Source organism: Carcharodon carcharias, chromosome 7 (assembly GCF_017639515.1).
Source record: "Carcharodon carcharias isolate sCarCar2 chromosome 7, sCarCar2.pri, whole genome shotgun sequence".
In the NCBI taxonomy this organism is placed as follows: domain Eukaryota; kingdom Metazoa; phylum Chordata; class Chondrichthyes; order Lamniformes; family Lamnidae; genus Carcharodon; species Carcharodon carcharias.
Genome location: NC_054473.1, coordinates 128,205,011 through 128,331,674, shown reverse-complemented (window position 1 = coordinate 128,331,674; position 126,664 = coordinate 128,205,011). Strand labels below are relative to the sequence as shown.

Genomic DNA, 126,664 nt, shown 5'->3' with positions numbered 1-126,664 from the left:
GGCTGGGAACAGATGAAGCCCTTGGAGAATATAAAGAAAGTAGGAAGAAACTTAAGCAATGAGTCAGGAGGGCTAAAAGGGGTCATGAAAAGTCATTGGCAACCAGGATTAAGAAAAATCCCAAGGCCTTTTATACATATGTAAAAAGCAAGCGGGTAGCCAGAGAAAGGGTAGGCCCACTCAGGGGCAGAGGTGGGAATCTGTCTGTGGAACCAAAAGAAATGGGAGAGATACTAAATGAGTACTTCTCATCAGTATTCACCAAAGAGAAGGACTTAGCGGTTGATTTGTCTAGGGAAGAGTGTGTAGATAGTCTGGATCATGTTGAGATCAAAAAGAGGAGGTATTAGGTGTCGAAGAATATTAAGGTGGATAAGTCCCCAGGGTCAGATGGGATCCACCCCAGAGTACTAAGGGAGGCAAAGGAGAAGATTGCTGGGGCCTTGACAGAAATCTTTGTATCCTCACTGACTACGGGTGAGGTCCCAGAGGACTGGAGAATGGCCAGTGTTGTTCCATTGTTTAAGTAGGGTAGCATGGATAATCCAGGAAATTACAAGCCGGTGAGCCTTATGTCAGTGGTAGGGAAATTATTGGAGAAGATTCTCCGTGACAGGATTTACTACCGTTTGGAAGCAAATGGGCGTATTAGTGAGGCAGCATGGTTTTGTGAAGGGCCTCACTAACTTGATCAAGTTTTTCAAGGAAGTGACAAAGATGATCGACGATGGAAGGGCAGTGGATGTTATCTACATGGATTTCAGTAAGGTCTTTGACAAGGTGCCTCATGAAGGTAAAGTCGCACGGGATCAGAGGTGAGCTGGCAAGATGGATACAGAATTGGCTTGGTCATAGAAGACAGAGGGTAGCAGTGGAAGGGTGCTTTTCTGAATGGAGAGCTGTGACTAGTGGTGGTCCGCAGGGATCAGTGCTGGGACCTTTGCTGTTTGTAGTATAAGTAAATGATTTGGAGGAAAATGTAACTGGACTAATTAGTAAGTTTGCAGACGACACTAAGGTTGGAGGAGTTGCAGATAGTGAAGAGGATTATTAAAGGATACAACAGGATATAGTTGGTTGGAGACTTGGGCGGAGAAATGGCAGATGGAGTTTAATCTGGACAAATGCAAGGTAATGCATTTTGGAAGGTCTAATACAGGTAGGAATTATACAATAAATGGCAGAACCCTTAAGTGCATCAACGGGCAGAGGGATCTGGGGTGTACAGGTCCACAGGTTACTGAAAGTGGCAGCGCAGGTGGATAAGGTAGTCAGGAAGGCATACGGCATGCTTGCCTTCATTGGCAGGGGTATTGAGTATAAAAGCTTGGAAGTCATGCTGCAGCTGTATAGAACCTTAGTTAGGTCACACTTGGAATATTGTGTGCAAGTCACCACGTTACCAGAAGGATAAGGAGCCATTGGAGAGGGTGTAGAGGAGGTTTACCAGGATGCTGCCTGGTCTGGAGGTTATTAGCTATGAGGAGAAGTTAGAGAAACTCGGATTGTTCTCACTAGAGCGACGGAGATTGAAGGGCGACTTGATAGAAGTTTACAAAATTATGAGTGGCATGGACAGAGTGGATAGTCAGAAGCTTTTTCCCAGGATGGAAGAGTCAATTACTAGGGGACATGGATTTAAGGTGAGAAGAGAAAACTATAGAGATGATGTGCAGGGCAAGTTTTTTACGCAGAGGATAGTGAGTGTCTGGAATTCGCTGCCAGAGGAGGTGGTGGAAGCAGGTACGATAGTGGTGTTTAAGAGGCAGCTTGACAAATACATGAATTGGATGGGAATAGAGGGATACGGACCCTGGAAGTGCAAAATGTTTTAGTTTGACAGGCAATATGACCGGCGCAGGCTTGGAGGGCCGAAGGGCCTGTTCCTGTGCTGTACTTTTCTTTGTTGTTTGTTCTTTGTTCTAAATAGGCTTCTTTAAGGACAGGTCAATAAATCTTTACAAACTATTACAGATGGTCTGGATTTGTATTCAGCCCTGGAAAACACATGACTTTTGGCACTTTTTATTTAGTTATTTTAGCGGGCAAAGTAACATAGCTTTCACATAAATGCAGTCTCAGATTCCTTCAGATTTTAATTATTGGAAATTTAATAAAATTTAAAATTTAATTTTACTTTTTTGTACCCTCTTCTTAATCCCAGCTTCCCCCCCTTCCCCACCCTTCATTTCCCTTTCTATACATGATTTGGTATTGAGTTAAATATTCTAACTTACACTTTCTGATCCAGACTATGCATGTCTTAAGAACTCTTCAATCTGATTGGCTAAGGAGATGCACAGTTGTTTGCCCTATTCACACAAGCCACTTTAGAGTGTCAAACTGAAGTGAATTTAATAACAAGAAATAGGAGCAGAAGTAGGCCTTATGGCTTCTTTGGTCTGCACCACAATTTAATGAGATTGCGGCTGATCCTCAACCTTAACTCCTTTCCCCCCAGATCCCCATAAGATTCCCCTCGAGTTCAAAAATCTTAACCTCAGTCTTGAGCCCTGTGTGATAGAGAAATCCAAAGATTAACAGCCCTCTGAGCAAAGAAGTTTCTCTTCATTTCAATCCAAAATGGTTGTTAATTTATCCTGAGACTCCCCCTTCCCCCCCACCCCTCAAAGATCTGGACTCTCCAGTCGGGGAAAACAGCTTCTTGGCCTCCACTCTGTGATGCCCCCTCAAAATCTTATGTCCCAATGAAATCAGTTCTCATGCTTCTAAATTCCAGAGAATACTGTCTCATTCTATTCAATCTGTCATCATAGGACAATTCTCTCATCCCAGGTAGCAATCTAGTGAACCTTCATTGTACCTGCTCTTCTTCCCAGATTCAATAACGTTACGTTTTCCCACATTGTAATCCATTTGCCACCTGCTTGCTCACTGAAACTGTCTCCTTTAGCAGATTCCTTACAACTTACTTACCCACCTGGCTTTGTATTGTCACCAAACGTGGATACATTGCACTCGGTCCCTTCAAACAAGCCATTGATAAAGATTGTGAATATCTGAAGTCCCAGAACTGATATTTGCAGCACCCCTGTTTTGTGCCCTTCAACCAATCCTTTTTTTTTACACTTGTGAAGTGACATCTTACCAAATGCCTTTTCAAAATACTGTACTAGTTTCCCTTTATCTGCCCTGCTAGTTACCTCAAAAAAACAAAACTGATTGTTAAACACTATTTCCCTTTCTTAAAATTATGTTGACTGTGTCTGACACTATGGTTTTCTAAGTATTGTTAAGACTTCCTTCATGGATTCCAGCTTTTTTCACTGTGACTGATATAGGTTAATCAGCCTACAGTTCCCAGTTTTCTCTTGTCCGCTTTCAGTACTACTAAAAAAAGAGGCATGCTGGCAAAGCTTTTTGCCTTGCACTCATCAGGTCAGATGCAAAAGTACCATATTTCAAAGGGAACAGCAGTTTATACTGCATGAGAAAAGGGTGCTGATTGATTGGCAAATGGACTCTGGACAAGGCATTGCCATGGACAATGCACCAGGGAACCACTATCCTCCACACGTTTGTTTAAATTCAAAAAAGACATGGACTCTGTTTGTTTAGATGTCACCATGTACCAAAGAACAGTATCCTCCATGCTTTTGTTTAGCTGAAAAAAGCACAATGCCTGGATATGTTCTTTTTGCTTGCAGGACACAAGGCCCTGCCTATGAATATATGTAGCTTTAGCAAGCAAAAGTGGGCCATATTGCAAGCCTGTCTGTTAACCTTAAATTGGTTGTTCGTGTAATTCTTAGTATACTCGGGATTGTTCAGTAAGTGCTGTCCAGTCGTGGAATCACATCTATTGTTGGACACCCTGTTCTGAATTTTGCAAGCACGAGCTGGTTGAGTAGGGTTGGTTGTGATGCCAGCAAGGTAGGCCATACATCCTAATGACTGGCGGATCTTACCCAACAGTATGTCCCTTTGGCTGTTCACAACTGCCAGAGTACTGACTGTAGATTCCTCTGTGTTTTAATCAATTGAGTGAGGTCATTTCTCAATTTAATCAAATTCTGTACAAGGTTTACCTGAACATGGTTCTATGATTAGTGTAAATGGACTGTCTGCCCAGTACTTAGACGTAAGAACTAGGGGCAGGAGTAGGCAATTCAGCCCTTCGAGACTGCCCCGCCATTCATTATGGTCATGCCTGATCTCATTTCTGCCTCAACTCCAATTTCCCGCCCTCTCCCCATAACCTTTCAACCCATTACTAATTAAAAATCTATCTCAAATTTATTCAGCGCCCCGGCATCCACTGCACTCTGAGGTAGTGAATTCCACAGATTCACAACCCTTTTAGAAAAGTAATTCCTCCTTATCTCTGATTTAAATCTACCACCCCTTAGCCTAAAACTATGGCCTCTCGTTTTAGAATGCCCCAGAAGAGGAAACATCTGCTCCACATCTACTTTGTCTATCCCCTTTAGCATCTTATATACCTCAATTAGAACTCCTCTCATCCTTCTAAACTCTAGCAAGTATAGGTCTAAACTGCTCAATCTCTCCTCATAAGACCAGCCCTGCATCTCCGGAATCAATCTAGTGAACCACCTCCTGTGCAACTACATCCTTCCTCAAGAAAGAGGACCGAAACTGTGCACAGTACTCCAGGTGCGGCCTCACCAATGCCTTGTACAGTTGCAACAACACTTCCCTATTTTTATACTCTATTCCTTTAGTAATAAATGCCAAAATTCCATTTGCCTTCCTTATTACCTGCTGTACCTACATTCTAGCTTTCAGCGATTCATGCCTGAGAGCACCCAGATCCCTCTGCACTGAAGCATTCTGAAGTTTCTCTCCATTTAAATAAGTTGCTGCCTTATTCTTCTGACCAAAATGAATAACCTCACGCTTACCCACGTTAAACTCCATCTGCCAAATTTTGGCCCATTCACCGAACCTGTCCATATCCATTTATAAATTTCTTATTTCTTCATTGCAACTTACTTTCCCACCTATTTTGGTGTCATCTGCAAATTTAGCTATAGTACCTTCTATCCCTGAATCCAAGTCATTAATATAGATTGTAAATAGTTGGGGACCAAGGACTGGACCAAGGACTGGACCCTGTGGCACCCCACTAGTTACAGCTTGCCATCCAGAAAAAGACCCATTTATCCTGACTCTCTGCTTTCTGTTGGTTAGCCAATCCTCTATCCAAGCTAATATATAACCCCTAACTCCGTGTGATCTTATCTTGTGTATTAATCTTTTGTGCGGCACCTCATCAAAGGCCTTCTGGAAGTCCAGATATACTAAATCTACAGGATCCCCATTATCCACTTTGCTTGTCACATCTTCAAAGAACTCTAGCAAATTAATCAAACATGATTTACTCTTCATAAAACCATGCTGACTCTGATGGATTGCATTTTGACTTTCAAAATGCCCCATTACTACTTCCTTAATAATGGACTCCAACAATTTCCCAATGACAGACGTTAAACTAACTGGTCTATAGTTTCCTACTTTCTGCCTCCCCCCTTTTTGAATAAGGGCGTTATATTAGCATTTTTCCAATCCATTGAAACCTTTCCAGAATCCAGGGAATTTTGGAATATTATAGCCAATGCATCCACTATTTCTGCTTCCACTTCCTTTAAGACCCTGGGATGTAGGCCATCAGGTCCTGGGGACTTATCACCCTATAGTCCCAATAGTTTGCTCAGTACTTTTTCTCTAGTGATGGTGATTGTTCTAAGTTCTTCCTCTATATCCTCTGCACTACCTGTTACTATTGGGGTGGTACTAGTGTTCTCCACTGTGAAAACTGAGGCAAAATATTGATTAAGCGTCACTGCCATTTCTGTGTTCCCCACTATTAACTCCCGAGTCTCGTCCTCCAAGGGACCAACGTTCACTTTAGCTACTCTTTTTATATACTTGTAGAAGCTTTCACCATCAGTTTTTATATTTTGCGCTAGTTTTCTTTGATAATTTACCTTTGCTCTTTTTATTTTTTTTAGTAACCCTTTGTTGATCTTTAAAAATTTCCCAATCTTCCAGCCTGCCACTGACCTTTACAATTTGGTTTGCCTTAGTTTTTGCCTTTAGGTTACCTTTAACTTCCTTGCTTAGCTATGGATGTGTTTTTCGCCTCTTACCATCTTTCTTCCTCATTGGGATATATTTTACTTGGGAGGAATTGAATATCTCCTTAAATATCTGCCACTGTTCATCAACTGTCCTACCTTGTAGTCTTCCTGCCCAGTCCACTAGGGCCAAATCTGCCCTCATACCTATGTAGTTACCTTTGTTTAACTCCAGAACACTAGCATAGGACTCTCAAACTGAACTTGAAATTCTATCATGCTATGATCACTCCTCCCTAGAGAATCCTTTACTATGAGTCATTAATCCCATCTCGTTATACAAAACCAAATCCAGAATAGCCTGTTCCCTGGTTGGTTCCACAACATATTGCTCCTAGAAACAAATCTCTAATACACTCTGTTAACTCTTCCTCAAGGCCACCCTTCCCAATTTGTTTAGTCCAGTCTATATGCATATTAAAATCACACATGATTATTGCCATGCCTTTCTTATATGCTCCCAGTATTTCCTGGTTTATACTGTGCCCTACTGCTAAACTACTGTTTGGGGACCTATAGATTACTCCCACCAGGCACTTCTTTCCCTTGCTATTTCTTATTTCTACTCAGACTGACTCTAGATCTTGCTCTCCAGTGCCTATATCATTCCTTACTATAGCACTGATCTCTTCCTTTACTAAAAAGCTACACCACCTCCTTTTCTTTCCTGCCTATCCTTCTGAAATACTGAGTACCCTTGGATATTCAACTCCCAAACCTGTTCTCCCTGTAACCACGTCTCAGTAATCACCACCAAATCATACCAATTTATCTCTCTTTGCGCTGTTAATTCATTAGTTTTATTCCAAATGCTACATGTGTTCAGATACAAAGCCTTTAAGTTTGCCCTATTGTCAATTTTCCCTACTCTTATATGATTCTTTGGTGCAATATGGTGTTCACACACTCTGTCCCTTCCTTTCACTTTTTGATAGCAATCAGCCTCATCACTAACCTGCACTCTTACCCTCTCCTTAAACTTAGATATTTTATATTTCCATGCAACTGAACCCCCTCCCCCACTATTTAGTTTTAAGTCCTATCTACGACCCTAGTTATGCGATTCGCCAGGACACTGGTCCCAGCATGATTCAAGTGGACCCCTTCCAAATGGAATAGCTCCCTCTTTCCCCAGTACTGGTGCCAATATCCCATGAATTCGAACCCACTTCTCCCACACCAATCTTTGAGCCACGCATTTACCTCTTTAATCTTATTGACCCTGTGCCAATTAGCTCGTGACTCAGGTAGTAATCTGGAGATTATTCCCTTTTTGGTTCTGCTTTTTAATTTAACCCCTAGCTGCTCATATTCCCTCAGCAGAACCTCTTTCCTTCTTCTACCTATATCGTTGGTACCTACGTGGACCACGACAACTGGATCTTTCCTCTCCAACTCCAAGTTTCTCTGCAGCCCAGGTGAGATATCCTTAACCCTGGCACCAGGTAGGCAACACAGTCTTCGGGACTCGATCCTGGCTACAGAAAACAGTATCTATTCCCCTAATTATACTATCCCCAATTATGACTACATTTCTCTTTTCTCCTCCCACTTGAATGGCTCCCTGTACCACAGGGCTATGGTCAGTTTGCTCCTCCTCCTTACAGTCCCCGCTCTCGTCCACATAGGGAGCAAGAATCTCGAACCTGCTGGATAAGGCCAAGGGCTGAGGTTACTTCCTGGATCCTTCTACCTGCCTCACTCATAGTCACACTCTCCTATCCCTGACCACTGTTCAAATTTAAGGTAGTTAATCTAAGGGGTGTGACTGTCTCCTGAAACATAGTGCCCAGGTAACTCTCCCCCTCCCTGATGTGTTGCAGTGTCTGAAGCTCAGACTCCAGCTCAACAACTCTGAGCAGGAGTTCCTCGAGCAACCAACATTTGCTACAGATGTGGTCACAAGGAACCACAATGGGGTCCAGCAGCTCCCACATCATGCAGCTACAGCATGTTGCCCCAATAACTAAGCTGTGAGAATTCTGTGAAACTTAGGGTACTTCTCTGTAAACAGTAAATAAATGGTAATATTTTATCCCAATTCTTCTGGCTGGTCATTTCATGTGCCCTTAAACCTCACTACCTTCCTGTCTGAGGATGACATGGGGGTCGATCAAAGCTGTTTTTGACACTGTCACAAGTAAGCAACTAGCTAAGACATGAAGCCATGCACAAAGTACTGCAGATGCTGGAAATCTGAAATAAAAACTGATGTTCGAAATATTCAGATAATCTGGCAGCGTCTGTGGAGAGAGAAACAGAGTTAACATTTCTGGTCGATGACCTAAAGCCAGGTCGCTGGTTGGATGAAACCTAAGTAAGTGAATGTTTCAAACAAAGTGTTAGCCATGATATCCGTGAATGTGACAGCAACTATGCATGAAAAGTTTGGTGCATGGTCTAGCATACATGATATGAACAACTTTTTTGACCAGACATATATCTATGCCCATCTGTTACTAAAGTCCATTTATAATGGATCAACGTTTGCAGTAGTGCTCGATTGCAATCCATAAACTGATGCAGGCTGCAAGCTCTACAAAATTCAGTCATACCTTTAGAGATTCTTACAAGTTTCTGATCTGTCTTTCAGCCATTGTGGTACTGATCACTGCCAGATTTTGTCCAATTGTACAATTTCCTCTCAATCGCCAATCTCTTTAATGAAACTTGTGTGCTTTGCACTAGGGCAAGTGACGTACTATCTAATATCTAATTACATGACTGTAATATAATTATATTACATTATCTGACATGATAGGCCTGCTTATGATTAAAGTGAATGTGTCTTTTGCATGCACCTTCATATTTGCTTCAATTCTTTAAAAAGAAAAACTGAAATACTTAGCAAGAGAACGAGCAAACATACAAAAATGACACACAAAGGGGCTTCAACTAACTTCATTCAATCTTGTTTTTGTCTCCTCAAAATAAGAATGTAAACTACATACTCTGGCCCTTTTGTAGGTTAACCCTCTTGTTTATGAATTACCTTTTTTTTCCCTAAGGAACTCTTAAGCTGGAAACACTGACCATCTGGGCCCAAATCATGGACAGACTCTAGCAGACCAAATGTGTGCCTTCATCTCTTTCTGTGTCGCTAGCCAGTGGGAACTGTGTTGCTGATTTCTTCCTGAAGTGATTCATCATATTTAACTAAAACCAGCAGCTGCTGCTCCTTTTCTGCTATTCTCAAGATGAGTAGGGCATTGGATAAGTTAGTTGACCAATATGACAATATGTTATGACATTTCACAAACTGGCCCGTCTGGCTTTAATGCACATTTACAATGCCTAAAGCTCATAGTGTAGTTTTTTTTAAAAAGGAAAACCCCTAATTCACCAATTTAAAATGTACTTGAACAGAACTGCATCCCCAAAGGAAACAAATTGATCTAAAATAATAAAGTAACATATTTGAACAATGAAAATTCTGCAATAAAATCATGGGCTGGTAAGGCCATGGTACTACAATCAGAAATCTTCCAGTTCTTGTTGCTCACCTGATTTTGATTTTCAATGATGAATTTAAGGTGTAACAAATGTTCATTAATAGGCACCAAGCACCACACAAAGTTTTGACTGAATATCAACCTGTGTACAAAGGATAAGGTCCATTTGAGAAAGAAGTTATTTATGTTTTGAATTAATCAGATGGTCCAATTTCATTCACTTTAGATTATCAATGCATAATTCAGACTTCTCCCTGTTTCAAAATCTAGTCCTGGAAACGGTGGGAACCAGCACCAAAGCAATTTACAAGATAAGGAAAGCTGTGATCAATGAACCCGTAATTCAAAAAAAAACTAACCATTTAATGCACGAGCCCTTAGATCGAGAAAGTCATACTAAGAACCTGAGGTAATATGTAACTTCAAACCTGTGCTGCCTCACGTGACATTTAACAAGATCTTGCTAAGTCTTCAAGTGCTGTACAATTATCTGGCAGTGTTACCACCAGAAACACCATTTTACTTGGCAAGTAATAAAGATTTTTTAAAATCCAATCAGCAAGGCAATAGAAGTCAATTACTTAGAATCATTAACATTTGTTTATTCCCTCAAATTCAATGAATCACTAAATGGAAAATTCCCACTGATGGATTTGATTTATGGCAAGAAATCACAATTTTCAGTACTTATTAATTATAATTTTAACTGCCAGGGATGATATAAAAACGTTACCACTGACATTTCTTATCATTAGCATCACAGGTATAAGATGGGAGCCTTTATATTTACAGAAAAACTAACTAAACTATTTTTCAAGAATTCTGACAGCTAACATATGCATTGTTAGAATTCAAAATCCTGAAACTACTACACATATGTTATCGCCACAATTGCGCACTCTATGGGCTGAATTTTATGGCTGATGTGTGGGTGGCGGAGCCCTCATGTCAGCGCTTAACATGTCATGCGCGCGTCCCAAGGTCAGTGCGCAGCATTGTGATATTTAGGTGGGCGCACCCGCCATTAATTAAAGGCCTTGTTAAGGCCCGTACCTCAGCAATTGAAGCCAATGTTGAGGAGCCCATGCAAGCTTCACCTTGGCTCACGGGCCCAACGGGCAGGCGGTTAACTGACTTAACAAACCTCATCCATGGGCAGGATACGTGGGCTCAGAAGGGTTGTTCATGTTTTTTCTGAAGTATTTAATGTAGAAAGTGTTTTAAACTTGCCTGTGTGATTGTTAGCAGTTCAGATCGATTTCCAATAGCTTGCTCTGTACTTTGAAGCTTCAGCTCAGCACTCTGCAGACAGTAATCTTTATCGGGCCTGCAGCTTTCCGGAGGCCTCCATTTCGTTTGGGTATGGGTTCTGACATCTCCACTGGAGGCAGCTCCTCTGAGGAGGAAGGGAGGGATAGAATAAGGAGGAGGCCAGGAGTGGACAATCAGCCTCCAGGGGAGCCACCTTTGGGAGCACAGGCGCAGGCATAAGGGGTGCAGGGCCAAGAGGTTGTCCAAGATGGAAGGGGTTGCAGAAGATGCCACTATCCTGCTGCCAGGGTATACAGGTGGCGAAGCAGCTACCTTAATATGACTGAGATGCAGTGCTGAAGGAGGCTCCGCCTGTCAAGGGAGACAGTCAACTATATCTGTCAGATGATTGGCCCTGAGATCTCCCCTAACTGTGTGGGTGGACACCCCATTCCAGCAGCTCTGAAGGTCACAGCTGCCCTCCACTTCTATGCATCTGGCTCCTTCCAGGGCTTGGTGGGTGATCTTTGCAGTGTCTCCCAATCAGCTGTACACACTTGTGTCAAGCAGGTTACAGACACTCTGTTCAGACGGGCATTGACCTTCATCCACTTCCACTGCAACCAGGCAAGTCAGACACAGTGAGCAAGAGGCTTCGCAGCCATTGCTGGCTTCCCCCGCGTCCAGGGTGCAATAGACTGCACACGTGGCCATCAAGGCACCAGCAGGTGAGCCCGGTGCCTTCGTCAACAGGAAGAGCTTCCACTCCATGAACGTGCAGATAGTGTGTGATCACAGGATGCAGATTCTGCAAGTCTGTGCAAGGTACCCAGGCAGCTCCCATGACACCTACATCCTCAGACACTCCCAGGTGCCAGCGCTCTTCAGTACTCCAGCCCAGCTGGATGGTTGGCTGGTGGGTGACAAGGGTTATCCCCTCAGAAGGTGGCTCATGACGCCTCTCCGCCATCCAAGAACAGAAGCTGAGGACCGCTACAATAGGATCCGTGGCTCCACAAGGGCTGTGGTGGGGAGAGCCATCAGTCTTCTCAAAATGCACTTTCGTTGCCTGGACCGCCCAGGGGGCGCACTCCAGTACCCCCTAGATCGCGTCTCTGTGATAGTGGTAGCATGCTGCGCTCTGCACAATCTTGCGCTGGAAAGGGGGGAATGCAGTTGACAATGAAGATCTTGAGGCACTGGATGAGGCTGCACATGATGAATCCAGCAGTGGCTCAGAGGATGAGGAAGCACAGGGCAATGATGAGGGGCAGCACGCTGACCCGCTACTACACCAAGGAGGCAGGGACACCTGGGACACTTTAATCCAACGAACCTTCAGCTAGCTCCACACACATGGATCAGCAGAACCAGCATTGCCTGGCAATTCCACACGTGGCACTTAGGTGCTACATCTACATCTTCCACCTCATCAGCTGCAACTAAGGGCTGAGTACAGAAACATCAATGTCCACTCAAGCACTCATGAGATGTCTGTGAAACATACAAATGCAGCACAAAGGAAACACCCTCAGCCATGGTCAGGAAAGTGGACTTTATTCCGTCGAAAATAAAACACAAACGTTTCTCAGACGTTTTTTTCCCTAATCTAGGGCCAACACAAAATCACCAGTAACAAACCCGTGGAGTGCCAAACATGCTTTATGCTTATGTTTGCGGGTGCTACATCTAGGTGCTGCCCCATCGCTTGGAGTGGCTTGTGCGACAGCCAGCTGACTCTGCTGTCCTGTTGGCCTCGATGACCTTGGCGGGTGTCCTCTGGCCCGTGGAGCCTGTGATGGCCCCACCTGGGAGGGAGTGGCCAGTTCCAGAACTGGCACCTCCCCAGTTGTCGCAGCCTCAACTGATGCAATGGTCACAGGCAGAAGGGCAGAGGAGCTGCTGCCCTCATCCGGAGTGCCCTGAGAGGAGCTCACCGAGCACCGACGCTTGGTGCCCAGAACATCTCCCACATTGTGAATGACCACCTGTGGCCATTAGCGCTGTGAGGGCTTGCAGGTCAGAGCATAACCCAATCAGAAGAGTCTCAATCCCATTGAAGCCCCTCTCCATGAGAGTCGCCAATCTCTCAATGGAGGAAGCCTAAAGCTCTGTCCTGAGGTTCATGCCTTCACAGACATTCTGCCTGGACTCCTCCACCACAGGGACCAACTGAAGCACACCCTCATGCAACCCTGCCAGATGCTCCCATGCATCCTGCCACTTGTCCTGCAGCTGCTGTATTGGTGACATCTCCGGAGGCACATCATCACCGCCCAACTCAGCATGTACCTGGTCCCCTGCAGTCCTCCGGCTGCTGGTGCCATTGGCACACTCTGTGCCATCTCCTCCAGCGATTATGAAGTGCCATCTCCACTGTGCCCTGGGACACTAGCCGATGTTATATTCCCCACCGAAGTGTTTGTCACTGTACTGGTACCTAGCTGGCTGAAATGATGTGCCACAAGTTGCAAGTCTTGGCCCTCAGGTGTGGAAGGGGGCTCCAGACGTGTTAGGGGCGGCCATGTGGTGGTGATGCTGAAATTAACAACAAGGACAGTGCATCAGTTAGGGTTCGGTCATTAACACCTTTCATCCCTTCCCTCTCCCCAGTCTCATAAGTCGCTCACCCTTCAAGAACCTAAGGAGACGAATATTGGTGGGGTGGTAAATAGTCAAGAGAAGGCCCAAACATTGCATATGCATACAGACAGGCTGGTCAGGTGGCTAAAGGAATGCCACATGGAATGTTATGTGGATAAGTGGTCGGTTAAGCACTTGGGCAAGACAAGCAAGGTACGGGAATACATGAGTGATGGTAGGACCGTGGGAAGTCACGACGATCACAGGGACCTTGCTGGGCAGTCCCGTTAAGGTAGCAGAACAGGAACTTAAGGCGCTTAACAAGGTCAAAGCCAGACATGCCTTCATTAGCCAAGGAATAGAATGTAGGAAAAGGGAGGTCATGTTGCAGGTGCAGAAAACACCACATCTACACTTTTGCATCCACTTGTGACCTGCGCTTCATGGGAGGGATGGTATTGAGTGGAGAGAGTGCAGAGGTTCCTGACCTGGATGCATGCTGGCCTGGAGAGTTGGAGTTATGAGGAAACAGTGCATACGCTAGTGACATTTGCCGTGGAGGACAGGAGTTTAAGAAGGTCACATTATTGACCTTCATACCGTTATGAGGGGCATAGACCGGGTGGACAGAAAGCAACATTTCCCCTTGGCGCAGGGATGACTAATATGGTGGCATTTATTTAAGTTGAGTACCATGAGGTTGACAGTTGAGGTGCTGAACACCTTTTGGACAGAGTAATGTGGGACGCACTGGCTGAAAGGGTGGAGGTACAAACCCTCCTAAGATGCAATAAGTCTTTGGATGTGCAGCAGCAATGCCATGGCATGTTAGGCCATGGAGATAGTGGTCACAAATGGGATAAGGTGACTTTAGAAGGTGCTAGAGATGTGCATCCTCAAGGGGCTGAGGGACTTTTGTGTATGACCCACATGTCTGACTGTATCAGTCTATGAATGAGCAGTGTTGCAGCATTAACGATTGCAGCAATTATCAGTGCTTTAGATGGTGGGGAGACAGAGTGGATGGGTCTGTGGCCCTCAAATACCTGGCTGCTGCACCCCAGCCTCACCGACACCTGCCGACCTGGCGACATGGGGGGCCCTCCTTCTCCCATCCTCCGAAAACAAAACATCCCCATTTTTGGACACCTCTTGGAGGAGGACAGCAAGGCAGGCATCTGAGAACTGAGGGGCACAGTCGCCCCCTGCTGGCCTACCCTGCAGCCTGCGCCACTCCTCCTCCTCTGCCCTCAAATCATGACTTTCCCTATGAGTGGCCATGGTGAACTGCCTCAAGGAGGCTGCCTGGCCGCTTTTTATACAGACTGCTGGTTCCCCATTGGAACCAGTGGTCTGAACATGCCCGCTGCCGATTCGATTTTCCCATTGTACATGGGTGTCACAAACCCGCTGGGTGGGGCTTGATTGGCCTGCCCGAGCAAAATGGCAGCGCAGCCCGTTTCGGTGGCGGCGATTGGCTGCTCGCCCGCCGCCAAGTCGGTCGGGCCCGCCCGCCTGCCTGTCGAGGGCAAAATTCAGCCCTATGTTTCTTAAAGCAATGTCATGGGTTGAAGAGAGATTGCAACATATCAGAGATTCAACCATAACATCACCGCTGACATCTAAAGTCAGGGGGTTGTATGTCTTCTGCTATTACACAGGCAACATGGCTTGTGTGTTTTGTCAATTGTACAAGTGCTGGAGGGAGCACATATACTATTATCCTGAGAGATACCACCATTCCTCCCATGACATTCGGATCGCAGCACTAGCTTAGCCTGACCACCGACCTGTTGGAAAGCAGATCTAACGTTAGCGATGGAATTGGACAATTTCTCACTGATCGTTGTCTTTGATTGGTCACTAAACCTGTCAAATCCAGAAGAGAAGCTTCACCAAACTGGCACCGGAGGCCTCTACTGTAGTAGGCTGAGCACCCATGGAAGGAATACAGATTTCCATCTACTATGGTAGGCCCTGCTGCAGATGTCCCTGGAGCTATGCACAATCCATGAAACAATCCTGAGATGCTGCACATGCTGCTGATGAACTCCTGAACTGAAGCTGAGTGTGCCATTCTGCACGAATGCCTGTTCTCCATATGTTGTCTTTTGAAATCAGGAGCCATGAGATCTAGACTGTTCAGTGAAGAGAATAATGTTTTCCTCCTTTTTTGGATCCTTCTCACTTTACTGCATGCAGCCTCCACTCCCTCTGGCTCGCTTTCTCGCTTACTACACCTGGAGATTAACTGTGAACTGGTCCTTGAAACAGTTAGAGGAAGTGACAATGTACTTAGTGCAGTGTGAGCAGCAGCAGATGTAGTGGACCCCTTGTCTGTTTCCTGTAGCAGAATACAGGAGAGAGCAAGACTAGAATAGTTTCCTGATAAGTGGAGCTTATGCCACGTCAGTAGGAGTGATACGATGCGATTCACTAACAGTTAATGTTGTGCAATAGATTAATGTTGTGCAATAGATTAATGAGAAGCAGAATGTTATTGTGAAGCTCTAGTTCACACACCCCCTTCTCTTTCTGCTGTATCTGTGCTATGGCCTTCCCCCCTAGGATTGGAGCAATTCATGAGGCTGAGAAGTTGGATATTTGCAGGCTGGAAACGCTCATAGATCTCTTCTACTGTAATGGACCATCTTAGCTTTGGAAAGAAAGCCAAAAGAGACAAGTTACCTTTGTTTACCAAGGCAAGCAATAACATGCTGTTCTCAGCATGTAGCCCATGTTGATGATGATTGTAAGATTTCTGGGTTGGGGACAACAGACACCTAAATAGGCAGTCGAATATTTGTATGTAACTTTAAGATAGTTTATTGAGTTTATTAACAGACAACTGTTTAGATATGATACATTAACTAAGTGGACAGAAAAAAAAATATACAACCTGTAACAGCTTGTGGTAACAGAATTCCATTCGCTAATCAAAGTGTCAGGAAACTGTTTCCTTGATCTCTTGATCTTCCTCCTCCTCCTTTGGTCTATCTTCCATCTGAAGAAGTCAGTTGCCCAAAGCGCAACCTTTGCTCCTTACCACCAGTATGATACCAATCTATATACCCTTTTAGACCCTTTTAGGTGGGGGCAGTGGCCGGGTGCCAGGGGGGAGGGGTGGGGGAATGTGGGTGGGGAGGCAGTAGCTTACCCAGTGCCAATCACCTATCTAACTATTCTAACCAATGGATTTAGGACAAATGCTCAAAACATCAGGGTGGTTTCCATCCCCTGTTGTGTGTCACCCTGCTTGAGGTCAGCTTTTTAGTTTACATCTTGCTGAGGGTCATATCCTGGTCCTTTTTAAACAATTGTATCGATAAGGGACACAGAAGACGCCACCTTAACTTAGGAATGACAACATGAACTAAGTGATCTTTGCTGTTTCCACAGACTTTAAAAATTGTTGCTTTCTAGAAAGCATTTTTAGGGGATGTTATATTATGCAGAAAATATCTGTTTATTCAAGACCCCAATTTCTTACAATGATGTGCAAGCAAAGTGGAGTTACCTTACACATTAGGCTTTTATTGGGATTAAAATGTGTGAAGGAGCATTTGGAGATCAGGTAGTAACACACCGTACTACTTCATGGGAATAACTAATTCAAGCACTTAACACTGTGAGGAAACATATTCAGTTTAGTACATTCCTGGAAGATGCAGCTAGCTTCCCTTACCTTTGCTGTGGCTCAGTGGGTAGCACTCTTGGCTCTGACTCATAAGGTTCTGGGTTTAAGTCCTACACTAGAGCTCAAGCACAAAAATCAAGGTTGTCACTCCAGCCTCAGTACTGAGGGAGTATTGCACTGTTTGAAGTGGTGCCATTTGGCTGACACTCCAGTGCAGTGCAAAGGGAGGGGAGATGTTAAACCAAGGCCCATCTGCCTGTTTGGGTGAATTTAAAAGATTCTATGACACCATTTTGAAGGAGGGGTGTTCTGCTGGGTGCCCTGCCCTATATTTATTCCACAATCAACATCACAAAAAACAGATTATCCAGTTGTTTTAAGCTCAAATACTGCAGCGTTTCATAGAGGCATGTCTTGCTTAAACTCATTGTAGGATGGCTGCCTGCAGAGAGAGTCTCTCATGGCAGAGGGCACATGACTACAGCAAGCCAGATAGGACACGTAGTAATGTTGCATTTCAAAACCACAACATCCCCTTTTTCAGTTACCATGGCAACAAGTGCCACGGGAGCGATAATCCCTGGACAAGGGACATCACCCAGATGAACAGCCAATGACCGCGCACGAATACCATTAAGAGACCTGCACAATTTAAAGGCTGTGGCCTGAATTTTTCAGATAGTGGGGTTTCACTTCCCAAATGCCCCGCAACCATTTCACGCTCGAATGTGCGTTAAGTGGCCGCAGGCAGGATTTCCACCTCTCACTTGGGAGGAAGTCCCACCTTAGAGATCTGTCGGCCAATCTAAATGGCTGGCAGCTCTCCAATCCCTGGAGTGACAGCACTGCAGTGGACAGTGGATCCTAATTCCTGGCAGTGGAGGCCCAGCTAAGTTCAAGGGCCAACAGGGTGGTGGCGGAGGGTGTTGGGGAAGACCTTGGAGGGTGAGAAGAGGGTGATCGAGATCTCGGGGGAAAGGCCGAGGGTGGGAGGGAGGCCTGGAGGCTGGCAGACCTTACAGTGTGGGGGGTGGTGGGGGTGTGTGCCCAACATCAGAAGGGATCTTCTGATGGAGGCACTCCTACTCCCACCTTCCCATCTGAGGTGCAATTCTATAGATTTTTGACCTTCCCCAACACCAGCTCAATCCTCCCACCAGCCTAAAAATTGACGCTGACCGGGAAACAACTCATAAGCAGCCAACAACTGGCCACTTAAGGACCTCATTTGGGGCAAGGGTGGGCTTCCCATCTAAGGCCTTTCCCACCCCGGCATAAAATCGCTGTGCGGTCGAGGCAGGCGGGAATCCGGAGGGAATCCCATCCCTTCAATTTCACGCTACCCCACCTCCCCCAACACCTAAAAGCCTGCCAGTGGGGGAGCATAAAATTCTGGCCTATGGATGTAGTGCAGCTGCATAAACTGACTAGAAGAATAAACAGTTGCTAATGCATGAGTACGGTGGGTGTATAGTGGGTAGCTTGGGTAACTCGCAGTTACACATGATTGTGCAAGCAAATTTGTCTTCTCCTTGTTAGGTAACTGTTGTTGTTTCATTGCCGTTGTTGGGGACAAGTGAACCTCTGGGATTGCTGGTGGTTACAGCTGGTGAGAACCCTTCTTCCTGACTGATCGACAGCAGTGAAGGAACAGCTTTGCTTCTTGTTTGTATCTGCCTGTGGTTGCGCAAGTATATTTTGACTCCGTACGATTGAGGTGACAAATTCTCTATGCATGTCCCAAGTTGCCACGTGGGATGACTCCTGTTGAGAGTGTTGACTCTCCAATGCTCAGCTCTGGTAATGGTTTGGCACTTTTGTCAAAATGAAATTTGGCTTTCTGCCATTTCACCTTGATTTTTTCACTCATGCGTGTTACTACTTCTAGTTTCAGTGGCTCCTTCGCTATTGGAAGAGTAGAGTAGTTTGAGAGTGGAGTGACATGAGTCTTTGGACTGGACTATTTTCCATGCCTTCAGTCAATGTATTTCTATACTTGAGGGTTGACTTGTGTATATCTGTGCTGGATTTGCTTAATTTCTTAATGAATCCTTTGGTGATTTTCACTGCCACCTCACAGCCTTTCCATTTGAGTAGGGATATTGTGTAGATGATGTATAGAGTTTAATTTCCCAACTCTTTGTGAAATGGCTGAATTCTTCACTCATGAACTGAGGGCCACTGTCACTCATCACAATGTCTGGAATGCCGTAATGACTAAACTGGGCTTTCAGGCATTCTACTATTTCTCTGTTGTCATTGAAGTCAGCTGGTCTAACTCCCTGTAGTCAGGATAGTAGTCTACATTGACAAGATAATCAGTTCCTGCCATAGCGAAGAGGTCCACTCCCAGCTTCATTCGTGATCTGTCTGGGAGGTCATGCGTCATCAACACCTCCATAGCTTGTTTAGCTTGGTACTTGTTACAAGCACTGCATTGGCCTATGTGGTCTTTACTTTTATTGCTCATGTTTGGCCAGTAGAGCATTTCTTGTGTCTTCCTCATACTCGATTAAATTCCTTGATGGCTTGCATGGGTGCACTTCAGCATCTCTCCTCTCATCTTCTTTGGGATGATGCCTCTATTTCCTTTGTACAAGACGACATCTTGGGCTGCCAATTTATCTCTGCATTCCCAATATGCTTTTGTGACCACAGGCGTGTCCTTGATGCTCTCAGGTTATCCTTGCATCACTACTTCTTTAGCACTTGGAGAGTTGCACCTTATCGGGTACTTTACTTGATTTGAGCAAGGCACTTAGTTGTCAGGTTCATTGTCTCCACTGGGCTGATGACTTCCCGATCATGTTGAGCTGCTGCCTCACACTGAATCTGGAAGATTTCACATTCTGCTGTCGCAACCTCAACTTTCTTCATGGGGAGCGCTACTCTTGACAGCATGTCTGTGATGTCCCTTGAATGTACATCACGTCCAGATGATATCTCTCTAAACAAAGTAACATTCCTTGCAGATGCTTTGGAGCAGATACCAGAAAAATACTTTGAAGTGGCTTGTGGTTGGACTCCACTGTTAATTTGTCTCCCCCAAGCAGGTATTGATGAAAATGTTCACAAGCAAAGATGATAGCCAGGCTCTTTCTCAATCTGAGCGTAGCATTGTTCATTTTGTATTACAGCCTTGGATGCAAATGTCCTAGCTGCATTAGGGTTGCTCCAAGGCCTCTCTCGCTGGCATCATGCTGCAAGGTGATTTCATCATTGATGTCATAATACTTCAGCATTGGCATTGCCATCACTAGCTGTTTGATTTTAGTGAACACTGTTTCTGGTTCTGTGCCCCAATACCACTGCACCTCCTTTGCAATGATCTTGCGTAATGGTTCACACTCCTACAACAAATCAGGCAAAAATTTTACTAAATAGTTCACAAACCCAACAAATCATTGCATTGCTTTCACATCTATTGGTCGCTGCATCGCTGCTATAGCTCTCGCCTTGTCAAGATCCTGGCAAGGACTTTTTGCTATCAGTTTTTGACCTATGTACTTGACTTCAGGCATCTTCAATTGCATTTTTTTCTTGTTCAGCTTCAGGTTTATCTGGCGAGCTCTCTCTAGCAGTCATCCTAAATTCTGATCATGGTCAGCTTTGGCTTCTTCCATTGTGTCTCCACATCTATAGACTAGTAGATCATTCACTATGGCTTCCACACCAGGAAGGTCACTGACTATCTCATGCTGTCTAATTGGTACACTTCTGGAACTGTGGAGATGCCAAACAGCATGTGCAACCATCTGTATCTCCCGAATGGCATCCAGAATGTCGTTAGAAAGCTGCTGCTTTCGTCCAGCTTCACTTGCCAGTAACCATCCTACGCATCTAGGGTCATAAAGATCTTTGCCTTGGCAAGTCGCGGCAAAATCCCTTTGATGGTTGGCATGGGATAGTGAGATCTCTTCAGTGCTGTATTTAGATCCTTTGGTTCTAAGCATACTCTTAGCTTTCCAGGTTGTTTCCTTACTCCCTTCTTTTCCAGTTCTTTCATCTTGTTTTTGAGGCTTGACTTGAGGGCAGCTGGAACTCACCTCGGCAGATGCTGAATTGGTCTTACACTCTCATCTACTTCTAGATCATATTCTCCCAGTAAACATCCCAACCTGGTAAGCACATCTTTGTACTCCTCTATGACCTGTTCAGAGGTCAATGGTTTTGTGTTTTGTGACACATTGTAAACCTCAGTTGGCATGTTCAGGGTTATCAGTCCAAGCTTTAGACTTATTCCCACTGAGAGGAGTGGCTGTTGCATTCCATCTGTGATCTGAAACACCTGATCTTAATTTTGGCCATTTGGAATCTTAGACTAATCTGTCCTCTCAGTATGAGTAGCGTGTCATCATATAACCTCAGTACTGCTTTTGAGAGCTTCATTTTTGGAACGCCATGTTGACCCACTTCGGACAAGCCTGTGAAAGTCATAAAAATAAAAAAACTGCGGATGCTGGAAATCCAAAACAAAAACAGAATTACCTGGAAAAACTCAGCAGGTCTGGCAGCATCAGCGGAGAAGAGAAGAGTTGACGTTTCGAGTCCTCATGACCCTTCGACAGAACTCTATATAGCATTCATAAGTTACATTCACTTGGGGTTCAAAACATGCCTACATGGCTTTTAAAATCTCTGTGAAAGTCATGATGTTGCATGACACATGAGTGTCTATCTGACACTTCTTACTCACTTGATACTCCTCTTTTGCAGTCATAATTGTAACAGTCACAAATCCTTTATCAGCTATAGACTTGACGGAATCAACCTGTTGTATGGTGTATAGTGCTTCATGAGACTCTTCTGCTGATATCTCTCCAGTGCCCATCTGTATAGGCTTGTTTTGCTTCTTTCCAGCCAGTCACTTGTGTACAAAATAATTCAACTTCTTGCAGTTAAAACACTGGGCAATCCTTCTTTTCCTTTGTATGATGTCCTCTGCTGTATTTGTATCCTTCCCTTTGTCTACAATTGTTCTGCTCTCTCAGCCTGGAAGTCTCAGCATAATGTATCTCCTGGTCTGTTCTGCCGTACATATGCTCTAACTGACATGTTACAACCTCCTCATTTCTACACACGTATTTTGCCTACTTGAGGGTTGGTTTCTCCTCTTTTAGTAGACTTTCTCTCACTAAGGGGGGTCTCTTATGCCTAAGACAATTCTATCTTTAATGAGATCATTTAGTTGCCCAAGTTCACACGATTCTGTGAGCTGTGTTACTGCAGTCAAATACTGATCAATGGGCTCCTTTTCACCTTGAGATCTAGTGTTGAGTACATAGCATTCATAAGTTACATTCACTTGGGGTTCAAAACATGCCTACATGGCTTTTAAAATCTCTGTCGTCTGTTTCCTTTGATTGTCAGATAGAGTTAGGGTGGAATACAATTTGTAGCAGTCTCTCTCCAGCAGTGATAGAAGTGTGGCTACTCGTATCAGTTCCAGCTTGTTAACTAAATCTGCTACCATCTCATAGTTTTGCCATTTCAAGTGGAAAAACTGCCAGTTCTTCCACATATCACCTTTCACTTCTACAGGAGCAGGGGGGAGGAAATTTTATCGCTATTTTGACTCACCTAATATTTTACTTGTAGCTTGTGCCTTTGTTTGCTTTTCCTTGTCCTTTTCAGCAGCTTTTAGCAGATTTGAACATTTCTGTGTTCCTTTTTTAGTAACTGTGGCTTCTCTGTAGATTTTCTAGGTTTTCAAACTCTACTTTAGCTGCACTCTGACATCATGATTTGAGCTCAAAGACTGCAGTTTTTCTTAGAGGAATGTCTTTATCAAACTCATCATAAGATGGACGCCTGCAGAGGGAGTCCCTCATGGCAGAGATTACATGACTACAGCAAGCCAGACTAATACGTATAATAACGTTGCATTTCAAAACCCAAACACTGGTCATTATCACATTGCTGATTGTCGGAATTTGCTGCATGCAAACTGGTTGTCACTTTTCCTCCATCACAACAGTGACTAAACTTCAAAAGATGCATCATTGATTGTAAAGTGCGTTGGTATGTCCGGTGATCATGAAAAGCACTAAAATTTGCAGATCTTTCTTTCCTTTCCTAACCTGCTAGAGTTGTTAACTTTTTTTCTATTAATAGCTCTGCATGGAATATGGCTGAGTATGCGCGTCCTTTTCATTGGCTGTCTCTTTTCATTGGCAAATCATGCTTTTTATATGCAACAAATGATGTTTATTCCTTCAAGCTGCTGCGGACTTTAAATTGTGCAGCAGCACACTGTTCGCCAGGTGGGTAAACTCCCAACCAGAAGCAATTAACAGAGCCAGAGCTCACATAGAACATTAAGATTAGGTTGAACCTGGAAATGTTGTAGATACAATTTGCATGCTAGTTTACTCCTTGTTGGGATCGCAAACAATCAGAAAACCTGGACTTTGAGTTTTAAGGCCAGGTTTAAGTGATATTTAACATCAATATTTTTCTTTCCCTCTTGTGGCCAGATATATGTCAGGAAAGTTTTTTATTTGTTTTCGTCTCGCAAGCTTGGCATGTTATGACATATGGCCCATGAATGATTGGTGACTGCTGGAATGATGTGAATGGCACACTTGTCGACTTTATTTTGCTGTCCCAGCACTGGCCTGAAAGTCAAGTTCCCACTTACAGTTTTCCAGAAGTCAGTGTACTTGTAATAAAAATAGCAACAAAAGTACATGCAGGACACACATGGTGTGTATCCACTTGTGTGACCACAATACTGACCTTTCAAAATACATTTTTATAGATAGAAAACTCTAATTGAGAAAAACTAATGTAAAAGAATCTCAGTCCAAATCCTCATAATAAGTAGCCACCAAAACCATAAAGAAACAAAGGAATCTTGGCTTTTCCTACATATAGTCACATTAACTAACAAAAGGAATTATTGGGATTCAAATTAATGCACTAAATAATGTGAATTGTTCCTAGGAAATTTAGACCACAATCTAACAATCAAGAGCTGGGATTAGTCCAATTCACGATGTTCCTCAAAGCCAAGGAGTGGCTGGGAAGTGGTTAGAACTCATGAAGTTTTGAACAGATAGAATGCTACTGCATCAAATAGCTTTTGTAAAGAGGCATTCCCCCTTAATATCCCATTCAACCCTTTATTTAATGGTTAGAGATGGCTGCAATAAATTCTGATATGAAACAATGGAGACATGGTACAAAGAGTACCAAATTGACCTGATGAGTGCAAGATGAAAAGCTTCTGCAACATGTCTCTTTCTTCAGCAATATTCAAGTTCTGTACTAGCAAGTGACAATTTATAAAGACAATTGATAAACCATGTTAAATTCACTGTGCTTATCTCTCTAAGTTATGTTCAAAAATACCCAATTCAACACTGTGAAGTGGACATGTGATTATCAAGTTGTGCTTGGGCATCCTGAAAAAATGTACCAAAAGAATGAGGCTTGGCTTTTCATGCAGCGCACTGCAGCAGCCCATTGGACTGTTATTGTCTTCACCAGTGCAACAAGCTGTGATCAAAATTTTTTGATTTTTCAAGGTGTTCCATTTCTTCTAGGCGCTGCCCTGACATCTACAGCCGGGGCGGACGCAGCCTGTGGAGTTGCTTACTCTTTTGCCTTTGATGATTTTGGCGGTCGTCCTCTTTGAGGGCTTCAAACACCGCTACGTGATGTTCCCCCGTCTCTTGTTGATTATCCATCATGAGTTGGAAGGCCGCTTCCAGAGGCTTATTAACTGACTCAGACTGAGCAGGTGGTTGTTCTCCATCAGCCCTCTGAGTGCCAGAGACTTGGCCTCTGACTTCTGTGGGGATGTGTCAGTGAAGCGTTCTCCAGAAAGTGAACCCAAGCCTCGTCTAGAAATGTGCCCCACTGAGGTGTCTGTCTATGCGCTGTTGGAGGGTGCGGGTGAGCGCTGTGAAGGTCCTTCATCATCTTCCTCCTTGGATATGGTCTGGGGCCTGGGAGTTCTGGTGTCCCTTGTGGACTTCAAACTGCAGGTGCCTGTAAGATAGAGAATGGAGTTTTAGTGGATGAGCATGAGGAATGTAAGACTGCATGTCACTCGCTGTGATTGTCAGGATGTGATGAACTCATGGAGGAATGATCTGTACTGGGTTGGTGAGACAATCCGATCATGCCTTCTCCACAGGAACCATCCCTGTCCTCCCCAGCGACCTGGCCGGCAGCCTCCTCAAACTCTGAGGTCAATGATGTCGGCTGTGCCCCCCCGGCTGGGAACTTTCCTGCCTGTTGTGGGCAAGATTGGCCTGGATGACGACACAAGAGAGGCATTTGATGAGAAGGGATGGAACATTGGTTGGGAAAATGCCTGCCCCCTGTGCGTGGTGAGCCCTCTCCAGCAGGCCTGAGGATGGAGAGTGAGCAGCCTGATAGGTGGGTAGATGGGGTGGTGGTGATGAAAAAGGTTCCTTTAGTCAATTAGTTTTTTTTATTCATCCAAGGGATGTGGGCTTCGCTGGCTAGGCCAGCATTTATTGCCCATCCCTAGTTGCCCTTGAAAAAGTGGTGTAGGAACACCCACAGTGCTATCAGTGCTGATATGTGTCCCCTGGTAATGTTTGTGTGAGATCTCTGAAGAGAGTACCCAATTTATCAAATGATGCCATGATGAGAGTTTGATATTAGAGGGAGCTGAAGGATGACTTACCCCGGCAGAGCAGATGGGATCATTCATCCTCTTCCTGCACAGGGTCTCACTCCAAGCATGGCTCGCAGCCGCGCTGACTTTCTTGGTGATGGCCTTACAGGCTCGAGAGGTGAGGCTGGCGTATTTCCTGGAACCGTCCCTGAGATAGAGCACAGCCCTGTACACCCGCACTTCTCTGTTCAAGGCCTGGAAGTCATTGTGTCTGAAGACACATGCAGCCTTCTTGTTGGGCATGGAAGATATCTGTAATGCTCTCCTGGAGACAGGTGGGCTGGAGATAGAGAGAGAGTGAGATGTATGTGTTCAACTGGTGTTTAAATATGGCACCTGGACCTTCGATGACCCCTGCCAGATGACGGCAGGGCAGATGATTCAGCTCCTGACTCATCAGGTCATTTGGCCTGATACTCACCTGTGCATAATTAATGAGCTTCCAAGTGCAGAATGGGGCATGAGTTCCGAGCAGCGGGGTTGGCGCTGCTGAAACCTCACGTTGTCTCGTAAATGGAAAATTCCACCCATTGTAACACACCTCTGCTGGTACAATGAGATGACCGCTATGGCTGATGTGGGCAGCACTTGAAATAGCGCTGCCAGCCTACATGCCTGTTCACCAGCTCCATTCTTCCAACACACCCCCTGGCCACTTTTGTAGAGGCGGGAACGGTGAGGGGGGTGGTGGGGGAGGACAGGGTTACCTGCCCACATGCAGCAGGTAGTTGACATGACTCATTAAGGGCAATTAAAGGATTTTCCAGGCACCCTCCAAGTCCCAGCTGGTGGTGGCGGCCAGTTGAACCGCTTGGGGGCTGCCTCCTGGCAGCAGACTAGGAAGCCAGTGCTCCAGGCAGGACTATCAAGGCCCTCCCTGCTTGCCTGGATGCCACAGCAGCTGCAGACTGCGCTCGGGACATAAGACTTAGATGTAGACCATTCAGCCCTTCGAGCCTTCTCTGTCATTCAATAAAATTATGGCTGATCTGGTTGCCTCAGCTACCAGTTTCACCCCATTGAATTGATAACAGGAAGGGCCATGCAATTACCCAAAGGGATTATAGTAGGAGGGGAGGATGTAGGGCCACTGAAAGGAAGAATTCGGGACTACGTAAGGGAATTAAGTAAGCAATTACGAGTTGAGAGAGGAACTTAGGGACTGACAGATGATTAAGGATATGGAAATAGACAAGTTCAAAGAGCAACAACGGACCTCCAGATGTGGAATAAGGTGATGGTCAGGGTGAGCCCTGAGCGAACTGGGTTTGCCCCAAGTTGCATGGACCATATGAAGTAATTATGAGAGGTGATACGTGCGCACTTGTAGATATGAAAATGGGAAATAAATGGAGGCATTACACACAGTTAAAGGTATATGATGAATCACCAAATAATTACCTGGACAACGGGAGCCAATGTTAATGTTTCCACAAGTCTGTGATCCTGGCTATGGGAGTGTCAGCGCTGGCATGGAAAGCACCAACGGGCAAAGTCAATAATGACATCTGCCTTCACCCTGGGCAGTACATACTGCTTCCCCAAGGAGGAAGTGGGGAATGGATATGAAAGCCCAACACCTGGATTACAGATCAAGTCACTACATGGACACATCAAATGAGCAGTTGGGAACAGGACCCCCACGTGTGATCACACAAAGAGTTGTAAGAGTACTTTACATTTAACAGCACCAGGGCAGCCAGTCCAGCTAACACCAGTTGAGTATAACAACGAGAACTGGACTGGGTTGGTGGTATGGGGGATGTAGAGCGTACATTCCCCCTACTAGTTTTTCATCAACAAGCATTTGGATGTATTAAGAGATTAATGTGACCGCCAGATGGACAGACCTACCTCCCTTTGTTTGGGGACCGGGTCTTGAGGGACAATATTGTCATGAAATGTATAAATATGTGATAGCTAGGCATGATTGTTATGATACACGATGTTTTACTTTGACTATGTGTGAATATCAAAGACCCACTCAATGTCCAGATGTAGTAAGTCCCCCCCCGGATGGGATAGTCAGGATAGGAAAATCAAAACCACTATTACATGATGTAACTATGGTCTCTCTGGAAGTGATATACAATGTCTCAGGACTCCTGTCAGTATTACATACCACTTGTCACAGCCACCAGAATTCCATAAAATGGGCTAGAAGCCAACTGAAAAGGATAGTCAATTACTATAAATTTCAAATCGTTCTGGGAATTAGAGCAAAAGTACAGGATAGGTTAAAAAAAAAGTACACTAGGAGACATTGGAGGGCTATTTGGGAGTGCCAATTCCATACTTAATTCAGGTCAGATCTATGACTTAAATGATTATGCCTCCTGGGTGGCTGCTGAGACCACCCAAGGGTTGCACTACAGTGCGCGCGGGACAGGATATGCCCTGACATCCACAGAGCTACAAGTAGAGGATCTGCTATGGATTCTTAGGCAGACTGCAGATGGGATAATAGACACAGCCGAATCACAAATCACAGGGAGGGTATGTGATATGCTAGCACGAGATTTAATTGATGGGGTAAGATCTGACATTGGGGATATCAGGTTTGGAACAATTCCTGAACACATGTTTGAGTCAGTATACCAATTAAACCTCATAAATTTACGCAAGGAGCAGCAGGAATTGCTCAAGGTGGAGGAGAGGATGGAGTTATAAAATTTATCATGGTCATTCCCCAAGAACATCATCCAAATGGGGCTTTCCTGAACAGCTATAGGTTCGAGTCCCTAGGAGTAGATAAAGGGGGGATGGTATTCTGCATAGGGCTACGTGGATATATATATGTAAAAGACATGGTACTGATGAGTACTAGAGACTGTTGTTCAGAATCAAGAAATTACATTGTGTGCTCATGTCAAACGCTGGAAGTGTTTACAAACACAAGCAAAGTTACATTCATCGCTTTACCGATACAGGAAGCATTTAAGGCAATTCAGGTATCCTCAACTCTATGGTGCTTCATGAACAAAGAGGCTGAGTTCCTTTATGGGGGCTTACTTTGTGCTAGCAACTCGAGTTTCTGCCTACAGGTGACCGATCCATTTATTATAGGAGACTTTCATTTGCCAGGCAGAACCACAGGATACTTGTTTAGCCCTTGGTGAGATGACACATTGTTCACTGATCAAACTCCTGTCAGAATAGCATGCCTAGCCATGCAGGAAGCCACAAGAATAGCTCAACCATATGTAGAAGCTTCTAGAGACCAAATCGTGAGGGGGCGTGTGCAAGTGGATTTAGCCACCCAATCGGCCAGGAGGTTAGTCCTATCAGCTACTTCCTATGTTACGGCCGGAAGACTGATGAGTTGGTGGAAAATTGTTAGAATGGGTATGATGATAGTCACAGGAATTATGCTCTTATGGGCTGTCAGACTCTGCTGCTATCAACATACAACCTGGAAAGGGACTCTCCAGGCACAGGCAGTAACAAACCAAAAGTGTGCACCAATTCCCTGACCTATGCATATTTCAAGGGGAAGGACAGGAAAAGGGAAAGTAAGGTTATACAACCAGATGATTTAGGATTCCTCCGGCGGTCTGGACGACTGGCCATCTGAAGGACCAGAAGAGGAATTCTCAACTTAAAGTGTGGCCAGCTTGGGCTTTGCCAAGGGCCAAAAAGGGCGGCCGGGGTGGGGGGTGGAGGGTGGTGGGTGCTGTTAGGGGAAAATTAAAAATGCTAAAAGAGAACATTGTAAGAATTTACCGAAGAACACTTAAAATCTCCAGGCAGACATGGCTGCTAAGCATGTTAAGAGTTGACGATTACCAGATGAAAATTGCACAGCCTTGAGAGTCAGGCTGAAGACACAAGGAGGACATAAACTAGATTACGTATACTCCCATCTCACATAGGGAAGGGGCAGATGGTTTTAGCTTAAATATGGGAAGACATACAATGGACAAAGAGGGGGCTTTGATGAAACACAAACAGTTCTGAGTTATGAGAATCAAGGTTTTTGCGTACATGTTTTAATTTGGATAATATAATTATGTATACACCCTTTAGAATAATTGGTTAACAGAATCACATGTTTATGTACTCAATAGGATAGTTTTAGCATGGTACCTGTGTGTCGGTTACCGATTGGATGTATTCAAATGTATTATGATAAGAAAAAGTACAAAAGTAATGAAATGTAATCAATCTGGGAGCTGCTGGGTCTTCCTTCTTAGCAATGATCGCAGCTCCCTTGCATATGCTTGAATAAAACCGGTAAAGGAAGCCTGAGTCTCTGTGGTCTATGTGTGATTGGAGAGTGTAACTTCTCTTCAACTGGCCTAGGTGGTACTTGCGGAATCGGAGGGTGTGCCCTTCTTCACTTCATAAAATAAACTCCCCATTCCAGGAACGTGTATAGTGAGTCTTCTCTGAGCTGTTTATAATGCAATTATATCTTTTTTCAAATAAGGAGACCAAAACTGTGCACAGTACTCCAGATGTAATCTTACCAAGGCCCTGTACAGCTGCAGTAAAACTTCTCTACTTTTATACTACTTTCCCTTTGCAATAAATGCCAACTTTCCATTTGCCTTCCCAATCACTTGCTGTACCTGCAAACTAACTTTTTGGGATTCATGCATCAGGATACCCAGATCCCTCTGTACCACAGTGTTCTGCAGTCTCTTTCCTTTGAAACAATATGCAGCTTTTCTATTCTTCTTGCCAAAGTTTACAGGCTCACATTTTCCCACATTATACTCCATCTGCCAAATTTTTGCCCACGCGCTTAACTGGTCTATATCCTTTTGCAGAGTCTCATACCTCCTTTTGGCAACTTACTTTCCTACCTATCTTGGTATCATCAACAAATTCATCCACCATATATTCGGTCCCTTCAGCCAAGTCAGCAGGACTCCTCCCATCCCCACCCCACCCCCAACACTGGTGTCCTGGTTGCAAAAGCCATTTTTTAATTTAAATTTTAAAATGTTGCAGAGAGCATGCCTCCATTTTGAAGCATACTCTCCTTCACTTACCTGTCATCACAGCCTGCTCTGTTCTAGCTTTTAGAACTCGGATTGTCTCTCCAGCTTCGAGTCAGCCCTCAGTCCTTGATTAGATGGTGGGTCTGTCCTCTCATTATTAATTGGCTGTTCCAAGGGAAATCACTGAGTGACCGTTTCGCACACAGTGCGAGCTTCTGACCAACTTTGCAGCCTGACGGCAGGGCTCAGAAGCCTGCAGGCAAAATCCTGCCACTGGTGTCCGCCCCAAATTGCAGTCCATGGCCAAGCCATCACTACTTCTGCCTTCACCCCACCGGATTTGGAGGTGAAAATTTTAATACTTTGCAGAAATATATGCTATTTTTGTAGCTCCTTTATGGTAACTTTACCTCATATGAGTTCCAAATGTGTTTTGAAAGGTTTTGATAGAGTGGATAGAGAAAATGTTTATTCTTGTGGGGAAGAGTATAACTTGATGCCATCAATGTATACGGTAGTCACCAAGAAATCTAGTAGGAAATTCAGAAGGAACTAAATTACCCAAAAGCAGTAAGGATGTGGAACTCACTGTCACAGGAAACAGTTGAAGCAAATATTATAGAGATATTTAAGGGGAAACTAGGCAAACATATGAAGAAGGGAGATGGTTACAATGGTAAAATTAGATGAGGAGGCTCGAGTGCAGCATGGGCACCAGCATGAACTGGTTGGGCCGAATGGCCTGTTTTGGTGCCATACGCCCTGTGAAATCCTATGTTTTGCTCATATGTTAAATCTCCGTTTAGTTAAGTGGCCCTGCTTACCAACTAATTTATGAACTTGATTTCAAAATAACGTGCTTTAAACATTCAGACAGGGCATTAACAAGGAATGGTTCTGCAGATTTATTTTCAATTTTTATAATCAGCACTAGAAATCTATAGCAAGTCACTAACACACTATTATGTAATGGAAGGTGTGCATTCTACAACTGCAAATGGCATCCAGTGCTCAAGGAGCATGCAGTCAATTGATGCACCCTGCATTATGTAACTTTGAGGGAGGTCTCTTTAAGATCAAGAAGATGCTTGGGATAGAAATTGAAGGCTTATCCAAGACAGTATTTACATTGTACTGGTGTAAATAAATGCATCACCATGTTGTCCCAAGAATATGATCTGTGATCTGATGTAATACAGGAAACAATTACGAAGGAAACTATGACATATGGACCTACATCTTACCACAAGCTATTCTTACGCAAAATAAAACCTGGATATTTTGTTCCATCCTGGTAAGTGAAACAAGCTGCAAAGTCCTTGGGTGAATACTAAAAGTCTCATCCCTGAAATGTTGAAAATTATTTTTATTAAAGTGTAAGTCACATGTTTTTACATTCTGTATTTTCATATTCTTTAAGCCCCTGGCATTTGCGATTCTAACTTAAATCTAATTATCAAATATTAAATTTTCAAATTTTATAAAACTAATTTTTATACTGGTACATTTATATTTCTAAAGTAAACTTACAGGTATGAAAGTAATATTAATGATAATGATGCAGATCAAGTCATTCTGCTTTTTACCTGAATTTACCCCAGTACATATTTTGCACAAATTACAGTCTTGAAAGAATGAGAATCAAAGCTTTCAGTTACTCTGCAAGTTTTGTTCCACAGGTAACAATAGATATAAAGAAACACTAACCTATCAGGTTCCATAATTACGCAGGTTATGCATCATGAACTATTGGACAGGTATAAATACTTGCAAGGTTGATGGCTACAATGACACAAGGGCTTAAATCATGCTTCATGACAAATTCATATCATTGGTGTTCAAAGCATAAATGACAGTTTAATATATAAACACACACACACACACACAGGATCAAATATATCATATACATAATAAAAGACCACAGTTATAGCTAAAAGGCTCCTAATGCCATTGCTTTTTTTTGGTACATTCCATGGTTTAATTTATACTAGTAGGCAACAATTCCTGAAGGCTAGCAGAAAGATTTGACTTTCATTAGCTGCAACAGATAGAGGTTCGTCAATAAGAGACATCAAGCAGCAGTAGAACACAGCTCTAGGCTCTGTTGGGGCAGCATCATCGCCTAATTTTAGATGTTCATGAAACAAAATGTGCTTTTTTAAGTATATTAGAATAACTCAAGGATACAAATAGTTCAATTTTTTTGAAGGCAATGGATAGTGTATGGAGAGGGTTCATTCTAACAAAGGAACGTTCCCTTTTCAACATATCCTGAAAAAGGCGTTGAGGATTCTTCCTAACTGGAAGAAATTCCCAGTGCTAATCTCTATCTTTGGACACAATCTAATTATACATTGTTGCATTCAGAGAGCACATAGCATTTGTAAAACTAGTTAGATTTGGCAAAAAATAGGCTTATTGATAAGTTCAGAAGTTCCTTTTCGTTCATTCATCTACAACCACAATTTTTTCTACAGGTTGAACAATATTAACACAAAGCATGCTAAAACAGCCCAAATGTTCCAAATAATTTAGATGCATCATCAAAAATTGTGTTGTATTCAAAAACATAATTATTCATGAAATTTTTGCTGGGTTCCACTGCTATGAATGTCATTTTATAATCTTTGTCCCACCAAAAAAGGTTCAGCCCACTTTATGTGTAGGGGTTTACTGTTTTTCAAAGTAGCAAATGTGGTTGCAGCACATTTAATCCATATTTACAAGTTACAGTAGACAAGTCATATTCAAAAATATCTAAATAATATTTGGAACTTGGGATCCTGTTGAATATTTTTGCATAATTATTACTGACTGTAAAAAAATCAGCTGTATTTCTACAGTTGCAGTTTTATATACAAAATGCCCTGGTGTTAAATACATGGGAGTAATTTTCACCTTCGGTATTGGAATCAATGGAGGAAAATTGGTGGAGGTAGGGGCAGTCCTATTATGGATGGGCAATCCCCCCCCACCAGTTTACCACCTGGATAGTGAAAGCAGAAATTACCCTCTGTTTTCCCCTCCCCCTCATCTCACTTTTCCCAGTAATGACTTGGCACCAAACAAGCAACTAATACATTGAGAATTATCAGAATAACTGGTCATTTTGGAGGAAAAATTATTCACTATATCCATTTTTCCCACACTGTACTATTTTTGCAAAGCCTTTGGTAACACTTTCCTTTTTAAGAAAAACCTGTTGAAAATTAAATCACTTAATGATGTTGGTAAAATACAGAGAAACATGTACATAATGATAGTTGATTTTCCAGCATAATATCTTGGTTTTGGATTTGTTGAGAGGATAGCATCTGTGATGCTTTCAATTACAGGACTAAAGTCCTCTTTGGCAGTTGAGATATTTTTCAAGAATTCATCTTTTATCTCTAACATATACTCTTCTCCATAGTCCTGCAGCAGTTCTGAAGAAATGCTTTTAATGAGGTGGTGGACTTGTTGCTCCCAGTATTCAAAATTACGTGATGCAGCTGAAAAATAGACATAAGTGTGAGTCAGCATCATAAAAAAATGCACTCTTTTTTAAAAAATGGGGAAAAAATATTGTCAAAGGCAATGCAGATCAATGAGAACCTCGTCTTCCTCAACCCATCAGAAAATGACTTTCGATTCTGATCACAAGTAGTGATGGAAAGCTTTGGTCCTGGATCTCCTCAGGCTTTCTGCTATCACACTCAGAAGGGTGACAGAAATACAATTCATACATACAAGTGGGGTCCTGCTGCCCTGCCAATACAAGTACAGCAAGTTCAGGGCCAGAAGCACAACTTTACAAGTAAAGCAATGTTAGAAACAGACTGAAGAGAAAGCCATGGACAGCTGCACTGTAGGACATTAGCAGCACCTACACAAATTTATGTCTCATAAGTCTGCACAATTGGCACCACTGCCACTGGACTCAATAACCACTCCTCCCCCCTGCCCATGGTGAGTTAAATTGCAAATGAGACAAATATAATTTGACATCATCTCCCTCCCAATTTTCTTCGTACTTGGCAGGTTACTCAGGCTACCACTGAGCATTGACTTTCTTGTGCATAGGCAACTTATATTTTAAAAGTACTGAACTTCCATGAAGTTATGAGCAGCTTGTTTATTTCAATGCATCAGATTGCAGGGTAATTGTGGCGCAAACATGTACACCTTAGACAAGACACTGCTCTTTTCAACTAGTCCCTTTCTACCACTTCCCCCTCTCACCATCCTATTTTACCCCTCCTCATGCAAACCATGTTACTTGTCCTCTCACATGTCCCATTCTAACTCACTGCTCATTGGTTACATTCTCTCTCTGCTCATACATCCCAATCTACCATTTTTTTATAACTGCCCATTCTACTGCTGGTCTGTCATCTCACACCTGGGCTGTTAGCTCACCTTTCCAAACATAATAACTCCCGCTTTCAGCAGAGCATATAAAACACAGAACGTGCAGGGAGGATGCACACAGCTTGAAATTCTGGGCTTAGATCCTAAGCAACCTTAAAAATCCATTCATCTTGCCAAACAGTGAAATAAAACTCTCATAATTTGACCTCACATCCATTATCCATTAACCCAGACAGGTTCAATTAATCTGCTGCCTCCAGGTGGTGTATGTGACGCATCCAATATTAAAAGTAGGTGTTTATTGACCATGCTCCATTTATAGGGTCAAAAACCTAGTCTGTATCGTAGTTCTGCAAGTTAGAAAGTATTAGATGCTCCTCGAGGGTAAATCCATTGATCATCCAAAGCTGTGTGTGTTTACCTGGCCCTGATGAACCCTGCCCAATGGGTTTGTGACCTTTAGTTGCTGCGGGTCTTTCTAGGCCATTCAGCTCCAGGTTGAGTACTGGGGTGTTGAGAGCTGCTGAATAGGGTGCACTTCTGAGTCTCACTCGAATCCAGGGCTCACTCCGGAGGCCTCATCATTTTCACCTGGCACAGACCCGCCCCTTCCCTAAAAGGCCAACCTCCTCCCACAACATTTCATTGATGAATCTGAAGAGCATTCACCATCTACATTCAGTCTCTCCCAGGACTCTGAGACCTTGTCTAACTCCTTGCCTCTCACCCTTCTCTCTGTGGGCTGTTCACTCCCAGATATATCTGCGCCTCCAATCCCAGACGCCCTCTCTCCCACGCCCGCAGCTCCTCCAATCCCAGCCGCCCTCTCTCCCGCGCTCGCTGCTCCTCCAATCCCAGCCACCCTCTCTCTCGCGCTCGCTGCTCCTCCAATCCCAGCCACCCTCTCTCCCGCGCTCGCTGCTCCTCCAATTACTGATCCCCCTCTACCTCACTTACTTGCACTTTTGCTGTCTCACATTCCTTGCTCAAACTCCCTCACTGTTGTGAGCAGCCTCTTTATTTCAGTGTGTAGCACGATGCAGATTTCTGCTTGTCCACACATCGTGTGAAGAAAATTGGTCCCTCTCCTGTGACCAATAGCACCAAGACAGACGAGTGCAGAAGTATTACGGGAACATAATTACCATCAAACTCTCATTTACCTGACACACCCCCTTGGCATAGATATATACCGTATAGCCGTTTCTTCTTCGTTGACTGAAGTGATCTAAGACAGTAGCAGCTCATCGGCCTCTCAGAGCACCGCGGATGGACAATAAATACCGGCTTGCCATCATCAGCCACACCCATAGAACAAATAACCAAATCATCGGTTCAAATTTCAAATTATAAAATGTATTTATTTATAAACAGAAAACACTAAGGGAAATGTTTTCCTTAAAGAGCTGCTGGCATTAAGAAATTTGATATAATGTACTGGGGCATATTTAGGCAGGGATAGCCCATTGCCAACTATATTTTTCTGCGGAGACCTGTGGTCAAAATTTGACCCATAATAAAGTTTCTCTTACCATACTTGGTACAAAAGAAAGAAAATAGCCAAAAACATTTCATTTGGCTGTTCCAAAAATACAAGAGGGTGGAACTTGGATAGAGGTTTCCATGGAAAAGGATTTTTAACTATTTTCTCCAGTCAACAGAAGCCAAGGAGTACAGCCTCCATTTCAAACGTTGGCAGTCTTGCTCAATGAGGTATAAGTTCAATACAACACAGGGTAACCTTTACTTTTTACTTGCTTAGGGAATCTGCCACAGCACTGTCTCTAGTGACACCAGAATCACACTATAGTAGATACTGAATTCAAATAGTTTTAAACAACAATGGAACTGTGATTTTAATTATGCCCTCTCACCATCATTTCCACCCAGATAATCAAAATATTGTTCCCAATATTTTAGAGGTACCTCAAAGTAATGTTAGAATTGGAAATCAACTATTTTCCACATTTTCAGACAGGAATGACGGAGTAGCAGAATGAAATTTGCGATTTACAACCTGTTTCCACTGATGGCCAGAGTGCTATCTTTTTGCTGGGAGCCCTAAAATAACTAGCCCAGGCGACACACAGATGGCTGTGTAGCGGGCCACACAAGCCACAATTCTATGCACCATTATACCGTGGCACTGAGAAGTGGCCAATGTAGCACGTTTGTCCAAGGAGGAAGAGAAGAATAAACTGGTAACTACAGCCAGTTGTGAGACAACTTTTAGAATCATAATGACAGGTAAAATTAGAGAGCATTTAGAAATGCATGGTGTATGTAAAGGTTAACATAGATGGGTTGATAAAAGCCAGTAGAGTGTGATAAAAATTTAAGAATACTTGTTTTTTTGCACAAGTGACCAACAGGTTGGATAAAGGAAATACAGTATGTGTGCAATAAAAGGTGCAGTAGGTTTTCATCCTCAGTGCTTTAGCATTAACCTGGTGGGGCAGCACTCACACATGTTTAACGGAACATACCTGATTTCAATTTGTGGACTGGCCTGTCCCTCAATCTACTCCACCAGCAAACACTGAGCTTACAGCACTCGTCTGCGGGGAAGCTTGATGTGAGGGACTAAGATCTCACCTGTATTTTTTCCTTATAAAATATATAGAGATGTGCTCATTACTATCTCCAAAAAATTCAAACTGGACAAAGACCTGAATGTCTGAATATACATTTGTCTGTGACCCCGAACAAAAGGAGTTACCTGGCAGCATCGGAGAACTCATACCTTGTTATCCCCGAAGAGCCACTCATGACCCCCATGTGGGCTGCACAGACCAAATTCAAAGAGCAATGCAAAGGGCATCTGCAGTTCCTAACTCAGGCTGGCCAAATGCAGTCTGCTCGTCTGTTATGACAAAGAGCCTGGCAACCTTCCTTTCAATTGTTAATGGTTGATACACTTAATCTTGGGGACCCAGATGAGGGATACACACCCCTTGTCAAAGACAGTGCTGAGAGGTGTGAGTCATGTGACATGGACCCCAATAATATTGCCTTGCTGATGTGCAAAGTTTCGGTCTGCCTTTTTATCATCTGAATAGCAGTCTCACAGACAAAAAGCTCTGGCCCTGGTTGAACACCTGGTCCCAAGTACACTGCTTCTGCTGGAAATTCTGTACCATCACCTACAAGGCTGGCTCATTTCTGCATGCCTATCTCATGATGTGAAGTCAACACCATCAGAAAATTGAATTATACAGCATTGATTTTCAACCCGCTGACCTCCATGAAGGAATACCTCATTGGACTTTGATTCTGGACTCTGGAACCCATATGAAACAATATTTATTTTCTCTATGGTCTTTGCACTATAAACTTTTCTTTTCTCTATCCCTCTTTTACTGTATAAATGCAAAGGAGGCAACATTGCAACCCTCCTCCCACATTTTGTGGGTGTGCAAATAAATTAACCCTTTGAGTTAATCCTATCTCAAGTTTGATGTGGGATTATTAATGGAAATTGGATCACACCAAAGCCGAGGGGTTGGGAAGTACACCAGGAAGAAGTTGATCAAAACACCTTTCTGTTTATGGATAGGTAGTGAAAGGAGAAATTAGTGCTGTTTACAGTAATTCCCATCTTATCCATGACACTTGACATTTCCCCAGCCCGGTGGCAGTCATCATAACAGCCTATCCTGGAGTTGGTCAAAAAATTTCTCCTTTTATTCATTTGGGTCGGAAGGGAAGGAGAAATTAGTGGAAAGCAGCAGAACAGTTTTGAATACAAGTCAAAAGGAACAGAACCAGCAGACTTCTGTTCAGCTTCTGGTGCCAAAAATAAAAGACTTGAAGGCAAACATTTTTTTAAAATTTGCCTTGATTGAAAATTATGCAACGTTATGAATTAAAGTTGCTGTCATAAAATGTGCCCCTAAATTTCATTAATATACATGACTGGCTCGTTTCATAATTTTTGTGGAACAAGCATTGATCATTTATGAGATAAAAAAATATTATTCTATGTTTCTGTTTACTTTAAAGGTGTAATAAATCTGCAGTAATGAAGGAGCTAGTATAGCTATGGCTTTTAAAAAAAATTATACAATTAGAAAGGCCTTGAAATTAAAAAAAACAAATATGTCATATGCCATTATTATGGCGCAGAATTACTAGTGAGAGACTTATACCAATATGAAAGCCATGCCATAATTTGATGGGGTGTTTGCATTGCTCTCTCCCCATCACACTGACCGTCAAAGACCCTTGCCAGCACATTGATTTTCAGTGGATCAGAGTCAATGATTTTCAGTTGTCACCCGCTGTATGCCAGGCACCAGCAGCGGCATCAAATTGGGAACATTACCCCACACGGTACAAAACATGCGCCCTAATTTCTGTTATGTAATCTGAATAGGTGAGGGTACTGCTGATGGTGTGAAGCCAGGAAAATTTCTCCTCAAAAGGCAATTTTATATTTTCAAAAAAGTCATCACATTCTAGCAATTAATAAACTAGTTTGATATTTCCTCTTTACATGTGCTTTAGCAGTTTATGTGACAGTCATCCCCACCAGACACAACAGGACAAGACGTGTTCTGACATCCAAGTGAACATGCTTAGAAGAGGTACTCTGGGCTTCTCCTGTTGCTCAGGTAAGTGGGTTATGACAACAGCCACCGATTCGCAACTTTTCATGGAAAAAAAAAGGTCAGATTCCAAACTCCAAGGCCAAAATAGTGGGGGAAAAATCCTGGAATTTTGTGTAGTAAAAACAGAATTTGACTTAGAGTCAATGATTTACAATGATTAAATGACAGTCTTTTGCATCAGTAAAAGAATGACTGGAACATTGACTTATTAATCTTGCATTCACTGGTACATAATTCTACATAATTTAAAATTGATTTTGGAACAGCATGAATTGTTGTTGGCCTTCAGGAGTTATTTCATGTGTGAGTGATAGTTCTGGTGTACATGAAATATATTATGTACATCATGCCTTACTAAGAAGCATACTTCATGGGATTTGGCATTGAAAGGTCATCCAAAATGAATGGAACCATGTAGATGTATGCATAACAAAGCCACAGGCATCTCATTCCTGGATAGGTCCAATACACGCACACACATTGAGGTGCTCTTTAAGCAATGGCTCATGTTTAGAGTTATTCAAGTGAAAAGTATTATAAAGTTATAGCTTTCCCAAGAAATTCCAGTCTGGAAATTGTGCCAGGACTTCAAAATGCCCATCCACCCCCAATGATAACCACCCATCCCAAATTTCAGGGATGGGGTCATTTACATAAAAGGAGCAGGCACCCATTCTAATTACAGCCCTACATGGAGGCAAACTTTCCTGGGTTGGTGGGGGTGCTGACCAGTGGTGGTACAGAGGTTAACAAAATACTGGAGCGGTCTCGGAATGTTTTACAAGGAAAACATTTGCACAAATGTGCTCCGCTAATGGTTTGCTGCTTTCCTAAGGGAAATCAATCAAGGGCTATTGTGGAGTTTTATTTGTTCAGGGCATTTATTGTCCATCCCTAATTGCCCTTGGGAAGTTGGCGGTGAGCCACCTTCTTGAACCGCTGCAGTCCATGTAGTATAGATACACCCACAGTGCTGTTAGTGAGTTTCAGGATTTTCACCCACTGACAGTAAAGGAATGGGGATATATTTCCAAGTCAGGATGGTATGCGACTTGGAGGGCAACTTGTAGATGGTGGTGTTCCCATGCTTCTGCTGCCCTTGGCCTTCTAGGTGGTAGCAATCACGGGTTTGGAAGGTACTATCAAAGGAGCCTTGGTGAGTTGATGCAGTGCATCTTGTATGTGGTACACGCTGCTGCCACTGTGCACACATGGGGTAGGGAGTGAGTGTTTAAGGTGGGGGTTGGGGTGCCAATTGAGTGGCTGCTTTGTCCTGGATGATGTTGAGCGCTGAATTGGTTAACTAACAGGAAACAGAATTGGGATAAATGGGTCGTTTTCAGCTTGGCAAACTGTAACTGGTGGAGTGCCACAGGGATCAGTGCTGGGGCCTCAACTATTTGCAATCTATATTAATGCCTTGGATAAAGGGATCCAAAACTGCAGACAATATAAAGATAGGCAAGCAAGTTCTGAGGAGGACACAGAGTTTATAAAGGGATATGGTTACATGAGCAGGCAAAGATTTGGCATTGAAGTATAATAAATGGAAAAATGGGAGGTTGTACATTCTGGTGGGAACAATAGAAAAGCAGAATATTACTTAAATGGAAAGAGACTGCAGAATGCTCAGGGTTGGAAGAATCTGGGGTCCTCGCACAAGAATCACAAAAAAAGATTAGCAATAACAGGTAGTAAATTATTTAGGATTTTTTGTTTACTTTTTTCTCCTCCCTTCCCTGAAGCTATTGAATGAAGTGAGCAGCCTCTTGGTACCTCGTTCTTCATGTGCAAGTCTGTACTGTGAGTTTTGGTGGACAGGTCAATGGTCAGTGGTACAGCAAGTAATAAAGAAGACAAATGGAACAGTGACCTTTACTGCATGTGGGACGAAGTATAAAAGTAGGGATGTCTTGCTACAACTGTTCAGCACATTGGTGAGGCCACGCCTGGAATACTGTGTACAGTTTTGGTCTCCTTACTAAGAGGGATATATTTGCATTGGAGATGGTTCACTAGGTTGATTCCTGAGATGAAGGGGTTGTGTTATAGGTTGAGCCTATACTTACTTGAGCTTAGAAGAATGAGAGGCAATCTTACTGAAACATGCAGGATTCTGAGCGGGCTTGACAGGGTAGAAGCCAAGAGAATTTTCCTCTTGTGGTGGAGTCTAGAACTAGGGAGTACAGGTGAAATTATGGATGGTGATGAGCATGAATATCTGCATTCAGAGGGTCATTAACCTTTAGAATTCTCTACCCTAGGGAGCAGTAGAGGCTGGGTCATTCAATATATACAAGGCTGAGTTAGACCGATTTTGATTGACAAGGGAGTAAAGGGTTATTGGGGGGCAGGGCTGCTGGCAGGAAAGTGCAGTCAAGGCCACAAATCAGATCAGCCATGATCATAATGATGCCTTAGTAGGCTTGAGGGGCCAAATGGCCTACTTCTGCTCCTGTTTATTGTGTTCTTATTTTTGGAGTTGCACTCACCCAGGCAAGTGGAGAGTATTAAATCATACTCTTAACTTGTGCCTTGTAGATGTTAAACAAGCTTTGGGGAGTCAAGTAATGAGCTACTTGTCACAGAATTCTCAGTCTCTAATCTGTCCTTGTAGACACAGTATTTAAATGGTTTCTAGTCAATGGTAACCCTCCTGATGTTCATGGTGGGGGATTCAGTGAAGGTAATGTCATTGAACAACAAGAAGAGATTAGATTCTTTGTTGGAAATGGTCATTACCTGACCACTTGTGTGGTGCAAATGCTACATGCCACATATCAGCCCAGGGCTTAATGTTGTCCAGTTCTTGCTACATGCAGACATGGACAGCTTCAGTATCTGAGGAGTTGCGAATGGTACTGAATATTATGCAATTAGCGAATATCCCCACTTCTGACCTTATGATGGAGGAGGGAACACTGATGAAGGCGCTAAAATGGTTAGGCCTAGGACATTCCAATGAATGAGTGTTGTTCCTTTTGCATGTCTTCCATTGAACATATGCTGGATGGGCCTTAAGACTCTGGGGCAGACTGGTTCCCGATGGGTTTGAGTCCCCCACCACTCCCCCAAATTCTTACCCTCTCACCTAGTTTATGTCAATTCCTTGTCAAGATGGCCCCAAATTTCTAGGCTATTATGCACACAAGAGATTGCTAAATTATATACATAATATTCTAACATTGAAAAATTATGCTGTTAAATTTGAGATTAAGCAAGTTGCAATGGTTTGCCAATTTCAAGTTTATGGACACCACAGGTAGTAAATTATTCAGGGCTTCCTGTTTATTTTTTCTCCCTCCTTTCCCTAAAGCTGTTGACTGATGTGAACAGCCTTTTGGTACCTCATCCAATTGGCTGTACTTCATGTGTAAGTCTGTACTGTGAGTTTTGGCAGGCAAGCAAATGCCAGTGGCATAACGGCCAAACCCAAGATTTTACAGCAGAGATTAAGATAGCAGCAGCAGCCCCGAGAGATTCCCACCCCAACTCTCAAGACACCAAGGCCAATTGTAGCACTCACTGCCCCGGCTGCACTGATCAGAGATCAAATCTTGGATCTAGGAACATGGGAATCTTTGAGCTTGCTCTGCCACTCACTCACATCAGGGCTAACCTTAACTTATTTACCTGCCTTGATTCCATATCCTTCAATACCCTTGGCCAATAAAAATCTATTGATCGCAGTCTAGAGAGTTCCAATTGTCCCAGCACCCAATACCCTCTGTGTTTAAAAAGTCCTTACTTACTGAGCCATTCAGGGAGCAAAGCCTACAGTTATTTTTAAAAGAGGAGAAATCAAACTGAAGAGTCAAGATGCACAACGCAATTGAAATGAATTTTTAAAAATTAGAAAATATAAAATTCTGATGAGGTGACGTCGAGACTTTTTAAAAAGCCCAAAATAGTAGGTAGACAGGAATACCGAGGGAGTTAAGGAGCTACATATTTTTGATGTCCTGGGAAAGAATGAGCGGGAGACTATGTGCAATGAATCTTTATAATACCTTACTGTAATTGTTCTTACAACATACATAAAGCTTGGAGTCAAGGGGAGTATGAGTAAAATATCCTGCACAATATTTTATAATTATCAGGAAGCACTTGAGTAAAAGTTGCATTGCATTTATTTAAATGTGAATGGTGTTCTCTAGGTTAATCTGTACATAGAGGGTGTCCAATGGATTGAGTATAGATTCGTGAGCGGGGAGAACTTGCACTCATGCCCACTGGTGAAGTATTCAGCTTACCCTGTGGGGCTCAGTGGTCACTGGAATCAGAGCACTCTTCCAAATAATGCACAGCCATGTCAGCTGTCAAGTGATAAGCCACAGATGTGCTTCAACCATATGTTTACTTGTCTGAACAATCTAAATGAGCACTGAACACTCCCATAGAATAAACTATAGTGACCATTAACTTCAACGCAATTATTTATGAGTTTTGCTTTGGTTGTTGAAATGAAAATCATGGAGCATAGTGCCATAGGAACAACCCACTCCTCCCACAAGACCCTCTTACATTGTCGAGTTTGTCTGTGCAAGAACTTTTGGATCATCAACATGGAGCACTTTTAGAAGGGAATGAAGCCAGGTCCTATTAAAACACACAGTATTTGTTTTCTCAAAGTCTTTCGTACCCCACCCCCAACCCCCCTGAACAAACTGCAATAAATATGGGCTCTCTTCAATCTTGTGAAAGGGGACTTGACAAGTGCCTGAGAGAAGAGGGCACTTCCAGTTATTGGGGAGGTAGGGGTGAGTAGATCATGAGGACTCATAAGCTGTGATGTTGTGGCACTTGCTGGGTTGTTGAGGGGAGTCAAAACTTTCTGCGGAGCTCCACTCCTTCACCAATTTGTCTTGGGGTTCTTTTCCTTTTCAAAAGAAAGATAGCTGGCAGAACTGTTCATAGAATTTTACAGCACAGGAAAATGACATTCAGGCATTGCGACTATGCTGGGTTTTTTTTTAATAGTCCCACTCCCCCATTCTTTACCCATTGTCCTGCAAATCTTTCCATTTCAAGTACTTATCCAATTCCCTCTTTAAAAAGTTACGATTGAGCATTCTTCCTCCAGCCTTTCAGGCAATACTTTCCAGATCAGAACTTGCTGCACAAAAAAATAAAATCTCACCTTCCTCCTAGTTCTTTTGCTAATTATGTTAAATGTGTCCTCTGGTTACTGGCCTGTCAGCCAGTTTGTAAAAAATAAAAAGTGGGGTGGGGTGGAGTGGGGAAGGATTAGGGGGTCAAGATCTGAAGGTCACATTAACTTGACATTTTCAGGTTATTAAATCGAATTCGAGCACCATTCCAGAACTGTAGTGGAGGTTAAAAACTCAGGACTGGCACCATCAGGCATACAAAGTACAGCCCATGTTGGCAAATAACACCTACCTGTTTTATAGGATCCAGGAAGTATGATGCAAACTTTCACTCCCCAATGACTCAACTCCAGACGTAAAATGTTTGTGAATAAGGTGAGTGCAGCCTTTGAAGCTCCATAAGCTGCTAAAGAGGGTAATGGAATCTCTCCTGGAAGGAAATGGATGGTGCAATTATATTTTTATGCAGTTGCATTAAATAAAATGCAAGATAATGCAATTGAGATTCTTGATTGATGATTTATCGATGGATTGTGCTATTAGGAATTTATTTTTGAACACATACTGTATGAAGTTATTCCACCATTGCAAAATGTCATTGTGCTTATCAATATATATGTAATCATTTAATGCACAATAGTTGGTTCAAACGTGGTAGTTTCATTACTTTATTACCTAGTACAGCCAGTATAGGCAAGGTGTACTTTAGACTTAAGGCCACAATCAGATCAGCCATGATTTTATTGAATGGCAAAGCAGGCTTGAGGGGCCAGATGGGCCTCTCCCTTCTTATGCACTTTTAATTTAATTTTTTTTAAAGTTATCAGAAAATACCATGAAACACCACTTATCAACTCTGCAGTGGCAATAACTACTTAGCCGTTGCTTATATTTAAAAATTCCACTACCAGAGGGGGACAATATATTAAAGATGGATATACAGTAAAGCAGTACGTTGATGGATTAGCACACTGCCCCCTGTAGTAACTGATTGTAGGGGGCCAGTTTCAAAAAAGCTTTGACTGCTCTATCACCATTAGCCACAAAATCCAAAAGAACAAGACTTTTATGGAAGTTAAAGAGACAGGAGTGAAGAAACTCAAAGGGTATTCATACCCTTAGTTTCTGCCTGGATTCGTCATCTTCACGAGAGATTGAGACAACCCTGGAGTACCTAATGTATGGCACCCGGTTCACCAATTGCTGGAATGCATCCAGCAACCGGGAGGTTGATCAGACTAAATGGAGGTGGGGGAAAGAAAAACAAGAAACTAAGGCCATTTCATGCAACAAGTCTTCCATATAGATATAAAAACAAAAGAACTGCGGATGCTGGAAATCCAAAACAAAAACAGAATTACCTGGAAAAACTCAGCAGGTCTGGCAGCATCGGCGGAGAAGAAAAGAGTTGACGTTTCGAGTCCTCATGACCCTTCGACAGAACTTGCGTTCGAGTCCAAGAAAGAGTTGAAATATAAGCTGGTTTAAGGTGTGTGTGTGGGGGGCGGAGAGATAGAGAGACAAAGAGGTGGAGGGGGGGGAGGGGGGGTGTGGTTGTAGGGACAAACAAGCAGTGATAGAAGCAGATCATCAAAAGATGTCAACGACAATAGTACAATAGAACACATAGGTGTTAAAATTAAAGTTGGTGATATTATCTAAATGAATGTGCTAATTAAGAATGGATGGTAGGGCACTCAAGGTATAGCTCTAGTGGGTTTTTTTTATATAATGGAAATAGGTGGGAAAAGGAAAATCTTTATAATTTATTGGAAAAAAAAAGGGAAGGGGGAAACAGAAAGGGGGTGGGGATGGGGGAGGGAGCTTACGACCTAAAGTTGTTGAATTCAATATTCAGTCCAGAAGGCTGTAAAGTCCCTAGTCGGAAGATGAGGTGTTGTTCCTCCAGTTTGCGTTGGGCTTGACTGGAACAATGCAGCAAGCCAAGGACAGACATATGGGCAAGAGAGCAGGGTGGAGTGTTGAAATGGCAAGCGACAGGGAGGTTTGGGTCATTCTTGCGGACAGACCGCAGGTGTTCTGCAAAGCGGTCGCCCAGTTTACGTTTGGTCTCTCCAATGTAGAGGAGACCACATTGGGAGCAACGGATGCAGTAGACTAAGATGGGGGAAATTCAAGTGAAATGCTGCTTCACTTGAAAGGAGTGTTTGGGTCCTTGGACGGTGAGGAGAGAGGAAGTGAAGGGGCAGGTGTTGCATTTTTTGCGTGGGCATGGGGTGGTGCCATAGGAGGGGGTTGAGGAGTAGGAGGTGATGGAGGAGTGGACCAGGGTGTCCCAGAGGGAGCGATCCCTACGGAATGCCGATAAGGGGGGTGAAGGGAAGATGTGTTTGGTGGTGGCATCAAGCTGGAGTTGGCGGAAATGGCGGAGGATGATCCTTTGAATGCGGAGGCTGGTGGGGTGATAAGTGAGGACAAGGGGGACCCTATCATGTTTCTGGGAGGGAGGAGAAGGCGTGAGGGCGGATGCGCGGGAGATGGGCCGGACACGGTTGAGGGCCCTGTCAACCACCGTGGGTGGAAAACCTCGGTTAAGGAAGAAGGAGGACATGTCAGAGGAACTGTTTTTGAATGTAGCATCATCGGAACAGATGCGACGGAGGCGAAGGAACTGAGAGAATGGGATGGAGTCCTTACAGGAAGCAGGGTGTGAGGAGCTGTAGTCGAGATAGCTGTGGGAGTCGGTGGGTTTGTAATGGATATTGGTGGACAGTCTATCACCAGAGATTGAGACACAGAGGTCAAGGAAGGGAAGGGAAGTGTCAGAGATGGACCACGTGAAAATGATGGAGGGGTGGAGATTGGAAGCAAAATTAATAAATTTTTCCAAGTCCTGACGAGAGCATGAAGCGGCACCGAAGTAATCATCGATGTACCGGAGAAAGAGTTGTGGAAGGGGGCCGGAGTAGGACTGCAACAAGGAATGTTCCACATACCCCATAAAGAGACAGGCATAGCTGGGGCCCATGCGGGTACCTCCATCCCCCACCAGGATGGTCTGAGGGCCCTTAGCTTCTTCCTCGAACAGAGGCCCGAACAATCCCCATCCACCACTACTCTCCTCCGTCTGGCTGAACTTGTTCTCACACTGAACAATTTCTCCTTCAACTCCTCTCACTTCCTCCAAATAAAAGGTGTGGCTATGGGTACCCGCATGGGCCCCAGCTATGCCTGTCTCTTTATGGGGTATGTGGAACATTCCTTGTTGCAGTCCTACTCCGGCCCCCTTCCACAACTCTTTCTCCGGTACATCGATGACTACTTCGGTGCCGCTTCATGCTCTCATCAGGACTTGGAAAAATTTATTAATTTTGCTTCCAATCTCCACCCCTCCATCATTTTCACGTGGTCCATCTCTGACACTTCCCTTCCCTTCCTTGACCTCTGTGTCTCAATCTCTGGTGATAGACTGTCCACCAATATCCATTACAAACCCACCGACTCCCACAGCTATCTCGACTACAGCTCCTCACACCCTGCTTCCTGTAAGGACTCCATCCCATTCTCTCAGTTCCTTCGCCTCCGTCGCATCTGTTCCGATGATGCTACATTCAAAAACAGTTCCTCTGACATGTCCTCCTTCTTCCTTAACCGAGGTTTTCCACCCACGGTGGTTGACAGGGCCCTCAACCGTGTCCGGCCCATCTCCCGCGCATCCGCCCTCACGCCTTCTCCTCCCTCCCAGAAACATGATAGGGTCCCCCTTGTCCTCACTTATCACCCCACCAGCCTCTGCATTCAAAGGATCATCCTCCGCCATTTCCGCCAACTCCAGCTTGATGCCACCACCAAACACATCTTCCCTTCACCCCCCTTATCGGCATTCCGTAGGGATCGCTCCCTCCGGGACACCCTGGTCCACTCCTCCATCACCTCCTACTCCTCAACCCCCTCCTATGGCACCACCCCATGCCCACGCAAAAAATGCAACACCTGCCCCTTCACTTCCTCTCTCCTCACCGTCCAAGGACCCAAACACTCCTTTCAAGTGAAGCAGCATTTCACTTGAATTTCCCTCAACTTAGTCTACTGCATCCGTTGCTCCCAATGTGGTCTCCTCTACATTGGAGAGACCAAACGTAAACTGGGCGACCGCTTTGCAGAACACCTGCGGTCTGTCCGCAAGAATGACCCAAACCTCCCTGTCGCTTGCCATTTCAACACTCCACCCTGCTCTCTTGCCCACATGTCTGTCCTTGGCTTGCTGCATTGTTCCAGTCAAGCCCAACGCAAACTGGAGGAACAACACCTCATCTTCCGACTAGGGACTTTACAGCCTTCTGGACTGAATATTGAATTCAACAACTTTAGGTCGTAAGCTCCCTCCCCCTTCCCCACCCCCTTTCTGTTTCCCCCTTCCCTTTTTTTTTTCCAATAAATTATAAAGATTTTCCTTTTCCCACCTATTTCCATTATATAAAAAAAACCCACTAGAGCTATACCTTGAGTGCCCTACCATCCATTCTTAATTAGCACATTCATTTAGATAATATCACCAACTTTAATTTTAACACCTATGTGTTCTATTGTACTATTGTCGTTGACATCTTTTGATGATCTGCTTCTATCACTGCTTGTTTGTCCCTACAACCACACCCCCCCTCCCCCCCCCTCCACCTCTTTGTCTCTCTATCTCTCCGCCCCCCACACACACACCTTAAACCAGCTTATATTTCAACTCTTTCTTGGACTCGAACGCAAGTTCTGTCGAAGGGTCATGAGGACTCGAAACGTCAACTCTTTTCTTCTCCGCCGATGCTGCCAGACCTGCTGAGTTTTTCCAGGTAATTCTGTTTTTGTTTAAGTCTTCCATATAGTTGCTTTGCTGTGCATTTATTATCTGTCTCAGATTTTGCTCTCCTGTGTATGTTATATATTATGGCTTACCTGCTGGACTGGAAACATTTACAATCCTGCCCTTTGCTCTGCGTATCAGAGGAAGGACACCCTTTGTAATAGTTATTGCACCAAAGAAGTTGACTTCCATACAGCCTCTGTAGTTGGACATGGTCGAGAGTTCAGCATCACTAATGTTGAAGCACAGTCCAGCATTGTTGACCAAACCCCATAAACCTATGAAAGATAAAATACAATACCTCCTTACTAAACTGGTGCCTGGCTTCACAGGTCTGTGCAAGTCTGAAACTAAAAAAAATTACACTTGAGAGTATTTTCCAGATGGAAAATTATGGCTGCGTGCTCCCAATTCCCTGAGATTCACTCCATGGAATTGCTGAATCTTTGTAAATGGAAAAAAAAGCAGGAATGATACAGTCAACATTAAATGCAGGAGTAAAAAAAAAAATCATCCTGCGTTTTTTTTCTTTTGAAAATGCAAGGGCTAAAATGCTAAGTTACTGTGGACATTTGGCCTTATTTTGGAATGTGACCCATAGGACAGCCTTGGGCCAATATAGTTAGCTGCTCAACCTATTCATATCCCCATTGTAAAAAGCTTCTCTCCCTCACCTCCACCACCCCCCCACCCCCCCAACTCCAACTTCTCTTGCAACAACACCATGGATCATCAGTCCCTAGCTGAGAAGCCAAAGAGATGACTTGTTCCCAGGATTCTGTTAACAAGGTATTTGGAGATGTGTGAAAAAGGAGTTGGTTCAACTTTCCTTTTAGTTTTCTCCGTCACCAGTAAGTCCAAATGACAAAAGAAACAACAACAATTTGCATCCTCTGCATGGCTCAAAGAGCTGGAACAGCAATCCACTTTGCTGGATGCCTTGACCCAGCCCAAATACATAATGTTGTTTAAAGCAGTGCTTATTAATCTTTTGGGCATGGCAACAATTTCAAGAAGTGACTTCTTTGAAGGCCATGATCAACATGCTGTGCTGAGTAATGGGTCCCAGTCCCAGTAAGCTCCTGATTTTAAATGTGCCATTTTGAACAGTTCTGAGATTACATTGAATCCAGAAACTTCATTAGGGGTGGGGGAGGAATGCGGTGCGGTGGATAACACCAAGGCCAAGAGCTTTATTAAAACATGTTCTTTAGGTTGTATACGCTTTGTAGGATACACTGGACATTTTTTTGTTTCCTGTTGCAAAAGAAGAAACTACATCCACCATGATTAAAAACCTAGTACAGCAGCTCCTTTAAGGTCCTAGAAGGTAGTGACAAGTGGTCCATGGAATTATCTAAGCATTACAGTTTACAATAAGGCCATTGGGTTGCATCTGTCTGAACAAGAAAGAAATTAAGTGTTCCGCTACTTACAAAAGACACTTCAGAACTAATGGGAAAATGTCATGACTGCCTTATGCTCTCGTTTTTCTGGTAAAGACAGTTACAGATATGAACTATGCATCCATATTGAAGAACAAATTGCAATCAACTAGGTCTTTTTTATTGGGAACTGTGGGTGTGACATTGGCCATCTCAATTTCTCTGCTCTTCTCACTCATTCTAATCTATCTCCCACTGAACTTGCACATTCCATTTTCTCAAGTCCAACCCTGACATTGTTATCCAACCTGCTGACAAAGATGTGCTCTTATTGGTTGGTCTGTGTACCAACTTCTATTTTGCAAAGGCTGAACCCCAATCTGACACCTCCCCCTAGACCATGACCCCACCACCCACCAGACATTGTTTTCAAGGCTGTTACTCACTTTAGCTCCTCTGGAGATCTTCCCTCCAACCCTGAACAACCTGCATCAACCTCCTTTCTTAGATCCACAACACAGGGCCACCCTGGCAGACCCATCATTTAAGCCAGCATTGCCCCAGAGAATTGATTTCTTACTTTCTCAACTCCATTCTTCTCCCCTTGTCCAGTCTCTTGCCATCCATATCGGTGACTCTTTCTGATACTTTAATAGTTTTGGCCCTAACCATCCCTTCTTCATCACTGATGCCCAGTTCCACTACATCTCCATTTCCCACCAGGATAGTCTAAGGGCTCTTCCATGAACAGAGACCCAAACAGCAAATCCTCCTAGCTAAAAACTTTTTAATCCAATTTTTCTTTTCCCCAACCCCCATCCCCCCTGCCAAACAGGACCATCTGTCATTTGTTCTTATGTTTCACTTTCCCAGAGCACTGACCCTTATTCTGTCTGCTATTAACACATTATGCCACTATTAGCACCTTCTTTAGTATTTAACACTCCCTTTGCTTGTATCCATGACATCTTTGTCTAATCTCTCCTGAGCTCCCACTAATCCCTGACCCTTTATCTTGCTCCATCCCCTCTTAAACAGTATAATATGCATCACATTTCTACTTCATTTTAGCTCTGAAGAGTCATGTGGACTCGAAACATTAACTCTGTTTCTCCCCCTACAGATGCTGCCAGACCTGCTGAGCTTTTCCAGCATTTTCTGTTTTTATTTGGGCCCCAGCTATGCCTGCCTTTTCATGAGATATGTAGCACACTCCTTTGTTCCAGTCCGACTTACGCCCCCTCCCTCATCTCTTTTGTCCGGTATATTGATGACTGTACCAGTGCCATTTTTTGTTTTTGTCTGGAACAGAAAAATTTCATGCCCTTTGCTTCCAATTTCCTCCTTTCACATGGTCTGTTTTTAACTCTTACATTCCTCAACTTCTGTCTCCATTTATGGTGATGGGCTATCGAACTACATCCACTATAATCTTGTCGACATTTCCTCCCACAGCACCTTAAAGACTCTTATCCTATTCTCCCAGTTTCTCAGTTCTTTTCACAGCTGTTTTGATGATGCCACCTTTCATATCAGTGATTCCAATATGTCTTCCTTTCTCTTCAACTGTGGACTCCCCACTCTCACCCACTGGTTGACAAGGTTCTAGACCGTGTCTGTTCCATTTCTCATACTTCCTCTATCATCCCGTTCCCCTCCGCCCCAGAACCACAATGGGGTTCTCATTGCCCAAACAATTAATCGCACAATCTTCACTATTCAAAGGAATATCCCCATCATTTTCATCATCTCAAGCGTGATGCAACCAAACACATCTTGCCTCCCCAACACTTTCAATAATGCAATTGGACAATTCCCTGTGCAACACCTTGGTCCGCTCCTCAAATCACCCTAAAACAGTCACCCAAACCTCCCACCCAACATTTTCTCAGCATCCTCTCGTGCAAGCAAAAGGAGATACAACACCTGCCCATTTACCTCCCCACTTCCCACTGTCCAGGGCCCCAAACACTTCTTCCAGGCGAAACAGCGATTTACTTGTACTTCTTTCAATTTAGCTGACTGTATTCGCTGCTCACTATGCAGTCTCCTCTACACTTGGAAGACCAAACACAAATTGATTGACTGCTTTGTGAATCAGCTCCGTTTACAAGTGTGACCTAGAGATTCTGGTTACTCAACCTTTTAAAATTTCCACTCCACTCCAACTGCTGTCCTTGGCCTTCTAGACTGTACTAATAGAGCTCAACCTGAGCTTGAGGAATAGCACTTCATCTTTGAATTAGACACTTACGAGGCTTCCAGACTCTGAGTTCAACAATTTCAGATTATAAACTGTGTCCCCATTTTTCTTTTTTTAAAAAGATAACGGTCGTTGCTGATGATCCTACTATTTCCATTTACACCTCCTCTAGAGCCATCTTTTATCTCTTTATTTGTCCATTTCCTATCTCCTTATGAGATGCACCATTATCCCTCATGTCATTTAATCTTCCTTGCCTTTCCAATCCTGACGACAGGTCATAGACCTGAAGCATTAACTCCGTTTCTCTCTCTACAGATGCTGCCTGACCTGCTGAGTATTTCCAGTTTTTAACCACAATTAACACTGGCACTGACTACTAACATACATACATACATACAATGCAACATACAAAATAAAACCCAAGAGAGAGTTCAGTTCAGGGCACAAAGCATGAGAAAGGGAGTGAGAATTCACCAAAATGTATTAAAGCCAAATCTAAAAAAGTTAAGTTTCTCAATGTGCAGTTTATTCCCTGCATGTCCAATCTTAAAGCTTCCATTTTAGTTTGAATGCCTTTACCATGGCAATGCAGACATGAGTAGAGTTGAAAAGGATAAAAGGGCTTGGTTTAGTATTTGGTTTAATTTATTTTTGTCTCATTAGATTTTTGATTTAATAAAGGGGATTTTTTATTTTAAACAGAGAAAATATTGGGCCCCAAAATGTTTATTTTTGATTCAAAATGAAAAACTGCCTTACAGGAGCACAACTTAAGGCACAAGTTAGATATGCCACATTTACACCCACCCATTCTAAAGTACACAGTAAATTGCAATAAAAAATGAAGACGACATGTTGACCTTCCCCCACACCCCATGTGACCCTACCCTCCCCCAAAAGTGGTCCATGTCTGCTAATGGCAGGTTAATAGCTGCTCTCCCAGAAATTCTGCCATTTACAGCTGAGAAGGGTATATCTGGTCAAGCCAGGAAGTGGTCGAGTTCCAGGCACCACAAACATTTTCTAAACGTCATCTTCAACTGAAGTAATTAGAAAAACATATTCTCAGCTCTGCGCCTCCAAGAAAAAAAAAAAGAGGCTCCAAACTGCCTTTCAAAAAAAGGGGAATCTTCTTCCCAGAATCGTGTCTTAGAACTCTCGGGCTCACTACAGGCCTTCACATATATATGTCCTTAAAAATGGAGGCAGCAGAACAGCAACAGAAGAAGCAATGAGGGAGGACACACAGAATAAGGCTAAATCAAAGATGACCACCACTTAGTAACTTCCCATCCAAGACTTCACCACTCTCTTTAGTTGTGTCAACCCTGCTGCCTTTCTCTGTGCTGATTCTTAAATATTGCACAGGGATTCTCCCTTCATCCATCTAGATCATGAGGCATTGAAGCCTGGATATGGAACAGCCTGTATACCTCTAAATGTAAAATTAGCTGGCCCTACAATGAACAACGAGGTCCTTCCCTACTTCAGTTGTAATAGTACAGCCATGCTGTAGGAATTATAGGTCCACTGTCTTTTAAAATTCCTGTAAAAATGGTGGCATTAGTCAAACCCAAGATGTATTTGTCACTTTGTAATGCTGTAACAAAATATTTTTCAATTTGTGTAAAAAGAATATGGAAACAATATTCATGTTTCCAACAATTAATGCCAAAATATTCTAGATATCAGAAAATCTGGTGTATAAGTCACTCCCATGTCACATAGTTCCAATTTTGGTTAAATAATATTGAACCAGTGTACAAGTTACTTAACCAACCAGATTTAAGAATCTCAAGCTGAGTCTAAACCACTTAGAATAATTAATTTAATATCAAATCAGGTACAGATAGCAAAATTAAAGAGAGGAAAAGAAAGATGGGATTGTGACAGAGATAAGAGACAGAAAGCAAAAAAGTTTTTTTTTCACAATAACCAAAATTTGAATGAGATTCCACACTTGTAAAAGCTCATTTTCAGTGTCAGAGAGTTCATTTGGCAGTAATTAGGGCTTATCAATGTACTTACTGAATATATATAAATACTAATGACATTAATTTTACCTTTTTCACCAAGCTTCTCCTTTGTGATTTGCAAGGCTCTTTCGATATCCTCAGGTTTCGTGAGATCCATCTGAATTAAGGTAAGTTGTTGTGAACACATCTGTAGCAGCTCCTTTGCTCCTGGCCCATCTTTATTCAACACTGTGGCAAACACTTCAAAACCCAGGGAGTCGAAGTGTTGAGCCATTGCCTTTCCAAAGCCTGAGTCACAGCCTAGAATTACCACAATGCAGAAAAATTATAAAAATTTGAGTAACAGATCAAGTTAGCTGTTTTATGCTGCTATTATATAGTAACTGGGTGGCGTTTTCCACTAACAGGATGCTGCCGTCAAGCCAAAAAGATATTCTGCCCATCACACAAATGAGTAATGTAGTATATGGATTTCAGTATCAGTGTGATGCTGGGTATGTAGGCTGCACGTCCCAAAGACTGGTGGATCATATCAAACAGCATGTCCCAGCCACTGTTTGTAACAGGCAAGGTACAAACTGTATCCAACCAGCCGTGCTTGCAAAACTCAAAACAATGTCCAACATTAGATGCGATTCCACGATTGGACAGTATTCACTAAATAATCCTCAGTGTGCTAAGAATTACACTGACAACCAATTTAAGGCTGCATGTCAGGCTCGCTGTGTGGCACATTTGCATGTACTGGAAGCTACATATATTAATACACAGAGTCTTGTTCTTTGCAGACAGAAAGAATGTGTACTTGCGCCTGTTTCAGCTAAACAAAATAAGTGACAGCCATTCACTACCTTATTCCTCCGAGCAATGCCTCGATCAATCAGGGTCAATTTGCCTGGTTTAAAATTTCAGACACTGCTTGGCAGTTAATTATCAGACACCATCACTGGTGCATTCTCCATGGCAATGCCTCTACCAGAGCCCACTTGCCAACCAATGAGAACTTTTCTCATACAGTATAAATTGTTGTTTACCCCTTACACTGGTGTTCTGGCGAAGTGCCCTGAGTGCAAGATGAAAAGCTTTGACATTTCTCTTTTTTCATCAATACAAATATTATTCTATTGGAGAACAGGCAACTCACTAGTATTGGAACAAGGAACACAATTATTTGAGTAACCTTTTACTCGGGAGAGGAGGAACTAGAATCGGCATGGGTGGACATAAGGAATAACATGGGGCAGGAAAAATTGGTGGGAGTAATTTATAGGGCCCCTAACTATAGCTATATTGTTGGACAGATTATCTAAATTAAAAAATAAGGAGCTTGTAACAAGGCAATGTAATAATTATGGGGGGTTTATTCTTCTTGTTGACTGGGAAAATCAAATTGCTAAAAGTAGTTTGGAGGGCCAGTTCATGCAATGTACTACAGACAGTTCCTCAGAACAATATGCTAAGGAACTGACCAGGGAAAAGGGTAACCTGGTGGCACTGTCTCAGAATAAGGGGTCAATCATTTAGGATTGGGATGAGGAGAAATTGCTTCACCCAGAGACATGAATCTTTGGAAGTCTCTACCCCCTATCAACGTGTATGATCAGTCAATCAGTCATATATTGTACAAAGTTTAAAGAAAAATGCCACATAAATGATGTGACAATGTTACAGCTATTAACACTGAATATCCAAACTCTATATTTCCTGCGAAAAAGAGTAATAGGCAGCAGGCCACAGCAAAGTGGAACTAACACCCATTGCCTAAGTACGAGAAGCAGAGATAACTGATCAAGCACTGCCATAATCAAAATGCTTAAAAAATACATGGCCAGCAGCCTGGAGTCACCTGGACAAGAAAGGGATTACTAACAGAAATTTTACTTCAGTTTTTAATGGAGTTGGGTTTAATGTGTTTACTTTCCACCTTCCTCCTTAGTTAGATGGGATTAGGAAAGCTAGCGTTCCAACCTTTGCCCTCGGCAATGGTTTTACAGTGCAGGAAACATGTCATTTGGTTCAAGAGGTCAATGCTGCACATGAGCTTCCTCGCGCCCTCCTTCATACAGTCCCATTAGCATATCCTTCCATTCCTTTCTCCTTTTTTTTGTTCATTCACAGGATGTGGGCTTTGCTGGCAGGGCCAGCATTTATTGCCCATCCCTAATTGCCCTTGAGAAGGTGGTGAGCTGCCTTCCTAAACCGCTGCAGTCCGTGTGGTGTTGGTACACACACACTGCTGTTAAGAAGTGAATTCCAGGATTTTGACCCAGTGACAGTGAAGGAACAGCGATATAAGTCAGGATGGTGAATGACTTGATGGGGAACTTCCAGGTGGTGGTGTTCCCATCTATCTGCTGCCCTCGTCCTTCTAGGTGGTAATGGTCGTGGGTTTGAAAGGTGCGGTGGGAGGAGCCTTGGTGAATTCCTGCAGTGCATCTTGAAGATGGTACACACTGCTGCTACTGTGCATCGGTGCCAGTGGAGGGAGTGAATGCTTGTGGGTGTGGTGCCAAACAGCAGGCTGCTTTGTCCTGGATGGTGTCCAGCTTCTTGTGTTGGTTGGAGCTGCACTCATCCAGGCAATTGGGGAGTATTCCATCACATTCCTGACTTGTGCTTTGTAGATGGTGGACAGGCTTTAGGGAGTCAGGTGGTGAGTTACTCATCACACTATTCCTAGCCTCTGACCTGCTCTTGTAGCCACAGTATTTATATGGCTAGTCCAGTTCAGTTTCTGGTCAATGGTAACCACCAGGTTGTTGATAGTTGGGGATTCAGTGGTGGTAATGCCATTGAACATCAAGGGGCAATGGTTAGATTCTCTTGGAGATGGTCATTGCCTGGCACTTGTGTGGTGCAAATGTCACCTGCCACTTGTCAGCCCAAGCCTGGATATTGTCCAGGGGAGGGAGTCGGGAGGGAGTCATCAACATCGACTCTGGACCCCATGAAATCTCATGGCATCAGGTCAAGCATGGGCAAGGAAACCTCCTGCTGATTACCACGTACCGCCCCCTCCCCTCAGCTGATGAATCATTGCTCCTCCATGTTGAACAGCACTTGGAAGAAGCACTGGGGGTGGCAAGGGCGCAGAATGTACTCTGGGTGAGTACATTCAATATCCAAAAGTGATTTGGACATAGGCACACTACTGACCAAGCCCTAAAGGACATATCTGCTAGACTGGGTCTGCGGCAGGTAGTGAGGAAACCACCAAGATGGGAAAACATACTCAACCTCATCCTCACCAACCTGCCTGCCGCAGATGCATCTGCCCATGACAGCATCGGTAGAAGTGACCACCGCACAGTCGTTGTGGAGATGAAGTCCCGGCTTCACATTGAGGATATCCTCCATTGTGTTGTGCTAAGTGGGATAGATTTCAAACAGATCTAGCAACTCAAGATGGGGGCATCCATGAGGCGCTGTGGGCCATCAGCAGCAGCTGAATTGTATTTGAACACAATCTGTAATCTCATGGCCTGGCACTACCATTACCATCAAGCCAGGGGATCAACCCTGGTTCAATGAAGAGTGCAGGAGGGCATGCTAAGTGCAGCACCAGGCATATCTAAAAACCTGGTGAAGTTAGAACACAGGGCTACTTGCATGCCAAACAGCATAAGCAGCAAGTGATAGAACGAAATGATCCCACAACCAACAGATCAGATTTAAGCTCTGCATTCCTGCCACATCCAGTCGTGAATGGTGGTGGACAATTAAACAACTCACTGGAGGAGGCGGCTCCACAAATATCCTCATCCTCAATGATGGGAGAGCCCAGCACATCAGTGCAAAAGATAAGGCTGAAGCATTTGCTACAATCTTCAGCCAGAAGTACTGAGTGGATGATCCATCTCAGCCTCCTCCGGAGGTTCCCAGCATCACACAGGCCAGTCTTCAGCTAATTCGATTCACTCCACATGATATCAAGAAACAACTGAAGGCACTGGATACTGCAAAGGCTATAGACTCTGACAATATTCCGGCAATAGTACTGAAGACTTGTGCTCCAGAACTTGTCTCGCCACTAGCCAAGCTGTTCCTGAACAGCTACAACACTGGCATCTACCCGGCTATGTGGAAAATTGCCCAGGTATGTCCTGTACACAAAAAGTAGGACATATCCAACCTGGCCAATTACTGCCCCATCAGTCTACTCTCTGATCATCAGTAAAGCAATGGAAGGGGTCATCAACAGTGCTACCAAGCAGCACTTGCTTAGCAATAACCTGCTCACTGACTCCCAGTTTGGGTTCCGCCAGGGTCATTCAGCTCTTGACCTCTTTACAGCCTTGGTTCAAACATGGACAAAAGAGTTGAACTCCAGAGGTGAGGTGAGACTGACTGCCCTTGACATCAAGGCAGCATTTGACCGAGTGTGACAGCAAGGACCCCTAGCAAAACTGGAGTCAGTGGGAATCAGGGGGAAAACACTCCACTGGTTGGAGTCACAGCTAGCACAAAAGGAAGATGGTTGTAGTTGTTGGAGGTCAGTCATCTCAGCTCCAGGACATCACTGCAGGAGTTCCTCAGGGTAGTGTCCTCGGCTCAACCACCTTCAGCTGCTTCACCAATGACCTCCCTTCCATCATAAGGTCAGAAGTGGGGATGTTCACTGATGTTTGCACAACGCTCAGCACAATTTGCGACTCCTCAGATACTGAAGCAGTCCATGTCCAAATGCAGCAAGACCTGGACAATATCCAGATTTGGGCTGACAAGTGGCAAGTAACATTCACGTCACACAAGTGTCATGCAATGACCATCTCCAACAAGAGAGAATCCACCATCGCCCCCTGATGTCCAGTGGCATTACCATCACTGAATCCCCCACTAACCAACTACCATTGACCAGAAACTGAACTGGACTAGCCACATAAATGCTGTGGCTACAAGAGCAGGTCAGAAGCTGGGAATAGTGTGAGGGGTAACCCACCTCCTGACTCCCTAAAACCTGTCCACCATCTACAAGTCACAAGTCAGGAGTATGATGGAATACTCCTCACTTGCCTGGATGAGTGCAGCTCCAACAACACTCAAGAAGCTGGACACCATCCAGTCCAAAACAGCCCGCTTGATTGGCATCACATCCACAAACATTCATTCCCGCTACCACTGACGCACAGTAGCAGCAGTGTAGCCCATCTACAAGATGCACTACAGGAATTCACCAAGGCTCTTTTGACAGCACCTTCCAAACCCGCGACCACTACCATCTAGAAGAACAAGGGCAGCAGATAGATGGGAACACCACCACCTAAGAAGCTCCCTCCAAGTCACTCACCGTCCTGACTTGGAAATATATTGCCGTTCCTTCACTGTCGCTTGGTCAAAATCCCTTCCTAACAGCACTGTGGGTGTACCTACACCACATGGACTGCAGCGGTTCAAGAAGGCAGCTCACTGCCACCTTCTCAAGGGCAACTAGGGATGGGAAATAAAGGTTGGCTCAGCCAGTGAAACCCACATCCCGTGAATGAATAAAAAAAAACAATAAACTAATTTTTGAAGTGTAGTCACTTTTATAATGTGGGAAACTCAGCAGCTAATTTGCGCTCAGCAAACTCTCAATAGGCAGCAGCATAGATCTCTGGGCAGCACCTCTTCCTTCAAGGCTGAGTAAATAGCTTTAACTCCTATTTTTCTATAACTCATTCCTCTATAACCCATTAAGTACTTTTGACCCAGCTGCACCCAAAGCCACAAGTACCAAAATACTGCTGGCACTGGATTGTCAATCATATTGCTGCAAGGGTGAGCTAGCTGCTTCAGTACTTGGTGGAGAGCTTGCCTCCTTTGTGCTAGTTTTTTCTTGTTTGAACATCCTGTGGTAAAGATGTTTCATCTGGGCGAGGAAAATTGGTCAGAAGACAATTAATATCTTAGATTGCTTAACATGAGGGGAGTCAGGAACTTTGAATGCTGACTCAGGAGACATCTGTTGTCTATACCACCTCACTCTATCTGCTAGAGGATATTGAAAGATAACAAACAGCTTGACAGCACCACAAAATTGCAAAGGCAGCACTGATGAGACATATAGGTATACCTGGTGGGAAATAGTTTAGCACATAACAGATGATTAGACAAGTAGTAGGGCTCTATTCAGTAGTTCACTGCTTTCTTTTTTGAAAATAATGTTACGACATTTTAAGAGAAATGTCACTATTGCAGTGCATACACTGACCTTTTTGCTCACAAGCAATTAAGCAAAAATCTCATAGTAATTGTCATTTTCACAATGCTCTCAATATTAATTGAGAATTTTAAAAAATCATTATCCAGAAATCTAAAAGAAATTGCATGCTTAGCAAAGATAAGCAAAACAAAAGCAGCCGAGTTTTCCATGAGGAAACAGACAATTACATTAAGTAGCATATTAATGTCATTAGCTAGAGACAAGTTTGAACAGTAACCATGTACCAGAGCTCTATGCCTTTGCCCACCTCAGGTGTTCCCTGGGAGCCTTTGATGACACTTGCCAAAGTTCCACAGAATCTCCCAAGACATGAACACCACCACATATGGTAAAAAATAATAGGATGACCTCCCTCCAAATGTTGCATGAGAAGTTGGGGCACCATAGGGCTACTCAGTGCAAGCGCACTTGGGCACAAAATTCGAGTCAATGAGAATCAGCTGGTTGGAGTCGTTCCTAGCACAAAGGAAGATGGTTGTAGTTGTTGGGGGTCACTCATCTCAGCCCCTGAACATCATTACAGAAGTTCCTCAGGCTAGTGTCCTAGACTCGATCATCCTCAGCTTCTTCATCAATGTCTTTCCCTTCAGTATATGGTTAGAGTGGCGATGTTTGTTGATGATTGCAATGTTCAGTTACCATTCGCGACTCCTCAGATACTGAAACATTTCATGTCCATATGCAGCATGACCTGGATGACATTCAGGTGTGGACTGATAACATTGATGGTTCACAAATGCTGGAAAATGACCATCTCCAACAAGAGAAAATCTAGCCATCGCGCCCTAACATTCAATGGCATTACCATTGCTGAAACCACCCCCCCACCCCCCCTCCCCACCCCCAAACAACATCCTGGTTCTTACCATTGGCCAGAATCTTTACTGGACTAGCCATATAAATATTATGGCTACTAGATCAGGTCAGAGGCTGGAAATTCTGCAGCAAGTAACTCAACTCCTGTTTCCCCAAAATCTGTCCATCTACAAGGCACAAATCAGGAGTGTGATGGAATACTCTCCACTTGCCTGGATGAATGTGGCTCCAACAACACTCAAGAAGCTTGACACCATCCAAGAAAAAAAGCAGCCCACTTGATCAGGACCCTATCCACCACAGTAAACATTCATTCACTCCACTATCAGTGCACAGTGGCAGCAATGTGTACCATCCATAAGATGCACTGCAGCAACTCACTAAGGGTCAACAGCAGCTTCCAAACCTGTGACCACCACCATCTAGAAGTACAAGGGCAGCAGATGCATGGGAACACCACCACCTGGACGTTCCCCTTCAAGCTACTTGCCATCCTGACTTGGAAATGTACCACCATTCCTTCACTGTCACTGGGTCAAAATCATAGAACTTCCTCCCTAATAGCACTGTGCATGTACCTTCACTAGATGGACTACAGTGGTTCAAGAAAGTGTAGCAAATGTGTAAATTGTCAGAATCAATGAATTAATGAGATAGCTTCGCAGAGTGGAAGGCAACTGATGCTGCAGTTGTTGTTGGTCTGGCTGCTGCTGGAGCTATTGCTGAGGGTATGGCCTCTGCTCTTGCCCCTCAGCAGAGGTAGAAGTTGGAGCTACATCAGTCACTCCCATGCTGTGTTGAAGGCTGGCAGCAGCGAAGTGCAGCTGAAGGGCCTTTCAAAACGTTGGCAACCACCAGTCAAGCAGTGAAAGCATTCTCTGGGCAAGGATGTGCTTTGAAGAGCAGCCTCTTAATGGCCATGCCTTGGGCTCTTTCAGTGTAACTTCCCAGCTTGTCAATTTTACTGAAGAAGCTCCTCTGCTGTGCATTTATCTCAGTGACCCTGGTGAGATGCAAACAGTTTGGAAGCTTACACTGGTGGAGGAAGAAATCTCAGGTTAGAAAGGCTCCAAATGCCTTTTTAAATTACCCTTATAGCTTTCCCACCAGACCCACTGAGGTTCCCCACCGGGCTCAGAACCTGCCCCAGGAAAAAGGTGGAAAAGGGCGGGAAAGACATTGGGATTTCAACCAGATGTCATTTTCCAGGACTTTTCTACTCCACGCACTCCACCTAGCTCAGAAAAATTTTGCCCAGTGTTGGGGAGCAGAATGGCATTATCACTTCATGCCCTCTGTCGCAGGGAGCTGCTCTGAAAAATGCCCCAGAGATGTCACTCACTCATTCCATGATGTTGTAAAGGCTCCCCATGCCCAAATAGGCGTTGGAGCAGCATTGGTGCATCTTGTGTGATGTTTCATGCGGGAAGCTCTGAAGATTCTCCAAAATAAAAGGACTATGTGATGAGCTTGCACCAATTAGTATTTTCAGTCCCTTCCTCTTACTGCTACTCATCTGATGCCATTGTCAATGGCTGTGATCACAATACTGGGATGGGCAATAAATGCTGGCCTAGCCAGCGACGCCCACATACCATGAATGAATATATAGAAAATAAAGCAAGGCCTCGGCAGTTCCCTGCAGCAGAGAGACCAGCGTGGCAGCCTCGTGTCATTGAATGAGTGTAAAAAGCTTAGCAAGAAGCTGCTGAATTGAGGCCTTGCCTTGTTGGGCTGGGGCACAGCCATACAGCTCCACTGTGTCCATTCCCTGAATGATTTGGATGGTTTGCTCCCCACAGACAGCTGCAGTACTACAGATTGGCACTGGTCCACGAGCGACAAAGGCTATACACAGTTTTCTCTTTTGAGAATAGGACAAAGACTCTTTGAAAATTATGAAGTAACACAAGAGGCGCCTGAATGAGGAATCTACATTCTACCTGATGTGCAGCAAGCATGTAAATTGTCAGAATCAGTGAATTAATGAAATAGCATGCTAGAGCTCTGAGTGAAAGAAATTCAGCAGAAACTTTACTGGTGAGAATGTTGAACACTATCAAATGGAATAGTTGAGGTAATTAGCATAGGTGCTTTTAAAAGAAAACCAGTTAATCACATGAGGCAGAAAGGACTAGAAGGCTATGTTGATAGAGTGAAATGAGGTAATATGAGGGGAGGCTTGTGTCAAGCAGAAACACAAACCTTTGGACGTAATGGCCCATTTCTGCTGTAAAAACAATTGGATATAACCCCTTTGGCAGACACCAAATTGGAGGCGCAACTTCTGCTGCTTAGAAGGTTTAAAATGTGAGATGAGAATATGCAGATGTAGCTGCATACTGTAAACAGTGCTTGATACATAGAAAAGCTGCGTGTTACGAGCTCAAAGAGTCAATCCTTCTAATACAACATCTTTGCTAGAACTGAATGTAACATGGCTGCCTGCAGGGAGTGCATCATAGTAAAGGCCACATGACTACACAAGCTAGGTAGGACCTTTAGTATATGATTACATTTCAGTCCCAAACATTCCCCTTTTCATAATGAACAATAGACAAATGTGCATGCACTATCATGTGTAACTGTGAGTTACCCGAGTTACCCCCATAGCACAACTATTCTCGTGTATTAACAAACCTGTTCGCTATTCTAGCCATCTCTACACATGCATTGCATACATGGAGACCTTCACAATTCAATGACTATAGTACGCATGTGCATCACTATTGGCTGTTGTCTAGGTGATATTTCCTCTCTGGGGAGTGAATGTCATTCCCATGACACTTGTTGCCATGTAACTGTTGTTGTTTCATTCCCATTGTAGTGTACTGGTGGATCTCTGGGAATGATGGTAATTCTGTACTCTGGGCAGCTTGTGAGGTCTCATCTTCCTGATCGGCCAACTGCAATGAAGGAAAAGCTTTTCTCGTTGTTTGTACATGCCTGGTTTCACTAGTATATTTGGTCATTCACATCCACTACGCAGAATCGAGGTGACAACTGCTCTATGCATGTCCCAAGATACCATGTGGGCCAATTCATGTTGTCAGCATTGAAGGTTTACACCCTGACTGGTTCTCCAATGCTCAACTCTGGTAATGGTTTAGCATTTTGTCAAAATGAAATTCGGCTTTCTGCCATTTCACCTTGATTTCTTCCATTCACGCCTGTTACTACTTCTCATTTCAGTATCTTTTTTGTTATTGGCAGAGTAGTTTGGGTGTGACGGGACATTAGTCTTTGGACCGAACTACTTTCTATGCCTTTGGTCGGTGTGTTTTTCTACTCAAAGATTGCCTTTTATGTGTCTGTGCTAGGTTTGCTCGATTTCTTGATGATTCCTTTGGCGATTTTCACTGCTGCCTCAGCCTTTCCATTCAACTGGGAATAGTGTGGAGATGCTGTATATAGAGTTAAATTTCCCAATCCTTTGTGAAGCAGCTGAATTCTTCACTCATGAACTGTGGGCTATTGTCATTCAATGTCTGAGGAATGCCATAACGACTGAACTGTGCTATCAGGCATTCTACAATCTCACTGGTCATCTTTGAAGTCAGTTGGTCTAACTCCCAGTAGTCAGTATTAGTAGTCTACAGTAATAAGATAATCAATTCCTGCTATAGTGAAGAGGTCTACTCCCAGCTTCATCCATGGTCTGTCTGGGACACCATGCATTATCAGTGGCTCTCTAGCTTGGTACTTATTACAAACACCGCACCGGCTGACCAGTAGAGTACTTCCTTTGCCAACCTCAGACTTGACTTTTTTGCTTGATGGCTTGCATGGATAGGCTTCAGTATTCCTCCTCTCATCTCCTTAGGAATGATGATTCCATTTCCTTTATACAAAATTCCATCTTGGGCTGTCATTTCATCTCTGTATGCCCAATACACTCATGACCACAGGTGTGTCCTTGATGCCCTCAGGCCATCCTTGCATCACTACTTCTTGTAGTACTTAGACAGTTGCATCCTGTTGGGTATGTTGCTCGCCTTGAGCAGGACACTTCCTGTCTGCCAGGTTCAATGTCTCTGCTGGGTTGATGACTTTGAGCATGTTGAGTTCCTGTTTCACATTAAATATTGAAGATTTCACATGCTGTTTTAGCATCCTCAACTTTCTTCAAAGGGAGTACTGCTCTCCAAAGCATGCCAGTGACATACATCTTATTTATCTTGTTTCTGTATCACGTCCAGAAGACCTCTCTGTAAATGAAGTAACATTCTTTACAGAGGCAGATAGTAATGGTTTGAGGAAAATGCTTTGAAGTGGCTTGTGGTCTGACTCCACTGTCACGGTCTCTCCCAAGCAGGTATTGATGAAAATGTTCATAAACAAAGGTAATAGCCAGGCACGCTCTCAATAGGAGCGTAGCATTGTTCAGTTAGCATTAATGCCCTTGATGCAAATGCAACTAGTTGTCCTTGCTGCATTAGGGTTGCTCCCAGACCTGCCTTGCTGGCATCACACTGCAAGGGGACTTCATCATTGACACCACAGTACTTCAGCACTGATGTTGTCATCACTAGTTGTTTGACTTTAGAGACCGCTGCTTCTTGTTCTGGGCCCCAATTCTGTGCACCATCTCCTTGGCAGTGAGCTTGCATAATGGTTCACAACAAATTAGGCAAAAATTTTGCTAAATAGTTCACAATCCAACAAACCATTGCACTGATTTCACATCTGTTGGTTGCTGCATCGCTGCTACAGCTCTGACTTGGTCAGAATCCAGGCAAAGACCTTTTGCTGTCAGTATATGACCTATGTACTCTAATTCAGGCATTTTCAATTGCAATTTTTTCTTGTTCAGCTTCCGGTTCATCTGGCGAGCTCTCTCTAGCAGTCATATTAAATTCTGATCATGGTCAGCTCTGGCTTCATCCATTGTGCCCCCATATCCATAGACTAGATGATCATCCACTATGGCTTCCACTCTGGGACGATCACTGACTATCTCATGCTGTCTGTGTTGATTCTCTTCTGGCATGTGCAACCATCTGTATCTCCTGAATGGCATCCAGAATATTGTTAGAAAGCTGCTGCTTTTATCCAGCTTCACTTGCCAGTAACCAACCTTCACATCTAGGGTCATAAAGATCTTTGCCTTGGCAATTTGTGGCATATTTCCTTCGATGGTTGGCTTGAGGGTAGCAAGATCTCTTCATCAGTATGCCCTGAACCCCACTTTTAAAAAAAAAAATAATTGCATGCCACCCATCCAAAGCCAATTTAAGAAGTGTTGGGTTCCTACTGCATGAGAAGAATTCTAACATCATATGTTCAAAACTTTATCCTTATTGCTATTTTTTAAAAAAATGGTATTTTTGCCAAGCCGAAAAGATAACTGCTATAAGTCACTTGACCACAGGGCTCCCCTTTGTTTGAGAGCCACCACCAGGAGCTTAAAGAGCTAAAGAATTATTTTCTCAGTTTATGGAATTTCACACCTCATTGTACAGGCCCCTTGTAATCACAAAAGCACAGCAGGCTTGCATATCCAACCTTGTTATGCCTAGAGTTGCTAACAGACTCATATCACACCTTGGACTGACCAGGCGCATTTCAAAAGGGATGTCATTTGCACCTGATAAACTCATCTTGCTAGTGGAGTCAGTGGGCCTGCTTAGACGATAGCTTCCAAAACACCAGATCCTCAATATAGATGGTATCTCATTCAACAACTAATGACTGGGATATTAGCAGTCCTGAAATCAAAGCCAATTCTAGACATTGGCTTCAAAAGAGATGTTTATCCATTGTGGAGAAGGAAGGTCACATGACTCAAGGGACTATTTTGACATCCCTATATGCCTTTGAGAACTGCGAAATGGTCAGTCGGTCAGTCAGTCAGTCAGTCTGCTGTGACAAGCAGCTGAGGAACCACCAAGAAACAAACCATTCCAGGCAGAACAGCAGCCTGTACCTCCAAACCCATTGGAAGATTTTGTACCATCGCCTGCAGAAACGACCCAATCTCTGTCTTTCCACTTCATCTTGCGGTCAGCACCAACTGAAAAGTGAATGCTACAACTCTGGTCTTCAGTCAGTTGAAGTTAAATTCCTGCATGAAAGTATTTCTGTGGTGCATATACAGTAAAACTCTTTTTTTTTTAAATCCCCCCTTTACTGTGTGCGAGTGTGTGCTGGGGGTGGGATATTGTGGACATGTCTCTCCTGCTTTTTTTTGAATGTGAAATAAACTAACCCTTTTGAGTTAATCCTAACTTGAGTTTGCTGTGGATTATTAAGAAATTGGATCACAAAAACTGGGGGATTGGGAAAACATGCCACCGTATAGTTTTAAAAACAAAGAAAAATTCAAAATTCCTTGTGCTTACAGACAAGTGGTAAGAAGAAATAGGTACAATTTGCCTGTCTCTCTCCTGTCTGTAATGCAACTTGCATTTATATACTGCCTGTAAGGCAGTAAAGCATCCCAAAGGCACTTTGGAGGAGGAGTATAATCAAACAGAAATTGGCACAGACAAAGAAGGAGACATTATGCAAAGTGACCAAAGGTTTGGTCAAAGTTTTTGCATTGGCACAGCCACCAATGGGATTCTGTGATTGAGATACAATGGCATCCCTTGTAGAAATCTTTTTTAAAAATATAGTGCATTATGATTTAGATATCTTCTTTTCAAGTGACACTTAATTTCACTATGCATGCATGCTACATAGCTTCAAACCAATACAAGAAAGGTCTGAACACAGGCCAACTGCAAAGATGCCAGATCATTATACTGTACAGGAACCATATGGTATCTTAAGCTAAAGATTAAAAAGCCAACAATTAAATGTGCAAATAAATCTGATAATACAGCAGATTAGGCTGTCTACACTTATTACTTTGATCTTTTGCCAGGTTATTTTTAGATTGCTTTCACTTAAAATAAGAACCCCTTCAAAGTGCATTTTTGTACTGTGATTTAATTTTTAATAAATGAAACCCATTATTGAGAGGATACACTGCTTTTGACATGAGCATTTGATTAACTACCATGTAAACTTGAAAGGAACTCAGCAGGCAGTCAATCTTAACTAAGTGTCTCAGTGAAGCATATTTATTTAATGCTTTAATATCCAGATTTGGGAAATAGAATTCAAATTTTATCAGGGCACCAAGAACAGTTAATAATTAGCACTAATCTTCTGGCAAGTCCCTTATTTCTTGGTTCCTTCTTGCTAATAAGTATTTGAAATGGTTGTTATACTCCAGTGTGGTGCCTATGGGGCTCTTAACATGAGCAAGCAGCTCTTGTTCTGCTGGTTCTTTGCACCTCGATTGATTGTGGACATGGCGGAGTTCTGTGCCTATCCACCAAGCGCAGCCAGAGAGAATCAATAGCTGGCCAACAACTCAAAAAAGGAGATAAACAGAAAATACTGGAAAAACTCAGCAGGCCTGGCAGCATCTGTGGAGACAGAAACAGAGTTAACGTTTCAGAGCTCTGTAGAAGAGTCATATCGACTCGAAACATTAACTCTGTTTCTCTCTCCACAGATGCTGCCAGACCTGCGGAGTTTTTCCAGCATTTCCCATTTTTATTTCAGATTTCCAGCATCTGCAGTATTTTGCTTTTAACTCAAATGAGTTCCCTGGATAATGTATATATTTTTGTTACCCTATTATTATAGCCCAATGTGGCGCAGCAAGATGTTTTAGGGTTGAGAAAAGCAGACTGCCAGCTAACTAGAATGTAATGGCAGCTGAAGTCCCAGTGCCAACAGCTGAGTCCATCTCTTCCAGGTAGACTTGTTATTGGTGCCACATTTTGCGTTCTTGCCAGGTCAGCGGTGTTACACTCACTTTAGCACTGGTGTAGCCCCAACTGCTGCAATACTGCAAAGCTAATTGTGAGGTACAAAGGTAACTTTAAAATATATCAAGATATGAAACATTCTGGAGAGATTACAAATAAAGGGCGGCATCATCCCAGATTTGCACTAAGTGCGGTAGCAGGTGGAACAAGAACATTTTACCCGTCGGCCGCAATGGCAGCTTTTCACGCCATTTCATCCTGATCCCACCTCATTAACCTTTCAGAGCTTCGTGTAAGCACCCTCCCACGCACACAGATCCTTCTTGCATCACACTTACCCCAGTGTCCTCATTAATCATGCATTCCCAGGAAACACGCCATTTCACTGGTGGGCAGGCTCTCATTCGCCATCACCCTGTCGTTTCCTCACGCTGGGCACCATATTTAAAGTGCAGCTGCGCGCACACCTCTCAGTGCTCCCAGCCTTGGACTGCTGCAAGAAGACATGGTCCAAAGGGCAGGAAGACTGCAGACCCCCAATTCAGTGATACGAGCGCTTTTTGGACACCGTGGAAGCCCGTGATATCCTCTATCCCCGCTCTGGGTGAAGGCCGCCAAGCAAGGTCACCTTTGGTCACTCTGATCACCAAGATCACCTGGGAGATGGTGGCAGCGGTGGTCAGCGCCAAGGCCTTGCAAAAGATGACAGCCACCCAGTGCCACAAGAGGATGAATGGTCTCATCCATTCCGCCAGGGTAAGTCACTCTTCTCATCACTCAATTCACACGCTCACAAACCCATCACACATCCACAGGGATCTCACACCTCAAGTGACAACACCACTAACTCACCCTCACATCTCCATCGGGCTCATGCCCTCTCGAACTCACATCATTATTCCTGTCCATGGCTCCGCTCACCACACAAACATCCATGCAGTGCCATGCATCCTGCTCACACTCTCTCCATTTGGTTTCTAACAGGAGAAGCTGGGTCACAGCAGCAGGGAGAGGTCCCAGACCATGGGTAGAGTGGCCCATATTAGGCCCTTCACTCACTTTGAGGAGCATGCCATCACACTGACTAGCAAGAACGTGGACTGGGCCTATGGCGAAGGTGGGGTCTGTGGCAAACACCCATGAGGATCCTGCACCACATCTGTAACTGTGAGTGCTCTCTCTCCTGCCATGCACTAATGATCGCTACTTCGGTTCACAGGGAGCTCTGCCAAGCAACCGACACCCTCAGCCAGCCAGTCCCTCAGCTCCATCCACGTTCTCACCTCCAGCCAAGAGGTCACCTTCTCCATTAAAGAGCTGGAAATAAGCAGCCTGGAAGACCCATCACAGTGCTTACCCTCACCCTCCAACAGCGCAGAGAGTCATATCTCGGTGGGACCTAGATCTAGAGCAGGCTTGGATTCACTGCACAGACACGTGTCCGTGGCGGGAGAGACATCTGTGAGATCTGATTCAGATGAAAAACCTCTGGATTCGGCCTTCCAACTCATCATGGAGAGTTAGAAGGTGGGGGAACATCACACAGAGCTGTTAAGAGCCCTCAACAGAGTGACACATGAGTCGGAGGAGAGTGTCTGCCTTCTCTCTGATGAAGTGTGCCTACATGTGCACGTATGGAGGTCTCAATGGGAAGGATGGTGGACACCATGGAGATCCTGGTCCAGCAGAATACGGAGATGCGCACAGACCTGCACTCCATCACGTTAGCCATGGGTGAGTTCCTGCAGTGGCAACGCAAGAGGGAAACGGGGCACCTCGAAGTCCTTTCAGGCGCTCCTTCCCTCAAGGAGTCAGGCCGGGGCCCTCAGGCACCCAAAGGGAGGATGAGCAGCAGCTGGCACCCCTGGATCATCCACTCAGGAGTCTCAGAGGCAGTCCACACCCTCCAAGTCCCCTTTTCCTGTGACCCCCCCCTCAATCTTGTCCTCTGCGCAGGGGGCGCAGCTGGCCCACAGTAGGACAGTCAAAGCTAGCCAGGGCCCTCAAGGTCGCAGCTCTCCAGAGGACCCGTGCTAAAGTCATCAGAGGCAACAGGGCCAACCATTGCACCGTCTGTCTCCACCCCTACTGTGGATGTCAGGGGAGTAATTAGAAGTGTAAAGCCTATAAAAGTCAAGGAATTCTGATCACAGTTGGTTGCAGGGGTGAACACATTTTGTCACTTTATAATCTGTAAAATAATCACTTTCACTGAATAATGTGCAATTGTGTCTTTCAACTTCAAATACAGGCTTCGTGAGTCCTCCCCCGGACTCCCCCAACCACCCCGCCCCCTCTAGCAGTTCAGCTGCATGCAGCTAGCCTACGAGTGATTCTGGGGTGAAAAGTTGTGTGTGGCAGGGCCTTTCGGAGCTTCGTGTAAGCACCCTCCCACGCACACGGATCCTTCTTGCATTACACTTACCCCAGTGTCCTGAGCATTTTCAATGCTGCGTGCTGGGGTTCGCATTCAGTTATCCATCTGAGCTGAGCTGACCTGTATCTCTGCCCACCCACTGATCACACTCCCATGCAGCACATGTTCCCGCCCACCACAAGTCTCCTTTCACTTTCGGATTTGTAAGTATGGTGCATTTAACATTCTTCAGGACCCCATTCTTTCTCCTTCCCCAGTCACCCCTGTCTTTTCCACCTCCCCACCGTCACCTACCAGCCACAACCCTTTCCCTTCGGGGATGTCCAGGTGAACATGCATGTTCCCTACCTCCCAAAAATCCCACCCTATCCACATTAACCTCACCCAACTGCCTCCCTCCCACCCCCGGGGTCTGTGTCTGCCTCAGACTCCCACCAACCATCCTCGCCCTCTGACCCTACCACCTCACTCTGCCCTTTGGCATTCTCATCATTCCCTCTTACCACACCCCACCCTCAGTTCGCACCCCGGGAGGCAGTCATCGACTTCACAGGCCCCTTCCTTGCAAGTTCACCTGGACATCCCTCCTCCCTCCCCTGACTCCTTTCCCTCACACATCCCTCCCCCTTACACCTACCTCCCCAGTTGCCATATTCTCCCCTGTACTCCTTCCCTGATGCCTTCATTCCCCCCACCCAACCTCAACCCCTCCGGACACTTCGCTTCCCCCCCACAACCTCAACTCTACCCTCCCTCCCCCACAAATGCCTTCCTCTCCCACCCCCCCGGTACATCTGACTCGCCTACTCACCAGGACCTTCCTCTCCACACCCTCAACGATCAACCGTAACAGACCATGGCCAAGACACTGAAGTCGCAGAGCGGACCCTCAGTGATTTTCCACCTTCTGTGAGCTGCTTTGTGGCAGAGCCTTGTCCGCAAGAATTCACCCAGCATGCCATGGATGTTCCTCCAAGGTCCCGTTGCTGTTGGACTCCAGCATATTCTGCTCCTTGGATGCCTGTGATGTGAGCAAGGTCCCGATGGTAAGTCCCGACTTCTGTACGTCACACTTTTCGAGAAGTGTTCTGCACAGGTGTGTTTTCCCGCTGACATTGGCGATAAATTTGGTGTGGTGGGGTGGATGATTCTGGTGAGTTGGGCTTATAATGATATGCAGATATATGAAAATGAAGTTCCCAACGTGCAGCGGCAGGAAACGTGGCCCCGCCACTGATGGGCGGAGTGGATTATTGCAAACATGTTTCACGATGACATAAAACCGATTTTTGGCCTTCCCGCCATATTGTCCACTCACTCCCGCCATGACTCCCGACACCAAAGGAAACGGATGATTCTGCCCAAAGGACTAGAATGTTAGCAAAGTGGGCTAATTGGAGGAGGAGATAAATTCAGCGAGGCATACTGTTACAAAGTAGACCCTGTGCTCAAGTGAGCTATTTAACACCGGCATCTCAATAGTCAACTTGAAGTCACCATAAAACGCACCTGCAAATGGCCATTGAAGTGTTCACACAACAGAAATTATGGGCTGGATTTTACTGCCACAAAATTGGGTGGACAGCTTGTCTTCCCACCCACCCCCTCCATCCAGCGCGTACATAAAATATGGCGTGATGATGTTGAGTTGGCAATCCAATGTCATCATGCCAGTCTCCAATATTAGGGAAGGTGAGCAAGATTGGGAACCATGTGGCCTCCTGCCATTTTGAATTAACAAGTTATTGAGCTTGTCAAAGAGCCAATTACATGCAATTTCTCATTGCCCACTGCATTATTCAGGTGTCAGATGTGAAAACATTTGGGAGTACTTTATGCCAAATATGACGAGGCAGCACAAGGGCAGCAGGAAAGGAATTTAATAAAGGAGTGGCAAACAAGTGAAGATGATAGGAATCATCTGCAACATGACATAGATAGACTAGTAGAATGGGTATGCAAGTGGCAGGTGGAATTTGAGAGAGAGAGAGAGAAAGATAAAGTGTGAGGTGATGCATTTTGGCAGGAGGAATAGGGAGAGCAATATAGACCTATGGCATAATTCTAAAGACTGTGAAGGAACAGAGGGACCTGGGTAAGTATGTGCATAGATCATTTTTTAAAACTTATTCTTTCATGGGATGTAGTGTCACTGGCAAGGCCAGCATTTGTTGCCTATCCCTAATTGTCCTTGAACTGAGTGACTTTTAGGCCATTTAAGAGGGCAGTTAAGAGTCAACTACATTGCTGTGGGTCTGGAGTCACATGTAGGCCAGGCCAGGTAAGATAGCAGATTTCCTTCCCTAAAGGGATTGTGAAAATCAAAACACAAGATCATCGGCCATGACCTTAATAAATGGAGGAGCAGGCTTGAGGGGCTGAATGGTCTACTCCTGTTCTTATTTCTTATGTTCTAAAGGACACTAGTGAACCAGATGGGTTTTTACAACAATTGATGATAATCATGGGCACCATTACCGAGTTTAGCTTTGAATTTAAATACAATTAATGAATCTAGAATTAAACCAGCTGCCATGGTGGGATTTGAACCCATGTCTCCAGAGCATTAACATGGGCTTCTGAATTACTGGTTCAGTGATATTTTCACTACATCGCCATTTCCCACTAAATCTCTAAGGTACAAGACATATTGAGAGAATGGCTAGCAAAGTGTATGGGATCTTGGTCTTCATAATTAGAGGCATCGAGTATAAAAGCAGTAAGTTATGCTGAACCTTTATAAAGCTCTGGCTAGGTCACAACTGGTGTGTTGCATCCAGTTCTGATCACCACCCTTTAGGAAGAATGAGGGGGTCCAAGAGGTCAATCAGAATGGTTCCAGGAATGGGGGATTTTAGTTCCAAGGTTAGGTTTAAAAAACTAGGCTTGTTCCCCTTGGAGCCAAGGAGGTTGAGGGGAGATTTGATAGAAGTGTATACGATTGACAAGTTTGGATAAGGTGGAAAAGGAAAAACTGTTCCCATTAACCGATGGTACAAGGACCAGAAGACACAGATTTAAGGCTTTGGGCAAGAGATGCAGGGGGGGGATGCAAGGAACTTCTATTTGTTTTTAAAGAGTGCAGCAAGTGGTAATGACCTGCAACTTGTTGCCCACAAGGATGGTGGAAGTGGAGACGATGAATGGTTTCAAAAGGAAATTGCATGGACGCTTGAAGGAAATAAACCTACCAGGGCGACAAGTACTGAGTGGGGGTGGGGGTGGGGGTGGGTGTGGGGGAAGTCAGGCTGACTGGATTGCTCCAAGAGCTGATAGCATGGACCTGATGGGCTGAATGTCCTGAATGATTCTATGATTCACTGCTGTGGGGGACGACAGCAAATGTACTTTTAAAAAAAAAAACTACATACAAGTTTACAGATTAATCAAATAGGTCAAGTGCAAACAGTTTCATTTATAAGCCATTTCCTTCTCTTCAGCTGCAGTGCATCCCTAGTGCCCCAAGGTGACCTTTCCCTCCTTTGCTCCATGCAATTAAATCAATTTAATGTTACTCATTAAAAGCTTCTGAATGTGCCCATTTGTGAGTTGGGAAATTTAAGAGTTCACATTGCTGAAGAAATACACGTTGTCCAAACTTTTCATTTTGTGCTCATCAGGATAATTTGCAAGAATGCCAAATGCAAAGGGAACAACAATTTATACTGCATGAGAAGAGAAAGTGTTTATTGGTTGGGGTAAGGGGGCACCATGGAGAATGCACCAGTCATCATTTAAATTCAGACCAGGCAGGTTGACTCTGATCGGTCAAGGCAGTGCCTTGGGGAATGAAATTGCCATTGTTTAGACAGCTTGATGGCAACATTGCTGCAGCTTGGTACTAAGGATCCCTATTAAACTATGCTACATACAAGTGTACACATTGAAAGTTAAAGTTCTCGATATAATTGCAACTCTTTGGAGGTCAGTATCAGGCATCCTTGCTAAGCCACTGAGCATAAAAACCCAGGCCCATGTTCACAACTGCCGGAAATGTGAAGAGGACCTCGGAAACAGAGCTTTTCCAGGGCACTTTGTCCAAGGCTTCACACTTAAGCAATATTTATACCATAAATTCTCTGAGAACATCACCTAAAAAGATCAAGTGCTGCGCTGTTCCACATTATAGGAGTCACCCGCAGAAAGGAAGTGACTGGTTATCAACATCTTGCTAGGGGATCCCTTGGTCTGGACGAAGTATGAGGGGAAATGAGTCCAGGCAGAGCAGCACCAACTGCTGCAGTAGAGGGAGAGGAAGGCCAGCAGACATTATTTCCCCGCTGTGGGTTTCAGACTTCTCTCCTGCTCTGAACCTCCTTCACTAGGACATCCAGCTTGGCAGAGAATCTGTGCGCTCTCCTGCTCGATCCTTGATGCGCCACTGTAGAGCATTCCGTCGCTTCAGTGGAAAAGTGAGTGCAAGGCACCCACATTTACAGTCCATGAAAGTTGCATCTAATCAGCACTTGAGCACCTCCAGGTAAGATCAAATTATAGCAAATAGGAGAAAAATTGTTGAAAATTCTGGATTTACTGAACATAGTAGTCTCATTAACAAGCACCAATTTAACACATTTTCACCCTTTGGCCAAAATAAGCCCACAGTGGTTCAACTGTTACAAGACTCCACTGTAGGTGAAAATAATAAGCCAAGCAAAGAGCAATTTAGAAGGATATTTCTACCATTGGAAAGTCGCTGGATGGGTTTGTGTTATTTAGCCACGTGAGGCAGGTGTACAAAACACCACTTGTGTAATAAATAACATAATGGGATAGATTTTCACTTTGCTGCCCAGTCATAAAACTTACATTGGGGATTTCCAAAATCAGATGATCAGTTTGTAACGCCAGTTTTACACCTGGGGGTCCCATGTTGAAACTTTACTCAATCTTGTGTTGCTATTCACATCTCCATTAAAAAAAACTGACACACAATTGCTCTACATTTACTGAACATAGTAACATAGCCTACCCTCCTGAAGGTGCCAAGATACGTCAGCAGTTTGGATCCATTGCGGCAGCGACAATGCTGTACTGAGGAAGGGTGTTCAACCTGAAACTATGGCCAGGATTTTCTGGTCCTGCCAGTGATGGGCATCGCCACAAGCAGGGCAGGAAAATTTGGAGGGCAACCAGATGGCTGCCCTCCAAATTTTCTGTTCAGCTTGCAACGATGCCTGCTGCTGCCGGGACTGGAAAATCCCACCCATTAACTTTTCTTCTCTCTCTTCAGATGATACCTGACCTGCTGAGCATTTCTAGCATTTTCTGCTTTTATACCATGCAGCACTCTATGGGAACAGCCATTGTCCTTGAGCAACTTTAGATAACAAGCACTGTCTGTCTTTTTGACCATGGGAGTCAACTTCCAGTGATTTTTGTTTCCGCTCCTCACGCAAGGATGCTGGAGCGTTTGGTTATGCTTTTAGTGCTGAGATTCACAGGCACTGACCAAGAGCCAAGTAGCTTAGTATTATACTGGAAAGCAAGTGGCTAAGAAAGATGCTTATGACTCAGATTGGGAAGATTGGGCTGGAGAGTAGATCTGCCTAGAACCAGCTGTGTCACAGTCCCCCAATGGTTTAGTTGGACTATATATAGTGAATGCTGTGCCATGAAGCGCAAAAGGTCTCAAGGTTAATTCCTTGTGCATGCTGTTAGCTGACCTTGCTAAACCAACTGTTCTTCAAGCCCAAGAAGTGAGTGTTAGCAGGAAAATCAACTATAAGGAAAGATTCACAGCCAAGTCTAATCTTGGACCAATGTTCACTCACTTCCAAGAACAGGAATCCTGCACAATATTTCTCTCCCTAATATAGGAGTGAGGTGACCAAGAAGAACGGCCAAGTGCTACCTCAGCTGAAATCAGCTCAAATTAACAGAGACCTGGGTGGATTCTGGGACCTTCCGGTTCTCTCTAACTCATTATTTGTCTTTTTCGGGGAGCCATATTTGCCAAACATAGCAATGCTGTAAACGCTAGACAACATTACAGCGGGTTGTATAGAAGCAAGTTATTCCTAAATATAATGGAGACCTAGAAGTGATTTCAAATCTCAGAAGTCTCGATGGGTTGGTTAGCATTTAAACTACACCACCACCCTGCATTTATATAGTACCTTTAATGTAGTAAAATATTCCAAGATACTTCACAGGAATGATCAGACAAAATTTAATACTGAATCACAAAAGAAATTTTAGGACAGGTAACCAAAAGCATGGTCAAAGAGGTGGGTTTAATAAAAGTGTTGTGATACAGAGAGGTTTAAGGAAGGACTTGCAGTGTTTGGGGCTCCAGAAATTATTTGCAACTGGGGCACTGAATGGTCATTGAGCACCAGGTGAGCCTGGGCTCTCCAAGAAGGCTTGTTATAGATCAGAGTGGCCCCCTCCTCATTCAAGGGTCACCCTTTCTTTCAGCCTCATTATTTGGCCAACAGAAACCAGATTTTCCAATTGGTCTTTATCCTTGACACTGAATAAGTGATTATGGCTGTCGGCCTGAGGCACTCCCCAGTGCATCATACATTCTGCTATAATAGATTGACTCCTGCTTCAAAAGAAGAGGTGCCTCATATTAGATTATTAAAAGGATGTTTTTATATGCTTTACAGAAACTACAGTGCCCACCACTATACTGCACCAAAGCTGCAATTCTCCCATTTTGAAGTGGTGTCTTGGAGATGTGTCAACAATAATGATTTATAAATGGAAGTGAAGAACCTTATTTAATTCACCTCCCCTCTTGCGAGCTTAGCTCAGGGCTTTGCCATCTGATTAATGCATTTACATTCATTTACAGTGGCATTTCTCGGCTATAGTGCTAATGTTTAGCGTAAAATTATAATGCCACTTCAAAGAATGAAACAGCTCGCTTGAGTTAAAGCAAAAATTAAAGTGCGAGATAATGTTTGCTGAACACGTTCTCACAACCAAATGCAACTTCTAAAAATAGAATATATTTTAAAAATCTATCGACAACATACTTATTGATCAAACACTCAAGGAATGTTACACTGTGTTCCTAAAGTCAATTCACCATGACATCTCTCAAATTCATATCAAATCATTGGTTGGACTTAGATATGGTGCCAAAAGCATTAATAAGCGGAAGCAATTGTTCTTCCTGTGCATCAGTTGTTAGATGACTCACATGGCTTTCAAAACTGAAGTTTTCGTCACTGTGTTTGGAATTATAGTGAGGCATATACTGACAGCACAAAAAAGAGAAGAGACTATTTGGCCATTTAACTGCTCCCTTCAGATGCCTGAGCCATTGTGTTTTCTTTTGTCGGATTATGCTGCTGTGAAGCTTGGAATGTTTTACTATGCTAATGGCACTATACAAATATAAGTTGTTGTTGCATGATCTGCTTTTGCTTCAGATTTTTAAATGGTATGCAGTTTATTTTGTTTTTTGCTCCCCTTGCATCCAAGAACCAGAACTTGACTGGGAAGCAACTTCAACTTCACATCGTCTGGGAGAATCCTCATTGCAGCCATTCAACATCAATCACTGCCAGAGATGAAAATTGTCTTTAATTCTTTCCCAAGCCCTGTTGCCCCAATATCTTTGTTCTCACATTCTAACTCAATTACTCATAAGGGTAAATGTTTATCCTTAAATAATCTCAGCACCATGTTTATAGCCCTAGAAGCAAAACAAAAAGTATTCTGGCTAACACCCCATGGTCCTCTAGTCATTAAAGAAGTCCCCCCCACCCCCCAACCCCCCAAACTACCCCAATATTTTCTAATACACCTAGGCAAAGGTGCTTACCATCCTCCTGGAAGCAGGGTGCATGGTGATCTCTGGTGCATTTCAACTACCAACTACTATAATTGTTTGCAGTTTCTGTCTGGACTGATAAATGAATCAATGGACTGCACTACTTCCCTCATTTGATCAACTGGAAAGAAGGGGTAACTTACAGGGGAGCACTTTTTAATTCATTGGCCCCATCGGCTTTCACAGGTGGAGAACCCTTGATACTATTTTGAAGAGGGGCAGGGGAGTAATCTGCAGTGTCCTGGCCAATATTTATCCCTCAGTCAACATCACAAACAGATTATCTGGTCATTATCACATGGCTGTCTGTGGGAGCTTTCTGTGCACAAATTGGTTGCCATGTTTCCTACATTATAAGAGTGACTACACTTCAAAAGCACTTAATTGGTTGTAAAGCACTTTGGGACATCTAAGGGTCAAAAAGGCACCATTTAAATGCTTTTTTCTATGTATTCCTCCACCAGGCTGGTTTAAATGATGTTGACAATGGAAGGATTGACAATTATGCACAAAAGTAGCTCCACAGTAAACAATGGGCACTGTGACTTCAGACCAGTCCAAGGGCCTATCCAGAGGTGCTCAGACCCACTGAAATCGCACTACTAGCTGGGAAGTCTCTCATCATCTGCACATAGAACAGCTTCCCAGTGTTGGTCCTTTCTGGGATAGCTCGCCAGAAATGGTGGCAACCTAAAATTTCCCAATGCAACTATGAAATATTTAATAAAGAAATTATGGTCGACATCTACCAGCAAAGCTAGTTCAAGATTGGTTGATGCCCTTTGCCTTGTTCTAACATATTGTACAAACAAGGATTTGATATGTACATCTGCACAAAATGTGAGTTACACCTGGGCTCCTAACCAGTTTACAAACTTGCGAACAGCATTAGTGGCTGCTGTATGCATGAACCTCAAACCTCCCGCAAAAGGGATTGCATCATCGTACACAGTGCAAATCACGTTCAGACTGAACCAGCAACCTTATCAACTTTAACATGTCTCCCTTTCCTTTAATACCATGTATTTTTTGGGCCGTATGTGTGCACGTGTGTGTGTGTGTGTGTGTGTGTGTGTGCGCGTATCTTTGTGTGAGATCTCCACCAGTTCCTGTAGGATTTCAATGAAAATAAAAGACATTTAAAAAAATATTCATATGGAATAAATCTTCAACTGGGTATTATGTCAAAAGAAAATTTATTCCCCAAAAGAATTGGAGATGAAGAATCTGCCATTGATTTCCTGCAATACTGGCAGCCAGTGTGAAGATAGCTGTTGAAGAAACTGAAATTAAATACATTAATTGTTTTAGTATGATGAAGTGATTCTGAATTCAGCACAAATCCGAGGAATACATCACAGAAACTGCATGTCAAAGCATACCACAAGATTCTGCTAGCAATTATTTTGAAGAAACAAAGGTACAAGCCAGAATTTTAAAAATAAATCATAATTCCTACCAATTTCACCACATTAAAAATAACTCTGACAAGAAATGACAGTCGGCACATGCTGGTGACATGCTTTTACTTTTGTACTGAAGTTATATTAAACTACCAAATGCTGACCAGTGAATACAAATGAAATCCCTTCAGAGCTGTGCACCAACAGCAGGCAGAGTTAGCACCTATCCAGCTTCCAGCCAAAACTGACCACCAGGAAGGATAGGCAGTTAGCATAGGGATAACAATTCCCCAAATCCTCTTCCTATTACCCAAGACATGGTGGTGCAGGAGACAGGTATTAAACTAGAGTCCTACCAATCAATGGTGTTTTATATACAGTCCTTGTATAGATAAAAAGTTCTATCTTCACACTGAGGACACCCTCCTTCGTGTTGTGTGGGCACAACTACATTGTAGATGGGATAGACTTTAAACAAAGCTAGCAGTTCAAAACCAAATATCCATGAGACACTGGACCATTAGCAATAGAATTGTATTCAACCACATTCTGTGACCTCATTGCCTGGCATATCCCCCACTCTACTGTTACCATCAAGCAAGGGAGCCAACCCTGGTTCAAAGAAGAGTGCAGGACAACATGCCAGCAACAGCAGCAGGCAGATCTCAAAAGAGGTGTTAACCTGGTGAAGATACAACACAGGACTACAAGTGTGCTAAACAGCAGAAGCAACATGCGATGGACAGAGCTAAGTGTTCCTAAAACCAACGGATCAGATCAAAGCTTGCAGTCCTTCCACTTGCAGTAAGCAAGCAGTTAAACGGAGGAGAAAACTATATGAACATCGCATTCCTCAATGATGGTGGACCCCAGCAAAGGGCAAAGTTGAAACATTTGCAACCATCTTCAGCCAGTAGTACAAGTGAATGATCCATCTTGACCTCATCCTGAGGTCCCCACCATCATCGATGCCATTCTTCAACTAAATGGACTCCACATGAACTAACACTACTACTGCAAAGGCTGCGGGCCCTAACAACAACCCAGCTGTTGCACTGAAGACTTGTGCTCCAACTATCAATGTCCTTAGCCAAACTCTTCTAGTACAGCTGCAACACTGGCATTTACCAGGCAGACAATGTGGAAAATTGCTCACGTAGGTTCTGTCCACAAAAAGCAGGACAAATCCAACCCAACCAACTACTGGCCCATCTGTCTACTCTCAATCATCAGCCAATTGATAGAAGACATCATCAACAGTGTTATCAAGAGGGACTTACACAGCAATAACCTGCTCAATGCTCAGTTTGGTTTCCATCAGAACCACTCGACTCCAGGCCTCATTACAGCCTTGGTTCAAAAATGGACAAAAAAAGAGCTGAACTCCAGAGGTGAGGTGAGAGTGACTGCCCTTGACAACAAGGCAGCGTTTAACCGAGTGTGGCATCAAGGAACCCTGGAAAAACTGGTGTCAATAGGAATCGGGGGGAAACTGGCCCAAAGGTTGTGGTTATTAGAGGTTAATCATCTCAGTTCCGGGACATCACTGCAGGAGTTACTCAGGGTAGTGTCCTAGGCCCAACCATCGTCAGCTGCTTCATTAGTGACCTTCCAAAATAAAGTCAGAAGTGAGGATGTTGCCTAATGATTGCACACTGTTCAGTACCACTAGTTAACTTCTCAGATACTGACGAAGTCTGTATCCATTTGCAACAAGATCTGCGCAACATTCAGCTTGAGCTGCTGAGTGGCAAGTAACATCCATGCCACACAAGTGCCAGGCAATGACCATCTCCATTAAGAGAAAAGCTAACCATTTCTCCCTGACATTCAATGGTATCATCAACACTGAATCCCCCATCATCAACATCCTGGGGGTTACCATTAACCAGAAACTGAACTAGACCAGTCATATAAATACAGTGGCTGCATGAGCAGGTCAGAGGCTGGGAATTCTGTGGCAGGTAATTCACCTCCTGACTCCCCAAAGTCTGTCCACCATCTACTTGCTGGATGAGTAAAGCTCCAGCAACACTCAAGAGCTTGACACAATCCAAGACAAAGCAGCCCACTTGATTGGCACTCCATCCACCATATTAAACATTCACCCACTCCACTACCAACACAGTGGCAGCAGTGTGTACCATCTACAACTTGCATTGCAGCAACTCACCAAGGCTCCTTCAACAGAACTTTCCAAACCCATGACTTCTACTCCTAGAAGGAGAAGGACAGCAGAAGTATGGGAACACCGTTACCTGCAAACTCCTCTCCAAGCCACACACCATCCTGACTTGGAAATATATCGCCGTTCCTTCACTGTCACCGGGTCAATATCCTGGAACTCCCTAACAGCACTATGGGTGTCCTCACACCACAAAGACTGCAGCGGTTCAAGAAAGTGGCTCACCACCACCTTCTCAAGGGCAATTAGGGATGAGCAATAAATGCTGGCCTAGAAGGCCAAGATGGAATATAAAGAAAAGCTGGATTGCCACAGACTATTTTAAACAAATGTTTCTTTGAAAAGAAGAAAATTATTTTGTGACTGGGCTGCCACAAAGATAAGCATGACATTTGAGAACTTATTTATTTTATTTAATGGGTTGAAGTGATTGTATGCTGGGCCTTAACCTGCTGCAATAAATTACTGCCCTGTTGCTACACTAATTGGCTCAGTCCTGTAGTTGGGAAGGGCTGAATTTATCGACTAGGAAACCCGTCAGAGTCTGGATCATTTGAAAGTCTGGAGGAGCCCTGGAGATCAATGCAGCAATGGACAATGACTCCACCTCTCTTAACATAAACAAAACATGAAGGATAATTGTTCAAATTTCACATGATGATTTCTTCAATGGTGTAAATGCCCATGCTACAAATGATAAAAGCCTGAAGAGAACTGAGTCAAAGAAAAACATGCACCCATGCATACCCACATCCCTACCTGAACAAGGCAGACATCGAACAACAAACAAAACTTCCAAAATGAAAACAGAAAACGCTGGAAACACACATGGCATCATCCATGGAGAGAGAAACAGAGGTCATGTTTTAATGTAAAAGTTGATGACTTTTCAATAGAATTGGAAAAGGTTAGAAATGTAACAGATTTTAAGCAAGTACAGGGGCACGGGAAGAGGTGGGGGCAGCACATGGAGGACAAAAAGAGCAAGGGTCTGTGATAGGGTGGAAAGCCAGGAGAGATTAAGTAACAAAAGGGATAAAGGTGCAAAGCAAAAGGGAATGTTAGCAGGACAGGTAAAAAAAAAACGGAAGAATCTCAAGGAGGCATATTAATGAATCATCAACAGCTGCCACCCAAAAAAAGGAAAAATAAATGAGACCAATGCTTGTGATCTGAAATTTCCAAATGCCAATGTCGAGTCCAAGAGGCTGCAAATTGACTGAAAGATTAGGTGCTGTTCCTTGAGCTTAAATTGTACTTTTTTGGCATAAAGTTTCCTTGCCTGTGTTTGACCTGATCCCATGAGACCCCATGAAAACTCTCAGCATCAGGTCAAACATGGGCAAGGAAAGCTCCTGCTGATTACTACGTACTTCCCTCCCTCAGCTGATGAATCAGTGTTCCTCCATGTTGAATACCACTTGGAGGAAGCACTGAGGGTGGTATGGGCGCAGAATGTACTCTGGGTGGGGGTCTTCAATGTCCATCACCAAGAGTGGCTTGGTAGCACCACTGCTGACTGAGCTGGCCAAGTCCTAAAGGACATAGCTGTTAGACTGGGTCTGTGGCAGGTGGTGGGGGAACCGAGAGCAAAAAACATTTCTGACCTCATCCTCGCCAACCTGTCTGCCACACACGCATCTGTCCATGACAGTATCATTAGGAGTGACCACCGCACAGTCATTGTGGAGACGAAGTCCCGTCTTCATATTGAGGATGCCCTTCATCCTGATGTGTGGCACTACCACCGTGATAAATGGGATAGATTTTGAACAGGTCTAGAAACACAAGGCTGGGCACCCATGAGACGCTGGGGGCCATCAGCAGTAGCTGAGCTGTACTCGACTGTAACCTGTAACCTCATATCCCCCACTCTACCATCACCATCAAGCCAGGGGATCAAGCCTGGTCAATGAAGAGTGCAGGAGGGCATGCCAGGAGCAACACCAGGCATACTGGGAAATGAGGAGTCAACCTGGTGAAGCTACAACACAGGACTACTTGCATGGCAAACAGCACAAGCATCAAATAATAGATAAGCGATTCCATAACCAACAGATTACATCTAAGCTCTGCAGTCCTGCCACATCCATTCTGAATGGTGTGAACAATTAAACAACTCACTGGAGGAGGAGGCTCCACAAATATCCCCGTCTTCAATGATGGAGGAGCCCAGCACATCAGTGCAAAAGATAAGGCTGAAACATTTGCAACAATCTTCAGCCAGAACTGCCGAGTGGATGATCCATCTCGGCCTCCTCCAGAGGTCCCCAGCATCACACAGGCCAGTCTTCAGCCAATTCGATTCTTTCCACATGGTATCAAGAAACGGCTGAAGGAACAGGATACTGCAAAGGCTATGGGCTGGGACAATATTCCAGCAATAGTAACAAAGACTTATGCTCCAGAACTTGCTACGCCCCTAGCCAAACTGTTCCAGTACAGCTATAACACTGGCATCTACCTGGCAATGTGGAAAATTATCCAGGTATGTCATGTACACAAAGAGCAGGACAAATCCAACCCAGCCCATTACCCACTCCCCCATCAGCCTACTCTCGATCATCAGTAAAGTGATGGAAGGGGTCATCAACAGTGCTATCAAGTGGCACTTACTTAGCAATAACCTGCTCACTGATGCTCAGTTTGGGTTCTGCCAGGGCCACTTGGTTGAAAAATGGACAAAAGAGCTGAACTCCAGAGGTGAGGCGAGAGTGACAGCCCTTGACATCAAAGCTGCATTTGACTGAGTGTGGCATCAAGGAGCCCTCACAAAACTGGAGTGAATGGGAATCAGGGGGGAAACTCTCCACTGGTTGGAGTCATATCTAGCACAAAGGAATATGGTTGTGGTTGTTGGAGGTCAGTCATTTCAGCTCCAGGATATCACTGCAGGAGTTCCTCAGGGTAGTGTCCTAGGCCCAACCACCTTCAGCTGCTTCATCAATGACCTTCCTTCCATCATAAAGGTCAGAAGTGGGGGATGTTCACTGATGATTGTACAATGTTCAGCATGATTTGCGACTCTCAGATATGGAAGCAGTCCATGTCCAAGTGCAGCAAGACCTGGTTTTGGCTGACAAGTGGCAAGTACCATTCGCACCACACAAGTATCATGCAATGGCCATCTCCAACAAGAGAGAATCCAACCCTTGCCCCTTGACATTCAATGGGATTGCCATCGCTGAATTGCCCACTATCAAGATTCTTGGGATACCATTGACGAGAAAATAAACTGGACTAGCCATATAAATACTGTGGCTACAAGGGCAGGTCAGAGGCTAGGAATCCTGTGGCATGTAACTCACCTCCTGACTCCCCAAAGCCTGCCCACCATTTATAAGGCACAAGTCAGGAGTGTGATGGAATACTCTCCACTTGCCTGGCTGAGTACAGCTCCCACAACACTCAAGAAACTCGACACCATCCAAGATAAAGCAGCCTGCTTGATTGGCACCACATCCACAAAGATTCACTCCCTCCATCACCGACACACAGTGGCAGCAGTGTGCGCCATCTACAAGATGTACTGCAGGAACTCACCAAGCCAGAACTCGCCAAGCCTCCTTTGACAGCACCTTCCAAACCCACAACCACTACCATCTAGAAAGACAAGGGCAGCAGATACATGGGAACACCACCACCTGAAGGTTCCCCTCCAAGCCACTCACCATCCTGACTTGGAAATATATCGCCGTTTCTTCACTGTCACTAGGTCAAAATCCCTTCCTAACAGCACTGTGGGTGTACCTACACCACATGGACTGCAGCGGTTCAAGAAGGCAGTTCAACACCACTTTCTTAAGGACAATTAGGGATGGGCAATAAATGCTGGCCCAGCCAGTGATGCCCACATCCCCCATAAACAAATTTTTAAAAATCATTGAGGGAGGCCAAGGCTAGAGGGGTCAAGTTGGGAGCAAGGTGAAGAATTAAAATGATAGGCAACCAGATGCTTAGAGTCATGCTTGTGGACTGAGGTGTTCTGCAAAGCGGTTATGCAATCTGCCTTTGACTTCCCCAATGTGGAGAGACAACATCGTGAGGAGCCAATAGTATATGAAATTGAAAGTACAAATAAAGCACTATTCCACCTGGAGGGAGTGCTTGGGGCCTTGGATGGCAAGAAGGGAGGAGGCGAAAGGGCAGATGTTGTGTCTGTGCTTGCATGGGAAGACAAACAGGTGATTAAGGACAACCAGGTTATCATGGAGGGAATAATTTCCTCAGAATGCTGAAAATGGAGGGAAAAATGTGTCTGATGGCAGCATCACAAGGTGAAAAATGATCCCTTGAATGTGGAGGCTGGTTGGGAGGAAGGGAAACCCCATCATGATTCTGGAAAGGAGATGTAGGGGTGAGAGCCAAAGTGCAGGAAAGGGAACTGACATAGTTAAGGGCCCTGTCAACCAACAGTGGGAATCCATGGTCAAGGAAAAAGGAAGACATATTGGAAGTACTGGCATAAAAGGTGGCATCATGAAACAAAAGGTTGCAACAGAGACAGGAAATAGGGGAATGGTACGGAGTCCTTACAAAAAGGGTGGGTGTAAGTGTAATCATGGCTGTGGCAGGCTTACAGTGGATATTGGTTGATAACCTATCCCAAAAAAATGCTAACAAAGTTCAAAAAGGGAAGGGAGGAGTCAGAGATGGACCATGTGTAGCTGGAGGGAAGGGTGGAAGTTGGAAATAAAGTTATTGAAATTTTCCAGTTCAGAGTGAGAGCAGGAATTGACACTGACACAGTCAGTACTGGGTGCAAACCTGAATCATACTGGGACAGAGAACGAACTACCATGAAAAGGAAAGCACATCTAGCGCTCACATGGATTTCAAAAGCAACAAGTTGTATCTGGAAAAATTTGAGTGGAGTCAAAGGAGAAGTTGTTCAATGTGAGAACAAGTTCAGTCAGGCTGAGGAGGGTGATGCTGGGTGAGAACTAGTAACGGAGAGCTCCCAGACCATCCTAGTGGGGGATAGAGGTTTAGAGGAACTGGAAGTATATGTTGAAAAGGAGACAGTTATGGCCAGTATACTGCACTGTTAACGTGATGAGGGCATCAGAAGTGTAGTGGGGAATGTAGTGGATTCACAAATGTAGTGGGGAGATACTGGGCAAGGGGAGAGAGAGAGAGAAAATCAGTTCTGTGGTGCAGGAATAGGATAAAATGATGGATTTGACAGGAAAGTCGCATTTGTCGATCTTGAGAAGGAGGTAAGAGCGGCTACAGGCAGTTGAGGGGGAAAAATCACCAGAGGATATGAGGTCAGTGACAGCCTTGGAAACAATTTATTTGCTTGTCCGATTACCACCTTTTCTCGCCTTGCACTATCATCCCTTTCGGTCATTTAATCTCTCATGCCTTCCACCTTACCACAGAACTTTTCTTTTCATCCCCTCTCCGTCTCATCTTCCCCTATTTCCCTGCCTCTGTACTTGCTTAAAACTTATTACATCTCTAATCTTTCCTAAATCTGATGACAGGTCATCTACTGGAAACATTAATTCTATTTCTCTCTCCACAAATACTGCCCAACATGCTGAGTATTTCTAGCATTTTCTGATTTTGTTCCATTTTCAGGCTTCCTACAGATTGAATCAAATGTCCAAGCTCATCAAGGATGGATGGAGCTAGAAGGTGGAGATTAAGAAGGAGAGGGGGAAATGGGAACTAGCGAGGGAAGCAGGCATACAATCAAGGAAAAGAAGGATTTTGAAAGCAAAGAGGGAAACAGTGAACTGGTGGATTTTAGGGAAACAGTTCAGAGGGCTAACCATGGTAGCCAAAAGTAGAGCTGATGACATGGCAGAACCACAGAATCTTTACAGTGCTGAAGGAGGCCATTCAGCCCATCGAGTCTGCACTGACTCTCTGAAAGAGCATTCTACCTACTCCCACTCCTCTGCCTTATCCCCATAACCCTGCACATTTTCTTTTCAGATAGGCATCCAATTCCCTTTTGAGTACCTCAATCTAACCTGACTTCACCAACCTCTCAGGAAGTCCATTCAAGACTTCCTCCAAACGTCCAATGGGTGAAAAATTTTTCCTCACATCACTTTACTTCTTTTGCCAATTATTTTAAATCTGTGCCCTCTAGTTCTTGATGTTCTCTTGAGTGGGACCAGTTTCTCACTGTTTACCCTGTCCATACCCCTCAGGATCTTGAATACCTCTATCAAGTCTCCTCTCAGCCTTCTTTTCTCAAGGCAAAAAAAGAGTCCCAACCTCTATCCTCATAGCTACAGTTCTTTATCCCTGGAATAATTCTTGTGAATCTCCTCTGTACTCTCTCCAATGCCTTCACATCCTTCAACTATGGTGCCCAGAACTGGACACAGTACTTCAGATGAGGCCTAGTATCTTATACAAATTCATCATTACCTCCTTACTCATGTACTCAATGCCCTATTAATAAAGCCTAAGATACCACGAGCTTTATTAAATACCCTCTCAACTTGCCCTGCCATCTTCAATGACATGTACATATATACCGAGGTCCCTCCATTCCTGCACCTCCTTTAGAGTTTCTCCCTTTATTTTATACTATCTCTACATATTCTTCCTGCCAAAACGAATCATCTCATACTTCTCTGCATTGAACTTCATCTGTCGCTTGCCTGCCCAATCCACCAACATGTTTGTGCCCTTTTGAAGTTCAAGACTATCCTCATAGTTGACAATTTTTCCTATGTTTGTATCATTTGCAGATTTTGAAACCATACCCTGGACAGTCTAGGTGACCCCTGAGGAGCTCCATTACAAACTTTCATCCAATCTGAAAAGCATCCATTAACCACTGCTCTATGTTTCCTGTCACTCAGCCAATTTCCTATCCAAGTGCCTACGCTCCCTGTTATTCCGTGAGCTGGAATTTTGCTCACAAGTCTGTTGTGTGCCACTGTATCAAATGCCTTTTGAAAATCCAGATACATCACATCAACAGCATTGCCCTCATCAACCTTCTCTGATACCTCCTCAAAAAACTCCAACAAGTTAGTTCAACATGATTTTCCCTTAATGAATCCAGGCTTCATTTCCTTAGTTATACTGCACTCATGTAAGTGACTGCTAATTGTGTCCCCAACTAGTGTTTCCTAAAGTTTCCCTACTAAAGTCAAACTGACTGGTCTGTGATGGCTGGTGTTATCCTTGCACCCCTTTGTGAAAAGGGAATAACATTCACAATTCTCTAGTCCTCTGGCACCAGCCCTGTGTCTAAGAAAGACTGGAAGATTATCACTAGTGCCTCTGCAACTTCCACTCTCATTCCCTCAATACCCTTGGATGCATCTCACCCGGTCCTAGTACCTTATCTATTTTAAAAGAAAATGCCTTTCCATCACCTCCTCCTTCTCAATTGTAAATTCTTCTAGTGTACCAGTTATCTCCTCTCTCACCTTGGTCAGGGTAGCACCTTTGTAAAGACAAATGCAAAGTACTCCTTCAATACCTCCACTATTTCTCCTGCCTACACATGCAAGGCCCCTTTTTTTATACCTAATCGGCCCTACTCTCTCTTTTCCCACCATTTTATTATTTATGTGCTTATAGAAGTTCTTGGGATTCCCCTTTATGTTAACTGCTAGTCTCTTTTCATGCTCTCTCCTTGCTTCTCTTATTTGTTTTTCCACTTCCCGTCTGGTCTTTCTATATTCATCCTGATTCTCCGTTGTATTTTCTACTTGATATCTGTCATATGCGCACTTCTTCCTTTTCATCTTCAGCTCTAACCCTCTCATCATCCAGAGCGCTCTGGATTTATTTGTCCTACCTTACCCCTTCAAAGGAATATACTTTGACATTGCCTGCAATACTTTTTCTTTGAAGGTGGCCTATTGTTCAGCCACCGGCTTTTCTGCCAACGTTTGATTCCAACTCACTCAGCTCAGATGCATTTGTATCCCATCGAAGTTGGCTTCCCCCCAATTAGTTCTCCCCGCTCTGGATTGTTCTTTGTCCTTTTCCAAGGCAAATCTAAACCTTAAGATACAATGGTCACTGTTCCCTAAATATTCTCCAACTGATATTTGATCCACTTGAGCCAACTCATTCCCTAGAACCAGATCCAACACTGTCTGCCCTCTCTTTGGACTGGAAACATATTGCTGCAGAAAATTATCTTGAACACATTCCAGGAACTCTTGCCCCTCTTGTCCCTTTGTACTATTCCTATTGCAGTCTATATTTGGATATTTGAAGTCCCCCATTATAATTACTCAATAATTCTTGCACCTCTCTAATTTTTTCACAAATTTGTTTCTCTACATCCCTTCCACTGGTTGGTGGTCTATATAGTACACCCATCAATGTTATTACACCTTTTTCATTCCTTACCTCTAGCCAGAGAGATTCCATCCTTGACCCCTCTGGAACATCCTCTCTCTCCAGTATCTCCAGTACTGCAACTAATCTTTAATCAATATTGCCATTCCACCTGCCCCCCCCCCCCCTCACTTTTCTTCCTTTCCTGTCTCTCCAAACACCTCACCCAGGAATATTTAACACCCAGCCCTGCCCTTCTTTGAGACAGGTCTCTGATATTTCAATAATATCATAATTCCATTTGTCGACCTGTGCCTGTAGTTCACCAATCTTATTAAACCCACTCCATGCATTCACATACATGCACATTAAAGCCTAAATCAGGGTTACATTCCCCTTATTCTAATCCCATCTAATGACTTACCATTGCCCGCTCTAATTCTATCAAACTCAGTATTACTTTCTGATATATCCTCATTATCAGTTGATACTTCTCTACTTCCCACTGCCAGTTTTTCTCCTCTTCACACTGAATTTGCCCTCAGGTTCCCATCCCCCTGCCAAACAGCACTAGTGAACCTTCTTGCAAGGACATTAATACCAGTCCTGTTAAGGCGCAACCCTTCCTTCTTGTACAGGTTCCACCTGCCCCAAAACTGGTCCCTATACTTCAAATCTAAAGCCCTCCCTCCTACTCCATTTCTCCAACTACGTGTTGAACTGCTCAATCTTCCTGTTTGCATGCTTACTAGATTGTGACACTGGCAGCAATCTTGAGATTGCTGCTCAAGGTCCTGTTTTTTAATTGCCTTCCTAACTCCCTAAAATCTGCTTTAAGGACCTCATCCCTTTTCCTACCTTTGTCTTTGGGACTAACGTGGACCACAACCTCAGGCTGTTCACCCTCCCCCAAAAGAACATCCTGCAGCTGCTGCGACATCCTAGACCCTGTCCACAGTCGCAGAAATGCCTGTCTGCTCCCCCAACTATGGAATCCCCTACCACTATAACTTTTCCACTCTTCCTCCTCCCTTCCTGTGCAGCTGAACCACCAGTGGTGCCAAGAACTTGGTTCTTACTACAGTCCTCAGAGGAACCATAGAAGAATTGAGAAAGACTGGAGGCGCAGGATGTCTACATGAAGACTGACTGAGGTAGGTTGTGAAGTGAATAGAGATTTGAATACACAGATGAGAATCTTGTTGGGAGTGAAGGAATTAAAGTATAGGCCAGGATACTAGAGGTAACTTCTATATTCTTTGACCTAGCTCCACTGGATCTGTTCCCTGCAGAAGGGAGCAGACAGTTCCTCAGTTTAACATCTAATCTAAATGATGGCACCTCTGACATTTTAGCACTCCTTCTGTATCATCGAGGTATCAATCTGGATTTTGCGTCCAGTCTGTGAAGTGTGACTTGAACTCACAACCTTCTGAATCAGAGACGAAAGCTACCACTGACCCACAGCTGACACCTGGAGAAGAGAGCCTGGTTGTGGTGTTCAGGGTTGTTGCCTTCCATGGAATGCGGAAATGACCAAGAATGTTAGAGAAAGCAACTCCGTTTATTTTATTTCCTATGGGTACCTAATAGAATCCCTAGTTTCCTATATCTTAACTATCTTATGTATTTAGCTCTATTGTGCTATGGGATAGCAGTGCTGGGGAATGAAGCTGTTCTGCTTTTGACAGCCAGCGTTGAAAGTTCAGGTCCACCTACAATTACGCAAAGAAAGTGCCTAAGAAATATAGCCCTTCTAGAACAATATTTCCATTTCTCACTCTAGCCCATCTTTGAGGCCTCGCTGAGCAAAATTGCCAATTTACTGTCAATTAGTGCAAACTTAAGGGCAGATTTGTACTGTGGACTCCTGCCCACTTGGAAACAGGTTGAGATTACACAACCGCCTTTCAGTGAAGGGCCCAGGCAGCTGTGAAGAGGGACCATCGTCACTGCATTAGGCTGGGCTGCATTCAAATGGCTCAGGAATGAAAGGATATTGCTTTTACTAAAAGTGTCACAGTTTCAAGAGCAGCTGCAGACATAGCCCAGAAATTTCACTGCCTTGTGATATAGTGCAAAGTATGCACCAGATTGCACGTCTCACTTATTATTGAAAAGTTGATTCACCAAAACCTGTTCTTATTTATTCTCAGAAGCTGATCTGTTGCTCAGTTTCAGGAAGACAATTGGCCCAAAATTTTATTTCATTTACTGGGTTAAACTTCAATAGTGATCTTGAGGGTCACTCCCTCAAGATTCTCTTGATTCAACCCAACTCACTCACCCAATACCAAAATACCATATGTTTTTTGCAAATTTCCTTTTTTTAAAAAAGGAGTTAATGTTTTTAAAAAATGCTTGTTCAGTTTGAAAAACAACAATTGGAATGCTATGTACTGAATTGAGTACAAAACTGGTCTATAGAATTCTTATCTTCCTGTTATCTGATTTTCTTTGTAAGGAAGTAAATTTGATTTTTGCTTAAAAGCAAAACATGCATACATTAATGTAATCATCATTTGTGTGCAGTCAGGCCCCTTTAAAAAGCAGTTTTAATTATTTTTAATAAAAGTCTGTTGAAGCAGAATTTGAGAAATCACCAATTCATATTCAGGATGTGGGATAATGTTCAAATAATTGTCAAAGCTGCCATACTTGTTCAAAAGATGGAATGTGGCATAATTCATAGCAGAAGCATTTTGTATCCTTGTCCAGGCTACATTAGCTCATCCCTGCCTGGGAATGACACAAAACACCTCAGCTGGCTTCAGCACCCCCGGGCTAAAAAGGGGGATGGAAATAAAAGTTCCCACTTCCAAATGCTATCAACATAAACATGCATGTACAGTGAACTCAGCTGTGATCCTCATAGATTCTTGGGCCATGATATTCCATGGAAGCAAATCACTTGGCATAGCTGCCAGGAACTTTTACTGGAGATCCAAACTCTGTGGCAGGCATGGGCACCCTAACTTAACAAATGGGGGAAAGTATCACTTGGGTGTCCACCGTTTGAAGAAAAGTTGCAACATGCAAAGGAGACTGTCTACCCTTTATAAAGGAGGCTGGGGGTGGGGTGGGGTTGGGCAGGGCGGGAGTGGAAAATAGTTTGGGTACAGGCCAAGTTCCAGACCTGTAACTAAAGACAGGTTAGTAGTTCTGTTAGCTGACAGGCTAGTATATCCTCTGCTCACTGGGTGTATCAGTCTGCCACCAGATTCCCAAGAACTTCCGGCCTGGAAATCCACTGGCCATGATCTTGCTGATGCAGGTGACATTGTTTGGGAGATGCCTACCAAACAAGGCCATAGAGGAACAGACAGAAAAGTTTGGAACCTGATAGCTCAGACTTCTCCGCCACACTTTAGTAGGACTGCACAGGAAGTGTCGAGGATTTTAAACTCTCTCATTGTCTAAGTTATAAATCCATTTCCTCTCAAAATGTCAAAGTTTTCCATACAAGGATCTGCTTCTTTATTGCTGAAATGCAGTGACATATGCAAAAAGCCAGGGCAGTCATTCTGCATCAACTAATCTATTTTGAAAATGGCACTGGTTAAGGGAGGAATGCAAGCTTGGTGGGGGGTGGGGGAGGGGAGAGAGACAGCCTGCTCCATTTCAAATAGTGCTGTGGAAACCTGAATGCCCACCCAAACCACATGCGCATCTGCAAGAGGGCACTTCCTCAATACTGCTGCTATTGTGAGCCCATGCCACAAACCTCTGGTCTACAGGCAAGACCACTGTCAATTGACTCAGATGGTGAGCATGGAGAATGATACATATGGGCGAGGTTTGATACCCAGCACTTCTTTGGCACCTTCAGGTGAACAGGAGGAGAAAAATTAGAAAACCTTTGCTTCAGCACCAATTTTGTAGCACCAATGCTATTTAATCCCTGACATTGATGGCAAATCTTTCAACTTCACAGAAAATAATGCTGCTTTGATAGATATTGAAACACCTCAGGCATTTTTTAAAAACACAGTAAAATCTGACAGACATCTACTAACTTCTTTACAACCAAATACACAGCTTTGCAACCAGGAACATAAGCTAATTATGTCACTAATTATAATCCTCGTTGTGTTAAGGAATAATGAGAGATACAGTGCAATGGGTCACTTACAGAAAGCCTCAACGATCAAATAGAAAATTTCTATGTGGCGTCAACCCGATCATAAGTAAATGGAAAGGTTTAACTCTTTCACTGCTGAGTTCCACAGGAGCAATTTTTTTTTAGTTTCATGAACACTGTTGAGTGATAGAAATAGTTGAAGGAGTTTCAGTCACTCCAAAAGGTCCCAGTACAAAACACCGTTGTTGTGTCAGATTTCCAGAATTCTAAGTGTTGGGTTTGGAAGAATTCTCCCATTTCCCTATTCCAGCTATTGTTTACTTCCTTTTAACCGCCAGAGATTTTTTATTTGTTATTACTTGTCAGTTTACATGAGCTTCATTAGTTTCAGAAAAAATCTTGCCCACTAGGGAACACACAGCCCAAGGAAAGACAGAAACAATGGCGCTTTGTAAGTGTTGATAATATCAAAAGTAAAAGCCAACACCAAAATAGTTGTATAAAAATGATACAGGAATGAAGGAGAAAGCATACTTATCTCTGGGTTTCATCATGCTTCAAATTCTTTTGAAAAAATGATACCAAGTGACACTTGTTGACAGGTTTTTACACTTCACTTGAGCCTTCAATCAATAACTTAAGACAAGAATGCAGCATTGTGTCAGCTGTCTGTTCTTTGTTTATATTGGAGAACTACTTCTATTAAAAGCAGCTTCATATAATATTGAGGGTTCTAATGCATTGAGTTTGCTGTGCTTACATTCCAGTGCAGAATTGAAACCATTAATAGCTACACAAAGAAAAAAAAATACCCCTACACTGGCCATCACCAGTTGGTTTCTCGAAGTTGAAGATATGAGAACTGCATCAATAGCCAACATGGGTGGGCTTAGAACTCAATCTGTCTATCATCAACTGCTCAGTGTTGTCTTCTGAGTTAGTTATTAAAGGCAGGGTCTCTACAAGAAGGAATCAGGGATGGAAACAACGCCATTAATTTTCCTTCTTGAAATTTTTAAAAAATGGAGGAAATCTTTACAGTAGAGAAAATCTTAATGCTGAAAATATTCCTTTTCTTCCATCCTTATGTGGAACATCCCCCACAAATATTCATCCCATTGGATAGCTGTCATTCAGTGCATCTAATTGCCAACATGTTAAAAAAAATCCATTCCATTCAGTTGAACGCATGTTGAAAATAGATCTGTTGGCTCAACCCCTCCCAGGCTAAAAGTTCAGGCAGAACTGGATGGTTCACGACCTGGGTTCCACTAGATTCTGAACCAAGCTTCTGGGCCTCTTTCACCTCCATTAATATTGCCCAACTCTGCCTATCTGATGCTGAATCCCTCATACTATTGTCATCTCTGGATGCAATTATTCCAATGTATACTTGACCAGCCTCCCTCCTTCCACTCTCCATAAACGCGTTCATTCAAAACTCGGTACATGTTGGAATAGGGGCAGCAAAGTCCAGTTCACACTCTGTGTTCCCCTGTGCTCGCTGACCTATACTGGCTCCTGTCTACCAATGCCTCAGTTTTAAACTTCACCCTCTGGTTCAAATTCGATTATGGCCTCACTTCTCCCCATCTCTGTCACCACCTCCAGTCCTACAGCCTATCTGTTTCTCCAACTCTGTCCTCTTTTGAATCTATTAATCACTTCACCCCATCACTGCCAGCTACCTAGGCCTCGATCTATGAAATTCACTCCTTAAACTTCTCCACCTCTCCCTTGACGCCTTTAAGACTATTCTTAACATCCAGCTTTTTGATCAAGCTTTTAGTCACCAATCCAATATCTGCTTTGTCTCAGTGCCATTTATCAAGCGCTGGCCTCACAATGAGTTTCTCCGGTTACGTTCCTATGTCGAGGCACCCAGGAGTGTTTTACTATTTTAACTGTGCTATATAAATGCAAGTGACTATTACTGTTTCCCAAGCATTCCATTTCCCAATTTATGCAGTTTATTCTCAATTATTGTGTATGCCTTAGATGGAAAGATGAATTGTTGCAACCGTGACAGCAACTCCAGCAACAGGTCCAGTGCCCCTCCCAGCAATCTACCAACATTATTTTGTGCTAACATGCAGTTTTCACAGTGGGGAGAGTGCACAGACACAGAAAAAGTGAGCTGCATATAGGGAAAGTGACCAATCAAAAGGAAAATGCAATGGAGGGCAATAGATGTAGATCTTCCACAGTCACTCAGGAAACAGAGAAGAATGTCACACACATGCAATGCAGGGACAAGTGAGAGAAAGCAAACAATTCCCAAAGTGACCCAAAGGAAAATAAAGTAACATAATGGGAGGAGGGAGAAGATCACAACGAAAGCAGTGAAGAACAAGAACTGAAATGTGGAAATACCACAAGGTAACTAAGGGATGGCAAGGGGGGGTTACTATATGTGAGCAACCTCAAAGGCTGATGAGATTTCCACCAATTACTATTTTCAGCAGAACAATAGTGTGGTTGACTCAAGTTAATGACTTGGACTTGAATCTGACTCCAGTCAAATTTTTTTTTGACTTGTCACTTGACTTGGGGAACATTGTTTAAAACTGAGGTGTGTCACCAGGTTTAACAGGGTTTTATACTTAATGCCAGCATGACACAACTAAATCGATGTTTCGGCGCAAACCACAATGTGTGGAATCCAGCACAGGTTCTGTTCTCCCACCACCTGATCCCATTGCCATCACTGCCAAATCCACAGGTGCGATTGGCTGAGGAGCTTGTCAATCAGGAATGGTCAAAGTGCCAGATCCCCCATTCCCTTCATCCTCACTGACCTTGTGTAAGGAGAGGTTTGTTTTTTGGCATCAGTGGTAACACCCAGGAGGTGGATGATGCAACTCCAACTTGTGAGTTAAATAAAGGGTTTCAACCCAATTCCCATCAACAAGCGCTGCCCAGCCCAAAGCCCAAGCAAAAAACTTTCCATGACTAGCGTGCAGGTCATCACCACATACAAGCAAAACCTTGACAGTGTTACATGTACTAACTGCACTGAATGTTGAAATGCTGAGGCCACTTTGGTAATTGCTTCACATGTGACATGTGTATTGCTCTCACAAGCTACACAACAATCATGTCTTCACCAAAAGTCATAACTTTTATAGCCAAATGATGTGAAAGTTCGCTCACAAAGAGAACTACTGTCTGTAAAAAATGTGAAACAAAGGGTGGCTGATTTCTTCGCCACCGAAAATCCATCCTGAAAAGTAAGTTTTAACATTATTTTTTCATAAATAAAGACACATGTACCGAATTTAGAGTTTTGAATGACTTGAGATATTATATCAATTGTAATATAGCCATCGAAATCGCTCATCTTGAATGACTGTAAAAAGTTCTTTGTAACATTTATGCTACTAACAAAAATTACAATCAATCATCACTAATGTCAGAAAATGTGCATCCAGAAAGTAGGCAAAGTTCATCCAACTACAGGAATAGGCCTACTAGACTGTAGGCTGATCATCATTGCTCAGTCAACAAATGGAACAAAGTAAAGGCTCCTTCGCTTCCATCCTTCCATGCAAAGGCTCCAGCACCTCCTATTTAAAGGCTTTAATGGTTAGTCCTGTAATGCACCACCCCACCTCCCCATATGATTCATAGGGTTCATAACGGATAGTTACCAATGCTGCCTGTGGCATTTAGATGCTCTTTCTTAACTCAAAGAACTCTTGGGTCAACTCAGCCTGTCCAAAACCAGACTCTCTGTAGTAATTGTAGCTTAAAGCTACAGTCACGACATTCCTTAAAGACTTATTGTGTTGTGTAGTATCACATGACAGTGTGAACAAATCAGCTCCAAGCATGGGGAATATTAGAGTGGGAGTTCTTCATCTAGTTGTGAAGCTTCACAGAAGCATGTAACTGCTGTTGCAGCCTGTAAATAAAATTCAATGTTTCTAATGAGAAACCTGTCTGGAAAATCAAGTCCATAACAAGTTGACAATGAGAATAAAAATTGGGTCCAGCTTTGTCCCTCACCCAGCAACTGAGGGTATCTTGTTTAAACAGAAGAAAAGGAAGGTATACTCCCCAGATATGCCATATTTTGGCAGTATTGACCCCTTTGAACCATCTGCAAAGGATTATGTCAATATGTAGAACATCTCAGGCTCGATTTCCAGGCAAACAAAATAACGGGGAAGGAAAAGAGGAGAGTAATTTTCTTATGCGCTTGCAGGAGTAAAATCTATAATTTAATCTGAAGTTTTATGCCCCCGAGTACCCCCAATTTGATGACCTTCAGTGAATTGGTAGACCTCATTCAGGGATGCTTTCAACCCAAATCCTCAGTCATCATGCAGAGGTTCAGGTTTAATTCAAGGGTTAGAGCCCCGTGAGCGACTATTGCTACATACGTGGCAAAATTGAAACAATCTGATTGAACACTTGTGATTTCGGCGAGGCCCTAAGTGATATGTTCAGGAATTGTTTGGTCTGCAGCGTGCGAGATTATGCCATTCGATGACAACTTTGATTTAAAAAAAGCATCGGAAATAACGCTCACAATGGAAAGCACCGAAGCGCAGGCTATACAAGGTACACAAAATGGCGCCATTTTCCAGTTGGGGCGGGAACAGACAGCCGGGTGTGACGCAAAAAGTTGGGACTCTGCCACGAAACGGGAAACAGTTCCCATTGCCCGAAAATGTAAAATAAATACAGGAAACAGCTCAGCAGCAAATCTGAAAATGAATTGTTACCAATGTGGAAGCAATCATACTCTTGAAATTTGCTGTTTTAAAGGGTTGGAATGCCATTTTTGCCACAAAAGAGGGCACATACTTATGCATTGTAAAGCAAGATTGAGACAGACTCCCAGGCAACAAACTAAGTCGACCAAAGTACATAATGTGGAAGAGCCAGAAACCACCAATTCTGATATTTACTCCCTCTTTAATGCAAAAGTAGGGAAGACAGAGCCAATCTCTGTTACTCTGCAAGTAAATGGAAAACATTTAATGGTGGAAGTGGACACTGGTGCTTCAACCACACCTTCAAATATTTAAACAAGGGTACTCAACAATTGAATTTGGAGCAGACTTAAACCAAATTGAAAAAAAAACTTATACTGGCGAAGCTGTCCAAGTGAAAGGTGTTATCACTGTATCTGTTTACTATAAGCACCAAACAGCACAACTCCCAGTGATGGTACTAGAAGGTGAAGGGCCGTGATTGGCTGAAAGAAATTAAACTAAATTGGTCTGAGATTTTCTAGCTACCGAGTGGGAGGGCTGCCAGAGCTGCTAAAGAAATATGACAAGGTTTTTGAGATGAACTGGGGAAAATCAAAGACCAACATTGACTTGGAATCAACTCCTCGTTTCTTTAAAGCAAAGTCGGTGCTAAGCGCTTGGAGGGAGAAGGCTTGCACCGAATTGAACCATTTAGAGAGGCTGGGGGTCATACAGCTGGTTCAATTCTCAGAGTGGGCAGCACCTATAGTCCTTGTATTAAAACTGATCAGACCATTCAGATCTCTGGAGACCATAAGCTAACAGCAAACAATGCTGCCAATGTTGAGGATCTCTATGCTAAATTAGCAGGAGGAACAACTTACACTAAACTAAGTATGAGTCACACATATCAGCAGCTGGAACTGGATGATACCTCCAGAGAGCTTGTGACCATAAACACACACATAGGGTTATATCAATACACACGTCTGCCCTTCAGTGTTTCTTCAGCCGGCATGATTTTCCAGAGAACGATGGAAAGGTTTTTGGCTTTTCCTTAATTTCAGCACCAGCCTTACCCCACTTCCAATACCTCCTGTTTTGCCTTTGGCACATCCTACTTAAAGGCTGGATTGGCAAAACCCAACACCCCCAAATAATTGGGTAATATCACTTAATTATTTTCTGTGAAACCATTGCTTAGTTATTGAGTATATGGATTTTCCGTCCTTCAATAAATCATAAATTTACCCACAAACCCATTGGTCCTGACCTGATTTTCATAGATAATGATTGGGCCAGACCTCAGTCCCTATCGCACAAAAATAGGCTGGTTCTTGTGGTCCCCAATAGTGGCAAATGCTGAGACATTCGTCACTCTTAAGGGCCACAATGCCACCACAAGTTTTGGGGAGCCCACACACGCTCAAATCCAGAACTTGTGGGTGTGCCTTTTTGAACTCCGGGGAAGCCCGCGCTGCTGGTGCCAGTTCCCCATTGGCTGTTTCAGTAACAAATAAAGAGAGGAGTTTCCCTCACGCATATCATCAAGCAGAGCTAGATAAGATATAGAAGAATTCTCGCATTCCCGTTAATTGACATTAAATGGCTTAAACAATATTGCTACGTAGGTAGGCATTTGAAATGCACTGAACTAAGTTTTATAAGAAATGCCATAAAACAGACAAAGGTGGGATTTCATCTTTTTCTCTCTCACGTGTTTGGATGGTAAACCCCTCTTTTCTGATTGGCCATCCGTTAAACGCTTCACTTGATTCTTCTTACCATTAATCTCACTGGAATCTGCTCTATTAATTGTCTGACTGGATTTTCAATCTGTAAGATTGATGTTGATTTCAATCCTCACTGCCTCCAATATTGAAGCTACTTGTCTCCGTGAGTGACACGTGCAGGGATATTTGGCTCATTGATGGCAACAATCGGAACTGGAGGGAAATCCTCTCGCAACCATATGGAGCTGCGTACCTGTGACACAGAGGCAGCCCACACAGGGACCATGTCGAGTCAATTCTACCTACATTATTATGTGGGGCACAAGGGCAAGTTTGGCCACGAGTTCCTGGAATTTGAGTTCAAGCCAGATGGTAAGAGCTGGCTGGAATGTCCAGAGCTCACAATGTGGCTGTGAATCTGGATCCGGGGAAGGTTCAGAGGTGGTAGAGGGAAGGGAGGGCCCGAGGTCCCAGATATCGCACAGCTGTTGCTGAATGTCTCTGAGTCAATGTGCAGCAACAGCAGTAACTCTCCTGTACAGCACCCTGACTGTAAAAAAAAGACCTTTCAGCTCCCTACACACAACTTTCTCGAACAGGCATTTCAGGATCTCTGAAGCTCAAGATTCCTGGGATCAAAAGCAGCATCAATATCCCCAAACACTCTGCTGTGTTTGCCCACTGTACATTAATTCTTTGGCAGCAATGGCCTGAGGATGTGAAATGGAGGATAATGTGTGTATTCCCTGCTGGCAGCTTTACATGGAATTTACAACACATAAACAGGCCATTTACAGCACATGAACAGGCCATTTGGCCCACCTCATCTATGTTGGTGTTTATGTTCCACACAAACTTCCTCCCACCCTTCTTGATCACATAATCAGGGTAGCCTTCAGCTTCTTTCTTTCTCGTGTTTATCAACAGCCTTGAATCTTGTATCTATACTAGAATCATAGAATGGTTACAGCACAGAAAGAGGCCATTCAGCACATTGTCTCTGAGTCAGTTCTCTGCAACAACTCAACTAGACTTACTCCTCCACCTTTTCCCTGTAGTTCTGTAAAATCTTCTCTTCAGGTAATTATCCAGTTCCCTTTTGAAAAGAAGTTTTTCCTCAAGTCCCCTCTGGTTCATTAGTTAATCACCTGAGGGTTCTCGACCTTCTGCCGATGGGGACAGTTTCTCCCCATTTACTCTATCCAGACCCCTCAGGATTTTGAGCATATCTAACAAGTCTCTTTTCAAGCTTCCCTTCTCCAAGGAGAGCAGCCCCAGCTTCACCAATCTATCCAGCCAACTGAAGTCTATCACCCTTGAAACCATTCTCGTAAATCTTTTCTGCCCCCTTCCCAAAACCTTCACATCCTTCCTGTTGAGGTTGAACCAATGTTTTACGAAGGTTCATAATTTACTTGCTTTAGTACTCTGTGCCCTCAATTATAAAATTCAAGATTCCGTATAATTTATTAACTGCTTTCTCAACCTGTCCTGCCACCTTCAATGATTTATGCACATATACACCCAAGTCCCTCTGCTCCTGCATTTCCTTTAGAATTGCACTCTTTATTTTATGTCACCTTTCCTCATTCTTCTGACCAAAATGTATCACTTCACATTTCTCTACACTAATTTTAATCTGCCACACTTTGCACCCCAAAATTTGGTATTACAGCCCCGAATATAGTGGAATAAAAAGAGTAAGAGGACACATTACTGACTTACGATTTAAAATGATTTGTGACTGGGGAGGTTATGGGACAGGGGGGGTGAGGGGAGATGAGGGGGAATGACTTTAGTTACAACTCTTACAGAATAGCAAACTCATTTTTGGAGTGCATTTATGATTTTGTTAATAGATAAAAGGCAATCTATCTGCTGGGATTACATTGCTGCTGACATGTAGCAACAAGAAATCTTGGCTCTGAAACATCAAATGGATGAGAAAGATGGTTTAAATAAAAATAACACATAGATTTAGAGTGAAGCAAACAAAGGGAACTGCATGTGTTTTAAAAGGAGTGGCATCTGTGCATAACTGTCACTTCAGGACTACTTTAAGATATACTGCTACCTGCTTGGTGAGCTATGCTGCCCTGCAAACATTTGTAAAAAAAGATACAACTGGTGCACAATGCTTGTGACAGCTGTTGTTCCCATAGCAGCAAGCAGAATGTCTGTCCTAATCTGACCCTTTCCTCAGTGGAACTTTTAACTGTTGCTAAGGTGATTCTCGGTTGTGCTAACAGCAATCTGGAATTACTTCCCCCCACCACCCTCACTGTGCCCCATCCCTCCCAAAAATCTTGGATATCTATGATATCCTTGTAGCACACTTCCAGCATCAAAGAACACAGTCACAACAGAACATCATTATGTTAATCAATGTTACTTAGTCATCAACTTGCTGACAGCAGATGACTTATTAGTATGGGAGGGTTTATGAACAGAGCTGCTTATGCAGTTGAAGGAGAGCATCAATGGCAATTTTGAAAAACAAAATACAGGGGGATTACATTCTGTCTTCCCTGCCAACACCAACCTCACCCCCCTCCCCCAACTACCCCAGGCAGTCAAAGTTATGCTATAAAAACAAAAAAAAACTGCGGATGCTGGAAATCCAAAACAAAAACAGAATTACCTGGAAAAACTCAGCAGGTCTGGCAGCATCGGCGGAGAAGAAAAGAGTTGATGTTGGGAGTCCTCATGACCCTTCGACAGAACTTGAAAGGAAATTGGATAAGCACGTGAGGAAAATAAACTTGCAGGGCTAGAGGGCTAAAGCGAGAATGAGACTGACGGGATTGCTCTGCAAGATACTGATATGGACTCAATAGGCCAAATAGCCTCCTCCTGAGACTCCGCAGACCTTTAAAAATGGTGGGAGCCAGGTTCAGAAGTCCCACCCCCATTTCCAACAGGTCCAAAGGGGCAGGGCATGACTCACATGAAGAAAACATGAACTTAACAGCGCCATTTGAATTCAGCGTTGATTTGCATTGTAGCAGTGTGGACGTGTTTGAAAGTTATGCTATGTTTGTATAAAGCTCTGGTTAAAATGTATCTTGAGTATTGCATTCAGTTCTGGACATCACACCCTAGTGTGACAGTCTTGGAGGGGCACAGCACAAATTCAGCAGAATTATACTAAATTGCAATTATGAGGACAGCTTGTGTAGAAAAGGGTCGTATTCCCCTGAGTATAGAGGTTAAGGGGTGATCTAATTGGAGGTGTTTAGGATAATGAAAGGATTTGATAGGATTGATAGAAACTATTTCCTGTTGTAGGAGAATCCAGAAGGAAGAAGTAGTATCATAAAATTAGACTGAGTCGCTCAGAGGTAATATCCAAAAACACCTCTGCCACTAGTGTGTGTGAGAAATCTAGAATTTTCCATTCTCAAAAGGCTACGATGATCTGGCTAGAATAGAAATTTCAGATTTAGTTAATAGATTTTCGTTAGGATAGAGATTAGCCACGATCAAATTCAATTGTCGAACAAGCACGAGGAACTGAATGGCCGACCTCCCCACACCCCATTATTGTGTGGAATAAGCTTATAAAACTAACATGGATTTATAAGTGGACAAGATTGTCAAAATCTGATCATTATGGATCTGTTTTAACTTGTTCATTTAAAACAACAAATGCAAAAAAAGGGGCAAAATGCCCCCCTTTGTATGTGGAAAGTGCCCATTCATCTATTCCTGGCCCAGTGGATGAGGCTGATTTGTAGCCAACCAATACGCTAGAGTTAGAACATTTGGTGGCTTGAAACACTTTTTTAAAAAAGTTAATTCAATACTTGAAGTAGGGGAGTGCCCTATTCAATGGTGTCTGATCTCCGCTAATCAATTTAAACTATACCAGTTTGTCCTCGGGCATTGATAGGGATGAAAGGAAGTGGAAGAATGAGAAAGGAAAGGACAGAGAATCACATCTGTATCTGGGTGAATGTTAAAACTTTGTTCCCCATTGACTAAGGGAAATTCCCCAGCCCTTTTCCTTCAACTTGTAAAATACTCAAAATTCAAAGATACAAAATGAACATTCATCCCATTTCATCATAATTTCTTTGAAATAACAATCACAGTCTGCACCCCAGACTGGTACCAGACCAGCTTAATTGTGTTTAGTTTTGACCAAATCTGCAAAGTGATTGCCAGGAGAGATTAATGTATTTTAAAATTCAAAACTCCAACTTTTGTTAAAAAGTGATTCAGTAAAGTAGTTTTTAAACAAAGGATATGGGTAATTTGAGACAGGTATAAACACAGCGTGAAGCAGTGCCACAGTTCCAGCATAGTAAATGTTTCCATAATGTCCCAGCTCTGAGGAGTTTCGCAGGTAAATAGCATCACTCGGAGGGCGGGACAGTGTGAGACAACACAATATTTTTGCCACTGTGGGACTAAGGCACAGACTTTAAGAGGTTGTACACAATGCAACACAGATGTTTTATCATTTTATCAGAACTGGTCTTCTGAGGCATACTAAGACTTCAAATTGTCCATTCACAATTTGAACTAATAAGCTCTCACTGTTAACATAATTTGTTTCTAATTAAAGATAGTATATTTGACAGTATTTTTTTTAATCTTCCTGAAGAAAATCCCAATACATTTGCATTTATTTCGTTTTCAGTCAGCAACGGGGTGCCTCTTACCTGTAATGAGCACAGCCTTTCCCTGCACAGATAACTTAGGAGAGGAAAGTGACTGAAAGGCAAGCAAGCATGCTGCAGTGAAAATCAGAACCCCTGACAAGCCTGCCAGATACATGCAACAGATCCTCTCCAGGACAATAAGGAGAATCGCATAAATGATCAGGCGATGAGTCAATTGTGCTTCAGACGTCACCAGTCTCAGAAAAGCAACAATGCCTAGCACGGTGATAACAGACACACACGCTAAAAAGGAACTGGAATACCCCTCCATTGGTTCTGGCAGAGGCACACTTGCAGCTGGTCCAAGACGCGACTGATTCAAAGACCGTATTTATACTGTTCGAAAGGAGCGAGTAGCCCCAAAGGGGGAGGGACTATGGAAATATGCACTAGCTTAAAAGTTAAGGAAAACTTTAAAAAAAGATCCTCGGAGGTCCAGTATGAAATTTACGATTAGCGTCCAGACGATTTTAAATCTTGAGCCAACAGTTGGAGGCGATGCTAATGCATATTGCCTTCGGTACGTTAGCTTCCAAGTTTAACACAAATACGAATTCCGGCTGACAGAACAGACTGCTATTTCATGTTGGAAAGTTGCCAAGAGACTGAACCTGGTACCGTCAAGGACGGAGTTGTAGCGGTGGTAGATGCCACAGTGCGATTCGAGGACAACAACAAATCGTTGGGGAAAGCTTGGGCACTTGAGACTGAGATCTGCGAAGTACACGGGAACTTTCAGGGCGATCTTTAATTAGAAATTCAACAGTGTGCAATGTGCGCAAGTGTAACATTCAATCGTTCTAAACAAAAAGGCAGTCCTTCAATTCCCGGTCTGAGTGCAAGGAAAGGTTAAATGCTTCCAGTGGTTGTAAAGGGGATGGGAATCGGGGTACATCCTGGAATGAGACTGGGAGAATGCAGCATTTTATTAGCCCAGCAAAACGTGGTTAATTTGCTATTCCGGGTTCAATAGCTTCCAGACTCCGCTTTTAAATTGCAAAGAACACTCCAAGGGCGTTTGCTTCTGGTATAAATGCATTGTCATTCTAGATTGCTTAACAACAAAGGCTGCAGCTGACCTCATGTTGAGGACATACAAACACACAATTTCCCAGAGACCTATAAGTGAACGAAAAAAGCCACAGGCAGAATCCTCTTATTCCAATACTCGCTGCTTTTTGTTCTTAGTGTAAAAAAACTTCTAGCAACTGAGGTGGGCAATCGACTCCTAGGCAGGTAAATTCAAATATGGTGGAATGGATGACTCAGCTCCTGATATAACAATTTACTGGCACTCTCCAAAACTGCTTGAGGTCATCTGTTTAGTGACCTTTGCTGCTGTCACTGTGACCTCATCCCTGACTGAGGGCAGGCCCCCACCAGCCACCCCTGTCATCCTCGAGCTGCTTAATTCCTATTTACCATCATGCCCTCCAAACTCATTCAACTTCAGCAGGGGCCAAAAAAAGTGGCTGTTTGAGGATTGACAGCCCCAGTACACCACGCATTTCCCTCCCCCCACATTTCTCAGATGCTGTCATTGGAGAGGAAAATGCAGCAAGGTATGAAGGGCAGTCAAACCACGACTGTTCATTTTGCACCCCTGGAGTTGGATTTTAACCCCATTTGTCCCTGAGACTCATCTTCACCCCATTCCCACGAGAATGCTGATCCTCAACTTCCCTTCCTGGCCCCTGTGCTCGCTGATATTAAAAGTTGTCCCCTTTTCTCAGAAACTGGCCCCTTTCAAACCTGCCATCTTCACTTGCCTCCTCGCAAAAAAACAAACACAGTTCTGCTACCCTTGGAAACGACTACCCATCTCCAACCACCCTCTCCAAAGTCCTTGAACATGAGGCCTATCAAAGCTATAAATCTGGAAAGTGGGATTAAAATAAGCAGCTAGTTTCTTTTCTCTCTTTTTGGCCAGCGCAGACACAATGGACTGAATGGCCTCTTTTTGTGTTGTAACTTTTCTATGGGCTGAATTTTCCCAGAATTGCACAAAGTGCAGCAGTGGGCGGGTAAAATGGAGTCCTACCCACAGATGAAAATGGCGTGTTTTCACGCCGTATCTTCCCGAGTCTGCCTCATTATATATTCACTCCCGCAAAACACACCGGTTCCATGGTGAGCAGGCTCTCATTCGCCCGCCTGTCACCACCCCACTGTTGCCAGCCACCATCTTTAAAAGGCAGCCACCAGCGAGTGCTCATTGCCATCAGCTCATCACTGCTGCCTGGGAGACATGGCCAGCAAAGGATAAAAGACTGCAGCCCCCGCTTCAACAACGGCTCCCTCGAGTGACTGCTTGATGCTATGGAGGCCTGACGGCTCAACTCCCGCTCTGACCACAGGATGGAAAGCAATGTCACTAACTCAGCTTGGGAGGTGGTGGCAGCAGTGGTCAGCACCAACACCCTTCAGAAGAGGACAGCCACCCAGAGCCGCAAAAGGATGAATGATCTCCTCCGTTCCGCGAGGGTAAGTCATTCTTTTCATCATTCTCAACTCACACATTCACAAACTCATCACACATCCACAGGGCCCTCACTGACAGCCAGTGCAAAGGATATCACCATTCACTCTTTCACACACACCATCATTGTCCTCATCCCGTCCATGGGACCACTCACCACCCACACAGGCCAGGCATACTTATCATCTGGCCCACGGGTGTCCTGATACACTCTCCATGCAGAACAAACTGGCTCACAACAGGAAGGAAAGGTCGCAGACAGGTGGAGGGATGCCGGAGATCAAAGTCCTGACAGAATTTGAAAACAGAGCCATCCAGCTGGCCAGCGATGAGCGGGACCAGTCCTGTGCTGATGCTGAGGTCGGCACTGCTCTACCAAGTGAGGATCCAGCAGTGCAACATCCATCAGACAACCATGCCATGAGTGATGTGTCCTTTTTCACAGGCCACTGCCATGCACTAATTATCTCCCCTTGATTTCGCAGACACACCTGGGAAGCAGCAGACGGGGTCCATGACCCAGAGCCTCCAATCAATCTCTGAAGAAACCTCCAAAGAGGAATCTGAAGGTACCCTCCCTGAAGTCCTGTAACAGCGCTCACCCACGCCCTCCACCAGCGCAGAGACACACACACATCGGTGGGACCAAGCTTTAGATTAGCCTCGGGACCACAATCTAGTGAGCACATTGCACTTTCTGATCCACAGCAGGTGGAGGCAGGGACTTCCCAGGTCCCCAGCAGTCAGAGGACTGCTGGATGCCAGAAATCTGCTGAGTCCAAGTCAGATGATGATCCTCTGGACACAGTCATGTCACAGTTACTGGAGCTGCAAAGGCAAGCTTGGGAACATCAGGAAGGGGTGTCCGCTGCACTCCTCAGATTGCAAGGCGCGATGGAGGAGTCCATCTGTCTTCAGGCTGAGGTGATAGTGCCGGCATTACAATGCACTGAGGTCAATATTGGCAGGATGGCAGCTGCCATGGAGATCTTGGTCCAGGACATCACTCCTGCACTGCTGTGCGGGTTTAACTCCGACACTGATGTCATAGTTCCAACAGTGTGTACACGAGAGGGGTGCTGGGCAGCTTGATCTCACTCTAGCCACCCCTTCCACTCATGGAGTCAGCCCAGGGCCCTTGGGCACCCATAGGGAGGAGGATCAGCAGGTGCACGCTCCAGGGTCATTCACCCAGGTGACTCTGAGAGTGACTGGCCCATTCGAATCCCCTCTTCCTGTGACCTCCGCAGCTCCAGTTTCACAGGCTGAGGAGGATGCCACTGCCACACAGCAGGACCCCGAATGCAGACCAGGGCCCTCCAAGTCTCGGCCCTCCAGAGGACACCTTCCAAAATCATCACAGACAGAACGTCACAGTCAGCCGGCTGCCTCCATCTCTGCTGTGAATGTCCGAGGAGCACAAAGACGTAGTGGCAGGGTTAGGACAGTTAAAGAAAATTGTGGTTGCACAACCTGGGCATGATTGTTAATCACTTATTCACAATGTTCACTATTGTCAATAAACTCTCAAGAATGGCTCCCTTGTTCTGTGGCTCCTTGTTCTGATGAGCAGTGTTCTTGTCACTCAGATGTGAAACCTCTCTACACAAGATAAAAGGCAGGTGTCTCAGTCCAGGGCCTCTTCCCTGTGCTCTGTGCAGCCTTCAGACCACAGTGATGGTCCAGTCTCACACTCCCTGGAAACATTACTAATGCCTGCACCTCAGCAGTGCTGATCATTGCTGCCAGAATGTAGTGGGCAGACGCTACAGAGTTCTGTCATTCTCTCTGTGTGCTCTCAGCACCTTTAAGGTGGGGCTGACCCCCATCACACCAGCATCTGCGACCAGTGATGCTGTGCACCATCTCCTGAAGGGCTGAGGTGCTGAAGGCAAACATAGCATCGGATGCATCTAAAGTTTCATGACTGTGTCTCTGAGATGGCCCTGGTCTTGGAGCACAAGCAAGCTGCCCTCAGCCAGAAAGGAGTCAGACATTCTCAGAGGCCATGTAAAGATCGATGGGGTGTCCTCACTGCATGTTGTCATCATCCTCCTGCGATCGATTGACTATTAGGGCCTCCACCGCATATCCATGACAAGAGCATTCTCACAGAGGGTATTGGCACTGCCATAAGCCAGACTGGAGTCAAACATTCACAACAGCGATGTAAGGGTCTATGGGGACACCTCACTGCATGTCGTCATCATCCTCCACAAATCTGGCAGCTATGAGGGCCTCCCAAATGCGCCTGCCTCGTCTAGCCAGTGCAAGAGCCTCATCCCCGTTGTCGTCACCACTGAGGACCTCCTCACCCTCATCCCCATCAGTTCCTCCTAATTGGACGAGACATGCAGCTCCTCCATCTCTTCCTCAGCCAGCTCTTCACCCTGTTGCAGCACCAGGTTGTAACGGGCGCAGCAGACAACGACGATGCATGACATCCTCTGTGGACTGTATTGCAGGGCTCCACCAGATCCGTCCAGACACCGGAACCACATCTTCAGCATCCAATGGTCTGTTCCACCAAGTTGCGAGCTGCAGCATGAGCCTCATTATAACATCGCTCTGCTGCAGTCTGAGGCTGCCGCACGGGTATCATCAGCCACGGCCTCTGCGGGTAGCCCTTGTCCCCAAGGAGCCATCACTGCAGCCTCTGTGGATCCTGGAAGACTCCAGGGATCTGCGAGCGACTCAGGATGTAGGGTTCATGCACACTCCCTGGAAACTGTGCGTACACCTGCAGGATGCATTTCTGGTGGTCACACACCAGCTGCACGTTCAGTGAGTGGAAGCCCTTGTGGTTGATGAACTCCACTGGGTGTAGCAATGGAGACCTGAGTAACACATGAGTGCAGTCAGTCGCACCCTGCACTTGTGGGAACCACAAGATCAGGGCAAATCCAATGGCCCTTGTATCCTGGCTGTCCCGGTCCCGGGTGAAATGCACAAAGTTGTGTGCCATGGAGAAGATGGCATCTGTGACCTCATGGATGCATTTGTGGCAGATTGTGAAATCCCACAGAGGTCACCTGTGGATCCCTGAAAGGAGCCACAGGCATAGAAATTGAACACCCAGTCACTTTCACAGCCACTGGCAGTGGATGCCCTCCATGTCCCATTGGCGTCAAGTCCTGCAGTAAGTGGCAGATGTGAGCAACCAGGTCCCTAGACATGCACAGTCATCGGCAACACTGGTTCTCAGTCATCTGCAGGAATAACGGGCAGCGTCTATAGACCTTGGGTGCCCCTGGGCACCGACCAGTCACGGCTCGCCTTTGCACAGCCAGGAGCCTCAGTCACTTTCCTCCATCTTCTATGGTCTCTGTTGGCCATCAGGCATACAGCTAGGTCACCAGGATCCATGATCCTGACATGGTCATCCTGCAGCATGAAAGAGAGAGAGACGTGGTTATCATGGCTGCACTTAGCACCTTTCCTGGCCCTGTGTGACTGTCCCTTAATGCTTCCAGGAGAGTGCTGGTCACCCCTCGGATGGCCACGGATAAATGTGCTGCATGGTTCCCCTGTCCACCTGCAACATGGGGGACACTGTTCCAAACCGGGATGCTAAGATTACAAGGGGCTGTGAGGCACTCCAGCAGTGACTGTTACATGGCCAGCGTTGGTGAGGAGATTGTACAACGTGTGCAGTCTAATTGCTCCGCGGTCCAATAAAGTGGCGGTGGACTCGAAGTCTGTGCTGGCGGGGGAGGAAGGTAGTAACGTATAGAACACTTGGTGGCCCTTTGGTGCCTCCGCGTTGCTTGCATTGGGCTGGCAAGTTAGGAGCCCGACCCCAATCATATCATTGTGGCTGCGCCTGATCTGTCTCTGTTGAAGAGGCATGGTCAGTTTATGCAGGTCTCCCTAATGCGGGGCCATGTCCCTCACTTACCCTGACACCCCCCCATCTCAATTGCCTGTGCGCGGGATGCAGCAACAGGGCAGCACTTGCCCCCCACACCCCCGCCCCCAGCAGTCATCTCTGAGACTAAGCAGCACTTGCCCTCAGACACCCCCCACCTCAGCAGTCGCTTGTGGGGCCAGGCATCAATTGCCCCTGCCCCTCAGCACCCCTGAGGCCTGTAAACAACAGGCGAGCTGTGGAGAATGCTGCTGCTCACTCACCTCAGCTCCCCCAAAGTGAAGGCTGCCAAGTGCATGTTGCCTGTGTGCTGTTGTGAAACACGTCAGCGTGCTTTCCCGCTGACATGGACAGACGATACGGCGGGGTTCCAAGAGCCTGGTGGGATGGCCTTTTAATGATATGCTAATGTATTACAATTAGCTCCCTGCCGAACAATGGCGGGAAACGCGGCTACCTATCACGCCCTCCGTCAGCGGGCTCGGAAAATTCTACCCTATGGATTTAAATCCACGTTTGAATGTCTACAATCAGGTTTCTGCACAATCCTCAACAAAGTGACTGTGCTGCTGTCTTCATCTTGCCCGCCAGTACACTAGAGGCCTTCTGTGATCAGTGGGCACTGCGGGGGCTGGGATGCATCATCACCCCTGGAAATGACATTTTGGTTTAGTTTTGTAAGTTTGCTTTCATGTTTTTGTTTTAGTTACAGTGTCCAGCCAGGGGCTGTCATCCCGCATTGATTTTTAGGCTGTTATTGATTTTGTTTCTAAAAAGAGTCTATAACAAAGAACTCACTGCGGGGGCTGGGGTGGACCATCAGCCCTGGGAACACTATTTTATTTAGCTAAGTTTCCTTTGGAAGTTTTATTTTTGTTACAGTGCCTCTTTAAGGGGCTGTCAGCCTTGTTAATAGTTTATTACTTTATTTTATTGGATATTTACTGGTTTCTTTAAAAGACCATATATAAAGAAACAGTGCAGGGCTGGAGTGCATCATCAGCCCTGGGAACACCATTTTAATTTAAATGAGTTAAGTTTCCTTTGGAATTTTTATTTTTGTTACAGTTAGTTTATTTTTTATGGTTTCTTCCAAAGAGCGCATAAAGAAAGACTTCACAGACTTCCAGGCTGCCTATATTTTCTGCAGCCTCAAGGACTCTGTGTTCCATGTATATTTTTAGGCTGTCAGAGGCTGCAGCCCCTTTTTGATTATCTAAAGGGGATTTTGATTATCTAAAGGGGATTATCTAAAGGAGACTGAAGTCTGTGTATTAAAGAACAAATGGGGCGAACAGCTGCAGAACATGAAAATCGGACAGTGTAAAACTAGCTTTTGATTTCAAAGACTATTATTCCTACTGCATTGGCTGAGATAGTTTGTGTCTTAGCTCTGAAGAAGAAAACTGAATGCTAAACATAGCATTAAAAAGCCCATGGGATCTTGAATTCATTTAAAATAAGAGCTGAGAGGTTACTTTGGGAATGTTTGAGCATGTAATATAGCTAATCTTATTCCACACCTTTCTTTAAAAGTCCATACACTTCCTTCAAGTTTGTAGGTCTGTTCACATAACTACATTAAGGAAACTTGCTTTTTTTTATTCATTCATGGGACATGGGCTTCGCTGGCTGCCCATTCCTAGTTGCCCTTGAGAAGGTGGTGGTGAGCTGCCTTCTTGAACCACTGCAGTCCATGTCATGTAGGTACACCCACAGTGCTGTTAGGAAGGGAGTTCCAGGATTTTGGCCCAGTGACAGTGAAGGAACAGCAATGTATTTCCAAGTCAGGATGGTGAGTGACTTGGAGGGAAACTTGCAAGTGGTTGTGTTCCCATCAACTCTGCTGCCCTTATCGTTCTAGGTGGTGGATCATCTTCCAGAAGAGCCTCTGCCTGCGCTGGTGGCCGCGGTGCAGTCAGTGGAGGTGGCGGCCTGCACACGGCCCTGGCAGCTGCCAGCCAGTGTGGCAAGGCCACGGACCCTGCTGGGGCTGGGTGGTGGCCTGTGTTGGCGCATCTCGGTGAGGGTGGGCCACCTCTGCACTCTTCTTCCATCTGCAGGCTGCTCCCTCTCAACCCCAGACTTGTTGAGTTGTTGCTACTCATGGTGTGTACTGCTGAGACACCATTAAGCAACCTTGTAGAAGTTACTAAGAAGTCTTTATTAACATTACTGAACAATGTCCATATTTACAGTAGAGGGTACAGGAATAAAGAAGACTCCATGGCATGGCCTTACATGTTGCTACCTAGCTTTACACTGCTGACCTAAACTCTAAGGTGCCTTCTTACATCTCCAGTGGACAGTGCTGTAATCAGTCCTGACTAATGACTGGATCCTTCTATTGCACCTCCACCCCCCACCCTCCCTCCAAGTCTTTCTCCCCTGGATATAGACTGACAAAATTATTCACAGTTTGATTCAAGTCTTGTGTAGTCATAAGGCTTGTGTACTTAACTTCAGTGTTGCAACTATAGCTACTCTAACTCTGAACCACTTCATGATTAACATTACAACATTAACAGCATGTATTAGCAGAGTTTATATTACCCCGTTACCCTCCTTCAAGTCTTTGAAAGCGGAATTTGAGGTGGTCTGGAGATCTTGTACCCCTGCAACATCGCATTTGCCGCCCACTCGAGAGAGTGGCAGGACCTAGGGGCTGTTGACTTTGGTGATGGATCGTTGGTTGGAGCTGGGTGCAGGCATGATTTCATGTGTGCTTTTCCATTAGTGAGTGCTGTACCACGTCTGGTTAGTCAGATTGCTGCAGCAGAGGTTTGGTACCATGAGTAGTGGTGGTTTCTTTTTGGGTGGGCGGGACTGCTATCCATCCGGCTGTCTGTTGCGTTCCTTCTTCTTCTTCTGCCTTTTCCAGCGTCAGGAAGCCTTCTGGATTTGTGGGGAGCCGCCTGTGGATGGAGGAGGAGTGTGGAGGCAGCTCACCTTTGTTGGGTGATGTTTACGCGGGCTGCTGCCTGTTTCTAGTGGACTCCGTAGTCTCATTGCACTGGCTGGTGGTTGCTGGGGCCATGTATTGGTCGTTGTCCCAGCTGATTCCGCTGTGGTCGCTGGTGGAGGTGGAGGCTCTTCTGGAAGTTGTTCTGGCTCTGATGTCACCTCCACTGGGAGTGCTGTGGTAACCTCCTGTGCTGTGGGTTGGTCTGGCTCTGGTTCGGTTTGGGGACCTGAAAAGGAGAAGAACAGAATTGCTCCGTGAACAGGGAAGAGAGGTTATAAACAGAGTCAACATTGGGTTGCTGCTTTGTAGTTGGGCTTTTGAAAGGATGGGTGTCTGGCTGCATGAGGACCATGGTTGTCTTCACACCTTCTGACAGTTGAAGCAGGTTGAGATCTATGCAGGCGCCTCTACTGAGGAGTGAAAAGGCTCCTCGTAAAAGAATCGAGAACGAGAGGGCACAGATTTAAAGTGATTTGTAAAAGAAGCAAGTGTGACGTGAGAGAAAACTTTTTCACAGAGCAAGTGGTTTGGGTCTGGAATGCACTGCCTGGAAGTGTGGTGGAGGCAGGTTCAATCGAAGCATTCAAGAGGGCATTAGATGATTATCTAAATAGAAACAATGTGCAGGGTTGCAGGGAAAAGGCAGGAGAATGGCACTGAGTTATAATGCTCTTTCGGAGAGTCGGTGCAGACATGATAGGCTGAATGGCGTCCTTCTGCACCATAACAATTCTGTGATCCTGTGACCACCGTGTAAGCCTGCTCCAAGATGGCCATTAATAGGTTCAGGCAGCAGGCCGTGGAGTGTGCTGTTAGACCCAACTGCCTGTCCCTAATCCGTAGCTACATTCGCGCCCGGGCGTCCCTGGAAATAGAGGACCCGGTGTCCACCAGTGTGCTTGGGGCCTTCCACGATTGACGGACACCGCGGGGCTGGAGTGCACTGTCAGCTCCAGGGACACAATTTTAATTTAATTAAATAAATTTCCTTTGGAAGTTTTCTTTTTGTTACAATACCCCTTTAAGGGGCTGTCACCCCTGTTAATAGTTTCTTAGTTTATCTTATTGGTTATTTACTGGGTTTATTAAAAAAGCAAATAAAGAGAAGACTTCTGGGACACTGGGAATTGGTTAGGGAGGAGCCAGACATTTGGAATGTTGTATTCTGTAAATTAAGTTTAGTATTAAGTAAAAGATTAGTGTCTGGTTTCCTACTTCACAATCTGGCTATTAGTGGTTTAACAGATTAGTGGAGGATGGTTGTCTAAAGGTGAAGATTGGAAACCAAGATTTTTTTTCTGATAGGAGATTGTAATGAGTTACATTTGTAAAGAATGGCTGAAAGGGAGTGTAAATTGTCAGGCTATAATTACCCATCAATGTTGTCAGAATATGAACCTTCTGACCAGAGGTAAAATGGTAGATATGTGGACATGGATTACGTTCTCACTGAAGGGAAAACAAGGTGTGACCTTGGCATTGTCACTTCCAAATAAAAGTAAAATCGGAATCCAAGTATTTTGTGAGCTGGATGCCTGTCTGTTGGGCTCTAATGAAGGTTTGGATCTTCTATTAACCTTCATGGGTGAAATTTACAAGAAAGATGATCTATTAGTTACCTATGAGGCTTTTGATAGATTTTGAAAGACTGACAGTCATTCCTTGGAGCAATATATCATAGACTTTAACAGACTCTATAAAAGATTGCAGAAATTCAATTTGGAGATTCCTTATTTGCATTTAAATTGCTGGATCATGCTAAGGCGTCGCATCTGGATAGGTTCCTGGTCTTAACTGGCATTCAGTTCTCTGAGAAAGACCCTATTTTGAATCAAATACATAACGCTTTAATAAAAAAATTCCTAGGGAAGCAGTCATTTCCAGCAGCCTTGATGGCACAAATGGGACACTCTGCAGTGTCACAGAGGGTGGAGTACTGAATGATTGTGGCCTTTCAATATTGTTCAGATACAGGGAGCAGGAGCCAGTACAACAAAAGAGTTACAGACAGAAGGAATGTGGACAAGGGCACTTTTACAGATCTGGATATCACAGAAGATGACAGGACTGGAGGAGTAAAAATAGATGAATGAACCCCAGGAATACCCATGGAACAGTTAGCAGATGTGACTCAGATGTGATGAACTGCCCAGTGGAAAAGCAGGGTTTTTAAAGTGACGCATGACAAAGGGAATTTGGAAGTTGATGCTAAGGATCAGTCTCAAGGAATTGTACTAGTCATAAGAAGCTTTAGTCTGGTAATGAGTGTATTAGCCACAAATTCATTTATTGTGCCATTTAGTGGTTGCACCTCGATTGTGTGTCGAAGAGATTGGTTGAAATGTTATTTAGATTCACTCAGTAGTAAGGATTAAAGTAAGGTCAGGGAGTATGGATATTCTACATGTTTCAGATTCGAGGATGGGAACACATGGAGGTCACTAAAAAGAGTGGTGAACCCTGAAAATAATTGGAGTAAGCCACTTATTAGTAGTCTCTAGTGAATACTGCCGAGCAAGCCTTCCATGAAAGAGGCATAATTGAAATTGGACGTGGAGCATGATAAAGCAATTGTTTTTGGAAAGTCAGTAGATCTGCAGTTTACCCAATTGCATCCCCTTAACAAAACCTGACATTTCTTCTCTAATCAGAATGTCTAAAAAAAATTAATGGCATCAGGTGATAAGAATTCAAGAGAAAAAGAACATTTTTTAAAGTTGCAGATAATTTACTCACCCTTCATGTCACAGATTAAAATCCTGCTAAAGGATGCAGATGTTGCTGATGATGAGTATACAAGGCTAATTGAAGCGATTAGTGAAAAATGTGACATATAAAAAGTATCTGAGGACGTTGCTATGTCCCACTTGTTGGTCCAAGTCGAGTGGAATGCCTGAGGTGGCAGCTATGGCTAAGGGCGGTGCATCCTGCAAGATGTCGAAGCAGTCGCTGGCTAAAGTCACCAAGAAGTCGCCCAAGAAGCAGAGGAAATCTCGCCAGCAGAGCTATTCCACTCACGTGTACAGGCTGCTGACCCAGGTCCACCCTTCCACCAGGATCTTATCCAAGGCCGTGAGTGTTACAAATTCCTTCGTTGTTAACGTTTTCGAGCACGTCGCCTCCGAGGACTCGCACCTCATTCACTACAAGCGCCACACCATCTCGGCCAGTGAAATCCCGAGCGCCATCCACCTCCTGCTGCCAGGGGAACTGGCCAAACACGCCGTCTCCAAATGCACCAGAGCGATCACCAAAATACATCAACTCTGTTTAGGTCGATCATTCTAAAGATTATTGGCACGAGGTTAATGAAGTAGTAGCCATGCATTTAAATGTATGGGACAAAGACAGGAACATTTTCATTTTACATTTTATAGACATTATAACCAAATTCAGTCTTTCTACATTAATATGTGGTAAAGATAAATGGGCGATTGTAGATAAAGTCATGGAAAAATGGATAGGGAACAGACTTGGAGCACCAGTTAAGTTTCTGACTGACAATGGGGGGAATATTTGCTAATGATGAGTTTTGAGACATATGTCAAAATATGAACATTGTGGTCATGAACACCACAGCTGAAAGTCCTTTCAGAAATGGAATCTAAGAAATCACTCAGTGATCAATGAGATGCTCCATAAGATCTTAGTCGATCAACCAAACTGTAAATTGACAACTGCCCTGGCATGGGCGGTCCATGCCAAGAATTCACTTCAGATGGTTAGCAGGTATAGTCCTTATCAACTGGTCTATTGGAGGAATCCCAACTTATTTTCTGTCCCATGTGACAGTCCCCCTGCCCTAGATGGACCACAATTAGTTTCATTTTTATCTGCACCCTTGAATACTTTACATGCAGGGAGAAGGGCATTCATCAAGGCTGAAGAAAATTCAGGAGAGATCTGAGGCATTGTATAGGACTGTCAGAAATAGACTTTAGTCCTGAGGATTTAGTGTATTATTAAAAAGGTCATAAAGAATGGAAAGGTCCAGGTAAGGCGATAGTGTGTAACGGTAAGACAGTGGTTCTCCAATATGGGAGTCAAATGATTGGGGTCCATTCATCATGGTTAATTGTTATTTATTACAAACTTTCAGATTCTGAGCAGTTAATAGAAGGCGATAAGGCATCCTGTACCTCTCATACTCATGTGTTGACATTTGTGAGGAATGGAATACAGTAGATCAGGGGCCAGGTGGCAATTGGCAAAATGATTCTGATCCACAGGACAAGACAATTGTATTCAAAGGACAACTGTCTAGAGTGGATAATCAGGTGATGAACATACCAGAAGGGTCCAGCGAATGGAGAGATGTGACTATTGTAGGGAGAATAGGGGAAGCTACTGGCAAGTTCAAATATTGGCTCATTGTCCAAGATGATGGACAAAAAGTAAGATCTATGGACTGGCAGAATGGGGCAAAAGAGTAAGAAACAAGATAACTCTGAGTTCTCATAGTGGATCTGGGAGTGACTCTTGCACTAGGAAACAATCATGTACAAGTGATAGAACCTCAGATCATTGGAGGGAGAGATCCTATGGTAATAGCTCAGAAAGACATCAAAATGCAAATAGAGGCTGTAGCTTGACTAGATTGTGCACAAGGATTAGATTATAACAAGGGCTACAGAACAATCTACAAACACTACTGAAAATAAAAGCCCTTATGACTAGGAAGTTTTGATGGCTGCCAACAATTTAGAAAATAAATTAATAAGAGGCAAAACAAAAAGAGTTGGATAGTTGGAAGGAATTTGGTGACTATTTTGAAGTGCCAGATAGAGGACGGCCAGCCTTATCACATAGATGGATAAATATGGAATAAGTCCTTTCAGATGGAATTTATAAGGCTAAAGCGAGACTAGTGGCTTGGGGTTTCAAAGAGTGACCTGAAGATCAAGGTATTAGAGTGGACTCCCCCACAACAGGAAAAATAATCCTGAAAATTCTCTTAACTCTATTGGCCAAATATTCCTGGAAATGTAGTTTGATCAATATAAAAGCCACATTTTTGCAAGGGGGAAAATTTCAAAGGGAAGTGTTTTTGAAATCTCCTAAAAAGGCAAGCGATGTAGAAGTGAAGCTGGGGAAATTAAACAAATGAATTTATGTATCGAATGACGCATAAGGGGTATGGTATTTTTCAGTTAGATATGTCTTGCTGAAAGTAGGTTATACTCAACTGAAAGCAGACCTAGCTATGTTCTAATGGTACCATAAAGGGAAACTCTCAGGCATCTTTATGATGCATATTGATGATTTTCTTTGGAGAGGTTCTGTGGAATTTGAACAATATGTTATAAATAAGATTAAAAGGGAATTTAAGATTAGATGTCAGGCTTCAGGGGCCTTTAGAACATAAGAACATAAGAACTAGGAGCAGCAGTAGGCAATTCAGCCCCTCGAGCCTGCCCCGCTATTCAATACAATCATGGCTGGTCTCGTTTCGGCCTCAACTCCAATATCCCGCCTTCTCCCCATAATCTTTCAACGCATTACTAATTAAAAATCTGTCTATCTCCTCCTTAAATTTATTCAGCATCCCAGCATCCACTGCACTCTGAGGTAGTGAATTCCACAGATTCACGACCCTTTGAGAAAAGTAATTCCTCCTCATCTCTGATTTAAATCTACCACCCCTTAACCTAAAACTATGGCCTCTCATTCTAGAATGCCCCAGAAGGGGAAACGTCTGCTCCACGTCTACTTTGTCTATCCCCTTTAGCATCTTATATACCTCAATTAGATCTCCTCTCATCCTTCTAAACTCTAGCAAGTATAGGCCTAAACTGCTCAATCTCTCCTCATAAGACAAGTCCCACATCTCTGGAATCAATCTAGTGAACATCCTCTGAACCGCCTCCAGTGCAACTACATCCTTCCTCAAGTAAGGGGACCAAAACTGTGCACAGTACTCCAGGTGTGGTCTCAGCAATGCCTTGTACAGTTGCAACAACACTTCTCTATTTTTACACTCTATTCCTTTAGCAATAAATGCCAAAATTCCATTTGCCTTCCTTATTACCTGCTGCACCAGCATACTAACTTTTAGCGATTCATGCACAAGGACACCCAGATGCCTCTGCACTGAAGCATTCTGAAGTTTCTCTCTATTTAAATAATAAGTCGCCTTTTTACTCTTCCAACCAAAATGGATAACCTCATACTTATCCACGTTAAACTCCATCTGCCAAATTTTGGCCCATTCACTTAACCTGTCCATATCCATTTGTAAATTTCTTATTTCTTCATTGCAACTTACTTCCCCACCTATTTTGGTGTCATCTGCAAATTTAGCTATAGTACCTTCTATCCCTGAATCCAAGTCATTAATATAGATTGTAAATAGTTGGGGCCCAAGGACCAAACCCTGTGGCACCCCACTAGTTACAGCTTGACATCCAGAAAAAGACCTATTTATCCCGACTCTCTGTTTTCTGTTGGTTAGCCCATCCTCTATCCAAGCTAATATATTACTCCTAACTCCATGTGATCTTATCTTGTGTATTAATCTTACACAATAGGCTTAGCCATTAAGCAGAATAGGTCTGCAGTAACTGTGAATCAATAATCTTACCTAGAAAGTGTTATCTGTATCCTCAAACATCATGTTGAGTCATCACAGAAAGATGTTGCATTTAAAGAAGAAACAGAGCAATTAAGAAGCTTGATTGGACAGTTGAATTGGCTATGCATTCAGAGAAGACCAGAAGTTAGTTTTGATGTATTGGAGCAAAGTATTATGACGAAACACACTACAGTTGAGGATGTTTTAAGGGAAAATAAAATGTAAAAAAATTACCGAGAAATGCATACTCAAGTTTCCAACTGTGGGGTACCCAAAGTTTATTTATTTTCAGTGATGATTCTCATGCCAATCTTCCAAATGGGTATGAGTGCAGCTGGTTGAATAATATTCTTGGTGGGTAAAAATGCAAAATGTTGTCCCTTTTCCTGGGAAGCTAAGAAAATAAAAAGTGTGGTTAAAAATACTTTAGCTGCAGAAACACTGGCTCTTGTGGAAGCAGTAGATATGGGGTTTTTATTTGTCAAATATTTTAGGGAAATTCTATACAAGGGACATTCTGGGAATAGTTTATCACTTAATGTCATATAGATAATCATTCCCTGTGAGATAACGTACATTTCAACAAAGTGTGACTGAGAGAAGATAAGGATTGACCTTGCTAGTATAAGAGATGCTGGGAAGAAAATAAATATCCAAGATAAATGGCTGATGCAATCTATTTATTGCTGGATTGCTTTATAAAAAGGAATGCTCGCACAAAGAGACTATTGGAGTTCCTCACAGAGGAACGTCTTGTGTTATGATGTGATGTGTATGAATATGGAAAATCAATTTTTTCTTTCTCTTTTTGATTTGTTTTTAAATATTGTTTGTGTGTTATAAAGTTTTGATTTAAAGAAAGAAATCTGTTAATGGCACGTTAATTGTATTGTTAAGGTTAAGGATATACAGGTGGAGGGCATTGAATGATTAAGTACCTTGAGCACATATGAAGAGAGACTCCTGGAACACAGTGTTGGTTATCAAGGAGGCAGACAATTGTAATATTGCATTTTGTAAATTAATTTAGTGTTAAGTAAAAGATTGGTGTGTAGTTTCCTACTTCACCATCTGGCTGCCAAAGATTTAGCAGCTCCAGCAGCAAGTGAATATGAAATGGTGAGTAAACATTTAAGTAGTGCTTGAAATCCACATCAACGTCATGTTTACTCCCAAACAGCGGGATGCTATTAGGAGAGGGCATTAGGACAAGCTCCAGCCACCAAAATTCTGTGCAGCATTTTTACTGAACACCAGCAGGCATTTTAAGTGTCAAACAGTTGTTTAATGATCCTCTGGGCAGCCGTAATTAGCACAAGCTTCACTTCCTTTACCAAGATAGTCTTGCATTAATGCAGGCTAAACTGATATTGTGACTTAAAACCCAAACTTGGGCCACCTCACAGGCTCTTTAGCACATTAAGTATTCACTGAAAATCGCCCCTAACATTCTCAGCGAACTTAACACAAGCCAACTGCCCTTAATGCTGTATATGAGTAAGGTGTCCGACTTTTTTTTGGGTGAATAGCAGACTTACAAGGTTGTGCTACCAGTGAAGAGACTTGCCTGCTGGCAATGCCAGTGGCAATTTAGATGCACATTTCCCAACCATTTGCCACCCTTCAGTTCTTTGGCATAATTTCTGTTTCCAAAGACTTTTAGCAAATTATGCATTGTGTCTCCATTATCTCCTCAGCCACCTGCAGAATGCTGGGAACATGCCATCTGGGCCTGGGCACTGTTATAAATTTAATTTCCTCAATTTTTGTTTTTGTTTATTCAAGTTTTCTGTTGATAATGATAGTGGAACTTCACATCCTCTTCAGATAATTCTGTAGTCCCACTATCACCTTCCCTTATAAGAACTGAGCAGAAATACTTGTTCAGCAGCTCAGCCATTTCCTTGTTCTCACATATTTGATGGCTCCTTCATCTTGTAATTAGTGCCAACAATTTTTTGACTTTCCTATTACATATATGCCTATAAGAGCCAGTATTATTTCATTTATATTGGCGAGCAGCCCTTTTTCAGATTCTCTCCTAATCTTCATTATCATCCTTTTTGATTCCTTTCCATGAATTTTATTTTTCTCATTTTTTTTATATGTTTACATGCGCCTCTCTTTAAAAACATAATTTTACCTCTTGGCATTTAACCCATCATTTTGCACACACCCTTTAATCATGGTTGAAATGTATTTAACCCTGCACCTTTTCTACCACACATTTAAACATCTCTCATTGCTAGTCCAACCAATAAATTTGCGCCGTGTCCTCTTTCACCACACTGGAATAAGCTCATTTTCAACCCAATGTATTTACCTTGCTTGACATAAGACTTAAATTATTGTGCTATATAGTGTCGCACTTTTAATGAGGTGTACACATTACCCGATGGGTATGTCTGGCAACAATTCAGATGATTGCAATTGAATACTGTTGTAATTGGCAAAAAAATAAAATTCCACACATATCTCAATGTCAAATAAAAATACAAAAATATCTGGGATGGCATTATGCAAAGCCAAGTGAGGAGAGATGGATTGCAATATATAAACTCTCGCAGCTACTGCAGTCCCTATTCAGTAGTACTAAAAAAAGCCCAACATGCAATTGGTTCCATTTGGAGCCAGAATTCCTGTCAAAGCTTTATGTTGCAGTTTCCTTTCAATAATCCATTTTGTCAGATTCTGAGGTCAGTTTTGGATGTGACTGTTGGCATAATGCATTTGCTTAAAACTCAAGTTTACACCCATTGACTATGAAGTGGTGGAAAATCTGAAGTCTCTGGTGCAGCGGGATTGTGCTGTCCATCGCGTTTATGGTGAGGCTCTGCTGGCCGTGCAGCGAGCTCCTACTCCTATTACATATGGGGGTTTTGAAGACGATATGGTTGATAATATAGTCCCAACACTGTGGCAGTTGGCAGTGTTGCTCTTTGGGCACTGCGTGTGCTTGTAGTGCTTTGAACTAACCTCAGATTAAAGTCTAAGGTCAACTCATTGACATAACACCACAGAACTCCCAGTACCTAGTGCTCTTAAAGAGTCTCTGGTCATCTTATGACTATGCAAATGTATTACAAGTACGAACGAATGCGCCAACTCTAAAGAACAGCATTCAGTTAGGCAAACCAAGAAAACCGCAGTGAAAATGCGAGTCCCGCAAACCACATACATTATCAAAGTGTGGGGTTAAAGGTGACCTGGCATCCATTTTCTATGGACTAGATTGCAGAAGATCACAGGGAATCCATCAGGGGAATTTTATGGACACCACAAGAGCAGGAAATGCGGCATACTTACTAAAGCAGATTGCAAAATTTCGATTTCCCAATGGTGGGTTGAGATGCAGCGATAAAGTCAGCGGTGTGTTTGCGGTGTGTCAAAAATGATGCCGGCCTGTGGCAGGTTTGTATTTATAATCCATTTGCAGGCATGAATACTCATTAACGTGAAACAGTTTCCAATCAAGCCCTACGCTTGGGATAAAGTCAGCGGCGCATGAGAATTTCATGGCACCTGGTTCACAATTGTTTAAAGGTGGTGTGCACCAGTCAGCTTTGTGCAGTTATGATTAAGTTAAGCAGGTTTCCATGTTAAACTCTGGCACAAGGTGGGAGGCATTGAAAGGTTGGTGTTCAGGTGCAGGAGGCTGTGGTGGAGGGAAGAAACGAATGTCCTGGCTGTGGT

The 126,664-nt window shown here is 43.8% G+C and overlaps 2 protein-coding genes across 2 annotated transcripts; one reads left to right on the top strand and one right to left on the bottom strand.

Moving 5' to 3' along the window:
* Positions 1-31,992: 31,992 nt before the first annotated feature.
* Positions 31,993-107,831, bottom strand: hsd11b2 (hydroxysteroid (11-beta) dehydrogenase 2). Its single transcript, XM_041192613.1, has 5 exons — positions 107,089-107,831; positions 55,183-55,395; positions 49,621-49,806; positions 45,005-45,142; positions 31,993-34,132 (listed from the first exon to the last, which is right to left on the bottom strand). Exons 1-5 carry the CDS (start codon positions 107,357-107,359, stop codon positions 33,795-33,797), a joined length of 1,146 nt encoding a protein of 381 aa, XP_041048547.1. The 5' UTR covers positions 107,360-107,831; the 3' UTR covers positions 31,993-33,794.
* Positions 107,832-119,289: 11,458 nt separating this feature from the next.
* Positions 119,290-119,688, top strand: LOC121280047 (histone H2B-like). Its single transcript, XM_041191677.1, has one exon. It carries the CDS (start codon positions 119,290-119,292, stop codon positions 119,686-119,688), a length of 399 nt encoding a protein of 132 aa, XP_041047611.1.
* Positions 119,689-126,664: the final 6,976 nt, after the last annotated feature.

Bases quoted from the DNA above. Each gene is read 5' to 3' on its own strand.
- hsd11b2 (XM_041192613.1), bottom strand. From the start codon at position 107,359: ATGGAGGGGTATTCCAGTTCCTTTTTAGCGTGTGTGTCTGTTATCACC. The intron at 45,143-49,620 runs GTAAGCCATAAT...ATTTCCTTCCAG, and splicing joins AAATGTTTCCAGTCCAGCAG to GAGAGATTCCATTACCCTCT. The intron at 34,133-45,004 runs GTAGGTGTTATT...TCTATTTTTCAG, and splicing joins TCCTGGATCCTATAAAACAG to CTGCATCACGTAATTTTGAA.
- LOC121280047 (XM_041191677.1), top strand. From the start codon at position 119,290: ATGCCTGAGGTGGCAGCTATGGCTAAGGGCGGTGCATCCTGCAAGATG.